The sequence below is a fragment of the Homalodisca vitripennis genome, chromosome X, assembly GCF_021130785.1.
Source record: "Homalodisca vitripennis isolate AUS2020 chromosome X, UT_GWSS_2.1, whole genome shotgun sequence".
NCBI lineage: Eukaryota > Metazoa > Arthropoda > Insecta > Hemiptera > Cicadellidae > Homalodisca > Homalodisca vitripennis.
In genome coordinates this window covers 124,958,833-125,103,011 of record NC_060215.1, presented here as the reverse complement: position 1 = coordinate 125,103,011, position 144,179 = coordinate 124,958,833, and the positions used below count along the sequence as shown (strand labels likewise).

The 144,179-nt window shown below is 34.1% G+C and overlaps 3 protein-coding genes and 1 long non-coding RNA gene across 5 annotated transcripts; 3 read left to right on the top strand and 1 right to left on the bottom strand.

Annotated features, from left to right (window-relative positions):
* The first annotated feature begins 21,044 nt into the window (after positions 1-21,044).
* Positions 21,045-23,433, top strand: LOC124368596. The gene is made up of 2 exons (XR_006922970.1): positions 21,045-21,188; positions 22,731-23,433. It is a non-coding gene; the product is annotated as an uncharacterized LOC124368596 (long non-coding RNA).
* A 12,726-nt stretch (positions 23,434-36,159) lies between these two features.
* Positions 36,160-36,507, top strand: LOC124369609 (ctenidin-3-like). The gene has a single exon (XM_046827659.1). It carries the CDS (start codon positions 36,160-36,162, stop codon positions 36,505-36,507), a length of 348 nt encoding a protein of 115 aa, XP_046683615.1.
* Positions 36,508-64,506: 27,999 nt separating this feature from the next.
* LOC124369851 (piwi-like protein Ago3) lies at positions 64,507-123,359 on the top strand. 2 transcript variants are annotated; one of them, XM_046827982.1, is made up of 17 exons: positions 64,507-64,579; positions 74,851-74,972; positions 77,724-77,914; positions 81,242-81,445; positions 84,683-84,884; positions 85,344-85,543; positions 87,316-87,429; positions 89,041-89,209; positions 90,784-90,879; positions 92,190-92,355; positions 98,396-98,577; positions 100,697-100,981; positions 101,336-101,452; positions 102,070-102,264; positions 105,093-105,281; positions 113,354-113,599; positions 122,547-123,359. In XM_046827982.1, the coding sequence occupies exons 2-17, from the start codon at positions 74,853-74,855 to the stop codon at positions 122,631-122,633; spliced, it is 2,763 nt and encodes a 920-aa protein (XP_046683938.1). In that variant the 5' UTR covers positions 64,507-64,579; positions 74,851-74,852; the 3' UTR covers positions 122,634-123,359. The 2 variants fall into 2 exon arrangements, with proteins under 2 accessions (XP_046683938.1, XP_046683937.1); XM_046827981.1 differs by lacking the exon at positions 64,507-64,579 and having other exon boundaries at positions 73,326-74,972.
* Positions 116,237-119,245, bottom strand: LOC124369853. The gene is made up of 2 exons (XM_046827983.1): positions 118,648-119,245; positions 116,237-118,189 (listed from the first exon to the last, which is right to left on the bottom strand). Exon 2 carries the CDS (start codon positions 118,140-118,142, stop codon positions 116,295-116,297), a length of 1,848 nt encoding a protein of 615 aa, XP_046683939.1. The 5' UTR covers positions 118,143-118,189; positions 118,648-119,245; the 3' UTR covers positions 116,237-116,294.
* Positions 123,360-144,179: the final 20,820 nt, after the last annotated feature.

Genomic DNA, 144,179 nt, shown 5'->3' with positions numbered 1-144,179 from the left:
CACACACACACACACACACACACACACACACACACACACACACACACACACACACACACACACACACACACACACACACACCACACACACACACACACAACACACACTCACACACACACACACACCAACACACACACACACACACACACACACACACACACACACACACACACCACACACACACACACACACACACACACACAAACACACACACACACACACACACACCACACACACACACACACACAATGTATGTCAATAGTATTTCCGCGCGAGCTCTGTGAGCTCTTGGAATGTTAAAAAGTATTGTGAACTTTTCTTTAAATAAAGCATTTGTCTACTGTCTACTGTCTACACACACACACACACACACACACACACACACACACACACACACACACACACACACACACACACACACACACATTGGCTTGGTTAACATCTTTTTCAAAATCCCGTCAGCAGGTAGTTAGAATAAATAACATCAAGAGTGACGCCTTAAACCTATGTTATGGAACTGCTCAGGGGGGAGTACTTGGTCCACTCATGTTTCTTATCTATATTAACGACTTATTGGATATCGACCTCAACTCTTCCATATTTGCATATGCTGATGACACAGCATTAGTTTGTTCAGCTAGCAGCAGAAATAAACTTAAATTGAAAATTGATAAAGACTTAGTGAAAGTATCTGAATGGTTAATTACTAATAAATTATTGATAAATGCTTCTAAAACCAAATGTGTACTATTTTTTGATAACGATAAGCCTAAATGCGAGTTAGAAGATATGTTTAAAATGTTTTGCCATAGTCATCAGTGTATGTATGTGTGTAAATGTCCAAGTGTGGAAATAGTTAGTTCAATTAAATACTTAGGGTTGTACATAGATAGCCATCTCAAATGGGGTGACCATATACAGTTCTTGGGGAAAAAGTTAAGACAGATTAATCATTCTTTGTACCACATGAGAGGATTTTTGAATAGCCAATTTTTAAAGTATTTGTATGTCTCCTGGTTTGAAAGCATGATAAGATATGGTGTCATACATTATGGTGGCACGTATAATACCATACTGAATCCTATAATTATGTGTCAAAGAAATGCATTGAGAACAGTTTTTGGCATTGGGCGTATGGGTAGAGTAAGCAGTTTTTTTAACGATAATAATATTCTTAATTTTTTTCAGTTGTATAAATTATGTGTATTAATGTATATTTACAAGTATTTAGATGAGTATCCAAAAAGACAGACATCTCGATTAACGAGAACTGCTCAATATGATCTCCTATATGTGCCAAATTATGCAAAAGAAAAATGTAGACACCAGTTTTGTTATGCAGGGTTAACTTTATTTAACAGGTTTATTACAGTATATGGTAATAGTGTATTTCTTGACTCTAAACCCAAATTTAAAATGAAAGCCGTGCAGTTTGTATTAAACCTTGGTCCTTGATAATTTATTTCTATTTGTTATATTTATTAAAATAGTTTATTTATTTCTTGCATGCTTATCACACCTTATGTTATATTATGCCTGTTAATGATTTCTATGTTGTATTTATTATTTTTATTGTTGTTGTTATTAATTTGTTATTGTTAATTATTTATTATTGTTATTTATTTATTTATTGGCTGTTTTAATTTACACTCATGTACAAAAATGTACTCAATATTGTTGTTTACTTTTGTCACTCATATTTATTGTTATATTTGTTAATATCTAATCTATCTGTGACTTATGAGTAGCATCAATTTATTACAAATTAGTTCGCATTGTTATTGGTTTGCCAACATAAAGACTAAATATTTTTGACTTGTAAGCTGCATTCCCGCACGCGCCTTGCAAGGTGCCTTGGGGTAGTATATAAATGTAACATGTCTTTTTCTGAATAAACGAGTTTGAACTTGAACTTGAACACACACACACACACACACACACACACACACACACACACACACACACACACACGCACACGCACGCACGCGCGCACACACACACACACACACACACACACACACACACACACACACACACACACACACACACACACACACACACACACACACACACACACACACACATGTATGTATGTATGTATATATGTGATATGATATATATATATATATATATATATATATATATATATATATATATATATATATATATATGTGTGTGTGTATGTTGTGTGTGTATATGTATATAATTTATATTTATTTATATAATATGATTTGTACTATCTAATAATTTTTTTATATTTGTTAAATATAGATTTATAGATTGTTAAATATGTATTGTTTTATAGATTTTTATATAGATTTAATATTAACAGAAAATCATGTTTCCTGAATGTATTTATATAGAATTGTATGTGTTTTTCCTGTTTATTTATTTATTATTTTATTTATGTGTTATTTATAATGTTGATTATGTTGTTTATGTCATTATAGATTTTTTTTCTGGTTTTGTTAAAGAAAGTATTTGTTGTTATTGTAATGGAATTGGAGGTTGTGGAAATCTGTTAGTATTGATAATATTCACTGTTATTTAGTTTGTAAGGTTGTAATTGTGGGTTTGAGTTGTGGAATGGTAGCTGCACCAGTAAATAAAGGACTGTAAAGGACTAATTGCCAACGATGCAAAAGACAATATAAAATTAAATGAAACAATGTTTTTCATTTCGCACGTGCTATACATAGCACATGAAATGTATGTATTGTACTGTAACTGAATACAAATAAAGAATTTTTGAACTTGAACTTGAACTTGAACTTGAACACACACACACACACACACACACACACACACACACACACACACACACACACACAATGACCTATTAAATAGTGTGAAATACCATTTTTTAAGCTCGCTTTATATTGCTTTATATGTATTACATTATATTAATATTAAAAGTTATATTATTAATAGTACTATTTTATTACTATAAAATTATAATTTATTTATTTCACAAAAAATAAATACATTGAGATGAAACACAATATAATATTGTTACATATAATGTGAAAGATAGTAATCCCGTAAAAGATGATTAAAAAATACTGTAATCCTCAAACCATAAAATTGTCAAAATAATTATTTGACTTATAATATTAACAAAAGATTACGCTTGCGATCACACGTGGCACATTCATTATAAGGGTAGAATAAAAACTACAAATTGTAGAAATTATTTGCATGGTATATTTACAAATTATTTATGTACACATTTCCAACAAAGAGTAGACTAGTGTTTATGTTTTCTTCTGCTGCCGACCTTCCAAACATGTCCTAAAACAGACAAAATATTTTACCACTATTTACAATACTATATTTGATTTTAAATGCACTATGAAGTAAATAAATATATTTATGAATTTTGACATTTTTAATTTTGTTACATAATGAACCCTAAAATAGGTATACCTGTATATACAGGGTGACCATTAAGTCTTAGGACGACTTTATAACTTTTAAACGACAAGAAATATCGCAAACAAATTTAGTATACCGTTACTGGAAATTGTAAGCTACTTTTCTGTGTACATGGTGGTCGGATTTCACCTTTGAGGGACGGCCCGTCGGGGACTGTAAGAAAATCTTTAATGACAGCCTATGTTGAGTTGTACATCATTTTAAACGTCTATTTAAACTGAAAACAATGCCGCAAACCGGACATCAAAACGTTGATTCAGACGGAAGAAATCGCTGTTGAAAGTTTAAAAAATGTTTAATACCATTATTACATAAGAAATAACTAATACTGTAGCTGTTAGAAGTTAAGGGGAATACTTACTGAAAGTCTTTCAAAGTAGGTGTTCAAAATGTTCACCATCGGTCGTCTGGCAATGTGCTAACCGGTTATAAAAGCATTTTGTATGTATTCTCGTGGAATAGCTTGAGCTTCATGTGATGTCGTATGTCTGAGTTCGATCAGATCTGTAGGCTGAGTTCGATACACTTTGTCCTTGATGTAGCCCCATAGGAAGTAGTCAAGCGGAGGTAGGTCAGGGGATCGAACCGGCTACTCAATCGCACCACGTCTTCCAATCCACCGGTGTGGGTATACTGCATCTAAGTATTGCCTTACCTGAACACCATAGTGTGGCGGTGCTCCTTCTTGTTGGAAAAAACATGTTTGGAAGTCAGCGCCCAGAGTAGCTTGTAAAGCAGGAACTATCTCATTTTGGAGTGTATCATGATACTTGTTGGCATTTAAATTTCCATCGATGAAAAATGGTCCTATAATTGAATTACGTACGATACTTGCCCATACGTTTAATTTTTGGGGATGTTGTGTGTGACACTCACTCATTCAGTGTGGGTTAACATTATCCCAATACCGGCAGTTATGCCTGTTAACATGGCCATTCAACATAAAAGTCGACTCATCTGAGAATACAATACCGTCTAAAAGTATTTGGTTTTGGTCAATTTTATTCATCATAATTTCACTGAATTCCATCCGGCGATCAAAATCATATTCGCTTAGTTCCTGCAACAGGGTAACACGGTATGCTTTGAAACCAGACTTCTTTAATAATTTGCGAACTGATTCACGGCCTATTCCATGAGATTGTGCTGCTGATCTAACTGATTCGTTTGGATTTTCAATGAAAGACCGAAGAATGTCTAAAGATCCGTCTTCGTTAAGTGGTAGAGAGGACTTTTAAGTCCTAACTTCGCCTCTGTAAATAAAGGCATTTTTCATTTCATTTCATTTCATTTCGTCTTTCACAGTACTTGGTCGTCCAGATCTGGCTCTATCCTTAACAGTACCAGGGTATACAAAGCGCGCAACTGTGTACTGTGCTGTGGATTTAGAAATAGGAGCTCTATCAGGAAAAGTAACATTGAATAAATGTGTTACTTCTGCAAACGGTCTTACATTATCACCCCAGCCTCGCATCATTAAAAGTGTAATTCTTTCACGCTCACTTAGCGACATCTCTTAAAACTTATAACTTACAGCAACAGGATATGGCTGCAAAAAGTACTGTAGCTTGAGTGGAACTGATAAGTGAACTGATAGACAAATAACCATTATGGGGACGTCCAGTGGAAGGGAAACCCTGACCTAGAGGCACTGCTTTAACTTTTCATTGTACTTCGTAATGCAGCAGGTTTTTCTGATTACACGTAGCACATTGTCAGACGGTTGAAAGGAAACATTTTGAACATCTACTTTAAAATGAGTTCACTAAGTATTCCCATTAACTTCTAACAGCTACAGTATTAGTTATTTCTTATGTAATAATGGTATTAAACATTTTTTAAACTTTGAACAGCGATTTCTTCTTAAAAGATCAACCTTTTGAAGTCCGGTTTGCGGCATTGCTTCCAGTTTAAGTAGACGTTTAAAATTATGTACAACTCAACATAGGCTGTTATTAAAGGTTTTCTTATAACCCCGACGGGCCGTCCCCCAAAGGTAAAATCCGACCATTATGTACACAGAAAAGTAGCTTACAATTTCCAGTAACGGTATACAAAATATGGTTATGATATCTCTTGTCGTTTAAAAGTTATAAAGTCGTCCTAAGACTTAATGGTCACCCTGTATATATATATATATATATATATATATATATATATATATATATATATATATATTAGATTTTTTAGCTGCTTTTAGAAGTGTTTTTTCTTCTGAAATGTGTACTACTTATTATTATATTATGGGTTTCAGGCTTGAAATGAAGGATTTTGTAATTTAAAATTTAATGTCACACACAGGAAAACTAAGAATAATTAGTTGTTGTCATATACTTCTTGTACTAAAATTACGTTTTAAGTTCTTTGTTCCCTACCAAATATATGTTTAGCACAAATAAAGAATTGTTAATACGAAATTGTAAAACATTTTATGACAACATGCAGGTAGGACCATTTTTTCTCTTCTTTTAGTTACCTTCCTAACCTAAATACATTATTTCATATTTAACAATTTTAAATACATAAGTCTAATGTTTATCATAATTTTTAAGAAAATAACAGCATAATGATAATAACCTTATATAAAAATCTAAAAACCTGATTATCCCAAAATCGGTTAGGTGTATTAACATAATATTAGTTTAATTCTATTAAATAAAACCTAAAACATTAGAATTGATGTAAACCATTAAGTGAAATGTGTGCACAAAACAAGCACTTTTGAACCACTGTGAGCCGTTCTTTTTGACAACATGCTGTTCCTAGGAACTGACCGCTCGTAGTACTGAAAACAACCGCCAGGTGACACGGCTTAAGGTTGGGACACACATAACCGCACCGCGCCCGACACGTCAGTCGGCCGTGTGCTGGCCGTCATACGGTGAAAGAATTGCAGCGCAGTTTTCAACCTGCAAGTCCACACATGTCCGCACCGACACCAGACCGTCGTGGGCGCACCGTGCCCGCACCGTCACCGATATGTTTAGTTTGAATTTTGACGGGCACGGTGCGGTCTACGAGCGGCATCATATGTTGTTTACTGTTGCGTTCTTCTTTTTAAAACTATTTAAGTAGTTCTATACGTTTCTATTTTATTGAATTATTTAGTATAGCCTACTAACTCTACATCCTGTGTTCGCGTACAAAATCATATTTATTATTAAAAGTATTACATTTTCTTACCTTAGAGTAAACTAGTCATATTTTCTTATTGTGCATATTTTCTTATTACAACACATTTTGAAAACCATGTTGTACATTAAGTGATTTTAAACAACTGAATTCGAATTATGAAAAATCTATAAACATTTTTCATTAATTAAAAAATAACAAGCATGTAATTATTTGCGCAAAAATCTATTTTTCTTTGATGTATTGAAGTTACTTGATAAATTTATTCCGGTATTTTTGTAAGGGTCATATTTTAGAATGATTCTATGACATTTTTTATTTTTTTATTTCTTTTCACTTCAATAAAGTAAAATAAAAATAATGTTATTTACAATAAGATTTTCAAGCAAGAAAACCCATGTTAAAAATAAATAATAATAATAAATTATTTATTTCCCCATAATAACAAACTGAATATTACAAATAAATATTATTGCCAGTGCTTAATAATAAAATAATACTATGACATAAAGTATTTACAATAGCAGTAAATAACAAATAAAAAAAAAATGTTTTCTACTTACTTATTTCTAATTATGTACTTAGAGTAATAAAATATAAAAAGTAGGTTTACATCCTTTTAGATTTTTCTTTCTTATTTTAAACTAATAATTAGACCAATAGATTTACAAAATAAGGGAAATTTAGGTACCCCATAAGAGGCTGTGCCTGTGTTAGGGATTACTATGTACAAAAAGGGTAACAAATTAAAATAGCGGAATCGAGCAAGAATGAAATGATAAAAATGAGTTATTGTAACTTATGTAGTAAATAATGTACTATTACGTTTAAAAAGTTTAAATTTAGTATAACTAGTGTGCTGTATTAAACAAAAAGGACGTATGCATGATTTACAATTCAAATATTAGGCTTTTACACATGTAACAATTAAATATTATATTACAAATAATTATTTTATAATGCTCTAAACGTGTCTATTTAAATATTATTATAACTTAGCAGACAAGACTAACCATACACTAATGTATTATCTTAAACATATACTCAATATCATTTTGACCGATCAACCATACTCTAATTTTTTTTTAGAAAATATATTTATGTTTCGACTATATTTTTTACTAATTCTGGCAATAAACTATTTGTCCTCGGAGCTATAAAAGAAAAACATTTTGTAAAATCTGTTTTTTGTAAGTTCTCCAGTATATATTTTTACAAATATTTACTATGTTTTACAAATCATTATAAAAGGGCTTGCAACATGGTAAACTCTCTGGCGTCACACTTTAGCTCTTGGGTTTAATACAAAAACACTAAAATATACTGTTTATAGTGTATTTTGACCGAAATTCACTGCAATGAAACACAATGAACAAGAATTATAGGGATAAAAAATATAACCAAGATAATGATATTTACAAATTTTACATACTAGCTGATTGTACAAAGCTTTACTGTAGCATTAAAATGTTTCATTCACCACAGCAATTAATAAAAATAACAACAATAAATATTAACAATTTTCTCAAGCAATACTTAATCTTCCAAATATTTTTTAAGTATCTGTCACTTCGAATTCAAAAGAAACATGCTCTAGTACAAACAGTGAGATTGTTGCGCTGGGACTGCAAACGGACATGTGTGACCTCACGGTAACCGAGCCGAGCCCGCACCGACAATCGGCCGACTCACGTGTCGGGCACGGTGCGGTTATGTGTGTCCCAACCTTTATCCACCCAAAACAGTATGCGAGGCAACGGAAAAATTATGTTAAAATCTAACTTATTTTGAACTCTTGTAATTTGCTAACCTGTACTGTCTAAAGCGTGAGTTTGTTATAATGTAGTAAACAACCATTTTATGTGGAAAATATTTCTCATGTTTAATTATTTTACCACGAATTTACACAAGAAAGACGCTAACATTTAAGCGTTTTTTACCCTGACAATATATACACAAAATTCACATGATCTAGTGCACAGGATATGAACAGAGAAGGGTCTGTTCTATCCTACCTTTTTGGCTAGAAAGAGGTTCCTTTTAGATTTTTTTTAAATTGATTTTGAATATACTTTAATTTAACGTACTTAAAATTGAGATATCATAAAATTTCTCATTCACATTTACTGTTACTGCCTGACGATAATAGTAGCATTACAAGTTTTAATAATAACTTATACATTTTAAATAGATGTAAGTTTTATTTGTCATATGACTTTTAAAAGGTGAGTAATTAACTATAAAATCTTTAAAAAAACTACAATAAAAGTTAAAACTGTGTAATAAATGTAGTAAAGGCTATTCAAAGGAAAATAGAACTCAATTAAGTAGCCTACATATATTGATTGTAGTGATTCGAACTTGAAGTAAGCTTACATAATAATATTGTTTTACCTCTTAATAGTAAAAATAATTGTCAATTAGGAGACACTACATAATTTGTGTGTGTCAATAACAGTTACAGATAAAGATGGAATCCACACAACTTTCATAAAATAAAGCTCTCAAAAAAATGTAACAACTTTACTAGCAAAATAAATAAAGCCATAGTAATACTTGTATCCATAGCAATTTCAGCTACGATAAAAGAAGTATCCACAGCAGTAAAAGAAGAACAGTCAAACTAGCTTTATATCTCAACCCAATACAAACTATCTAGATAGTAGTCATTATTTGAATAAAAAATGACATATAAGCATAAGTCAAGAAATTTTTCTTATAGCCGCTAGCTTCCATTTTGTATTTTTTTACATAGAAAGTAAAATTTCTAGAACTATTAACCCATTGCGGATCGTATTGTTTTGGCGCGCGGGCACCAGCGGGCACGAATTAATTTACGGTCAGCTGCCGAACAAACAGCAATGGTGCGCCACAGTATCACTCGCTATCGTATACTAGAAAATTCAGCTGTGAAGGTATTCGTTCAGATGGGACGTGGGCCTGCTGGGGTATCCGTGATGTAGGAACGATAACACGCGAGCAAGGTTCCAGGGTGGCAAGGGATGATGTCTGAATCATAGCCTAAATAAAGCGGCTCGGGCGAAGCGATTACAACATCCGGGCCATTGTCTAGACTAAACCCGCCAACATGTACATCTGCGTCTTTTTGTTGTGTCACTAACCTCAAAAGTATTATAATACCAACTGACAGGGCCGTGCGCAGAATTTTATTTAGGGGGGGGGTTCTATACTTATTTTATGAAATAAAAAAGAAGAAACTTAAATAAGTAATAGATTAAAACTTAATACGTATGGAAAATGAGTTTATTATAAAATTGTAAAACTACATACTTTTAATACATGTGTAACTCATTCTTGCGCAATAGAGCACAATTAAACTGATATATGGAAACAATATGATATATCCCAATCTTCAAGGGGGGGGGGGTTTGGACCCCCAAACCCCCCCCCCCCATGAGCACGGGCCTGCCAACTGAGGAAAACACCCAATCAGAAGCGCTAAAAAGCAGAGAGTAAACTCATATGAATGATTTTTCAACTTCGACACAAAACTGCGATCTGTAGGATATTTATAAAACTTTTGAAAACTCTAAACGTAGACCGTTGTTAAATACTCTAGGTTGACAAGTGAAGACGATCACCCGATCTATCATATATTAAAAGAACTATTAGAAGGGAAATTTAAAAGCAGACCGATTTTGCGACATGGGCTCGTCATCGTGCCGTTAGGCCCGGCCGCTGCGTGACGAGCCCAGCTCGTCAGTGATCCGCAATGGGAGAAGTTAAAAAAAGAAATGTTTCAGTGTGGTAAGTAATAACTACAATAAAACCAATTTTTAAATTATAACTCAATATAAATGTAATCTTCAAAGTATACTAAGTTTTTACATAATATGTAAAAACATATTATATTGAACTTATATATTATATAAAACTTATCATACAACACATAACCCCATATAGAATAAATAAAGTGTAAATTACTCTACGATTTTCGAAATAACTGAAGTACTTAATGCACATTTATTTACATTTTCGCGGTAGTGACGTAAACAGTACACTAAAAATTTGAGCAAATTCAGAATTGTTATACAAATATTTTAGATTGAAATCTCCATAGGATATGTTTACAAATTTACTAAAAATATTTCCCGTTGACAATAAGTGAATATTCCAGCCTAATAATTAAAACATCTTTAATATATTATTAATTAACTTTAGAATACTTTAGTTGATTTGTACTACGCCGGTCTCGCCGGTCTTTTTGACAACATGCTGTCGCTAGGAACCGAGCGCTCGTAGTACTGAATATGGCCGCCAAGTGGCAGACCCTAAACCCCTATAAGTTAAGTGTGAGAGGTAGCGACAAAACTATTAAAATATCTTACTTATTTTTGACACTAGTATTTCTCTAGTTGTACTGTGTAAGACCTTGGTTTGTTCTTATATAGAAAACAACCATTATATTTTGAAAATCTTACTTATATTTAATTATTTAACCGAGAACTTTAACATCAAAGACGCTAACACTTACACGTTTTGTAAGCTAAGAATATATACACCGGATAATCACCGTCTTATATGCGGTGTCAACAGGATTGCGCGAGCATTCCACGACACCCTTTTTGTTTTTTTATTTTTGGAAGATAGAAAGAGAAAACTCCGCTTTTATACTCCGGTCAGAGACACCTAGACTACAAAATATAAAATTATAGAGTAAGCCAAGTGAATTGACATTCTCATTGTCTCATTAGGTGCATAATTTGTTCTTCGACCTCTTCAGATTCCAGGATTCAAGTCTGTAACAGCATCAGGTTCCAGAGTCAGCACTAGAAGGAAGGTAAACCGAAGATAAATTCAACATTCATACAGAATTTGTATGTTGTCAATCCCTGATGCTGATCTTCTCTTATAACAAAAATGATCATGGTAAGCGTTAGGGAGTGTGCGATATAGTCAGAGTCCTCCATCTCCTCAAGTCTCACAGGGTGCAGAGTACCGGCTAACTTTTCCTCATCAGAGACAAAATAATTAAATGGTCGACAAATATTTTGAATTTGGACATAAGTGACAGCATCGCTGCAATTGCAAACTCAGTATACAAAGTATACAGTTAAAAGTAGACTTTTATAAAACTTTTAATATTTTCCTATCTGAATATTTATCTTACTCTGTGCTCAACAGTGGTTGCAGAAAAGGTTGAAATAAGAAGTGTTTTTATTATCAAGCTTACTCTATGCTTTTAAAGACTAAATGTAAACAAATTACAAATAGTGGTCAAATTAGTTACACATTTATTTTGTGCTGCCATAACACAATATTTACTCAGAACAGTTGACTAAAGTTATCAGGCTCTTATACTATTATATAAGGGCCTGATAAGCGTCTTGTTCTCTTTACCTGCTTTTCCGTGAACTTTTACAATACTTTAATCCTTGTTATGCTGGTCGGGGCAAAAACGTATCCAATAAAGCAGACTATTATAAGCGTTACAGCCATTCTACTCTTCGGATGCTTTGTATAATGAAATGCAAGTTTTGGATGTCAGACAGCTTTACATAAAAGCACTTGTTATTTACGTTTTTAAAAATCAACCAAACCTATTTGACTCTTTACCTCATGAATATTCCACAAGATTTGCTACTACAGGACAGACTAGAGTTCCGAGATAAATTAAAACCTTCTCTACTACTAATACTTATTATATAGCACACATTATTTTCAACAAATTTCCGGATTCCATAAAAAATATTAATTATAAAACAATGTTTTCTTATAAAGAAAAGTGTGTGTGTGTGTGTGTGTGTGTGTGTGTGTGTGTGTGTGTGTGTGTGTGTGTGTGTGTGTGTGTGTGTGTGCTGCGCGCGTGCGTTTGCGTGTGTGTTTGTGTATGTGAATTTGAGTGTGTGTGTCTGTCTCCTGGGGGAGGTCATGTGCGACTAATACGTTGATGCTATAAATATAGATAACAACCCTCGATGATAAGGAATGGTGAATTTTGTACGCAGTTTTTCCGATGTCCTTTTGTGAACTAAGAGTTCCACCAAGGCCTGTTCGTGGTCTTGGTCTCCGACAGTTGGTAGTTTTGTCCTTCTAATAATAATTTCTATTCACTTACTTCATCTAGATACATTCTCAATTTAATTTTATTTTTCATTTCTATAAAACATTATTTTGACTTTATTTTGTTTTTACTTAATTTCCTTTAAGATATCCTAAAATCTTTACGGTTTGAAATACCAACTGAGTGCTTTGTGGTGCTTTCGTTCTTACGCACAGGCTTTAGTAGCCCATGTGAGAATGTTTGTCAGATAATTAAATTAGAAATATAAATTTATTTTACACATTATATTTTAAAAACAAAATATTTATTTTAATTGTATATTTAGGACAATGAGTATATTAATCTCTTGTTCATTTTTCGGAGAATAAACGATTTTGATTTGATTTAATTTGTACAGTAAATAAATACAAGAAATTCAATGGTTCAAGTCACAACGTGTTCGTTAGGTTTTAGTAAAATGAAAATTTCAGACCTGTTCGGTACATAGGTTAATTGGCAGACGGTGCTTTTAAACCCTAACTTAACATAAATATAACAAAGACATTATTCATTTCATTCAACACATTGAGATATAAACAAGTTCCTTAACACATCACTATGACGTTTCTAAATAAAGTCCTTTAGGAATTTAAACAAAAATGGTGATGAAGAGTTATCCAGGAACTCAATTTGACACTTCTTAGCGTCTAGCTAATTTTATACAGTTGGCCGGTGAAAGTGAATTTCTTGTACCACCTCAATTGACAATGAAGTTTTACTTTAATTACTCGTATTACAATGATTGTTTTATTGTAATAATGTTCGTCTAACAAATACTATTGTTTAAGAAATAGTACACACATTGCATTAATAGTTTAGAGGTAAATCCGAGCTTTGAACATGGTATTGAGCGCTATAAAACTTTTAAGACGAGTATTGAACCCACGTTGCAGAAAATACACGGAATCTTTTAAAATATTATCTGGCGTTTCATGGTCTAGTTATTATTCTTATATAAGAAACTATTGTATAATTCATTTTTGTGTTAAAACCAGTTTAACATAAGATTGTCAAGAAACGAAAATTTAACTTTTTACATCGAAAGAAATGTTTTAGTAGGTAAATTACTGTTTGCGAAAAAGAAAAATCAGCTGACAGCTACGGGGGAAACGATAACTTTCGCAAGTCTCAGCTGAATTGGAAAGAGTTGATTACTATACAGAGTAATGGAAAATAAAATGTTTAGCACCGAGACATAATATAATATTTTTATTTCTTGTGAATAAAATTGTACAACGCACACTATGTATACATAGTTTTATGCAATAAACATACATCACTAAAGCGTAAGCTTGATTGATAATTCGTTATTTAAATTTATTCGCCTGATAAAACGGGGTCACTATGACTAACTAAGGTACAGCTATTTTAAAAACTGTTATAAGTTATTACAGTTTTTGTATTAGTTTAAAACTTATACATTCATTACGAAAGTGTATCGAGTTGTTTTAGTTATTTCCAATTGTTGGCAAAATTTGATGCAAATCTCCTGTCCAACACATTGTGTTATATTACTGCACAAGCCCAAAATGATGGGAGTATTCAGCACCACTTTTAATATTCTGCTGTAAGAATCCATGTCCAGGTCATATGTGGCCTATTTATGTACGATTTAGTCAACTGCATTGATATGTTAGATTCAACGGATTATGTATGGCATTAAAATAATTTCAATATTTTAGACTATTTTTGAATATTGTTAATTGTAATTTTATTAACAGCAATAAGAACGATTTTAAAGCAAGATTATTTTTGGGGGCATAGCAGAAGATAAAAGGGTTGAACAGCACCAACTGAATAACTGTGGTTGGCATGGCATACAAATTATGTAAATACAGATGAATAGTATAACTCTGAACTGCCCTGAAAAGTCCGTTAACATTGACATGATACGGAAAACTACCATTTCTAATTGCTTCATGTTAACATGGATATTTCGTAAAAGAGACTTTCTAAGAATAGTAAGCACTATCTCTGATAAAATTTTGAATTAAATAAAACAATCTTAAAATTTCTGCAGAGCTTAAATTCCAGCCACATCATTTTTACATTAAACACTACATGCCTTCTAAAAACTTGCGCGATTCTGACTTACAAGGCCTTCAACCGTAGGATGTGTGTGGCTCAGCCCACTATCCAAAGTGTATACTGAACGTCTCTGCTCTCCTGATACTCGCCAACATTATTGAACGATCTGTCTCATTCCCACTCGTAGCGCTTGAGATGTTTTTGGTCGCGCGCGGCCCACCTACTTACTTATACTACCCACACGTCCTGCCAAGTCTCGTGATACTTTCTGCAAGAAATGAAACGTTAAACCGACAAAGGCGTTATACTCTTTAACTCAGGGTTGTTATTTTTATTAAGTGATTTAAAACTCGCCTCCTCTGACATTCCTGCCATCTCATTGGTGAAGAGTGTTTCTAATAACTTTTAAATGCCTTCTGTTTTCTAGGCCTGTTGATCGCCTCTGATTTAATAGTATCTTATAGCTGAGAGTTTAAGCTTTTGATTGTTGTATAAGATTTGTTGAATATTTTCATTTTTATCTGTATCAAGGTTAAAACAATGTACTAATGTATCAACATGGTGGTCTTAACATAGTTCTCATCTTTTTGTTATAGGCGCTAGTCGTGTGTTAGTAACTTGCATTATTAATGAATACCGATAGTGGTAGTAGTAGTAACAAAAATCAAATAAATGTATAAAACCACTAGTTTGCCGTTTTTATTACTTCTTAAAAGTTATTAAATTTTACTCGATGTTACTGTTACACCCCTCCGGAACTGCTTCAACCAAAATTGTGTAAGACATACACAACATTGCCGCATATCAAAACGTGTTTTATAGTTGGTCCTACTTATAAGAATAAAATAATGAACTTTGATTACTTTGTTAGTGAACTTCTGATATATCGGAAGTTATCGAATAATCGAAATAATTATGGAAGTAACGAAATATTGTGATCATTTGAATAATATCTGACTTGAAGTTCATATTTTTATAATTTTTTTATTTTACACCCCAGAAAATGTATTGTTTACATAAATGACAGGAACTAAATATAAATACATATTTATCAATAACAAACAGTTATTAGAATGTAAACGTTAAGCTCATAATAAAATAAAATTGAGAACTTCATGCAGACAGTAAAATGCCGTTTAGACCAGATAACGTCCAATTGTTGAGTACTTAAATAATTTTGGAGAAGAATTATAGAATTGAACTTTTATAAATGTGTGACTTCAATGTCTCTACTTTTAACTAATTTTGGTATTTATTGTTAAAACTATGTTTTGGAATTTGGAACAAATTATTTTTATTTAAAACAAAATTAGTACATGAATAAATTAAAGTTGATAGTGTTAGAATGCAATCGGACAGAAAATATTCTCTGAAAGTCTCTGGCGCCCGGGATCCCAAATGTCCAGCAATTCTACGTAAAACAAAAATTCTGAAGAAAATAAATTTTTAGAAAAAATAGCTCAGCCTAGACTGAAATGTTACACATTAAGCCACCCTGAGAGCCTCATGGTCGATAAGGTCAAAAGCCTTATTGAATTAAATCGAAAGATAGAATAAAATTATGCTCGTTTGACTTAAGGGGTAGTCACTAATGTTTGAACAAATAAGCAATGGCGGAAATTGAAGAGATATTATGATTAACCTAGATTGAGATGAGCATATAGTAGAGTTGAATGAATTGATGTTAAGTAAGTAGTATAGTATGGTAATGAAATAAGTAATGTAGTGTATATTTTAAGTTATGGGAAAATGTACCATTTTCTCAAATAAAAGAAAAAAACAAGTAATCAATATTGAACTCAATCTATCAGGTGGAAATTTAGATTCTTTAGGATTAGGATAGCTTCACTAGTCTTAAGTTCAATGAGTAAACGACCCGAGTGATTGAAGATTTTAACAAAACAGTCGAGTAAGACAAAACCAAATCAGCTGTAATACTGTTTTAAGAGGTCTGTATGAATCCAGACATTAAAATAAATAAATTTTTGAATGTAAAGTTAAATTAAATATATTAACAATGGGAAAGATTCAATATATAGATTAAACTTTTGTGATTTCGGCCAGTGTACTCGAATAAAAGGATTGAAATATAAATTTAACAGAGTTGTCAATAAAGTTAGTATTTAAAGCTATAGAAATGTCTTGGGGGTCATGTGTGATAATCCCGCTGAGTTTCAATTCACGCATCTCGCTTTTAGATGACGAAGGTCTATCAAACAATCATAATTGGTGATACGTTTCCAAGTTATCCTCAAAAGGTTGCAAACCAGCTACAATAGTATGGTCGAATTTTATTTTAGTAAAGATTTTTATGTTCAAATTTCTTTAATTTGTAATGTCTATTAATTCTGGTTACTTAACATTTGTTATATTATCAGCATTTAACATATTCCGGGAGGTATGCTCCCTTACCCCATCTTGACTAAAAGGTACGGGAAATTTGTAGTGGTAACCCCCCTCCCCCAAGCCTTTAAGACGCCTTTGATTCTAGTAAAATCATCACATAATATGAGATATCAGGTATTGGCCTATAATAAATAGAAATCATATTAAAGAGCTTGAAATGTTGTCCACTTTGACTTTCTTTATTTTTTTATAAAGGCTTTTTGGTGATTTCCGGACCAACTCAATAAGCCTAAAGAAATATCTCCCTTATGAATCATTCACATATAAGTAAGCATTTTAATTTCCATGTTGAATAAATGTTAATGTATTTATTATTTATAACTTGTCAATATTAAACTTTCAAGCAATTAATTTCTAATTTTGATTACTCGTATATCCTAAAATTTCTTTAATTCACCCAGTAATCTTTCCAAGAAACTTATGCTCTTTCCAATAACAATAACTAATAGTGTTATCTCTTCCTGGTTGTTAATCGTTAATAAAACACATTATTTAATACTTATTATTATTTCTAGCACTATAACACTTTTCTAGTACTTTATTTTAAGTAAAGTTAACGTTTTACCCTTAAAGGTAGGATTGGTTAATTATTTCTCAATCATTTCGAACTCCATCTTCCCCTGCCGACAAAATTAAAGCAAACATCGACGATTTAAAAAAAGTTTGAGAGGGGTTAGGGCCCCTAATTAGCACCCCTTTTTTCCTTTTATGCACGGCACTGATATTGACAAGTGGCAGTAGTGTATCAGGATCACAGGAGACGGCTGAAGTCATAATATGACGTAGCGTCATCTCTAGTCATACAGGTATGTCACACTGTCGTCAACATGGCGTCATTCTACTTGTAGTTCATCAGTTTACTAACAGAGCGCACTAGCGCCAACATTGTTTTACCGATCACCACTAGATAGCATTAGCTTGCTTTTGGTTGCAAGATTGAAATAAATGAGGAGAGACTCTGAGGTATCACGGTAGCATAAACTACCAATATCCATAGCAAGCAGCGTGAATGAGAATGATTACAGAAAAGTCTGTCTTCAGAACGTAAATTAGATGGTAGACGTACATTACACCCAACCATTCTCCAACACATTTTAGACATTTCACCTTAAGAATTGTAAACTATTTCGATTGTTATGCATAAGCAAACAGTTGTTTATTTACTTTTTAAGTTTAAATTTTAATTTTTCTCCGAAACAATCAAGTAGCGTAACAACGAATGTTCTACACCAGGGGTTCTAAAACTTACAGGCTTCGTGTCTCCCTTAGTACATTGACATTTGGCCACGCATCCCCTCTAGCAACATCACCTTATTTGCTGAACACGAGTAGTAAAATTTCGATAATTTACCGTGTTTGGGTAAAAATTCTGATACTTCTGTACAAATCTACTACTGGATAATAAAAATGTGTTACTAAACGTTAATCTCGAAAATGGCCTGACCGATTTGACTACTTCCGACTAAGGCCGAGGTAGGTTTATAAGGAGAGATAAGTTACAAAAGTATTCCCAGAATAATTAACAATTTGGAAAATAAATAAATATTTTCGTCACGTAATTCAAAGTGAATAGACTTAATAGCTGTTGACACTTTCAGTTGAAGTTCACCAAAGAAGGAGAAAAATTAGTTTAAATTAAAATTTTATATAATATTAGAAATACAGTGACCAGTTAGAAGTTTTATGTGCATTGTACAGGCAGAAGTGCTATCTAATTTTACGTTATATTCATGATCAAAGCTGTGAATGTTTGCACGTTAGGTACTATAAACTGGTCGACACCCTTGACATTGTGTATGGCATTTTTTACTGCAGAGTATCAAAGGGATGGTATCACACACTGCAGAGTATAACACACTTCCCATTAATCCTGTAGCAGAACACAAGAAACGGAGTAGATTATTTTTGATCAAAGTAATATTTTTTTATTCTAAGTTAGATCCCAATTCCAAACGTGTATTTGGTTTTCTGGTCAGTACAAAAACATATACTCAACTGTGGATCCGTAAATACATTAGAACAGGAGTGAATTTAAACGGCCGGAATTGACACTTGTGACTGCAGTAACTCTTTCGTCGTAAGATATTATATTTTCTTCATTGGAACAAAAAGGAAAACTCTAATGTTGGGACTTGAAATAATTGAAAAAACCGGAGATAGATAACACTTGCTGGTAGTAGACGTTTTTACCCGGAACTAATTCTTTTTAAACGCAGTAACGGTTTAATCGAACGTACGTTGTATGTTTTCTTCAACAGGAAAAGTGGGCAAACTATAATTATGATACTTGAAATATCTTGCAAATCTACGCAAAATAGAACCAGTCCAAATTTTGTTTAACTTTAAATTCTCTTTACCTTGGATACTCAACTAGTACGTACTTGACATGGCTACTTCTTTTTGAAAAATATCATACGGCTTCATCATATTGCATAATAGCCTAAATGCTTTCACTAACAAGGAAGCCCTTAGATTTTGAGAATTGCTAATTTAAGAAAGGCTAGAACATTTTCTCTCGAATCACTTCAGTATTTGGAAAAATAATGATTATATTTATGTTTCACAATACAATTTTAACTTATACGAATTAGCTGTTTACACTCTTAAATATTCTTTGATATTTCGGCTTAAGTTTGTCAAAGAGGATAAAACCTTGGTTAACTGTTTAGAATATTAAGCAAATCAGTATTAGAATGCAGACAACAGAGAAAACTGTACACCACAACTTTTATTCCAGATTGTTGTTGGATGAAAAATCCAATGAGTTGAAAATGAACAGTTTAAAGTTTTTTCATACGTTTTTAAAACAATATTATAAATAACCCCTTGATGAAGGAAGCTGTGAATCTTTGCACATAAGGTACTTAAAACTAGTAGGCTTCCTTGATATTGTGATATAGCATTTTACAGTGGCATAAAGGAATACAGCTGAATAAACACTAACATGGCTCATTGAGCCATTCTTTCCCGGAACTGTAGGTCCGAAAAAAGTAAAACTTCTATTACTTACATCCTATTATGTATGATCATTTTCAGATTTTGTATAAACTTAGTAACCATTCAACCAACCGCACTGAAATTATACATGAACATTCTTAAGGTCCCTGGTTAACATATAGGCCTATTATTATTTCAATAATCCCTCCGGGAATCCCTAACGGTCTTTAAGGCTGCAAAAAATCACATCTTGGTCTCTAAAGTTGCATTACATAAAACGCATACTATTAATTGAAGGAGCCAGGCAATTTAATCAAATTTTCTTTGTAAACATAGGTGTATCACAGTAAAACCATATATTTAATAAATTTGACCATTACTTTCAATTTGTTTACAATTTACAGTCTTGAAAGCATAGAGTAAGCTTGATAACAAAATGACTTCTTATATCAGTCCTTTCTGCAACCACTGTTAAGAAAATTAAGAGTTTTAATTAAAACATTCGTTTAACTATATATTAAACACATCACAGAAATGAAGTGTGTTTGTTGGCAAATGTTATGTATGTCAACTTGGTTAGTAATGTAATTTAGATAAAAATACAAATTCACTATCTTACTTTGACAATAATTCTAAAAATGTCTGTTATAAAACACATCTTAGTTGTCTTTTGACACACGTACACGTAAGCTTCCCTGTCTTGTGTGTGTGTGTGTGTGTGTGTGTGTGTGTGTGTGTGTGTGGTGTGTGTGTGTGTGTGTGTGTGTGTGTGTGTGTGTGTGTGTGTGTGTGTTGTGTGTGTGTGTTTTGTAACGTTTTAAGAATCGGACCTTCAGTATCGGATGCGGAACTGATCACTCTGCAATATTTTAATCCTTGAGGTAGCGCACCTACAACGGCCGGTAAATGCACCGACCTTGAGCGCTGCAATTGCCTTGCCAATTCGAAGAATTATTATTCATCTATAATTGTCAGTCCGTCCAGTGGCTAGTTGTACTGGATTCCTCTTCCCCCTAAGCACTTGAACTTTGTACCTACAAGTCGCCTATCGATTTTAGCTTGTGATAACGCTACTGGTGGCCTACGTGACCGGCAGTACTCATCAGTCATCGTTCTGGAAGGATCGTCGCCAACGGCAGGGACCCTCTTCTCAACTTTGAGGATTTATTGTACATTGTACGAAGAGGTAAGACAGATTATTAATTTAACTAAATTATTGGTAAACTATAAAAATTTTAAATTGAAATGTCAATGTAAAAAAACCTAAGACAAAGTGAATGTCTCGTTAATTTTACTCCTGCCCGGTTATGTCGTAGCAAAACCCCTTTGTTTAAACAAAATGTTATATTAGTGCTTAAATGTTTAACTGTCTGTACTGAGAGCTATTTTATTTTGTACCTTGTACTTTAGAAAATGAGTAAACTATAAATGTACCTAGCCAATTCATACTTTCTGAGTAATAATATATTTAGTTGTCTGTCTAACCAGTTGAAAACTGATCGATGCACGAGTTTAAACATAAACACAGTTTAAATTGTTCACTGAATTAAATTATTATTTTCTCAAACCTTTATGATTGATTTGAATCTGTTAACATATTTCACTTCTAGCTAACCTGTAAAGTTACATTACGTCTGATACGTTTGGTAACTTCAGTTTAAACTTTGTACTGAATCACTTATTTAATATTCATTTATGTAGAAAGCCAATTTAATAAAATGTTTTGTTTTATGTTTAAATGCTATAAATGGGTTATGTAGTCTTTTACCGTTGATTCGTGTTTACAATTATTTGGTAAAGTACAAAGAATGTCAAATGCTTCTTATAGGTTACAAACTACTTGGTTATTTATATCTGACTTTTATAACCTAATCAGCTGTTGTAATATTACGTTAAATTTATATCCTTCAGTACTAGGTTTATACAGCCTACTTAACTATAATCCAACTTACTGGTTAAGACTACTCTCTGAACATTTATTTTAATTTTAATTATTGTATAAAATAATTGGCACAGCTATAGTACCATAACCATTGTGTGTTCAAACTAAAAGTATAGATACAGTTTAAATAAAATAAATATATAGTATATGAACAAAAAGTACAAATTTAAAGCCTAGCAGCTATTTTTGGCAGAACTGTCATTTGCTTAAATTATAATTTCTGGAGCATTCATTTAATTGCTTGAAAATACTGTAGATGTGTTGTTGTCTATTATTTTGTTGGTTGAATCAAATATATTAAATAATATTCCGTGAAATCACTGTTATTAAAGTAAAAGCTATTTAAGGAGAAGTTACCATAATGAAAATTCGTTTACAATGGTTGTTTTGCGTAAAATGTTATTTAAAATGTTTACTGTAAAACCTAATTGTCTTTAATTGTTAACTTAAAATATGTTTTGATGTTTAAAAGGTCCGAATAATTTTATTTCTGTGTCTTAACTGTGGAGTGAGTTAAACATTCATTTGAACTAAATGATAGCCTACTTATAATTATTGTAGAACCTTTCTACACTTAACTCATTTATCTCTTACTCAATAAAGTGAGTGAAATGATTTGTTGAATTTAAACTTATTAAAAGGTATGGCTTTTTTTGAATAATTTAAAACTGACCAAGTTTAAATAAAAGTGAAAATTTATACATGTCATTTTAAAATGTTTATTTTGTCCACAATTTTGATGTTAGTTAATTTTATGCAAAGTACTACCAGACGATGAATGTGTAGGGTTTTACTGTCTGCTTGGACCGTACGGCGAGTTGTTGACTGGTGACGCTCGCATCTTCAGTCTGCTGTGAAATACTCGTTATCTACCGCCCTGACGACTACCTTCTGTGCTGTCTGTTGTCGCCTGGCTGCATAACTTGTCGCGGAATGCGGACTGCTTCCGGCTACCCGAGATTGTAGTGTCTGCTACCGATAAGTGACATTTGCGTTTATTCTTTTGGAAATATTTGGTTAAATTGCTGGCCAGCTTGAATTCAGGAAAGGACCTAACTGCGGTATTTACGTTGATTACCTATTTCATAGACTGGATGCTCGACTCATCTTGGTCTCTTCAAGACGACTTGTTTATATTATATTGTATATGTGTAGTATTAAATGTTTATTTGTCATAATGGTTATATGTTAATCTGTTCTTTCACAGCACGGTGGCCACCTGCAGCTCAATATTTTCTAATGATGTGTAAAACTGTTTAATGCATACTGCATATTTAATTTGATATTGTAGATTAATAGCTTTACTTTGGTTGCACTAACTTGCATATTTTGCTGTCAAATATTTACACAAGGTTGCCTTAATAATTGTGATTGCTTACCAGAGGGTTGTTTAATCTCTTAAGAGTTAAACTTATACCATTTGCTACTTGATATAAAATCAAACTATTTCAATACCAAATAGTAATAAATTTATTAATCTCCATAAACATTAGTTGTTATTATTTATAGCAACCTAGTGGCACTTTGCCCACACCAAAGTTACAGAACTTGCACTCTAAATGAATTTTAAGTTTATTTAAGTTACACAAATTAGTTAAAACTTAATAATTGTTTTAATTTGAAACAGAGCAAATTTCAACTAAATTCTGGGTGTTATATTAGCAAATGTCATATTACTATATTTTACATTGCAGTAAAAATATTTGGTTGTTTACCTAGACTTACTATACATCGAGTATGATTAGATTAAGGTTATTGGTACATGATCTGCCTTACTGAGTGATACTTTGGAAGGCCTGGTTCCCCGTTATTGTCCTTGTTATTCACCCACAACGGAGTGGTGCCCTACAGCAACTTTAACTAACATCAAGATATCTCAGTTTGGTAGTGACTGTTGGAGTTTGGGAAATTTTATGAGTCACGCCCACGACCTCCTCCCTGAGTTGAAGTCGGACACTTGCAAGCCTTTTGGTTTGGGTTGCAGTGTGTGTGTAGCCAAGGCAGACTTGGCTGTGGCTTAGGAAATATATATAATTCGACCCAGAAATTCTAATAAACGTGCACTCATTATGTAAAAGTCAGGTAAACTCTGTTTCTCTTAAATAATATGTACCTTTATGTCCTTACGTTTTTAAAATGTCATATGACTCCATTATATTACATCATAAATGCGACTAAGTAGTATGAGAACTTCGATTTTGAAAACTGCGTCTGAAGCCGCAAGTAACAGCTAGTTAGTAATAAATGTGGGATAATAATTTTCATAACATTCCCCCATGGCGTGAAATTCCAACAAGACCGGGTAGTAAAATCGCTGGCCCGGTCATTTTGTTTTTTTTTATAACTGTTTACTGTGTTTAGTACAATTTTTGAATAGTTGAATTTAATTATTATATTTCGCAATGAGGGAGGGAGGGAGGGAGGGAGGGAGGGAGAGAGAGAGAGAGAGAGAGAGAGAGAGAGAGAGAGAGAGAGAGAGAGAGAACGTCGATTCAAGTATAAGGAGAGTAGAAAACACAAATAACATTGGAACAGAGTCCTAATACAAAATCTTCTGAGCCCACCGTACTCACGCCGCATGTGGTGGATGTGGCAACAATATTGCAGCCGCATTTTAATTATCTGTTTACTCATTAGTTTGTTTTACTTCTTGATTACATAGTAAATCATATTATAACAGTTGTTAAACTGCATTTACCAATCCTTAGGCCAATTCTTTTTATATAGTTTGTTTTTCTGAAGGAAGTTTTGAATTTCAAACTAAGGCTTTCCCCACTTTAACTCATGCATGTGCATAAAACATTCTTTTTGCGGCCATTATATCACACTTCATTGCGAAATATAATAATTAAATTCAAACTTAACTAATCTTTAACTAAAGTTAAGTAAAACCGATTAGTCGAGTTACTGCCTTAGAATAATTTTATATCCCCAAATTTAGCAGCTATTTTCTGTCAAATAGTAGTTACGTGTATGGTTAAGGTTGTACCTACATATGTAAAAACATAGTAAAGCAAAACATGTTTTTCAACAATTTAATTCTTGACTAGTGTAGTTTTTAGAAGGTATAGTAATTTATGCGGTAATTAAACATGACATCATTTTTATAGCAATGTAACATAATGTAAAATTATGTTATTGTAGGTATATTCACAGTGTTACTTTTTCGTTTGAAAAATCCGAATGTAAATAGGTGTTTTTGATAGGTTGAAAATTGTTATGCCAAATAAGTAAACAAATTTGATTTTTGAAAAAGAGTACACTTCCAACAAAAAAGACAAATAATTTATTTAAGGTTTTTAATAATTTAAAGTAAAAATGTGAAAACTAACTGGAATCAATTAATAACATTTGAGATAACATACGTATAGCTTGATGGCTTAAACCAATCCCTAAAAAAAATTATGCCAGCACTTTAAGTTCAAGGGTAAGTCTACCATTTAGCAGGAAGATTGCTGCCATATCGGCTCGATGATCAAATATCCCTTTAAATTTATTCTATTTCAGGCCCAGAACCACAAGCAACAACAACTTGGATGTGGACTAATGTGGACAAAAAGCTTAGAAAATTGCACCTAGTCCTATTGCACTAGGCCCTTTGAGTTGCTTTCAGAATGATAGGATATTCTGGGTGTGTGGAGGTAAGGGCCTCCTGTCAAGATTCATGTGGAAAAGTTTAGGGCACTAATCTTAAGTCATGCCCCCTTGGAAGAAGGATAAGCCAGCTCTGAACCGGCCTCCTCAGTCAAAGCAGGCATGGGGTGGCACACCCTTATGTCTAGGCTGGCAAGACCTTTGAGTCTTATGGAACAAACCCACCAACTTCAACAGTCATCTCCCGCAGGAGACTAGACTTATTGGATTAACCCTGAGCCCCAGAATCACAACATTTGCTGTTAGTGATGTGCCACTCCTGGACATCCATAAGTTTGCCCAGATTTAAATGACACATCGGTTTTTTTCTGTATCCAGTGTACGTTCAACTGGAAGGCATAAACCAGCCAGTAGTGAACCCACCTGGGGATTATTGATTATTATTGATATTTTACAGGATTGTAAAAAATCAAATAATTTCCACTTATGTTTTGTGTACTTTAAATGAAATTATTTTTATAACTATTAGACATTTAATTTATTTAATAAAATGTAAAATTATCAAAGTGAAATTGTACAAAGAGACAATATGGTTCTAAATTAATCTGTATAATTTATTTTTATAGTATTTTTTATAGAACATAGAATTATGTATAAAATCTACGTACACTTTGATGTTACCTTTATGTAATAAGAACAAGAATCTTTCTTATAAAGTTAAAATGCTGTCATATTTATATCAGGAATCATTAACAATATTACAACCCACGATTCATTAAAACAATGTATAAAAATAAACGTTAAACAGAATGGAATCATGTTCATGTGGCCAGAAATTTTAAGTGTTGAACCGGTTAAACTCCGGTAAAGACAACACCAAACATTGCTAATACAGTTTCCTGTGCTCCTGATATTCCCGCCTGATTTACAAACACGAGGTGGCAGAGAGATGCACAGTTTTGCGATTTGTGGATTATTTAAAATATATACGTCCGTATTAGTTATTAATATGAGTAATTAATTTTAATTTTTACAATATCAACAAGTTTTATTTAATACTAATGGAATTGACACACTACTATGTCAATAGGCTTTCGTTGAAGAAAGCACTAATGTTTCTGCAGTAAAAAACTCGGTTGTAGGTTTCCTTCAAAACCATGTTTTTAAATTAAAGGGATAGGGGTAAAATATTTGTTATGCTAGGCGCTTGTCACATGCTCAAACTAGCACACAACACCTTGCAGACATGCGTACAATTGAATCGCGATATGGCATACATGCATTGTAAGTATATGGAAGAATTGAACAAATGTAAAAAAGTGGATGGTTGGGATTTGCAATTAAATTTTCAGACAAACATTTTATAGAAACCGAAAAATGAACATACAATTAACAGCACAAACGCTGACTGCTGCGATTGCTGACAGACTAGGTTTTTTTATTAAGCAAAAATGATCTACCATTTGTTGGTTGACAATCGACAATCATTTTATTAGGACAACAGATTGACTTTTTGACTACTTCAACAATAGAAAAGGTTTTAAGAAACCAATTAAACCAAAACTTATAATTTTGACTCACGTACTCTTAACAATTTTATCAGTTACTTATCGTTCAGTTAAAGGAAAAAAATTGTATTAGGATTCGAAAACAATATAAATGTGATTAAAAATGCCCCATATTAAATTATTAGAAGATCATAAGTTCAGTTTTATTTTAACCTTTAACGTTTCTGAGGAGCACTGAGAATAGGTTTTTGTTCATGTATTATGTCAAGAGATGGAAATAACAAAACCCAATGCAAAACAATTCCAGTGGGTCCTCAGAAAGAATATGTTTAGAAACTTATGTTTGTACGTTCTCCTATGGACAGTAATTGATTGGAGTATGCCAGCTATAACCAAGCTGCTGTAATAAGTTTTTATGATCCCCGTGCATTAATTAATAGTCATGAAGTTGAGACAACTGAAGAATTTAATGAAAATTGTGGCTCAATAAGTATAGTGCAAACATCTGATTATAAACATAAGATACTGTATTATGGGGATATATTGTCAGAAATATTTACAAGAAAAGCAATTTTGAATAATGTATAAAGTTCTCGTATCAGATAAGAATAATCGAAGTACATAGTCTGAGTTTATATATTCGTTTCAAGCGGAAAAATTATAAGGACATCTAATGATGTAATGAAATTACTTATATTTTTATAACCTTTTTTTACAACCAATATCCATAGTGACTATAACATTAATACAAACCACCTTATTGCATTAGCATGTTAGAGTTTTACTAGACAAATATTTAATGAACACTAACACAACAGTTTTACTTAGGAGATATTGACGAATGTTACTAAATTAATACGTGTACTATTTTACAAAGTTGTGTGCCACTTTTATGTCAGGAAAAAACTGCATTAATCGCCTCGTCAAAATTGAGACTGAGAAAGAAGTTGAACGAAGTATGGTTGTTCAGCTAACTGTAAACGAGGTTTAAATAACATTGTTAAGAACATATTATAATTAATCATTTTGTGGAAGAATAAATTATCCATAGTTAAATAATTTTTGTTTATTTTCATCTTAATAGTTAAATTTTGAATAATTCATATTTTGATACGTTTGTGATAAATATGTTAATTAATGTTAAGTATTTTTAACCGAGTTTTTATGCAATTTATAGGCTAAATAAAATGCACTTACTTGTTTGCATTTATATTAGCCAAATTGTAATTGATTGTCTGAATTCAAATATTTGTGATTCTTAAAAGATTCTTATACGATTGTATTATAATGATAATTACGGCCAAACAGAACAGAGGCCGATCCACCCAGCGTACAGCGTCAGGGCCACGCCGATTATGCGTATTTGTAATTGCTTAAAACGTTGCAAAATGACTTCCTATCAAAAAGTTTCAAATAAATATAATTATACTTTAATGGAAAACTTTGCCGCAGGAAGTTTTTTACAGACCAAAATATAAAATAGTTCCTCGCTTACTATATGTTTATAATTTTAATGGTGTTTAAAATAGATTATAAGTTTTAATTCGACAAAACAAATTGCAATAAATATGGAAATGTAAAAAAAATCTACACAGTTAGAAGCAAACACTTTTTCAGCGAATAACTATAGAAATTAGAAATTTATATGATAAAAAATAAATGCATCAGCACAGGTTTATTTAATAATACATGTTTGTGAAACGGCTATTCAACCTGCTCGAACCAGTGACTGCCAATAGTGATGGAATTGATGGAGATCGCCAAGCATTGCTAACCGAACCTCTAGCCATGTGAAACCGCAAAACGTTGTCCCTGTCCTTCCTTAGTCGATGGAGATCGCCAAAGCTCTGCTAACCGAACCTCTATCCATTCCTGCTCGCCTGGTACTAAGGTATAAATGAAACCTGAAAACGTAGTCCCTGTTCTGCCTCAGGAATCGATGGAGATCGCCAAGCTCTGCTAACCGAACCTCTATGATCCATCTCTGCGGTCCTGATACTGAGGTATAAGTGAAACCTGAAAACGTAGTCTCTCCTGCCTCTATTTCTCAATCAATGGTTTATTATATAAATCGTCAAAACGTCATTCTGGAAAGGCGATTGTTTTTTTCTTTTTATTGCGGACTTGGGCTGGTTGTCTCCAAGGCGCTTGGGTGGACCCTTTATAAACTATTGCTTTGGTAAAACATATCACTAAATATATTGTTCCCATTTTGTAGTCAATGCGTTACAATAAAACCTAAGTTTTTGTGTTCATACATTTTCGGAAAAGCTAATCTTTTTATAATTGTACCAATTATAACAAAACTCCCATGTAACTGATAACCAAAGATAACAGGTCTGATTAGTCTTTTCAAGATTAATTAAATTTTCAAGCTCAATTTGTTTTACAAAATTTAAATCAACCGAGGATGATTTAATTAATTACCAAAAGGGGATAGTGGGGATGAGTTCTGCTGTGTACACGCGTGTGTCATCGGCTCCGTGTTTAAATCTAATGCTATAAAGGTTTCAATCTAACATTCTTTGTAATATCAGAAGTTCACCTACCGCCAAGGGGTTAAAATTAATTATTTTATTTTTAAAGATAGGTCACCTATAAGAATAAAATAATACGATTAGAGAGTTTGGTTAAACAGTACCGGAGAAGTGTAACAGTAACAGCGAGTCAAATGTAATCAATTTTGAGAAATAAAATACTTTAAAATAGTAAAATAACCAAACTAAAGGTTTATTTTTTTACTTCTACCACTATCTGTATTCTTTATTGAAACAAGTCACTAATACACGACTAGCGCCAAGAAAGAAAACGGTTAGAACTGTTTTAAGACTATTTCAAATTAGCCGTTCAAAGATATGACCAGTAGGGGTTCTTGGTCATTACTCGTTGTGTAGAAGCGACAGTGGCTGTATTATATTTGCCCTTGGTATTTTATTTTTGTTTGACGAGTCTTGTGTTTTACTATATTTCAGTTGTTATATTTAAATATTAAAACAAATAAAAACTAAACTAAACTTGGTACATGGTCCGACGCAAGTTTAAATATAGGTGCCTTGAATATTTGTATCAATAGGAAGAGAGTTACAACCCCCCCCCCTGGCATCACCTACGGACTCAGATATTTCAAACGGTTTGTATAAACGGACGAGACGCAGGCTGTAGTTGGTGGCGTGACGGTAGGATCATTTCACCGATCCGGCTCAGTCGGTTTAGTTCGCTGCCGGACCAGTTCAAAAGGTCCGTTAAATTAACCCGGTCAGTGCAGAGTTATTGAGGTTTTCCATTTGAGAGTGTTATACATACCAACGTGTGAACGAAATGAATAAATGAACGATTGAACGGAAAGACTGAGTGAATAAATTGATCCACTTGCAAACAAGTGGACGTATTGAGGAAGGAACAACATATCGTACAGTGAATGTATAGATTCCGGAAACAATAAATTTATTGTTTCCGGAATTTAGTAAGTGTAAGCATATCCATCAAAACTGACTAAAATATTTAACATTAAATTACTAGATACTTTACTCAACATAATAAATGTTAATAATTATAAACAATGGACTTATTGAATTATGTCCTTTTGATCTATCTTAAGTTAGATAATTCCCTTATAAGTGAAAAAAATTTAAGAGCCACATTGATGGTTAGAAAATAATTTATGTTCATAATTGACAATATATTTTAGACACCTAACCTAACCTAATCACTTTTCATAATACCCGGGCTCCCTACTCCCCCCGTTGAGAATTACAGTTACAGTTTTATTCATAATCGGTCAGCTGTGAACGAAAGGAAGGACTGCGCGATTTTGGGAACATAATATTACAACGCATAAAGTCTATATCTGTAGTTAGATGTGTATAATGTTTAATAAATTGCTATATAGTATAATATTTAGCAATTTATTACTATTTATAAGTTTTTAAAAATAAACTTAATTCTAGTATTATCAGTTTTAACGATTCTTGATTTGAAAGACAACAAAATGTATTCAGTTGGAGGATAAAGGAACGAAACGTTGGGAGTGAACGAGTCTGAAACGCTCTGATCCGGATCACTCGTTCACCAGACTGAACCGTTCGAATTGAACGGTTCTTGACTGAGCTACAAGTCGCTAGTCGTAGTCAGTCTTTGTCTGTTCTCAGTGTCGCGTCCGCGAGTGTGTTCGTGTCAAATCTTTAAGGTAAGATCACCTATTCTCATTTTGCAATAACAGTACAGGAGGTATAAATATAAAAATGAATCTCCCAAGTGTTGCCCTTTATATCAAGCATAATTGTAAATTCTTATTAGTTGTATCGTATATAGCATCCATACACGATATTGAAAACATTTCGGTAATCATATGTATTACGAATAAAATTTCTCATTATGTATATTTCATTGGTGATTTTAGTCGTTCTGTATAAAATAATTTAGTTTTTTTTGTGTGTACTGCGAAATTTACTGTGCCTAAAATTATATAAATATGTCTTGAGCACTCTATGAAAACTTTTCGTTACTATTTTAAAATAACAAATAATGATGGGATAATTTTCTCATTATTGTTTTTTCTTTATTATTTCTGTCCCCTAGAACTTATTCCATCAGTATAATACTAGTATTTGTGTTTGTTTATTGGAGAGTTTGTAATGACTTTTGTAAGGTTTACTGTATCTTTACATAACTTAACAAATTACATTAATTTTCCGTTTTTGTGGAATCATTTGGCCTACAAAATATACAAAAAATTACAGTTACTTGAAGATATGTTGTTAATTCAATCCACTTAACTTGTTAATTTGAACATTTTTTGTTTGTAAACGTGCAGACTTATATAGCCAGTGTTTTAATAGTAATTTATGTTTAATTTAAATTTACAACGCAGCATTATACAAAATATGAAAATTATCTGAACATGGTCACTATTAAAAAAAAATTGCAGCGGTTTTCAGTTTTAAATCTATCAATTTTATATTAAAGTGCGCTTATGTTTGTAGCTTTAACCTTTTGTTGTTTGATCATTACAATGTTACAAAACATATTTACAATTCCTATAATGGCCTAAGGGTGGCATGAAGCTAAATGTGAGCCCTGCCCTCAATTAGTATTGTCAGCGTATAAAGAAGTTAAAGAAAGCAGTACAACAGTTTTAAATAGCCATAGAAAATGTATAAATGTATATTACAATAAAATAGACAGTTAATTTGTCAATGTTAAGTAGAAGTGACACTAGTTTATGTATTCGTTACTTTCCATACTTTTCGTCTAAGTTTGATTTTATCCATTTATTGTTCAGTCATTAATATAGTAGAAAACACTCATAGTTTATAAAAATAATATGAAACAGTTTAATATTTTTTTAGTTCGGATGGATCCTATCTATGTCGTCCTCTCTTTTGAGACAAGCGATTTTAAAAGTGTGAAATATGTTTAAAATGGAAAATTGTACATAATAATAGAGTGGATATTTAATCAAAGAGTATACTTGTAGATTACTCTACGTTCCACAACACTGTAAATGTTTATTAAATTGTTATTGCGATAATACAAACAATTCTGAAGCCGGCACCAACAATGTGTTACAATATATTACAATAAAGTACATTTAACTATTTACTTTGCAGAAAATTACAGTAAAATACTTGAGGAGTTAAATTATTCTTCATAAATCATAAATAACTGTACAATATACGGTACACAGGTAGAATCTAACTTCAAGAGGTGCGCTTCCTGATACAAAAATAATAAAATGATTCCTACCAGCAGTGCTTGGTATTTCGTCAGTATGAAGTTTTACGTAATAACTCGTAACCTGTTTTGAGATACAGCATTGTGGCTCTGTATGTCCTTAATAATGCTTTACTGAGAACTTAAAATAAAGGAAACAGATTAACTTTCACTGCTCTCAAAATGATGGCAGTTTAAATTCGTTTGCTTGATATGTTATAAAAACTGAATTTGTGTTGATTGAACAGTCAATATTAGTTTGTGTGCTACAATCTCAAATCAAATCAAATCAGTTTTATTGCAGCAACAATATTACAATGTATAGCAAACGTCTCAAATTTTAATATAAAATTTCTTATATTCATACCACAAAATTCTTATTCACACATACAATTTTACACTTACGCACCTTTCATCCTTCGCCAATATATCCCACTTTAAACAGCAGAATCAGTCGTGTAATTGGGCGGTCTCTCAGTTAAATGCTAAAAACTCCCGTGCATTATAAAGTGCTTGTGACACCAAGAGGTGTTTAAAGCGCATTGTGAACGCCTTGGGCGTTAGGGAATTTTTTATTGAATTTGACAGTCTGTTAATAAAATTAACACCTGCCTGTGAGGGCAGGTGTTCAAAAACCACTGTTCTGTGGTTTGCAGTTCGTAGTAATTCTCTACCTCGTGTCTCATGCGTATATATGTTCCGGCCTCTGGTTAAGACACACTTATACATACAAAACAAAGTGGTTTCCAAAATGTACAGACACGACTGAATTTTATTTTTGCGATTATTCGAATAGCTTTTTTTGGAGTTTGAATGCTCTATGAAACTGAGAGCTTGCGCACGCTCCCCACAGGACCACTCCGTAACACAAATGGGGGTAAGCCATAATACGCCGTTATCAGTACCTGACTTCGGCAGTATTTAGCTAAGGATCTCAAGACATAAATTTTTGCGCAAACATGATTGATGTGTTCATTCCAAGTCAACCCTCGATCAAGGTGTATTCCTAGGAATTGTGAAGAGAGGACTTCTTCCAGTGTGGAATCAGCTAACAAGACGGCAGATCCACAATGGTTGCCTACATCGCACAAAGCAAAATTTAAAATGTTGGATTTTGAGGTGTTTGTTGTGAGATTGAGGCTTTGGAAGTATTGGACACAGTTATTGAGGTCAACAAAGGCCTGTTGTTCCAACACTTCACTTGATATTGCACTAAAACAGAGAGTCGTATCATCAGCGTACTGCACTAGTCCTCCATGCAGAAGTGATGATCCTATGTCATTGACATAAAGCAGGAAAAGTACAGGACTGAGAGTGGATCCCTGGTGAACACCGTAACTCAGTTCTATTGGTTTTGACGATTGATTTAATATTTGGACAACTTGGGATCTATGACTTAGAAATGAGCTAAGCCATTTAAAAAGCACGCCTCTGATGCCATGGGACCCAAGTCTGTCGAGCAGCATTTTTTGGTCAACGCAGTCGAATGCTTTGGACAAGTCTAAGAACACACTCATTGTGTGGTTCCGACATACTATTCCCTCTACAATCATATCGACAAGACTCACTACTGCGTCTGTCGTCGACTTGCCCTTTCTGAATCCAAATTGTTCATTTGAGAGCTGACTGTATTTGTCCAAAAATGGAAGCATTCTTATGAGAAAAAGCTTTTCAAACATTTTGCTCAATACTGGCAAAATAGAGACAGGCCAATGATAGCTATTGATTAAAAATTGATCGTCTTTTTGAAAATTGGAACAACTTTTGCAATTTTCAGGAGGAAGGGGAAAACTCCTGTTTGGAATGAAGAATTTACCAATTTAGTTAAGGGTCTCACGAAATGCTTGCAGCATTGTTTGATGAGCCATGTGGACATTAGATTAAGATCATTTTACTTTTGGCTGGGAGTTGCTGAATAATTCGGTGAAGCTCATCCTCAGTGACAGGCGTCAGCAACATTGAGGCTGCTGGACTCTGTCTTCGAGAGGGACGTATTTGCAGTTCAGATGGCCGAGGACCTTACCCAACAGCAACGGATGCGAAAAATTCGTTAAACTGATTGGCAACCTCAGTTCCATCATCCACAAGTATATTCCCATTTTTAATTTTGATTTGTTTTTAACTTTTGTTTTATTGTTAATGATCAGTCCATAGTTGTTTTTTAAATATTTTTGGAAGAAAGAATAGATTTGGAGACATCGTATGCTTTCGCAGCTTGGATCACTTTCCTGTAAATGTTTTTGTATTTTTTGAAGAATGTTTTGAAATTTTCATTACAAGTAGGCTACGTTTGTTAATTTCAGAGAAAAATTTCACTTTCTCTCTCGAGACCAGAATACCTTCTGTGATCCATCTGTTTTTGACGTTTTTTCGCAAATATTAATCGTTTTTGTAGGGCAGCATGTGTTAATATGGAAATTTAGGACGTCGTTAAATGTTTTGAACTGCTGCTCTACAGATTGAGAAGAGTGAAGGAAACTTCACTTTTCTGTTGACAGGGAAGTGTTGAGGTGAGCGATGTTTTCTGGCATTGTGTCTCTTATTGTTTTGTTAATTTTGGGTTCCCTTTCAAGTTTCATTCCACTGATGACAGCTTCTTGCAGTCATATCTAGTGGTCAGACATAACTGTGTTTACCACAGATACCGCGACACTTGGATGATTGGTGATGATGTTGTCGATAGCCGATTGTGTTGTAGCCGTCACTCTCGTCGGAGTTTTGACTAACAACTCCAGGTCGAATGACCTAAGTAAATCAACTAATCGAACTGTGGAATGGTGTGTGTTGTCTAACGCGTCAATGTTGAAATCCCCCATCACGACATATTCCTGACTATCCTGACGTCAGGTATGTCAGTAATTATTCGAACTTTGAAAAAAGATATGTTCGTTTCCACTGGAAGACCTATATATTCCGATCACTACTAATTTTGATTTGTCTGTTTGGATTTTGATCCCGACTGCTTCAAAATCTTTTTCGAGTGATTCTTGGATCGGAAATGAGGCAAACGTGAAATTTTGTTTTATAAAAATAGCAACCCCTCCTCCTTTCGAGTATGGCCTACAGTACGCGGAAGCCAATTTGTAATTTGGAATTTTGTACAGTGCGATGTAATCACTGTTGAAACAGTTTTCAGTGACAACAAGAAGATCTGTTTTAAGATCCTCGCACATGAGTTGAATTTCTTCCAATTTGTTGGTTGCTAATTGAGCATTTTTATGAAGCAGTTTCAATTAAATTTGTTTGTAAATGTTTGCGTTTGTTCGTTTTTGATGGCGATTGTTTGCAAATTTTGTCCGCTGATTTAAATAGGGGTCCCTAAAAAAGCAGTCTCAATTCTTTGCTCTTGTAAATTTGAAGCTGCAGAGTGGACAACAGGGCCGTTTCTTCGATCTTCATTCATGGCGTCGTCACAAGATATAGTCGGCATCGGGGGCTCTGGAGTCAGCTGTATAGAGTCGGTTCGCGGTGGCGGTGACGGTGATGGTGGCGGCGGCGGTGGCAGTGACGGCTACGGAGACGGTGGCGGAGGTAGCGCTAGTAACGGCGACAGTGACGGTGGCGGCGGCGGCGGCGGCGACGGCAGTGCGGGTATCAGGATCAACCTCAGCCTTCTTGGCCGCAGCAGTCGAGGCGCTCAACCCGCCAAGAGCCTCCACGATGAGTCTGGCCAGCTGCCACTTCCCTCTAGTGTGGAGATGCATTCCGTGCCTCGTGAAGTGCTTCCGCTGCTGTCTGTTCATACCTAGAACAGAGGTGTGGTGCCTAGCAGCCAGTTCTTCTATATAAGCATTCACGAGGGCGGTGTGCTGGTTAATATCGTGCGAAGAGGGCAAGTCGTGTCAGCGTATGTCAGCGGAGCCATTGCTAATAGCACATAGTACATTTCCTCTGGTCACAGAGGCACATGTGGTGAGGAGACAAGGGTGTGTTCTTGCGCATGTCAACAGAGCTACTGCTGACAGCACATAGTACTCACATTTCCTCTGGTCAAAGAGGTACATGAGGTGAGGAGACAAGGGTGTGTTCTTGCGCATGTCAACAGAGCTACTGCTGACAGCACATAGTACTTACATTTCCTCTGGTCACAGAGGCACATGTGGTGAGGAGACAAGGGTGTGTTCTTGCGCATGTCAACAGAGCTACTGCTGACAGCACATAGTACTTACATTTCCTCTGGTCAGAGAGGTACATGTGGTGAGGAGACAAGGGTGTGTTCTTGCGCATGGCAGCGGTGAGGTGACGCCACATCTGAACATTTCTACACGCGGGATCATTACTTCTTCACTAACACTGATTAGCAGTTGCAGAAATATGAGTTGAATTGAATGGAGGTGTGAACCTGATTACAGAACAAACCATGGGAGTATAGAATAAATATAAATTTGAAGAAACTAGATAAGCTAATTCAAACTTTTACAGATACATTTACTACTTTAAGTACTGTATTTTGCACAGGTTGCACGGCAAATTTTGCGATATTTTATTTTAGGGTGTTTTGGAGGGGCAGATTATATCTCCTACATTCCCCTCATTTGCACGGCTGCTGTTGACATCGAAATCGATTCTTTTTAAGAATATGTAGTCTACAACTTGAAATGCATTATACAAAATATTACTGTGTTCTAATTAAATAAATATTTTCAAAACACAACTGAAAAGGAAACAGGATATTTATCATAGTTTGAGGAGAATACAAATTTTTTGGGTTTTTAGGCACGTCAGTGTTAAGTCGCGTTTACACCGGAATTGGCAACCAAAAATTGCCAACTCCGATTGCCGACGCTAGTTGCCGATGGAAGTTTGCAATTTGTATCTGCAACCATGAACACAGTTTGCTTAATTTTTACTGCAACTTGCAACCAAAAAATTATACAATATATAGAATGTCGAGTGCGGTAGAGGTTGTACTTGCTGCAGCAGCGTGTGTTGTTCTAGGTAAATTGAGAAAACAGAGAAGATTCTGGGTTCGACCTTCATTGCAGGCAAGAGCAAGGTATAGTGGCAGCGATCTATTGAATGACTCAAATAGAGATGATACAAATTATTTGACGGGAGAATTGAGATGCGATGGCAGTAAAAAACTTTTTAAGAATGTCGAGCAATGATTTTGAATGTTTAATTGTTGGTATTGTACACATAATTAGCAAAAAGGATACTAACTATAGGAAAGCAATTCCAGTGCGTGAAAGGTTATAGCTATAACTTTGGGATTTTTTGGCACCTGGCGACTCTTATACAAGCATCAGTTATTTGTTTAAAGTTTCAAAAAGTGCGATATCTCTCTTTGTGTCAGATGTTTATGAGGCTTTGATATGTTTCCTGAAGGATAACATACAGGTGAGTAAATTTTAAATACCTATCGACCACGTGGAGCCGATAGGTGGGAGAGGTAGCGGGGTTAGTTGCAGACTCAAGTCGCCGCTCAATTTGGCACTGCAACTCGTATTGCCGACCGAGGTTGGCAACCGCCTTTGATATTTACCGACTTCAGTCGGAAAACCAAATTTTGGTTGCCAACTCGTAAAATCGGTCTGCAACTACAGTTGGCAATGCGAGTTGCAGTTGTTTTAAGGCGTTCGACTAAAAATTGCCAATAAAAGTCTGCAATCGTTGCTTTCCAACTCCGGTGTAAACGCGGCTTTAGGCATAACAGCCGTATCTTAGTTACATTTAGTTACAGATTTCAAATTAATTAATCCTGTCGGCCCATATCATTTACCTATTGAGGTCACTGATAGATTGTGGTGTGAGTGGGAGGGGGGCGGGTCAGGGTCAGGTGGGTAGACTCATATCGCGCTAAAGTAAGGCAAGAAATGTATCGATAATAGTAGTCAAAGAGCTGTAATCAATATTATCACTTGTACCTGTATTATTCGCTCAGCTTGTGGCCGACGGATTGTTGGTGTAGGTTTCAATACCTACAAGAAAACAACCATGGACCGACTACCAGAGTTTGCCAAATTGAAAAATGTTTTCGCGTACTTAATTTATTTCGGAGAATAGATTCTAACATTGCTAAAATTATATATTTAAAATTAAATTAGAAATGTATTGCTCTTTCTAAGGAAAAAAGTGCATTATTGTAATATTATTAACGATTTAAGGCAAGTAGCGGATGCTAAAAAGTGTTGGCAGGTCGTTAACCGTTAAAAAAAGATACTATACTTAATGGGGACAGGGCTATCTCACCGGACAAACGGGTGAAACACTTTGAGTGATTACTAAACCCTCGGCTCTAGAATCTATCCATGTGGGATCATATGGTAATATTTTTGTCAACAACTTTAAATGTTAGAAACATTCTAATTAACAATACATGGTTTTCCTTGATTAAACTAAAATATTTTCAAACCTCTTTAGTTGCGATCACCTCAGAGGACGAATACATGTACAGAGTTTCATGTAAAATCCTTACTGTAGTTTTGGAGGTTTCGTGGTGAATCAATCAGTGATTAACGGCTTCATTTGTGTGTATAGATGGTATGAAAGTATACGAGGAATGCAGTAAAATGTTAATATATTTAGATACAAATTGTTTTGGTAAAAACAACATTCAGTGTCGGCTCATGATTTATGTACTACGCCAGACAACAATACAAATGGATAAACATCACAAGAATCACAGATAAAATTGATGATCGATTTGTAAAAATGATACAGATAAGGTATAGAATGTTTTCATAAATTATACTTTATTCAATTATACTGAGTAAATAACCTGACTTACTGAACTACAAAAGCTACCACAGAACAAGAATTTAAAAAAGTTCTCATATAAATTGTTATAAAATAAGACATGTAACTGTAATGATATCTGTTTCTACACAACATTTCCAGGTTTTTAATTAGCTAATGGCTATTTGGTCAGATATTGCCTGTGGAATGGCGAGGCCTGTGCCTGTCCCTCCAGCTGTGTCCACCAGCCGGCCCGTGCCACCCCCCCCCTCCGCCCATAACCAGCGCTGTCAGCTGTTATTGCACACGCTCTAAATCATTTATCCAGAAGTCTAACGTGACCCCGTTTTGGACCTATTTGTTTCCATTCACGACACTAAAACATATTTTTTTCTGGACAAATGTAATTTGGAAGGCGGTTTGGTTGTAGATTAAAATATTATAAATGTAACTTGCTTTTGTATTTGTAGTTTTAGGTTATAGAAATACAATTTTTCAAAAGATGACTCAAGAAGCGGAACGTTATTTAGGGTGTTGGTTTGCAACCGAAATAATTTCCTAACAATAAATCGTTTAATTGAAGAACCATAACTCAACATAGTTTTTTTACTATCCCATTGTAACACATGATTCAAAAAGTGTTCTTAATAGAACAATGTTGTTATTAAAAAACTTCTTCCAAGTTAAATTTAGTGCAAGTTTTTCCGGTCTAATTCTTTCTTCAAAATGTAATTCCCAAAGACAACGTTGAACCAAAAACCACTCCCAGATATTTGTACTGATTTACTGTCTCAATTTTTTTTCCATTGTGCCACCACTTATCGGTTAATTTCAGTCTGCCCCTAAACACCATGATCTTTGACTTATTCAAGTTAACTTTGAGATTACAATTATCACAGTATTTCACTAGTACCACAATATAATCTGCCTAGAGCAACACGTTTACTCGGTAACGACCAAAACTACAGCCCCTCTAGGGCCCCGGGCAGGTCGTTGACAGAGAGAACAGTTGGGGACTGAGGATACAGCCCCTGTCTCAAACCCGGTGTCGTGCTGAACTCCGCGCTTACTCCACACGCTAGCTGCTGTTCCTTCATACAAGTTTCTTATCACATTTAGCACCCTCGTTGACAGCCCCATACGTGACAACATATAAATTAACGCTCCCCCTAAGCGTTGTTAAATGTAGCTGTAAGATCGTCAAAGAAACAAAATAGCTTTCCTTGCGGCTGGACCAACCGCAAATGAACCATGCTGGATAAATAAAACACATTTTCCACTGTAGAATATAATTTCTTGATGGGACACTCTGTACTTAAATATGAATGGGTGAAAAAAAGATTTTGAAAATGTGAAGCAGTTCTTGAACAAAAAAAGGTTACTAATTTAATACTTTTGAGGACTTAAACGGGCGAATTGGCGAACATTTAAATTTTGTAGGTAGTACAGTTACAGAAGTACATAAAAATATTAGGAAGGGAGAAACTCAAAAGACTTAACGATAAATTCAAGGGGGTGACAAATTTTAGAATTATTGGATGATATGGGTTTAGTAATTTTGATTTTAAGGATGCGAGGGGACGAAATTGGAGGATTACCATTTATGGGGCGAGGATGTTCGGTAACTGATCTGGCCGTGGTACACATAAACCGTTTAAAGTTATATATGATTTCAAAAATTTAAATTTTTCAGGTTCCGATCATTTGCCGATATAAATTTGTTTCATAGTTGACACTTCTGTTGTTGGGCAAGGGGGAGAGAATTTGGGGAGATTCTACCGTCGTTGCCGAAATGTAAGTAGTCTGATAAGGAATGCGCTCCTTATCATAGAAAAAGCCACCACGGGGCCTAGGCTGGGAGTTGACACTCAACACGTACTTGAGAATATAAACAACTTAAGTGCCTCCTACATCACTGCTGCCAAGGGGTCGGTGCCTCAGAGTAGGAGTGGGCAGTTTAAACAACCATGGTTTTGATCATGACTGCATAACGGCAAGAAAACTTACTTAGACTTCTTGATTTATTTCGCAAAACGAACTCAATTGATATAAAATCTGCTTATTTAGATTGCAAAAAGCAATTTAAGTTGATATGCAGAAGCAAAAAGAGGGCCAATTTTAACAATACAGTTAGAAATTTAAGTTGTGTTTCTGAATCTAGATGTGTCGGACAGTAATTAGTCTAATAGTTTTAAAAATAAAAGTCCTAAAATTGTGGATAATATTGCGCCTGTCCCGTGATCTGATCACTTCAAAATGCTATTGAATCTTTAAATGCAGCTTGCATATTGTATGCAGAGCCGTTGATAAGAAATGACATTATGGACGCAAAATTTACTTATAGAGAAATTAAATGACAAATTTGAAAAACGATAAAACCTCAGGTTTTGATTGAATCTCTTTCAATTTTTACAAAAAGTTTACTGAGTGTTTGCGCAAGCTCTCCAAAGGACCACTCCGTAAGCCAGATGGGGGTAAATCAGGCCATACATAATACGCCGTTAATCAGTACTTGACTCGGGCAGTATTTGGCTGAAGATCTCAGTACTCTCTGAGAGAGATGAGAGCAGAACAAGCTAAGATCGTGGTTGGTTTCAATAAATCTCACGAAGCCTTATACGAGATACTGGAAAAAAAATACCTGAGAAAAAAGTGCTGAAAAAATATGAAGAACTAGCAACTGAAAACAGAATGTTAAAAGTGTCTACACTGGAAGTGAGGCTCGAAGAGGCGGAACAGTATTTCCGAAGAACCATTGAAATTTAAGGCGTCCCTGAAGAATCGAGGCGGGAAACTCAAGAGCAAACAATTGAGCTAATTTAAAAGGTGGGAAGAACCTGTGAAGTGTGAAGAGGACGACGCCATCGCAAACACCTGCCAAGCGGATCTTGACAAACTTCAGTGAGTTCAATAGCGCCCTTTTCTGGTTTGAATTTGTGTGTGTGTGTGTGTGTGTGTGTGTGTGTGTGTGTGTGTGTGTGTGTGTGTGTGTGTGTGTGTGTGTGTTTTACATTTTTATTCGGAAAAGAGAATTAATTTTATTAGTGTTTTTATTCTTGCGAATTTTCTTCTGTTAATATTAAGTCTTAATTTTATCTTTTGGTATTTTACTCTTACGAGGAACGTCAGTAACGCGTTATAAGTCGAAATTCTGTTCTAAACAACGCTATGTACATGAATATGTTTTATTCTTACATTTTTATTTAAATTTATATCACTCTCATAATAATTGAAAAACAACGTATCAAAAAAACAACATTTTAGATGAAAAAGGTAACAATCCAATTATCGCCCATCAGAATATAAGAAGCATGAGGAAAAATTTAGACTTGTTCATATTAGAAATATTTTCATGCAAAACTTTTACAGATATTATTATTTTAACTGAAATTTGGATTTATGAACACGAAAAAGATTTATACAGTTTACCTAATTTTACTATGATTGGAAATTATAACGAACATTACAGGGCTGGTGGAGTAATTATTTATATTAGAGTTGAAACTATTGAAGGTATAAGTGTTTCTTCGGAAAAAGTAGCGTCTGCGGATATTTAAAAGTTTTTTTTCGGCTTATAAACAATATTTTTCTGTATTGGCAGTGTATAGATTACATGAATCAAGTGTAGTTAATTTTCTCAATGAATTAGAACAATACTTTGACCGTTATTGAAATAAAAGAATAAATTCTATTTTTTTTTTAATTGGAGAGACAATAAAATTGATATTTTAATGGATGATTGGAATACCGATAGTTATACAATTTTATTGTCAAGTTATGGGTTTGAATCTGTTATAAATGAACCCACAAGAACAGTCCGTAATGCGGATGACTTGCACGTTGTTTCAAGCACATGCTTAGATCACGTCTATACACGAATATTGGATAAGAGCAGATTGTGTGTCTTGGGGAGCGTGGTGGAAGCGGGTATAACCGACCACAGCCTGTATGTGGTGCGCGTGCAGGTGCAGGCCGGACCTGTCGAGACCGCGTCACTGCCACCGAAGCGGCTGCGGCCGTGGCACGTCGCATTCACTATCAGCTGTTGCACGGCCGGCTTGAAAATGCGGATTGGACAGCTGTTTACAACTGCATTGACGCGTCTCTTGCTTATGAAATTATTGTAAACTTTTTAAAATGTTTGTCGAACAATGTTATATCAAAACAGCTCACATAAATAAAGTATTGAAAAAAATTAAATCGTGGGTAACAGACAAACTAATTAAGAGGATCAAATTTAAAATGTATTTATTCAAAGTAGCTAAACGGAATCCAAACAATGAAAATTAAGAATAAATTGTATTCGGCAAAAATATCCTGCAGTTTGATATAAATCACACAAACCAAAATTATTACAGAGAATTGTTCCAAAATTGCAAAGGTGACAGTAAAGCGACGTGAAAGATGTAAATGAAGTTACCGGGCAAGCGGCTAGAGGGAGAGAAACATGGGCTGGAAATAAATAGTGTCATTGAACGAGAACTTTCGTTATAGCCAATGAGTTTAATTCATACTTTTTGGGGGTTGTTAGAGATTTGATTTCTTTAGAGGAAAATTATGTTGATACCTTTCCTCAAAATATCGTACATTTTTTAAGGAAAAAATAGAGTTATCGTCTATGTTCTACGATTTTAGTGTGTTCAAAGAAATAAGTGCTTAATAAATTGATCCAAAATCCGACCATCCCCGAAGTCTCAAATAATGATCACCGCCGGATACTCGTACATACACGCATAAACTGGATTTTTATGTCCAAAATTGTATTCATTGCCCTTATTTTATTAAAGAACGGGGATGTATTGTTTCCCACCCCCTCCTCTGCGGAACCAAATAGGACATGAATTTTCAGATGTGGAAAGATAATCTACATCTAGCCTACTATAGATAATTCTATAGCCTACTATTTAATCTCGCAGGTAGTTCAGCCTAAAGATTTAAGGCCCATGAATAGGTAACAAAACAAGGGTTTTAAGTATGTCAAGAACTTTTTTTTTCAAGGTTTTGTCTGATCCAAACAAATCTGTGACCGAAATTTTTACAATACGGAATTATAAGAACTACATTAGGAGTGCATTCGAAACTGGTTATTCTACTGTACCGATTGTATTAAATAATAATTCTGGGGTAACTGGATTACCGAAATTTTTAAAATACGGAATTATAAGAACTACATTAGGAGTGCATTCGAAAATGGTTATTCTAATGTACCGATTGTATTAAATAATAATTCTGGAGTAACTGGATTACCGGTGGAAGGAGTAGGCCCAGATGAATGATAAGGGCTGGACTGTACAAAATAGGCTGCTATCGGCGAGGCGCGCATCGCAGATGGCACTGTTTGATAACGAAATTGAGAGGTGGGGTAAGGTAGACGTGCCGTACCTCCGTCTCAGTTCATCGGAAGTGATTGTAACGAGTAGAGTAAATAGTGCTTAGAGTAAATCCTTTTGCTAATCGTCATCGAACCTGCGGGTAAGTGAACTTTTTAACTAGAGTCCAGTCAATATACATTCTTAGTTATTTTGGAATAATTTTGGGGAAAGAAATATTGTAAAAATTAAATTTAATGGGAATTTAGGAACTTGTCCTTTTGATCTGTACAATATAAAACTTGTTGGTGCAGTGAGCACATGTATATAAAATTTTATGTAAAAATACTAAAAGAGTTATGTGGTTGTTACAGATGCTTTCAGCAATATTTTTTTTTTATTTATTAAATCTCTAACACTGACGACTTTTTTGATTTATTAAATCTCTAACACTGAAGGATTTATTTAATTTTTAAATCTATAACACTGAAGAATAATTTTAAAGTAAAGTAAAGAAAATAAGTAACAAATATAATTGAATTTTGAAGATAAATTAAAGTGAAGAATTGCCAGATCAGATTAGAGTGTGAATGTTTGAATTTTGAAAATTGAATAAAAGACAAGCTGTAAGAACTTGTACATTTTTGGGAGTGAAGAATATATTACAAGTTTAGTTTGAATTTAAAAGTCATCAAGAAGTTTTTATTTTAATTTTAATTCCAGTAATTATTTTTAAGAAGAAGTGTTATTTTAGTTTGAACTTTATTTATTTCAGAAGATTTACTTTTATTTTTAAACATTCACAAAAGTTTATTTTAAATTTCAAAGCTAACCCCTCATGTGCCAGTAAAACGGTACACTACGAAAATTATTCTGACTATTAGGAATGGGAAAGGCGTTCTCCAGGAGTAGTTCTCCAACCAGTGTATACCGGTCTACGAAGCAGTGTAGCTTCAGCAAGTGTTTTGGTTGTGAAACGCACTGGGTTAAGTTCTCTTTAATTACTCACAATTTTAATTTGTAACTCTAATACAACATATTGATGCAGTTATCAACCGCTAGTTTTGAGGTATCAGCGGTCATGGATAAAGGATGTGTACAATATTAAAACAGAAAACACCACCGGACATTACTTGTTCTTGATACCGAATACTTAAAGAATCATATAAAGATGAGTACCGTATTTCATTAGAAATTTACTAAAATTGTGTATATCAGAAGGGAATGTTCCCTCTGTAAGTGACAAGACCTTCGCAAGAAACACAGACAGTATCCTATATGGGATTTTCCGTTTCTGTTAAAATTACTTTCCTAGAATAAGTAATTTCTAATTCACTCTCAAACAAATATATGCTTACGATATCAGCCGTTTTAGCCTAATAATTATGCAAAAAGAGCCTGGAAATTATAGTCGAGGGATACTAGTTTCAGCTACTGTCTCTATTAATTAGAGTATTGCTAAAACATATAAACAAGCACATTTTCAGCCGAACACATGTGGTTATGCCTACTGCTGCATAATCCACGTTCATATAACTTCGAGGAGCTGCACCTTATCCACTTCCGAACATCTACAACTAATAAGCGCCAGGTAGCAGAGTCGGTCGCGAGCTGGACTACTGATCCCGGAGGAACACGGATCAAATTTCAACGATCGTAATTTACTTTTTGCTCGGATCCATTAAAATAAATATAACCAATCCTGTACATATTGTAAATATATTTTCTAACTGCGTATTTATTAAATTTTAACTTTTGGTGCATATTATTTATTTTAAACATCACTTTTAAACTAGTCCTAAATAATGGAAAACAATACTTAGTGACCAGGCTTTGCCTTCTTTGTACGCCGTTGCCGCGAACACGCGCTGCACTCCTCTGCTGCCAGTGTGTCCGTGTCGCCTGCCTCTACACCGGCCACCACACCGTCAGCCGCCTCCATGTCGGTTCCTTCAACTCCAGCCGCCTCGTCAACGACCGCGGCGTCGCCTGCCGTCTGCACTGGACCAGTCGCCACACCATCAGCCCCCAATACCCCAGTCACAGTGTCACACTCACCAACATATTTTTCTGAGTTAGTGTCTGAGAATACAGCCCTAAGAAAAGAACTGACAGACCTCAAGCTGCAATTACAATCAGTACTCGATCATTCAATAGAATCGGATCAACGTTTGCTCCAGTTTACAAATGAGATTTTCACCACCAAACCCTCAACATCTACCAATAGTCAATCCCGCCCAGCTTTAATCGAGCAACACTCCCAGACCGAATCTGCTTCCTCCGATCTACTTTTTCCCGGTAAAATATGCACAGGCTGCCAAATTCATGAAGAAGAGATTTCCAAATTGATCAACACATTAAGAGTATTGGAATTGGAAATCACAGCTATAAAACAGCCACATACGTCACCTGCTCATGCTCCTCAAATAACTATAGGAAACAGCTGCATGGCCCTATCAGACCTAAACGATGAGGATACGGCAAGCTTCACAGTAGTAAGTAGGAAGAAGAAAAAAAACTCCAGGAAAAAAACAACAAATAAAAACAAAAACAGATATCTTCAAAAAAACATGATCACGATACAAAAAGTAAAAAACACACAAAACTGAAAAAAACGATCCTCCCGTTCAAAAATGTCACTGTTTTAGGCGATAGCCACAGCCGTCACCTCTCTGCCATTCTGAGAGCACAGACAGCCGGCCACACCAACATCATCGGAGTCTGCAAGCCCGGCGCTGGACTCCTCCACATCGCACCCTCCCACGCCCCTCCACTGCTACGTCCTCATCGCCGGAACCAACATCACCAACACATTGGCTGCCGGGAGACAGGACATCGTATTCCAGCATATGGAGGAGGTAATCAAGAATTGCAGAATCTCCTCTAATCTCCTAGTGTCGCCTCTACCACCCCGACACGACCTGCCTCCCGACAAACCCATCCATGAATCTGGTCCATAGCTCTCGCGAACAGTTATGTGAGCGAGTTGTGTGAACGCTACGAGGGCGTGGCGATGATGGACGTCAGTGACCTGGGCCGTGAACACTTTACCCCTCACAGCCTACACTTGACAACTACGGGGAAATCTTTACTGGCAGGTCGGATATTGAAGGAGTTAACCAGTCTGCCTCGTCGCCGCTTCAGAACCACCGCTCCTACTGCTCCACCCCGGTCACCATCGGCACCACCGACACCAACCGCCCAGCATCACAGCTACGCGGAGGCTGTGATCAGCTGACCTGCTGGGCAGTCCACCGATCTCAATCCAATGGAACGTCAGTCAGGCCTTAACGTACACAAATATGAATCTGGTTTTTAGGGCCCCCATCTACCAGCGCCGGTCTAAATTGACTGACGCAACCCATGGAAGACGGACAATGTCAAAATTTCAAAATCAAAATTCAATACGACTGCTTCATCAAAACGCACAATCTGCCACAAACAAATTGGATGAAATTCAACTCATTTCTGAGGATCTACAGACAGACGTACTTGTAGTTACTGAAAATGGCTTCAACAGCAAACAAATTGACCGTTGAAAAATCCCAAATTTCAAGCTGGCGAACTCATATTGTAGACAACTATCCAAAGGAGGAGGAGGAGTCGCAATTTTCGTGAGACAAAATTCCAATTTTTGCACTTTTTCAGTTAGGGAAACAATTGAAAAAGATTTTGAAGCAGTCGGAATCAAACTTCACACAAACAAGTCAAAAATGATTGTCATCGGAATTTACAGGTCACCCAGCGGAAACAAAGAAACTTTTTTTCCAAATTCGAAGCCGTGCTGACTGACTTTACCAACCAAAAACAGGATTATGTCCTCATTGGTGATTTCGACATTGACGCGCTGAACAAAAATCACCCATCCACAACACGGTTTCTCGATTTGTTAAGGTCTTTTGGCCTCAAGTTGTCAGTCAAAACACCAACGCGAGTGACGGCAACAACACAGACAGCAATTGACAACGTCATCACCAACCTTTCAGGTGTCGCAGTATCCGTGGTAAACACAGCCATCTCAGACCAATACGGCCAAGAGGCTGTAATTAGTGGCGAAAAAATAGAAAGGGAGCCCAAAACTACTAAAACCATAAGAGATACAAGGCCAGGTAACATTGCTCTCCTCAACGCTTCCCTTGTCAGTAGAGCAGCACTTTAAATTGTTCTCAAAAAATTTTAATTACCATCTAAATTTATGCTGCCCTACTAAAACAATCAAGGTTTGCCCGAAAAAGGCAAACAACAAATGGATCACAAAAGGAATATTGGTTTCGAGAGAAAAACTTAACATTTTCTCCAAAATTCAAAAAACTACTTCAAACGAAGATTTCAAATTTTTTTTCGGAATTACAAAAGAATTTACAGAAAATTGATCCAAGCTGCGAAAGCATATGATGTATCTAAATCAATCATCTCGTCAAAAAATGTTTTTAAAACCGTTTGGGTTATCATAAACAATAAAAATGAATCACAGACCCAAATCAAAATCTAAATAGGGGATAGGCTTGTGGAGGATGCTACTGAGGTTGCGAACGAGTTTAACAGATTTTTCGCATCTGTTGCTGGTGAGCAAGGTCCTTGTCCATCTCCTCCGCAAGTAAACCCCACGCGAAAACAGAGCCCAGTGTCATCATTGGCTTTGGGTCCTGTAGTTGAGGAAGAGCTCGAAAGAATTATTCAACAGCTCCCGGCAAAAAAATCAAACGATATTAATTTAATGTCTGTGTGGCTCGTTAAAAGGTGCTCAAAGCATATTGTGAGTCCATTATCCCAATTAGTCAATCATTCTTTTCAACAAGGAGTGTTTCCTTCGCTCCTTAAAATCGCGAAAGTAACTCCAATTTAAAAAAAGATGATCGGAGCTCAACCAATAATTACAAGCCTGTCTCAATTTTGCCCGCATTAAGCAAAATTTTTGAAAAACTCTTTTTAACTAGAATGCTTCAGTTTCTAAACAACCATAACCTGCTTTCTGAAGACCAATTTGGTTTTCAGAAAGCAAAACTACAAACGCCGTTGTGAGTCTTGACGAAATGGTTGTAGAGGGGTTAGAAAGTCGAAACTCCACTTCAAGTGTGTTTTTCGACTTATCTAAGGCGTTTAACTGTGTTGACCACTCGAAATTGCTCGACAAACTTGAATCTCATGGCATTAGAGGCGTGCCGCTCCAAGGGATTACCTCATTTTTAGGCCACAGAATACAAATCGTCCAAATCTCAAATTCTCTGAACCGATTCAGCTGAGCTATGGTGTCCCGCAGGGATCAATACTCAGTCCGATCCTTTTCCTCATCTATGTCAATGACATGGAGTCATCACTACTGCATGGAAGGCTTGTGCAGTACGCTGATGACACGACACTTTGTTTCACCAACAAATCAAAAACTATTCTGGAACAGCAAATCTTTCTTGACACCAACAATGCTCAAAGCGAATTCTTGAAAATCAAATTTCTTCACTTTCGCGTTGCGATCAAGAAACTCCAATGACGGGCCAGCCGTTTTATTGGATGACTCTGTCCCGGAGGATGTCGACTGTTTAAAATTTCTCGGAATATTCCTGGATCGAGGATTGACTTGGAATTATCACATTGATCATGTTTGCTCAAAACTGGCCTCGGACATCTATGTACTGAGTGAGGTCTTTAGCCAAACACTGCCCCATTCAGGTACTGATGACGGCTTATTATGGCTTGATCTACCCCCACCTCACCTACGGTTTGGGAGCCAGCGCAAACTATCAATTTTTCAGAGCATTCAAATTGCAGAAGCAAGCGATTCGCATAATCGCACAGTTAAGCTTCAGAGAAACATGCAAGGAAGCTTTTAAAAAACTGCAACCGTTGACTCTGCTGTGTCTCTACATCCTAGAGACAATCATTTTTGTATGTCTAAATGTGCCATGACACGTGGCCGAGACATACATTCGTATTGGACAAGAGACAGAGATACCTACCGAAGTCACAGGACGGGGGTTTACGAACAATTGCCTTCGCAGGCAGTAGTTCGTTTTCTCAAAAAGTTACCAAATTCAATCAAAAATGCCCCAACGCCCAAGGAGTTAAAAGCTCGTTTAAAACGCTTTTTAGCGTCTCAAGCATTTTATAGTGCTGACAAATTTATTGCATTCGACTGGGTGACCGCGCACTTGGAACACTGTCAAACGGCGTTCGAAAATGGGAAAATTGTCATGAGTGAATGTGGTGCGACTGAAATTTCTGTATGTTTGACTGGTCTCAATGTGGAGTGATTGTTCCAAATTATAGAAAACATGACTATTTTTTTAAGTTTTTTTAAAGTTCTGGCAAAATAAAAACGATTTGATTTGATTTAAATCTACTCCCAGATATTAATTAAGCATATAGCAAATTATGAACTCAAACCCTAAATGAAGCAAAAAGGCTAACATTACTATGACATATAGTTAGCCTAAAGGCTGCAGTTAGGCGTAATGCCAGGCCAACTAGTTATACACCTGTTAAATCAACCGATTTCCCACTAAAACGGCTCTTATATTTAATCAACTATTATTATATACATGTAGAGCGTGGTACTGAAAAAATAGCTACGCTCTTTCGGGCTTGCCACAATTCTTGGTGGTTGTTATTATTGATATGGTACCCAAAATTGTATTTGCCAGATGCATACTCAAGAGAACCTTCAACTATAATATACGTAGGAGAAAGCTGTAGAAAGAGTTTTCCATACCTCATACTTAAGCTTTACTATTACCGTACTTAAAAGATTCTTCGTGGTGTACATTCAAAAACAAGAAATATTATAAAACATGTAAACACGTTTTGTATTTGTCGTTAGAAATTTATATTATTGTTAAAGTTATATTAATGAAGACAAATAATATACATGAACACTGTTGTAAATAAATGATTTTTAACTATTTACTGTGCTTTGCAAAGAAATTAAAGATGTGTTCGAAGATGCTCGTACGACTTAAAATAAAGAATTATTTAGAAGCACTTAACTTAAACGCTGACTACTTAAAAGTACAACCTACAATGGAATTGATAAGATTTTAGCCAATAATATTATAGGACTCTTCGACAATATTCGAGTTCTATAACGGTAGTACGTAACCAGCGACCAAATGTTCTTCTTTGGTCGCTGTACGTAACCCACCTAGCCGACTGGTGGGGCACGTCGTATGGTATAGACGTGCTGGCAGCATCATAACACATCTACTCGAGATAATTCACGTACACTACTTTATCTCGTAGCTATTAAAACTGCACTGCTAAATGATTTATCAGTCCTGTTCTGTCACTGCTGCTGCATATCAGCGCAGAGATAACAGCTGATAACAGCCTGGTGGCAGGCATGAAGTGCATATTGTTGCTGCACGCTCGTGATGTCAATGCCACGACCATTCACTCTAGTACAATAGGCTAATAAGTAATTCCTGATCGTATCCTATTTCGATCATAGCTTTTGAATTCACTCTTTACAATTGTGCAGATATAAAAGAAAATAGGTTACGATATAAACTTACAACTCCGTCGTTAAATCTAGGACATGCACCGTGAATAAAGATCAAAATAAATGTATTTGGTAAAATGACGCTGTTTTAGTTTTCTTTGTTTGTTGTTTTATAACGTGGAGAAAATATGAAGATAATATCTCAAGTCTAAATAAATTGTATACCAAACAGGACAATAGTGTACGTATTAAAACACACAGAACTGTATGTAGCTGGAATTTCAATATTAATTAACAGTTATAACATAATTATAAAAATAATAAAATATTATAATTTGGTGTCTATCACTAGGACAAAAAAGTGATCATTCCTGACTTTATCTCTGATTTGCAAAACTAGTAAACACATTTAAAGCTGTATCTACTCATAAAGCAATAGTAACAATAGTAATGTGTATTACTTACTAGTTACTAGTAATAGCAATAGTAAAGGATAGGAACAATGGTTCAAGCAGGAAATGATAAGACCGCAGGTAATTAAATAGGAGACATTAAGTAAACGCATAACAATAATTACGTTAAATTAAATAGGAACCAGTTTCTATTTTTTTTAACTTATCCAACAGTACCCAATGAATGAGAGAAGCAACATAAAGAATACAAGAAACTGGTTATTATGATTTAATGTTATACAAAGTTCAAAACTATGCCCAAAATGTAATTTGTGTTGGTTTTGTAGCGTGCATAATGTTTTGGAAAGTCATCGTCCCATATAAGGCCGGGACACATATTAAAATAAAAATATTTTAATTGCAATAAGATTTTCATGCAAGAAAAAACATGTTCTCTAGTATATATTTTACAAATATTTATTATTTTTTACAAATTATTATAAAAAAGCTAGTAACATGGCAAACTCTTGCCTAGCACTATAAGCTCTTGGGTTTTATACAAAAAATACCAAATATAATGTTTATGGTGTATTTTACCGAAATTCACTACAATGAAAACACAGTGAACAAGAATAATAGGGATAAAAAATATAACCAAGATAATGTAATTTACAAATTTTACATATTAGCTGATTGTACTAAGCTTTACTGTAGCATTGCAATGTTTCATTCACCACAGCGATTAATACCAATTACAACAATGGAATTAACATTCTTCATCTCAAGCAATACTTAATCTTCTGAATATTTTTTAAGTATTTGTTACTTAGAAATCCAATAGAAACATGCTCTTGTCTAAACAGTAAGATTTGTTGCGCTCGGACTGCTTACGGACATGTGTGGCCTCACGGTAACCGCGCCGAGCTCGCACCGACACTCGGCCGACTCACGTGTCGGGCACGGTGCGGATATGTGTGTCCCGACCTTTTTATTGGGGTCGAGTCATAAAACTAATACGCGGAGCGAGATTTTGGGCACGGTTAGAACATATGTTAAAAGTAATAAACTACGGCGGTAAACTTAAAATGCATTGTTGAAATTGGAATGCCTACCACTCATCACGGCCGTATCACCAGGTGGTGCATATTTGACATCGCAGCATGCTGAACATGCCATGAATGCATGCATGATCACTGGTATGCAAGTACACTGTAATGACAGTTGTGGAACGACGTGTCCGAGAGATCGTTAATCGGTTGAACCGTACGGGAAAGTTATTTTAAAACAAGGCATAGAATACCCTAGCTCAGTGAAGACCCACTTTTATGTACATTTTATGAGCATTTTAGCAAAAACTTTACGTAAACAACGATTAACAATAAGTTAGCATGTTATTCAGTACTTAAAGTACTGCATCCGTATTAAATGTAAATTGTATAAATTTACCAGGGAAAGTGAACTCTCTCATATTAAAAAGTAATTTAATTAATAAACATTTAGGCTAATTCTGTGTAACTTAAATTCATTAACGTAGGAAATTAGTATGTTACGCCATTTTAATCCATATTTATTAATACATTTTCTCAATAACACTAAAAGTTGTTGACATTTTGGAAGGGTTTCCTAAATTATTGATAAATAGTAAAAAAGTTTATTGGTGAGAATGTAACAAATTCCATTATGCATATTTAAGCATGCACTTAAACCAGGCCATCGTAATTAATATAGATAACGTAATCAGTGCGTTCATTTCTTGTTTTCCAAACGTGCTGGAATGTGTTAAGATGTTTCGTTTGTTTCAGACCAACTCTTCTTATGAAATAAAGGTGATTTAATATGTGATCTACAGTTTAATGTCATTGTTAACTGTATTGATTTCTTAAACTATTATGATTAGTGTTAATATTTAATACGCTTTCAAAATCATTTATTCTCAAACTATTTTGATCGTGTAACTAACTGGTAATGGACAAAAATTCATGGTTATATTTAAGTGAATTTCGATACCACATTGAATTATACGATATAATAAATAATCGTATCGTTACTATACCTTAAATAGTAAGACATCATTACGTTACCTTAGTATTCTACATGTAACGTAGTTATGGTGGGAAGGGTTTGATTCCATGTGAATTGTGAGTTTAGCTTCAGTTCCCTTTCCTCTTAGTCCAGGGTGTGGAATCTAACGCTGTCACAGACTTGATTCCTGGAATCTGAATTTTTGTTTGTCTGAGAAGATAAACAAAACTCAGAGAAGCTTAAAACGAACGCTTTATATTGTTTCGATAACAGAGACACCTAGACTACAAAATATAGTGTTATCTAGGTGAAGAGGTGATCTCATTGTCTCATCAGGTGTACTTCAAGGCGAGCACACTCATGAAAGGTTTCATCACGGAATTGTAATGCATTGCTCCAAATCTTTTACATTACCAACAATAAACGGAGTTTAAGAATACAAAAGATAGGCATATTACAGTTTACTGTAATACCTAGTATTCTAAGTGAGCCCCTGTTGTAAGTCTGCTCAGTCCCGGCACCTCTGGTTGTTATATCATGCTACCTACAGAGGTTCAGTTCATGCAACTGCTTCGAAGAACTCTTGTGATGAATTCCCTAAGCAAACGAAAATTTAGAGTTAACCTAACAAAGAAATCCACCTTTGGGGCAATTGCCGTAATACATGGTTGTGCACGAAGATTAGATTGGTTTTATCATTGCACCTTTCATCAGAGTCCACATTAAAGATTAGTTACCTTATTATTTGAAATCCCTTCCAAAATCCACATTCCACCTCGATGACGTATGCCATGTTTTCTTTTACAAATCAAATCATGCTTACGTTGCTCATCATCGTCGAGCAAGTACTCCTGTGTCACACTCAAAGATTATATACACCGCAGCTTCCATCTCACATACAGTACCATTTGACGTGACCAATTTTGTGCAGCAACTCAGAACCACACACGCTACAGTCTGTCACACTCGGCAACCACCTCAACACTGGGCATCCATATATGACGTATATATTCTTCTTAGGAGAAAATGATTTCATCCACAAACGAACTAAATAAAAACCCAAACAGTGATCCCATAAGGATCAGGTGTACCATGAACTAGCATCAAAGACATTGAACTGTCCATAAGATAGAAACTGTCCTACGAATTTGAAAGTTATTCATACTACTACTTCTCCCATAGATGCTTTAACAATATATCCTATCCGCCGTCACGAGATAAGTGCATTCTGAGACCAACTAACTTTCTTTTCGATTTAAACGGATATGGACCGTGTTGGAACATTGAAATATGATGTTTATGCAAATATTTATATATGTCAAGCCACAAACCAGGAATGTTAAAATCAGAGAAGGGAAACCTAGTTCATCTTAGCGCACGGTGTAGGCACAACCTGGGGCAGCAACCACTATTACCGAATTGAAGTTTGTACACACTCCAAATTTCCTTTACGTACCAAGCCCCAACCATTATGAGCATGATCGCAAAGTTTTAAGCGCTCATTTAAAGCCGTTAGAATGAAAACGAAGTTTTTATATGAAGATACAGTTGGATGCTCGCTCGATTGGTTCTCATTTGAGTTTTAAAATAACAGCATGAACAGTTCATTCGATAGTCGCAAGCAGCTGGGATTGAAGGTACAATCTCCAAATGTGCAGGAAAGGAACTGCAGTTCCTTCGTATTCCTTGGTGGCCTGGATAAGGGCCAAAACACTGCGTTTGGTAAGGTAAAATTTAATTTAATTAACATTCTGCTTTAGATGTTGAATTTTATGGAATTATCATCCATTGGAATTAGCAAGCTAGAGAAGATTGTCAGCATAAGCCAATCCCATAGGAATAATGTCAAGGTATATACGAGTGAGGTATTTCGATTTACAGGGGAAATTTCCTAGATCACATAGTGTACATTAAATATGACTCCGTAAAACAGGTGAACTTTCTGAGGTGAACTATTTTGTTGTATGTAAAAATAAACTGCTCTAACGCATCGTATAAACTTTTCTTAGCGAATTTCGACTTGTTTTAACTCTCTCAGAAGAGTTTGCATGGTTGCGTTGTTTTTTGCTTTTCGTACGAGAGCTATATTTTAAGGTATTGAAAAACAAGATATACTCTTTCATTCATGTACATACAGGTACGCCTATTGTTTGCTATTAATATGCACACTAATTTATTTTACATTGAAGCTTTGATGTTTGTATTGGAAATTATGATTGTATTGTTAATATGTCTGTGGGGCTTATAGACAGAACTATCAACATTATTATAACGTGGAATTTCATTGATTTATATTCTGGCAAACATTTAGTGTAATAATTCTGAGTATAGTGTGCCGAAGCTCTAGCTTAGTATGTATCTGTCATACAGATTATATATTTGCTTTATCCCTGTTATACGACTACCTGAACATAGACGAATACCATAAACAGCTAATAGTGTCACGATAGTGAACTGTAAACGCTCTCCTTTGTTTCCCGTACTAAACGTAACATATCGATGACACATGATGGAAATCAATAGCACAATGGTACTGTGTAAATTATTGTGCAATAACCAAGAGTGACAAACACAATCACTCATTGCGGTAGTACGTGATTCTTAACAAGTAGATAAGGCATGATCTGTGATTACCATTATCCACGCACTCCCACATACACTACAATTTCCCCATTACAGCCGTGAATCATGCTTTAAGAAACGCCAATAAACCTACTTTGAAAATACTTCGTGACTGTTTCTGTCTAACAAACGTGATACAACTGTGATACATAGCAATAATCGAACGATCACAAATGTCCGGAAAAATCCTCTTTTCTTCACAATCCTTCCATCTTAAAAAGCAAACTTCAAACAAAAAAAACTAACACAACATAAAACATCACTTAAAAGCTGGTTGTGCTCACAGGTATTCTTAGAAGATCAATGTTAACCTACAACACGTTTATACCGTTATTTTATATTTAAGATATGTGGGAGGTATCTCATATTAAACATACGTATAGTTAAGGCGCAAATAAACGCTTATTAGCTGTTTCTTATGTTAGTTTTTATTCAGAAAAAAGTATCTAAACGTTTTTCCTTCATTATTTCAATATTGAAAATTATACCTTAAACACTACATCTTTCGTACAAAATGTTGATTATTGAAACATAAATATTCCTAATGGCAAGGAATTGTACATTTCATTACTAGTCTCCAAAGTGAAATATTTTGGGGCAAGTCTGCATTTGGAAAATGTTATATAGTCACGCATTAAAAGCTTCGTGACTAGTATTAAACGACACTTTCATCGCGATCCAAAATAGCAAATAAAATCTATTAAATGATTATCTGACATTTTATAGCCCATTAATTATTATTCCATAAGGAAATGAAACACTATTTCATAATTTATTTTGGTGTTACTTGACTATTTGAACAAAGAACTGTTAAAACAAATAACGGAATCGTAATGATGTAATTACAATTACTTATACAGGGAAAGAGATAGTTTTAAAAGAATGATTTATATAGGGAAAGTAGTGTTTGGGAGAGGGAAAATCAGCTGGCTTAGCTACGAAGAAAATTATGTCTTTCGCAATTCTCAGCTGTATTAGAAATTATCCCATTACCATACAGAGTGAGAAAATTAGTTTTACTCCCATAATTCAATTCAACTATCCTTAAGAAATGAAAATGTATTGTTTGTACTATTTTTCATTTGTTCGGTGAAACAGTGACTTATTTTAAAGACACTGAATAAAATTTTCTCAATGTAATTGATTCTTCTATTACATGCTAAAATTAGTCCATATATTGGTGGTTAAGAACAAACACTTTAGGAATAAGATCGTTTCTTCTAAATGGAATATTTTTTCTGTTAAGTAGACAAGAAGACAGGGACTCTCCGTAGACCCAATCTCAAGTCCAGCTGTAACTTATCGGGACAGGTTTTGAGCTCGGCGGTGAAGCTAGGAACGGGTGCAGTGTTGCCACATCGTGCCCAGTCTCAACACTTCCCTCCTGAGCCTCTTATACCTAACTTAATATGCTGTGACCGGTGCCTCCTGATAACCGGTGAATATGATACTCCCCAAACTTAATCGCAGCTGCAGTGTCATCTCCATACACGTGTCAGACAAAGCACACATTAAAACTTAATCACAAACTCTCATGAAACCGTATTTATTCCAGCTCAGCTGAAACACCACATCGGAGGATACAACCAGATTGTTAATGGAACTGTCAAAGGAACTGCAAATTAAACTTATTTCAGTGTAAAACAAAAATACCGTGGTGTAAGAAGCTTCAGTGCATTACATATGCTAGGGGAATAAATATTAATGTATTTATTTTTAAGGAATGAATTATGAGCTGTAAATACTATTTTCACATTTCTATTCTGGATTAAAATATGTTGCTTTTAGATAATATTTAATATATGTTCTTTCATATACGCTTCCTTTTAAATTCTTGAAAGGAAATCTTTCGGAAAACCGCTAATAGTTTGTCTACAAATGAACCTCATGGCTTATTGTTAGGCAAGGTTCAAAATTTAGAGCTAAACCCAAATTAAAATGCGTGAAGGAGATAACTAAAATATGATATGTTGTCCTGCCTTCGAAAGTGCTCAAGGGCATTTTAAAAGTTTTAAACAAAATTCTGGTTATAGTCCCTTAAGATATCTGTTCTAAAGATTTAATCATCCCACGAGGAGTTCAATAAATATGACGCAAAATGTAAGGGCGTCTTGTAATTATGACAAAATGTTTATATAAACAGACACACAACATATTTTGGATGGAATGACATGTTTATTATTCATACAAAAGTTGCAATATCTCTTAAATTTAATTTAATTTAAAAATTTTATTTACTTTATATACGAATTATTAAAAGACAATTGACAAATTCAGTTTGAAAAATATATAGTATTCGGAATAAAAAACTTTAGCATAAAAAAACTAAAAGCATATTTATAGTTTTTTTGGAAAGATAAATATGTAAAAGGCCAATAAGTGGATATACAAAATATAATTATGTTGTTACTCAACATTATAGGGTTATCTTTATGTTAGAATAATTAATTTGTTTTTATTTACTATCAGAAACAATACATATTATTAACTATATGTATATTAACCTTTAACTAAATAATTAATATTTAGTTAGAGGTTAATGTACACACTGAAGATGGTTTATACCGTGTATGAAATAAAATTAATTTTCAAAAAAGGATTTTAATTCACCATTAATTATTCTAAGATATAATCAATAAGTTATGTAGGTAAACCTTTATAACTAATTCAATTTAGTTACTGTAGCTGTTGTAAGTCGTAAAAATAAGGTTTGATTATTTTTAATATGTATTTATATACCGTATTCATTATGATGTAAGAGTATATTCTAAAAGAGTGTAGAGGTGATTTTTTACTGAAGTAAATCTTTTTGCGTTTGTCTTAATTTTTGATTCAGTAGAAACGAGTTCACACATTAACTCGTAAAAGGGTGAAGTGGTTTTTGTCTGTAGCAACAAATATAAAGTCAGAACTTTACACTAAATATGTACATTAATTTCCTCAAAATCTAATTGAAAATATATGGTTCAATACATGTAGACCAAAATGTTAATCTGATTATTCTTTTGGACTATGATTATTTTAAAGTTATTATTGGTCTTATACAATTTATTATAACAAGTGCATTTCGATTTCTGTGATTGCTAGTAAAAAAAACGGTTAATTTTATAGATTAATAAAACGTTATTCATTACACAAATAACATTTTACTGTGTGTACAAGTCATTGCGATCAGTTATTATTTTGAGTTCGACATTATTAGACCTATTCAATTCTATCTGTTCAGAATGGCGATTCTGTCATAGGATATTTATTATATAGGAAAAACAGGATCGAATCTTAGCCAATCGCTGGGTTATTTGAATACAATTTCTAAATGAGAGGTAGGATGCTGTATCGAGGTAAGTAGAACACCAATCACCGATTTTCTGTTCAAGCGCAATATATATAAGCGTAGAAGTTTAATATTTACAGTATATCCAGTAAAATAGGATTTAGTGTTTAATATTCAGTAGAAGACTCCCTGTTATCTTTAAAGTAGTTTAGGGTATCTCCTTTGCCAAAATCAATATTGGTGAGCTTATCCAAGTGACTGTTGTACGTATCGTCCGATTTAGCCGCCGTCTCTCATTGATGAACACATCGCGTATTCCCATCTGTCTGTCTACCGTCCAGGAGCGTCCCTTAGGCCTTAGACACCAGAACTTTCAAACGAGCTCCTCGTGGGCCACCCACATGGGCTGATCAGAAACCTCTAAGAGAAAGAGAGGTGACTATCTCCTGCCAACTACAGATAGTCTGTGTATTGGAATAGAGGAATGAACTGTCCCACGCGTTTAATTTAGTTCAGTACCTGGCAAACCTATTAAAATATACCACTGTGTTTTCAGCTTATACTCTAAGTTATACGCCTTTCAGTAGTTTGGTACAGCATACATAGGCTATATTTAAATTACATTTTCAAGCTGGATGTTGCAGGATGCAGCACAATTACATTGATTTCATTAAACATTGATTTTACAACGTAATTCATTACAGGTAATTAATCTTGTCTACATACAAATAAACAAATACAACGGAGTTTCGAAAGACCCAACAAGACGTAAGGAACTCTAATGTAACAAAGTAACCTCGTTACATGCAGTGGCTTAGCCAGAAAAAACGAGGGTGGATTAAACATCCGAGAGGTTCAAAATAGGCCTACTCGCAAAGTTTAGAAATTTGTTTGTTTACAAGTGTATTCCCAAGCTAATTTAATTTGCTTACTCACTTATCATTCATGCATGTCAAAGTATTTTCGTTAGGTAGTTGTGATTGATTTTATCATATTTCTATATTTATGTTTTTGTTGAACATTTGCTCACAAGTTTCTGGTTTAATCCACTTAGTTTCTAGTTCTTAAAACATTTACTATGATAACAATTTATTACAGCTTTTGTAGCGTAATTAATTATTTCTGTGCTACCAATTAAATGCTCTATATTAAAATATGTTGCAGTTATGCGTATGAATGTGTTGCTTGGTCCTATTAATTCTAATAGCTTTCTAATGGAATACAAAAATATATGTACCGTCGTTTTAAACCTATATGATAATATGATGAAATTATGACACTTATTGCAATATTCATTGTACACCATCTCACATTTGTCAAGTGTCTTTGGAAGTATAAATAAAGTTAAATATTAATATAATTGAATGAATAAACATTAATGTAGTATAAGTTATGGATAATTTCTATGTTCTTCAGATCTGTTCGGATATAAACCTAATGTAATTAATTAAATAAACATTATTGCAGTATACGTTCTAATCAATGTTTCTTTAGAAATGTCGGATATAAAACGACTGATTAATTCGTAATAGATAATAGAAAACAGAACCGTTCCAATCTGAGGTCGCTGATCAGCTGTTGTTCAGGGTTTGTCCAAGGGACGACGAGCTCCTCGTGGGTCACCCACGAGACGAGCTTCTCATGCAGTAGAAGAATGGGGCGATCAAGCCAGGCGGAGAGAAAGAGTGGGGATGGAGGGGCCCCTCCTGCCAACTACAGATAGCCCGTGTATTGGAATAGTGAAATGAGCGCGTTCTCGCTCCGTACTCCTCTGAATTTAATTTAGTTCAGTACCTGGCAAACCTATTAAAATGTATCACTGTATTTTCAAACCCCTTTCGGTAGTTTAGTACAGCATACATATATTTTAATTACATTTTCAAAGCTGGATGTTGCAGGATGCAGCACAATTAAATTGTAGGCAATTAATCTGACAAACCTCTTAAAATGTACCACTGTGTTTTTAGCCTCTACTCTGAGTGAAACAACTTTCAGTAATTTGGTACAACATACATATATATTACATTTTCAAAGCTGGATGCTGCAGGATGCAGCGCAATTAAATTTATTTCATTACACCTTGATTTTACAACGTAATTAATGACAGGCAATTAATCTTGTCTACATACAAATAAACCAATACAACGGAGTATCGAAACACCCAAAAAGACGTAAGGAAGTCTAATGTAACAAAGTAACCTCGTTACATTCAGTGGCGTAGCTAGAAAACATTCGAGGGTGGATTAAACATCCGGGAGGATTAAAAAGAGCCCTACTCGCAAAATTTAGAAATTTGTTTGTTTACAAGTGAATTCTCAATTTAATTGTGCTTTTTTAAAAATTTCTTAGTCACTCAAATGTGATTGTAAGCATTCATGCTTGAAAACATTTACACTTTTCAAAACATTCGAGACTTGTGTTATTAGCATAGTAGTAAATAATGATCTTCAGGGTCTCCAAAATACAAAATCAACAATTAAGTTGAGTTTTTTAATTGCATCTTTTGTATTAAAATGTAAACCAATAAAATTGTTTTGTAACATTATATTTGGTTCATTGCATTTCCCAACTGCCTTAATCAAATAAATATAATTCGTAGGTTACATTACTATTAGTTTCTGTAAATTATTCGATAATTGCCATGTACTATATATCAGATCAGCATTATAATCGCGTACGCCAGACGACACATGACACATATCAGGCTTGGTCGAAGTTGCATGCACAATTTTTCAAGTCTAGCTTACTTTTCATTCTCGATATATCCACCAAACAGACAGAGAAATCTATTGCTATTGCTATAAGTTAAAACTTGATCGTAATAATTTGAGGTTATTAAAATATGAATAGGTACTTAACAAAGTGTTTCAAATACTAAAGTTCTCAAAAGAAAATACGATAAGATATCAAAGGACATGCCACAGAAAGGAGATATGAGTCAACCAATACTACAACGCTTCACCCGGCGTAGAAACGCTGGCTTGACTTATCAACTATCCAGCCACTTCCGTTTCATCCCAAAATGGAGAAAAAGTTAGAAATTTATCTAGACTTAAGCCTTCTGAGTGACAATGGCAGACTTCAATAAATTATATAAATTAGTGTAATTTGTAATTGCATCATAAATCTGTATATTCGTAGCATTAGAGATCAGAGTAGGACTTACATAAATATAAGTGTTTAAAATTGTAAACCAAACATATACTCATATATGATCTTAAACTGAATTTGTCAGTTACAGTAATATAATAAAATTAGGAAAATGTTGTATTTATTAGTGATGTCACGTACTATGTTAGGTATTTATGTCAGGTATTTGTCATTGATTTTGTCATATTTCTATAATTATGTTTTTGGTTGAATATTTACTCGCAAGTTTCTTTTTTAATCCCCTTAGTCTATTATAGATTTTGTAGCGTAATTATTAATTTATTTACTACCAATTAAGGACTCCACATTATAATATGTTGCTTTTGCCCTATTAATTTGAATGTATTCCAATAGCACAAAAAATATATTTACCGTAATTTTAAGCCTATATGCAAAATATGATGAGATTATGACATTTTATTCGTTGTGCACCATCTCACATTTTGTAAAGTGTCTTTGGAGTTATAAAGAAAGTTCAATATTAATATAATTAATTCGATATAATTTCTATGTTTTGCAGATATGTTCGGATATAAAACAACTCATTAATTCGGATATAAAACGACTCATTAATTTGTAAGATAATAAAAATCAGAACCGTTCCGAACTGAGGTCGCTATCAGCCGCATGTACTGTGTTTGTCAGGAATTTTCGGGATTTATCGGTACTGCTCGGCTCTGTCCCCACTCTTTCTCTCCGCCTGGCTTGATCGCCCCATTCTTCTACTGCATGAGGAGCTCGTCACCCATATGGGCTGATCATCAACCTCGGAGAGAAAGAGTGGGGGTAGAGCCGAGCAGTTCCGACAAACCCCGAACATGCGGGGAGCTCGTCTTCTCGTCGTGACGCAAGAGCATTCAGTTGTACCGTGGCAGCTGTAGAGGATATACAGCACTCGGAAGTTCTACGAAGAAGTTGGATAAAACGAGGAAGTCAACATAGGTGAGTTGGCATCTTCAAATGCACCCTTTATATCTTATTGTTCATAAAGTTTGTCATGGTTTATTATTCATCAATATGTCATATTATTTTCTCTCCGGAAATCTCGGCTGCCTCCTCCTCCACACTCTGCACATTAGTGTTCCTTCTAGCGACCAGCTTATGTTCAAAGGTCAATCCAAACTGCTCTGAGCAGACTCAACTCGAGTCGGTTTGGAGTCTTATTACAATAATATGAAATAACTATTGTTTTACTTTACATTGTATGAAATATTGTTTGCTCATTATATGAAAAATGAATCATTTTATCTCTTGTAAGGTGGTACTATTTATTTATCTATATTACTCATAATAGATATATGTTTAACAACAGGAACTAATTTATAGCTAATTTTCACTCGTATCTACAAGCTCAATTTACATTATTCTCTGTTAGTTAATTAAACTAGTACTGTTTTAATAGGTTGCAATATTTATTCTTAAATAGATGTAGAAAAATTAATCCATTTTCTCTAAACTTGCCACATATGGTAGAGATTAAAGATTTCAATTTCTATCTTTAAATTAAACGAAATACAAGTAGTCAATAGATTGAAGACAATTTTTATTCTATGTTGTAAAAATATAGGTTTCAATATCTGTTTCACAACAATTTAGGCGATATTGGTTAATAATTTAATATGTCAATTTATTACAATCTATTTAACATTTCTCTTTGTAAAATTTATTTTTATTATTATTAAAGCATATTACTGAGGCTAATCAGACTCCCTGCTTTACTGCATAGATGTGTTGTGCTCTCACTGAAACTAACTTTAATTTCTCTTGAGCCAACAAATTAGGCATATGTTTCTCATCTGAAAACTTCTTGAAATTGTTCGCTTTTCATGACTTTTTAAATGATTAGGACCATCATAATATAGGCAATATAGTAGGCATAAATGTGTAATATCGGCCCACTTTACATTGTTTTGTTTAATTTTATTTTCTATGTTTTATTCTATTGTAGTAAAGATAGTACAGCATGCCTTGTGAACTGAAGCTCGAATCCTACCACATGTCGACTGAGTATCGGAGGGTCATTTACAAAAATCAATGAACTTATAAATTGAAGCATCTCTCCTCCTCTTACAGATGTAAAACTTTGCACGCTCAGTACTTACGATGCTTATGACTTTGAGGCCATGTATGCTTGTCTTTTGGAATCAGATGCAACCGCAGATGGTACAGTTTTATCTCAGAATGTAGAGCATATAAATAACTTGTGTATCCAAATCTCTAGTGTTATTGAAGTGCGTACTGAGCCTCTAGCTCAATCTCTCTCTCTACGCTCACAGGTTTACAATTTTCCTGATAGGCCTACCTTCTCTTCTAACGTAAAACTTTCTAAATTTGATTTAAAATACTTTAATGGATCCTGTTTAGCCTGAGCCTCGTTTATCAATTTTTTTGACTCTACTATCCACCAGAGCTCGCTCTAGTATACCTAACATAACTAAGTTTCAGTATTTTTCGTCTGTGTTGTCGGGCGAGCATCTCAATTTAGTGAAATCGCTAAATCTCACTGCATATAATTACTTGATAGCGAAAAACTTATTGCCTGAATGCTATCATATTTAGACGCCTCACTACTCTACATCTGAATCACCTACTAGACCTCCCTAGTGTGTCAGATGGAGCTGTTAAGCTACTGCGTGCTTTTGTTAACTCTTTCTATGAGCATATGTATGCTCTTAAACCACTGCACTGCAATATCACTGTGAATATCCCTCTCTTCTCTACACACCTGTCGCACCTGTCGCGAAAACTCGATCACAGGTTGATCAAAAACTTGAGCACTCTCGGCCCCCACCTACTACTGAAGGGATAAAATTCACTCTCTCCCCACTGTTCCGGAAATTATACAGTTCCTGAACACTGAATGTTCTTGCGTTGAGGATGTCAATCTTAACGCAACGCTTCATGGGAATAAAAGTATTTGGGGAGCTGAATTAGCACCCCCTCGCTACTGACGTCATTTTGAAGTCACGAAAGGGAGTGCTAAATCAGTGCAGTGGCCATGTCCATGTGTTAATTTAGAACCCCCCTAAATCATTGCCTCTCATAAGATAGAATTTCTAGGCCATGTCTTCCAAGATGGGAAAGTTACCATCAACCCAAATAGAACTCGCCCTATCGACAACTACCCTCAACCCAAAAATACTAAGCAGGTTAGCAGATTTCTCGGAATGTGTGCCTTTTATTCTAAATTTATTCCCAATTTTGCGTCAATCTGTGAGCTGTTGAATAGGTTAAAGTAAAAAGATGTAAATTTCATATGGGGTGAGGAGCAACAGAATGCCTTTCACAAACTTAAACTGTCCTTAGTCTCTGCTCCGGTCCTACGCAGAGACCGTGAGAGGTAAGCACCAAATTTTGATGCCCCGTTTATTCTTTCCACTGATGCTTCAGGTACTGCTGTGGGGGCAGTGCTGTCCCAGGAAATTGAGGGCCAAATATACCCTATAGCTTTTGCGAGCCGTCCTTTAAATGTGCACAAGAGGAACAGTTCTACTTTCCATTTAGAAGCTTTGGCAGTAGTCTATACCTTAACAAAATTTAGACAATATTTTGAGCATCGTTCCTTCACGCTTGATACTGACAATTCCTCACTCTCGTGGTTACTTAACAATCCTCACCAAGTAGGAAAAATAGCACGTTGGACAACTCTCATCAATGCCTTTCAATTTACTGTCAAGCATGTTAGGGGCAAAGACAATGTTGTGGCTAACTGCCTCTCGCGTTTATTTGAGCCCCAAACCGAATTACCACAGAGTTCTACTATTCAAAATAAAACCGACAACACACAGGGTTTTATTCTTTTTTTCTGTACCCAAAGCTTTCAAAGACATCAAAGGCCATCAAGAGCAAGATGCTCAAATTCACAATATTGTTAAATCTTTGAAAGGTGGTAATCCCAATGAAAATTATTCTGTGATTCAAGCCATTTTAGTTCACCAGTTGCCTAATCAATCCAAACCTAGAGTAGTTGTACCTAGCAAACTCTACGACCCATTGTTTAAAGTTTACCATGATTCACCTTTTAGAGCTCATCTGGGATTCAAGAAAACTTGGGATCGGATTAGTCAAATTTTCTTTTCTACCGACCTGAAGCAAGCTATCCAAGAGAGGGTAAAGGCTTGTCCCTTCTGTCAGAGATGCAAGCAGGCTCAAAATACTAAGATAGGCCCTTTAGCTTCTCAATTAGCGACGAGGCCTTTCCAACGGGTGTTTGTTGATTATCTGGGACCCCTTCCTAGAACTAAAAAAGGCCACAAATGGCTTTTAACAATTGTTGACACTGTTTCTAAATATACGGTGATTTTGCCAGATAAAAATGCTACCGCTCCAACTACGGTGAATCTTTTGCACAAGGGTTTGTTCGCTTATTTTGGCTTCCCCTCACAACTCGTCACCGACCGTGGTGGTTGCTTCAAATCCAGACAGTTCGAAAACATGTGTCTGGAACTTGGTATCAAACACGTTATAACCTCACCCTATTATCGTAAGCCGTCAATTGCTGAAATATTTAATAAAAACATCGGCGTTGCCTTAAAAATTTTCCATTCTCAAAATCATACTGACTGGGACACTAACCTCAATTTGTTCCAAGTCGCTTTTAATTCGGTTAAGCATGAGTCAATTGGCACCTCTACAGCTGAAATTTTCCTTAGCTACAAAATTACTTCTCCCCTGGAAAACAATTGGAATTTGGATGATCTTCTCCAAACACAAGATTCCAGAGACATGCAGAGGAGATGGTCTCAGGCCTTGGATCGGTTGGAGGTAGCACACCGAAAAGTTGCTCGGCAGTACAATCAAGGTCGTATACCAGTTAATTTTCGTATCAGTGACTTAGCAATGTTTCAACGAGTAAATTTGAGTAACGCCCTCTGGTAATTCATTTTACCTCTCCTGTCACCGTGACATTGAGGTATCCCAAATCAGGGAAACTTATTAGGTCGGCTCATGTTTCCCACCGGAAGAAATATTTTGGGCCTATCTATGACCATAGCTCCGCTGCCAGGACGTTTATAGGGATAGATTATTGCTTAGTGATGTTAGTTTAGTTTTTTCTGTCTTCTTCTTCTCTTCCTTACACGACATTAACACTCTGATACTTTTACTCTTCATCTTTTACAGTACATATACACAGGGGGATCGGGGTTAGCATTGGCTGTTTAGAGAATTTTTTTGCTTTGGTAATTTTTCTAGGCTGTTCATCGGGAATGGACTTTATGTTTATTTATTTTTAACATTCCCGAAGGCAGTCGCGCAGCCTGCTATCCTTGGTTCGGCCAACCCATTACATTTTACATCACAAGCTTCCATTTTCTTTCCCTTTTCCTTTTTGTTTTTCTCTTGTATAGTAGGGTCAGTCCGTTGGCAGTAGGTGGAATTCATTATTATTTTAGCAAAGTTAAGCAGCGATGGATATGTTTAGTTTTTTGGTTGTAGTTTGTCTATATATTTTTTGTAGTTGGTTTTTCTTTTGTCTCTTTGTGTCTTTAAGACTTTATAAGTTTGTTTCTGAAGCTGCTAGATGTTCCAGCGGCTATATTTGTTTTTGCTGTTTAGTGTTTATATTGGAAGTGTTTTTTACTGTTGTTGCTGTGATCCTTTGAAGACTTTGTTATTGTTACAGATTTAGAGATTTATTTATTGTTAACCTAGTTTTTTGGGTTTTGGTCCTGTTAGTTTTTTGGGTCTCTTTTCCATAGGTTTCAGGATAATTTGCCTTTCCTGACCAACACTTAAGAAACTGTAGTTTTTTTTAAAGTTCCTAATTAAACCACTTTACCACGACCAAATGATTTCCTTACTCTGTTATTCTCCGTTAAGCTTTTGCCGTAGCTCTACAAAGTTTTTCTTTCACGCCTTTTAAGAGCCTGAATTAATTTGTTCCAAATCTCTAAATTTTAAACTAGTAAGGAAAAATAAACTTTATTTTGTCTTTTCTCACTGGCCACGATTTTTTTTTTCTCAGCCGTCCCGTAGGGGGAGGAGAGTACTGGCTCACTTTTACTAAATTTTGCCAGTACCAGGTTATAACCTAATTAGTCTTTTCACCGCAAACTTAGGTCTGTTGATATTATGATGGGTGTAATTTTCTCATATTTGTAATTTCGCTTTGAGATGGTCTCTTCATCCTTTCTGATCCCCCCATCATTGAACAAAAATACAGAATTTATGTCTGGAATAATACTCTCCTGGTGGTTCAAGGAGTTCCACCAACCGTTCGGGGTTTCCATCCGGGTGCCTAAGTAGCCCGTGGGTTCCGGGGTGGAGATAACCGGATGGTGGAGACTTAGGGAGTGCTTTGGCTAATAAGTGTATACTTACTTAATTTCCTTCCCAACCTTACTGGAACACCCTCTTGAGCCTTTGACCACCAAGCGTATTAGTGATTTGGAAAGAAACGAATAAACCCATCCTTGTGTCAATACTTCAGACCTTTATTTAGTGGGAGCTACCACTGAAAGCACTTAAGATTGTTTGAGTTTTTTTTTACTCCCACAAGGCTTTTCCTCAAGCCGCTTTAAATTAAAAGATTTATTCTTGACTAGTGTGGTCAGTCGGAATGGATTCTAGCTGTTACGCTTTTGGAGCGCCTCGCGAGCGTGCAGGAGATCCATACTAGTGCAGTTTCTAGCAGATTGCTAACGACTGTGTTTTGAACCAGCGATACCAGTTGTAGTCTCCAATCTTTCCGTCTTTGACTTCCTACCTTATCCTTCTGAGTTTTTTCCCTTATCACTCCCGGGGTAGATGGGGAGGATGTGGTGTTTGCCACTTTATTTTTGTCGGCCGATGGACGGGCCGGCAGCAGTTTCCGTACAGCTGGTCGAGTCGTCTGCTTTTCCAGTTGGTTAACCTCTTCTTCTAGATGTTTCTTTGGAATTTTTCCTGTTATGGTTTGTTCTAGTGTTCAGGCTTCTAGATTTCTGGAATTAGGTTTTCTCGCTCTCTTCTCTTCAGGCTTCCGTAGGGCGAGGACGTTCTACGATTATCAGTGGTCGGAGTTCAAAATCATAGCTGGCTGCCCTCTCCCTTGACGAACCGGCACGGTGTTTTGGTGTTTAATATTGTGGCCTGCCTTCCAATCAACGTTCCACGACCTCATTTAATTAATTAGGGCCCAGTCACTCCAAATTCAGTGTACGTGACAAATACCAATTCGCCACACAACTTTATTTTAAAGTAAATTTAATTTTTAACCATGGTACAAACCACGCAGAGGGCTTGATATTGCTTAAAGGCTAAGGATCAATGGTTTTTAGAGACAGACGATTTAAATAGTATAGTTCAAACACACTGAACAAAAAATTACAATATCATGTTTGCAAGAATCAATATCTGCTATCTCCATCGTGTTTTTAGTTTGTAAAGAGTTTGTGCAAGCTGATAATGTTCGTGAAGTTGATTAATTGGCTTCAGTTATATCCATATCAGTTATTTTAACTATAATCAACAAAAAATTAAATTGCTGTAACAAACCATGTTAAAACACGTAGCAAGAAATATATTACCATATTTTCAAAAGCATTATTGCTCAAGTGAAGACAGACACATTGATATACGGATTAATATGGATCTCCATTTCTTAGTTTCCTCTCTGTTGGTGTTTGTATGTGTTTATTTTTATTAAAAAGTTAATATCTTAAAACCTAAGAAAATTCAATCCTACATAGTCTTGGTCAAATGTTTATATGGGAAGGCTAGCTGCAAAAATATATTCTGATAATATCTTTAATACTTTCAAAATTGTGGCTATTAAAATTTGTTAACTTTTAACTTCTTTAAAATCTGCAATTTTACTAAGGTATTGCAAAAATTACATTTTAAGTGGCTTCTATCACAAATCTAGTGACCAAACTTATGTAAAATAAAATACACACAGATTTACTGTGACAAAACACGTTCAACATTGAGGTTCTCAGTGAGTAGCTCATAATACAAAAATCTAATAAACGGCAGCTCCAGAGTATTTTATGACAATGCGCTCAAATTAGAGTTCCTTCATTTAAAGTACATGAAATACAATATATGTTACCAAGTCACTTTTTTCTCCAATAAATTAAAAACTAATAGATATATTGTAAATTTATGAACAATGAACGCTTTTATGAACAATGGCAGACAAAACAAACTTTTTAGTTAACAATAATAAACTAAATAAAAGAGACTTGAGATTAACTGTTGTATATTAAGAATAATAAATATATATTAAGAATAATAAACAACAAGCACAATCTTACAGTAATTTTCAGACTATAACTCTTTTATAGATGACAACGTTATAGATAATCTGTTTGATTGGAAATACATCTGATTGTCGCATAACTAAATTTTAATAAATAAATATGTCCTAGAACAACATATATTAAAACAAATTCATTAAACATCAATTATATGACTATGCATCCGTAGGTAAGCCTAAAACATGCATTACAAATTGTTTTACATCTAAGGGCAGATGTACTGAAAAATATTTATGTTTGTAATAAATGACAATTAAAGAACTGTCATATTCATGCTTCATAAAAACTCCATAGCAAAAATTTTAAAATGTAATTATTAATTTAAATATGAAACATTGAATATATTATGTTTCAATGCATATTTGAATGTCTATTGAACAAAATAAGAACATAGGTTTAGTTGTACAACAAATATTTGCTGAATACAAAAATATTTCGCTCAAAAATTTAATCTTTACACAGAGGTGTCATGTTTTGAAGGTATCTTTTTACCGTAGGTCATGTTTTGGGCCTTATAAAAAATTCTGCAAATAACAATTTTATACTCTAACAGTGAACTTTTTTGTCTAAGATACAAGCCTAAATTGTTTGTCGGGAAACAGCGGGAAGTAAATAAAATTATGTTAGTTTTTTAACTATAGATAATGAAACACTCCATTTTCGTAGAGCTAATAAATCAAATACTGTACGTAATTTAATCATGGTTTTATATATAAATATCGTAGTTTTAATTATATCAAGAAACATGATAAATTGAGTTTTCACGATTTGATTAAACCTGAACTGATAATACTCAGTGAATACGCTTAACTAGACTATCAGTAAATTTTTTATTGGTGTTGAAACCCAATAAGCAATGCCTGTTCAGTAAAAATTACACAGCAAAGATACGTAATTAACTGTGTTTTAAAAATCATAATTATATTTTACCTTCCATAATATTCCAAAAACGTCTTTTGTCCTGCTAAAATAACAAAATAAACCAATGTCAAATCAAAACATTAAACAGCTTTTATTTTCACTACAATACATAAATGTACATACAGCAGTAAATATCATATATTGAAGAGGGAAAATAACAAATTATGGTACTTTCATAGTTGACACAAAAGAACTTAATAGACAATAGTAAAAAAACTTATATCTCAAAAGAATGAATCGCACATCGAAATGAAGAAAGCCAATTAATATTAAAAACAGCATTTATCATTAGTTTTACTTTGCTATCTAATTACTGTTGAGTAAGAAACTTGAAAGAGGGAAGAAAGTAAGAGAGCCTACTTGGGTTTTAATGAACTGCGGGTAGACTCAAATTTTAAAATTGTAGGTTTATGTTCTTGTTATCTTAACCAGTGCGGTACTTAATTTTATAAACATATTAATTGAAATAATTAACTGAAGAAGAATAAATTATTGATATGAATTTAATTAATTCTGTTAAATAGCGAAAAAAATCTGTCATGAGTCACAAAAAGTCATGAGTGAAATTCTTTAAAATAAAATTAAACAATGTGGGCAAGAGGGAGGAATCCTAAGGTCTATTAGCTTTGTTAGTCGGAGCATTGTAATATTAAGTCGTTTGGTAATTTTGAAGAAAATGCGAGCACATTTGAGAAATATATTATTTCATTGTTTATCCAAAATTTCAACACAATCGTAGATTGTAGCTTATAAGTTACAGCGTCGAAAACATCCAAATAAAAACTATTATATTTAAGATTCAATTAAATCTGTAAAAGACAAATCTGCTTGTGTTACTGGTCGAATTCTAGGAGCTGTTAAGTCAGGGCCTCTACCATGTCCATTAGCGCGCACTCCCCCCTGCCGTGACGTCATAGCCCGAGGGAGTGCTAAAGCAGCGTACCCTTATATTCTAGGCCTAAACCTCGCTCGCCTCGCAAGGTTTATTTTTCTCCTCGAATGGAACAATACTCGCCATTTCCGCCCCTGGAAAGCTAGCCCATCCTGCTTTGTTTGTGAACAACTGGGCCACAGTGTGTACGCCTGTTTTTTACAGCACACTGTGTATATATATATATATATATATAGTATCCCAGTGCAATGTACATACATTCTTTGAACATTCTTTGTTAAAAATTAAAATGATAGATTAAGTTCAAATGCTTTACAGCTGCTCTTTTAATCAACGTGCTTAATGTGCAGAGCATGGTTAGTTTAGCTTCATTGTCATTCTAAACCAGCGATCACATAAGACCAATAGATGGAGCAGTGGGGTTGGCCGTTGAAGTCGACTCTGGCGCGCGACGCTACAAAAATGGTGGCAACCTTGGGATGATTCACCCTAGTGGTGAGCGCTCAGACTGTGTTCGCTGCATCGCTGCTGTCTGGCAGTGTGGGCGGTTCGTTAGGCCCACGTTTTACAGTAGGTTGTTCAGCCACCGACTGTCATTGTTAGTTTCTTTAATGAGATGTTGTCTCATCACTCGGTACCAGAATGCCAACAACTTGTATTGCATATGGATTCGAATAGAAAAACCGGGTTCTTGGGATTTATAACGTGTATATTGAGTACCATAAAACCAGAAAGGTACTCCACAATATGCTTCGTTACATTTAAGTGTTTCCTACAATATCATAGATATAGTCGAGATCTTCATCTTCCTTCTCATGTTCTAAAACATCCTCACTATCTAATGACCTGTAGCCTGGAGTTGATGAATTTATTTCTTGTACTTCAGATCCTTTGCTATGTGTAGACAATATGAAGGTTTTATTCTAAATGAGGGCATTTCCTGTTTCAGATTCTTGAAGTTCCCTATGTAATAGAATTCGTTTGAAACTTCCCGTAAAACTTGTTGTGATCCCCACGTGATCGTATATAGCCGAAAAGTCGTTCTACGTGGTCTTGGCTAACCTTGTATAAGGAAAGGTAGTTGAGAGTACGAGGCTCGTCTGCTAATTAATGTTATCAACATAACTTTTTGTTCTAACTTATATGTTTTGTTGTGTTAGAAATGGCTGCAGGAGGACCGGGACGAGGCCGGGGAGCAATAATTGCTAAGTTGCTCGAGCTGGAACAACGCCCTGGTCCACCTACTTCTTCCTCCACAGCAGGTGGCTCACCTCCAGTACAGGTAAATCAGTTTAGTATACAGTGAGACAAAATTAAATTCCCTGTATCAACTTGACGTTAGATGGCAAGGTACTAAAAATTACAGCAGGTTATAATGTAAAGTAACTTTGTTCAAAACAAGTCTATGTAAAGAAACCAGATTAACCCTTTAAGCTAGTTTTCTTTTATAATAGGCCTCCCCCAGTGACGGGAGTATTTTGGCGATAACCAAATAATTTGTTGTTATTAAACAATGTTAAAGTTATAAACAGTCCAATTTGATAATTTTCAGTGTATTATTATAAAAAGTAAATAATATTTATTTTATGGTTAGTTTCAAAATAAAAATAATAATATCATAATGTAACTGTACGGTGGGAAGGGTTGATTCAATGTGAATGTTGAGCTCAAATCCATTTCACCTTCCGCTTAGTGCAGCATTTGAAATCAGGCACACAAATTTGAGATCTGTAATCTGGAGTCATCGTCCATCTGAAAATATCCAAAAAAAAATCTGTGACAAAGGAACTAAAAATGAACTTTTTGAATTGTTTCAACATCATAGACACCTAGACTTAAAAATTAAGTGCCATCTAGATTTACAGGTATTCTCATTGGCTCACCAAACACACAATTGAGTGCACTATGATGATTTTAGAACGATCCCAAAGCATGGCGGAGCAACCAAGTTTTCTTCATATGAAACAGCTAGGGTGGGAGGGTTGATTACATGCAAATGTTGAGTTCAGCTCCATTTCAGGTGTTGCACAGAAGTGGAAGGTGAAATGGAGCTGGACTCAACATCTGCAATAATATATTGTATTATCTGTCAACAGTTGATTTTAGTTTGATTTTTGTAGGTTTACTAAAATTGGAATTGTTCTGTTATGTAAATAAAGTACACCAAATTCTACTATACTCTCTATAAATGCAGCTAGATTAACAGCATTCTAAAAATCAGAAAAATATAATGCTTAGAAAGAATTTAATCTCAAATGTGAAAGACGAATCACTGTGAAAAGTATCAGAGTTTTTTGTAAACTGCCTTAACCTTGTTTGCTATGTATTTTAACCTTGGACTTTGAGGACACAAATTTAAGTAAGGGAGGCGCAAAGGTCCTTTTAGGACTAAGCGCTGGGACAAACCGGTCTTTCCCTCAGGACATAAAAACAATAATGTTTTTTAATTTGCAGATAAAAAACAAGAGGCAGATAATTGAGAATGTAGAGCTACTCTGAGCAGTACAAAAAGCTTAGCATTCCAATTAAAATTAATTTTGAGCACGACAATTAAATTTCTTTTAAACTAAACATTTTTAATTTCCAATACTCTAAGACTTACATACTAACTTAATTATATTTTGTATTATAAAACCTGTTAAGGTTTCATATCAGCCTTTATAAACGGCACCGTGATCTTGTACACAAACGTGTTAGAAATATAAAATAAAACTCTTGAGAATCTTGTGCATATTGTGTCGCAAAAAATAGGTCTGTGTTATATGTTTTCACCCAACAGTTTTTGAAACAACCTGTGAAATACATTATTGTAACTAACTTATGCCACCTTTTAAAATACCTAATTCTACTTTGAAGGCATAGTCTAAACAGGTTCAGGCATGTTTGGGAATTACTACATCTGTGTTCATGACCTCAGAGAAAGTATTTACATATGTTACATTCAGCATGAATTTTGTATATATATATATATATATTTGTTATGATGTTTTGTTACCTTGTTCAGCTTAAGCAGTGTAATAGTTCTGTCTCTATAAGTATGTAATACGTTCTGAATTCATTTTAATTATTATATCACCAAAAATCCACTTGTATAAACCGCATTACTACATCCTTATATATAGTACTGTAACAGTAGGCTCACGCTCATTTTCGCACAACTATAGTTTAAGGCTCTCTCTACTAGTAAAAATATTTCTTAATTTTAAACAACTGTTTTAATTTGGGATCAAAAGTGGTAATTGAGTAGTAAGGTTTTAGTATTTAAGTAATATATATTCTTTTAGCATATCTGTTTATTTTACTGTTTTAAGCTAAACTTCTAAATATATAATTTTGTTTTAGTTCCATTCATTATATTTTATATCCTGTTTTTATAATATGTGAATTTCAATTCACTACAGAAATATTTTTAATTGTGTTTGTTGTTGTTTGAATAAAATTGTCTTTGATTAAATTGTTTAGTTACTTTGATTACCTATACTGACAGTAGTTTTTATGGATTTACAATGAAAATTGATATTTGTGATTATAAGCTTTCACAAAGCGTAATTTTTATGGAACTGTGTATCTATGATGCACGATAACCACTTGAGCAGAGTGTTTAAAATTCAAACATCGGAACATAGTGTTATATTGTACCGCAACGAAATCAGATAGAAACTGAAATAAATATTTGAATAACAGTCTGAACCGAAATTTTCGAACTGGAACTATCTCGCAGAACTAGTTCCTAGCCTGGAACGTTCTAGTCGTAACAGTTCCCATTCCGGAATGGCCTGGCACACATCTACTTTGAATGACTTGTGTATCAGTGGCATGTAAAATCACTCTCTCTCTCTGTGTTAAATGATAACTGGCTACAGTGTGTAATCAGCCGAGTAATTTAAATTTGATATAGAATAGAAAATTTAAGACATATAAGCAGCCTTACATGTTCTAATTTTAGCGGTAATTATGGTTTTGACATATATTAGTTCTTAATTCTTTTAGTCTTGAAATACTTGATTGTATAATCAATTATGTTCTTTTATAGGAGGCAGTTCAGGTACCTTTGCCCAGGTCCTCAGGTCGAGGTGCTATATTACGACGTATTCAGCAGATACAGGCCGAAACCATCACCAACCGAAACCAACAGACACCAATCACTCCTACACCCCAGCCAGCTGATCCTTTGGACCAACCTCCAGTTCCCAGAGGCAGAGGGAAACTGCTAATGACTTTGGGGTTTGTTGCTTTGATGAATAGGTTATTGTTATTACTTTGTAGTATTTATTTACACTATTTGTACTCTTTAATTTTTTGAATGCACCACATTATTCATAGCTAGCCTAAGAATATTTTAAATGTTAGCAAATACATTTCAATGCTCCTTATGAATTAATCATAGTAACACTGATAATTATACTTTGTTAATTGTGCGTGTGCGTGAGAATGCTGTGTTCTATACTATTTTTACCTTAGTATTAACTAAGTGAAATTGTTGTATTGTTAGATTTATCCAAGTTCGAGCTTGATCACTCGCTTGTCTCTGCATTCCACACTCTAATAATTTATACTGCTCTTTTTGGTAGCTTGACTGAGAATTTTTATGCCAACGATTTGACATGATATTTCTTTGTTCACATGCCAACTATATTCCTGAATGTTGGTACTTTGCCCCTATTTTATACCTGTCATTGCTGACCAGTATTTCATTGAGACTCACTTCATTTATTGGTGTCACTGCTGACTATATCATATGATAGGCATTGGTATCGCAATCAATGACAAAGCTACTCTTCCTTCTTTTGCCACAAATAAAAAAAAACACTCTTTCAACTCATTTAGGAGGCAGTGTTTCCCCTTCACCTGATATTTAAGCTGGAGCCTTGATGATAACTTCCATTCTCCTGGTTTGAGTGTACCCTCACTTCTACTGCAACCAATCCCTGTGGGAAAAGGGTAAAAAATGTATTGACTTTTTCTGCAGAATTTGTAGAGTAGAACAACTTACCTGCACTGGTTGGAAGTTTATAGCTCCTTCTCCATATATGTAGGGCTATTAAATGAGTACCACATATGTTTTGTCGTAGGTGAATATTCTGCTCACTACATCTTAGACTGGGAGACCTGTACGACCAAAAGCCTCTTCATCACTTTCTTGGCCTATGGGTTTTATATTCCTTTCCTTTGCTGGATCAGAAGCCCCTTTGTGGCAAATCAAGATCCGGATAGTGGTTTGGAAGCACCCTCTTCGCCTACAAGCTTTTTGTGAGGCTTATGGACAGGTTGTTAGGTAGTGGCAGTCTGTATCACCTTCTTATCGTCTTAGCCAGTCTGAAGAGATGACAGAGTTTCTAGACTGGTTTCAGTCACCTTTTTGACAGTCTGTTTGTTAACACAATTCTACTATACTCCTGTCATGTATAGTAGAATTGCTAAATTTGTAGAAACTTGTGTAATCTTCTTTCTTGAGATGTTGACTGAAGGCCAGATCTACAGAAATCAGGAGATTTACAGCAGTGCCCTTGTCACTCCATACCATTCTCCATTTGGCCATCTCAAGAGTTTTGTACTCTGACCAATTTCAAAATCTTTTTTGCTGAATGAGAGTCTCTTTATTTGGAAAGTATACGCACAGATTCGATTTTTATAGATCATTCTCCTCTATAGCTTTCAAGCTTGACCTTTCCAATGACTTTAGATTTATAATGAACATTAGCCATCCTGAGGTGTCCTGCACACAAGCTGCTTAGCCAACGTGATGAAAAGCTATGGCGTAAAGGTCATCCTTTCTTCTCTGAAATCCTGAATTCCATTCTTCTGTTCATTAGTCTTCTCAGTAAGTCGACATCATAATTCCCATCTTGGTACCTTGAAGGCGTCATTGAAGCTGTCTTGTGACTCTCCTGTTTAGCCCATAGACGGGATTTTACTGATCTCACCAGACTGTCTGCAGGCAGACCACACAAAGATTCTCCCAGGGCTGCTTCCTAATTAGGGAACCCGCTTTAAGATCTCTTGGCAACATTAGCCTTCTTTCCACCCTGGTTAGATTCTGAGATGGTTTCTTCCAATGTAGGCCGCTTGGTCCTTCTGTCTGGAGACATAGCCTTAACTGTCTCTTTCTGGCCTCTTCTTCAGGGACTCCCTTACTAAGAAGCCATTTGAAACATATTTATCTGCTTCAGTCATTCTTATTTTTCTTTCACTCTTCAACTGAAGTTTCTCAACTGCTTCCAAGAGTTCCATAGGATCCCATTGTGTTAACTGGTGATTATTATCCAAATCCATTTCACTACTTGAGCTCTTTAGAAGCCCTCTTCAGTATTGGTCGTTTGAAACTGTTCAGCTTCTGATGTGCACTTTGATGAGCAGCTTCCTCACTAAAAGGATTTGGTTGGGACGCTTCCCATGTGATTTGACAAAACCTAGGGACAAGATGGTTCACTCCAGATATGTAGCAATGGGTACTTGAACTGGAATAGCCCCCGGTCTCCTCTATATATATATACAGGGTGTACATAAAGTCCTGCACGGGTATAATATTTTCTGAACGATAACAGATAAATAAACAAGATTTGGTACATCAATACTACACCTAAAAATCTACTTTTTGAAGGAACTATCAGTTTTCTGTAATATCATGGGGACGTCCCGCAAGGAGTCAGAAGGAAATCTTAAATAGGAGCATAGGTCAATATGGACATCATTTTAAAGGGCTTATCTAGCAGAGTTTAATGCCGCAAACCGCACTCAAAAAGATTGATCCAGTACAAAATGGCGGCTGTTCGAAGATTTTACTTGGTTACATTTTATTAGTAGCCATAACCCCAGTAAAGCAAAACTGCAACCAAACAAATACTGCAGCTAACTACTACATTATGCTTGTCAGTTGTACATAAGTGAATTATGACATTAGGTATCCTCAAGGGTTACAAATTTGGTCCTAATATATTGATAACAGGGAAAACCTGATAACAGTAACAATTAGAAATCTCTTATTTTTGGGTCGCAGTTAGGACTTTCCTATTAGCCAGTCTATTCATAGTAGGCTATTCTAGTTTTCTTGTTTTAGTAGTGCTGTCCATCCATTTTATCAGTGCGCTTTAGTACAAAAGAGTTTGTCGTATTGCTTGTAGTTCTTCAACTACATTATGTCGCTTGACGAACGTGAACGTATAACACTTCTTATGATGGTTGGTTGGGGAAATAACAGACGATCACACGAGGAAGCATGCCATTTATTTAATGACTACTTTCACGAAAGGCAGCCAATTTCTAGAACAACTGTAGGGAGAACTGTTCAACACTTTATGGAAATAGGAAGTGTTTCCGATCGTCATAGGTCGCTGAGATTTCTAATGACTATTTCTAAAGACTCCTTGCAGGACGTTCCCATGATATTACAGAAAACTGATAGTTCCATCAAAAAGTAGATTTTTAGGTGTAGTATTGATGTACCAAATCTTGTTTATTTCTCTGTTATCGTTCAGAAAATATTATACCCGTGCAGGACTTTATGTACACCCTGTATATATATATATTTTATTTTTCTTGATTATGTTACAGGTTACAAAGTCAACCATCACTACCAGCGCCACGTGTGACTGCACCTACACCTTTGCAGAGAGTACTGAGCCATGTTGAACCACCACCACCTGCTGTTGTAGCTTCTACTACACCTGAAGTAACCTCTGTCACAAAACAATTTAGACGGATACAGATTGATGCAAACAGAGAACCTAGTATTAACAGAGGTACAACAGGTCAGGAGTAAGTATTCCTTGTTTTTAATTTTCTCAGCTTCTATTATAATTTATTAAACACATGTACATAACAATCAAGTGATCTTTTAACACATAGAATGACTCAGGTAGTTCAATTTAATAGTTCACCAAGTTGGATAAAACAATTTTCATGAACACACACAGTAAAACTGTGAGCAGATATTTTTCTTCACAGATTACTAATAAATAATTACAATAATTATCGCTTTAATATTTATTTTCAATCAAATCAATCAATCAAATTCTTTATTGCCACTACACACAATACAGTACAATAGACATTGCCAATAGACTTAGTTTTCCCTTAACAAAATTTTTAGGCCTATCCTAGATTTACCTCTGACAAGCTAGCTAGGAAAGAATCCCCTTTAAACTGATAATACTTAAAAAGAATATATGTGCATTTGGGAAACTCTGGATAACTCTGGCATCTTGGGAAACCATAGGAGGTTTTCGGAATCTCAGTCTTTGAGAGATAACAGCTATTGGGAAATCCCGATGTCTCTGTGAATCTGTGACGTCTGGTAGCTCCTGGATTCCAAAAAGATTCATCCTCTAGTTCCACATTTCTGGAAGCTTCTTGTGTCAGAAAGTTTTTAGCTTATATAATCACTAGACTCTAAGAGCTCCCTGCCTTTAGCTGTTCTATGCCTTTTTGAGTTCCTGATTTCTGGAAGCTTCCAACCTATAACCCCCAAGCTCCTGAGAGTTATCAGCCCTTGTTGCTCCAAGACTCAGGGTGTGTATGGTGTTACAGATTTTCCAGCATTTGGAAGCTGTCAGTTTCTAGCAGCTCCTCGTCTTTAGTAGCTCCATATCTCAAGAAGATTTGCCTCTTGCAGTTTCTGTTCTCTCTGAGCTTTGTCTCAATGAGCTTCGGAACCAGTAGGATATCTTGACCTCTAGAAGCTGAGAATTCTCTGTTTATGGGATCTCTTGATGTCTGAATATCCCATAAAATGTTACAGATTGTAAAATTTCCAGGACTCTGGCGATTCTGACCATTAAAAAATATCACCTTTGGAAACAAGTTTTTGTGTCCTCCACTTTCTTGGAGTTTATTTCCTTATACACTAATAGAGATATAATATCTGATATTTAGTATTGTAATTAATGGCTTGATTTTCACAATTTATTAAAAAAATTATTGGTTTAAACTTAAGTATTCCAAATGAATTGTGACATCATATCTTTATTCTTTTTGTTCCCTGGAGTAGATTATTAATTTCTTGCTACTATCGTTTGTTTTTATTACAATATTCTTTAGTTTAATCCTGTCTCAATTCTGCAAGATAAGCCACAGTTTCTCGCCATTAGTCTTTAATTGCCTAACGCCATTCTGTTTCTTCCAACGATCAAGCTACCCTAAGCTAGCAGTCAAAGTTCATCCAGCATATTTAAATTTGATGTGAATGGCAATAGTCTTAACTTTGTACAGGGTGACACAGAATAACAGGAATTTTTGTAACGTGTTGTGGCAGCACTGCGGGACAGTGACAGTGACCAAGTAAGCAAGTCGCCATTACAGTAGCCATGGATCAGTGGAACGGGCAACAGCGTGCGTTAGCTATAAAAATGTTTTATAAAAACGGTGATAGTTTGAAAGCTGTCCAGATTGAGTTCCGATGTTTTTACAACTTAGGACGTCATGATTCTGTTCTGTCAAAACATGCCATTAGAAGTTGGATTAATAATTTTGAAGACAGTTGATCAGCTTTAAAGAAGAAATCAACCAAGAAGTGCTCGTGCTGCACAGAACATTGATGTTGTACGCCGATCTGTATTGAGGAGTCCACGCCATTCGATTTGTAAGCAAGCAGCTGCGGTTGAAATGTCCTGTGAGAGTGTTCGCAGAATTCTTCATTTAGAATTAAAATTTCACCCCTACAAGCTGCAGATAGTGCAACAGTTGAAGGAAAATGATTACCAGTGGCGATTGCAATTCTGCCAACAATGTTAACACACATAAACAATGAAGAAAAAATCCTAATGAACTTCATGAGCGCCCTTTACACGCTAATAAGGTTACAGTATGGTGTGCTGTTTCATTACATGGGATCATTGGACCTTATTTTTTTGAGGATGAACGGGGGATTGCAGTAACTGTCAATTCTGATCGTTACGTGGAAATGTTACAACGTTTCATTACACCTGAATTGAACAATTTTCCAGACGTTCAAGAATCCTGGTTTCAACAAGATGGTGCGACATCACACACTGCACGACAGTCAATGGAAGCTGTGCGAGTATTGTTTGGTAACCGTGTCATCTAAAGATTCGGTAACGTTTCCTGGCCCCCTAGATCGCCAGATTTGACCGTGTGCGATTTCTTTTTGTGGGGCTACCTCAAAACTAAAGTGTTCACAACTCGACCAAGAACTGTAAATTAGAGAATTCGGGATGAAATTAGCAGTATTCCAGTTGAGATGTTGCCGTGGTCAATGAGGAATCTCCACCGCAGATTTCAAGAATGCATTCGTAGACGAGGATGCCACTTAAAGGATGTTGTTTTAAAAAAATCATAAATTCCATCAGTGTTTCATAAATGGCAAGTTTTGATGTTTCATTTAATACAAATAAAACCATTTTCTTCCATCACTCTTATTTTTTAGAATTTTTTTTAAAAATTCCCGTTATTCTGTGTCACCCTGTATCATTGTCCTGTTAAGTAGTCTTCCTAGAGATATCATTTATTAAAACCAAATAAACTAAGCTTCTTTAGTGTTTTCTATGCTCAAGTTTTTTCAACGTTTTCCTACTTGATAACTGCTGTTCTGTGTTATGCACAATCCAATTGTTTGTCTTTTACCAAAAATCACCAGTTTCCAATTTTAGCTACTACACTAACTTCAAGATCGGTTGCACCTTTCTCACATGCTCTACTATTAAGTTTGTGATCACATTGTTTTCTTTTAAGAGAAACAACAACATGTTTATATTACCTAATCTTTATACCAAGTGATACATGGTACAATATTAATTAAATGTACTAATATACTTTTCACTTTTTTTTGTAATGCTATTTTTATCTTGTGTGCCTTGATTATCACTAAAAATTAGGTGATCAAGACTCAGTTAACCTGATCTCATCAGTGTTTGGTTTGACCAGTTTTGTTTTTGGTTTACTGTTTACCTATAACTTATTCATTTCCATAAAATATAGATTTTGTACGCATTTTAGATTTAATAATTGAAACCCTAATTTATAAATTGTTTGTTTCAGAGTTCCTGCTACAGCTAATTACATCCATCTATATTTAAAGGAAGGACGAGGAATTTATGAATATGAAGTTAGATTTAATCCACCAGTTGATGACAGAATTTATTGTGAGAAATTACTGTTTGTTCAACATAGAGATTTGTTTGGACGAAACAGAACTTTTGATGGAGTGACAATGTATTTACCTCGAAAACTTGATGAAGTGGTAAGTTAAGTTCTAAGTCATTTATATACATATTTAAATTAGTATAAGATTATTTAATTTTTGACCTTTAATTAATTCTTTTAACAATGATTTTGAATTGTTATTATTGAAGGTTTTAAGTTTTTAAGTTAGTACATACATATTCTTTCAATAAATAAGAAACACAAAAATTTACTTTGCTAAATTTATTTAATTTTTAATCAAGTGTTATATTCTAGATAGTTTAAACAAATACAATTTGTAGGATTAGTTTTAAAATGTAATTGTGTAGTTTCCATAATATAATGTTAAATTAGAAGTTTCAGATTCTGATTCTTAAAAAACAATGAGACTAATATGATCAAGTACATGTTGCATTGATTAGATAGTCCATAGTATATTTTATTTTTCTAAAAAAACAAGCTTTTAGTTCTTTATTGAATTTGTCAGACTAATATTTTCTTTATATCTGTGCTATAGGACACCATATTGACTAGTGTGCATCCGATAACAAACGAAACACACACCATCTCACTAATCTTCAAGAAGGAAAGATCAATGGGAGAATGTACTCATATGTTCAATGTGTTGTTCAGCATCATCCAACGAGAGCTGAATATGGTAAAGTTAGATAGAGAATACTTCTCCAAGGATCGCTCATACTCAATTCCTCAACACAAGTAAGATGTTTTCTAGTACTTTTTATGTTATTTGTGTAAGTAAATAAAAACTTAATTATACAGGGTGATTCCTATAAAAGTGCATATTTTTCAGGGTTGACAGAGGATGTGAATACAAAAATTTTTTGTCCAATACATGTAGTGTTCTAAGTGTTTGGTTTCCTAGAAAATTGAGAATTTTTAAAATTTCGCCTTGTAGGCAACACTTAGTGTTCCTTTTGAGATTCGGCTAAAAATGAAGAAGCTGCTGAAACAAAACTTTATTTCATTTGTAATAACATAACATAAATGTGTTTTTTATTTGTAATTAAGAAGAAAAACACATTTAGTTTCAGTAGCTTTCCGTTTTCTAGCTGGATCTCGGTCAGCACCAAGTGTTGCCTACAAGGAGGCTATTCATAAATCCTCAATTTTCTCGAAAACATTTGCGACCCCATGTGTATTAGACAAAAATGTTTGTATTCACATCCTCTATTAACCTGGAAAAATTGTGCACTTTTATCGGAATCACCCGGTATGTCTACTTTGTACAAACAGATTGAAATTCGAATCTTGTCTTTTTATTAAGGATCTGACAGGTTTTTCTTAAAATTGTGCCATTCTCGGTCTGTGTGACAATTCTTGATAGGCTTGTGATCATCGAGACTTGTAGCATAGTACATAAATTCATCTTGATCCAAGGAAGAACTCATTGATAGATCAGAGGGAAGCAAAGTTACAGCCTTTTGTTATGATGTTCTGTTCTGTCTTTTCATACCTCATTATATACCCCATTATGATGTTCACTATCTGAACAGATTTTTAATTCGGAGTCTAATTATTTTTTTTTAGTGAATCCTGAAACCGGAACACCTTGTGATAAGTTTAACTAGCTACACTTGGACTTTGATTTTGAAACTTACTGAAATCATACTGAAAACATGTTTATATTTATTCACGTTATGTTCATGCTTTTTTCAGAAGTAGTTAATTGTGAAGTAATTACTGCTGTGCTCTTAAAATGTAAAACACCAATTGTATGAATTTGTTGAATTAAAATAATTAATTAGAATAAAAACTTATTTCAAATTTAAGTTAAATTTTTGGAAATAATGGGTTAAAGTTTCTTGAGTTTGGCAATGAGAATACTTCAAGTCAAATAAACTTCCTTCTAAGAGTTTATACAAGTTAATAAATTTATACATTAAAAATTTAGTAAGTTAACTTTTAGTTTAAATAATTAAAAAAAAAATGATTGGTTTGAGTCTTTAAATGTTCAGTTACAGTTACATAACTTGTCACTTTTATTTAATATAAAATAAAATTGGTGTTCAAGATAGTGTTAAGTAGAAAAGATAAGTTTGTCTCACAAAAATGAAAATCTTTTTAATCATTGTAGGTGTCTTGAAGTGAAAAAATACTGTAATGACCTGCAGCAATACAATGTAGTTTAATGTTGACTAAGCCTGGATTATTTGGAATCATTCCAATCAGAGATTTTTAATTCCAAACAGTAAAAATATTTCAAAACTGGTTCAGTAGTTTTTTTACAATCATTAAATCAGAAACATTCAGCATGAAAAGAAGAAAGAGTAAAACAATAAAATAAAGTATGCTACATATGTAGCAATGCCCGTGTAGGAACATCTTGATTTCCATAAATGCAGGTGTTGGCAGCTATACTAGTCTTAAAACTTGATATTCAATGTTTAAGTAAAAGATATTTATGTGCGTATATGAATCTTTGTGCATGGTGCCTTCTTATAGTGTAATAAAATTTTAAAAATTTTTAGGCTTGAAATATGGCCAGGATACGTAACAGCAGTAGATGCATTTGAAGGAGGAATTATGCTGAATTGCAATTCTTCCAATAAAGTTCTGCGAACTCAGACCGTTCTGGACGTTATGTAAGTATTTCTTTACTTTGTTATAAAGACTCGAACAATAAACGTTATACATTACTGATATATGTTAATGATCTCTATTTAATACTTGTTTTCCAACTAGTAGAGATTAGATATCAGACAATAACACCGACTTATACTACATCAATAATATACTCCTTAACTCTTATGTTATAGGCCTTTTTATTGAATGCTTATCATATTCGGATGTTATTATAAATAAAAAATATAACAATTGCTATTTTTTAATCCACCATTTGCCAACGTTTCATAGCTCAACATAATTTCCGGTATGAAGTTTGAATATGACAAGCTAATATTTAACAGATTAAATAATCTGCTGTATGAAGTTAAAAGCTATGATACATCTGAAAAAAAAAAATAGATTTGATATAAAACAGTTAAGTGACAAAAAAAGATAGTAACATTGAATAAGTGTACAGCTTGTATTATTATGTACGTCCAAAAATTTATTATTAAAATACCAAGGGGGGCCAGCTCTGAACCAGGGGGTGGCACACCCTTGTTGAGGTTAACAAGAACCTCTGAGGTTAGGGAACAAACCCCACCAACTCACCAACAGTCATCTTCCACAGTAGACTAGACCTATCAAATTGCCCATGAACCCCAGAATCTCAACATTTGCGGTTAGTGATGTGCTGCTACTGGACATCCATAAGGTTGCCCAGATTGTAGTGGCACATCGGTTTTTGCTGTGCCCAGTGGTGGGTTCAACTGGTAGATATAAACCAGCCAGAAGTGATCCCTGCTGGGTCATTGGGGAACTTGCCCAAGCGTGACTTGTTGCGGCCCGAACAAGACTGAATAATCTTGCCCGAACGGCAGTTGTTGTGTTCTTTCTAAACGCTAATGATCACGTATTTGTTTCCGTTTACCGTTAGATCGCAGTTTTGTTCCCTTATGCATCTTTATAAGCAATTATTCCAGTTTGATTCTTTATGTTTTCACACTGGAACCACAACTAATAGCTTGTTTTGTTATTGTTTATATTTTGCCATATGATCAATTTTCATCACTTCAATGTTCTGCTTATATTCTATGTATCGTGTTTTCAATGATTAGTGTTTAATTATTTATAGTTGTTTAATGGTATTGAGAATAGTTGACATTGTTATTTATTTCTTATATCATATTTTATATTTACATAGACAATGGATACCACCATATTCAGTTATCAAAATTAACCCATCCCTTATCTTCTGTCACTTCATTTATTTTGGTCCGCTCCTCAGCTCATATTTTTCTACTCTGAAAATTTGTATTTTATTTATATTCTGTGGGCCCTTGGCTATAAAATTTTCTGGTTTTAATTTGAGTTGCTGGAAGATATTTATTTTTGTCAATCTCACGTTACAGTTCTTTAATATAAGGCAGCTTTTCTTATACAACAGCTTTTTCCCCAAAAGCTTACAAATATGCAAAAATAGCCCAGCACTTTATGCATATGACTTGGGAAAATGCCAGCGGCACTCAAAGGGTTAAGCTTGATTAATTTTGAGGTATCTATAGATAATTTTTAAGAGAGTTTTATTTATAAAATATGTCATTTCAATAAGTGTTTGACAACTTAAATGTATGCTTATCTTTTTTCAGAAAAGATATTTTGTCTCGTGGTGGTGGAGGCGATTGGAAAACTGTTTTGGAAAGAATGCTGATTGGACAGTCTGTTATGACAATGAGGCCTGTAAATATATATAGAATTGATGATATTGATTTCAGTCAAAATCCTAAAAGTACCTTCGAGAAAGCTGATGGAACAGTGGTACGTATCACTTTTACTGGATGACAACATTTCTATTCAGTCTGAGCTGAACATAAAAAATTGAGCTGTAGACTTCCATGAACCTGTATTTCTACAGGCAAGAGAGTTCCATGATGGTTCCATGGAATTTGGCTGACTAATAGCAAAGCCATTTACTTATGAGGATATGTCAAGAATGAATTGAGTTAATATAATTTAAATGTTGGATAAAACTTAATTTCTACTAAACAACATGAGTGTATGTAATAATGGTGAATTTCTTACCTTAAAGTTTTGCTGATTATTATTAACTCATTGATGTAATAGTTATTTAGTCCTCTGCAGGCCTGGTAGCAATAGTTAAGTATGGTAAAAATGTAACAGTTTGATTTTACTCTTGTAACATTTTCTGTTTCTATTAAAACTAACAATTTAAAAATATTTTTAAAGCCATTCTTATCCAAAGAGCTAATGATAGGTGTAATGAAAGTCATACCTTACTATTTGGACATTTTTGCTTTTACGAGTTTGAAATATCCTAGGTCTGAACTATTACAAAAAATATTGGAAATATGCTGAAAATTTACAACTGACACGTAATATCTTTACAAAATAATGCTTACTTCTCAAGAGTGCTCTTGTGGGGTATTTTTGGATGTTAAAAATTATTTCACAGAATTTTTTGGGGTCATATTAGGGGGTTTTTCGTTAAACAAAAAAAGATATTTCTTGGTTCAGTCGCTATAGATCACAGACGGGTGGTTTGTCTCATGTATATCAAATATCTCAAATGTATACTTGACATGTTTGCTTATGTTATATTCAGCCGCAATAAATTCCCTTATTGCAATAAAAATAACATATTAGTCGGCTGTATTGAATTGAGTTTTACCCCATGAGAACAATGTCAAACTTCAAATACATTTGTGCCTTCATTTTTGGTAGTAGAACTATGAGAAATATCTCATTTTAATCCCTTAACTGCCATGTCCGTCCGTGTTATCACGTGCCACGAAGACTGGCAGCTGTAATACAATACACATTAGCCTGTAGTAGTGATTATTTGAACTACTACAAATCAATAGTAGTGCTGTTTGATTGGTACTATACTATGACGGTCAACTAAGGAACTATCATAAAATCACGTGGTGAAGCTTCACTGTCCATGTTAGAAACAGAACATTTTTTTCAATTGCGTTTTTGAAGTTGCTACTGTAATTTTTTTATTTTTAATAAAGATATGGAGGTTTTATCAATTTTAGATTCATCCAGATGCGTTGTTGTAAGTTAGACATTCAACAGTGTGTAACTTTTCTGATAATGATAATGATTGGGATTTGGACTCAATTTCACTAATGTCCACAAGATTGCAAATTTACAGTGAGTAGTAACATGTTTAATATTCTGTTAGTTGGCCAAACACTGGTTGTGTAATTCGCATATAGAAATGAAAAATTTTCCTGTATATTTGAAGGATTCCAATCATCCAGAATGTTTATTATCTGATAGTCATTAGCTTTAGTGAATTATGGAATTGAACTGTTGTAAATAATGTAATTGTTTCCCATTTGTTTTCATAATATTTTAATTTACAGATGGATTATGTTGAGTATCATCGAAGAAAGGATATTCAGATTCATGACTTCCAACAACCTCTACTTGTCCACAGACCTAAACCAAGCAAGAGACCGGTGAGTTAGTTATAGCAAACCAAAATATTTCCATATCTTGAAAATCTCTTTCAAATCATCTTGTAACTTCAGTCACACTTTCAGTGCGCATCAAAGGAATTGTTCTCTTTATAATCTCTGTTTGTATTTAAAAATGGTATAACATATCTAAATCCGTTCAGTAATTGAAAAGTAATGACATACAAATAACCGTGCGTTTGTCTTTAAAAGACTCAAAAGACAATGCAACAATCCTTTTTAACTTTAGTATGTTAACCTACCCTCGAACAAATTGTAATGACATGCTTCTGTAAAAACCGGGATAATTAGATTTCTCTGCCACGGGAGAACACTTTTACGTTTTTATTATTTAAAGAACTCCTTTTGAACAAAACTGTTACATATTATACGTACATTGTTGTAAAGATTACAGTTCTCTATATTACAGTGGTATCTAAAGAAAAATACTAAGCTTTTCTGGTAAGCTAAATCCAAACAAAAACTAATTTGTGTAAGAAATGTTTATGTTGCCATTTAAAAATGACAGTTTTTATTTCTTATACATATAACTCTGAAAAGAAAATAACAATATGATGTCAGTAAAACTAGAGTTGCAGAAAGTTAGTAGTAGTTCCATCAATTCTGTAAGTCTGAAGGAACTGTGATGAAAAACAAGTAAATCACTGTCAATGAAAAGGTTGATAAAATATTACTTCTAGGTAGCATCCCTAGCCATTAAAACATTTAACGAGCACAGTCAACAATGCTGTCATTAGATATTATTTTTTCCATTAGCTGTTCCAAAAGTGTCAAAAAACATATTAGGTCTCAAGATTTTATAATAAGATGATAAATTGATCGGGCAGACCCTTGAAAGATTAATGGCTCTGCATTTACAATATTATATGATTGTCCCTAAATACCAAATAAGTCTAATTCATACTTAATTCTTATGTCGGTGAGAACAAGGATGACTTGGATATGCAGTCAGAGTTGGCACGGACAGAAATATGTTTATATCCTAAAAAGTCAGTAAAGCTGATGGTAATTTGAAAGTTAAATAACAAAACCAAGTTAAAATAATTAGTTTCTTGTTTCTGTGATTGAAACTATGATCCTTTAACTAACAGGAGAAATAATAGTAAAATGTACATTATGCATAGCAAATTTTTTATTTGTTATTTTCTATAGAAATTAAAGATGGAAACAAATAAATAATTTGCTTGTAAATAAAGTGTTATATGTCATTATAAGCTATCTTATGGATTATTTTAAACTCCCTGAGGACATCCTGTTTTATGTAAAACTAACACGAGTGTGATATGTTCTAGGGAGGTACTGGGCTGTTGATGCTGATCCCAGAGTTGTGTTACATGACTGGGCTGACAGATGAGTTCAGAAATGACTTCAAAGTCATAAAGGACGTATCTATGTACACTCGTGTCAATCCTAACCAGAGACAACGTCTTCTACAAGACTTTATTGATAGCATCAAAAGTTAGTTTTATTTGTCACACAATTTTCTTTTTTCTAACAAAGTAATTGTAGTTTAATAAGAAATAAAATCCTAATCTTGTATTCCATTGACTGATAAAAAAATATAATGCTGTTATTTACACTAACAATTTATAAATTAAGAGTCCCAAAATGCTATTAATTTTAAGTTGGTGGAAAAAGTGATATGGATCTTTAATCACTTAATACTTTGCAAATGTCTTAACATAAAGCTCTAGGATTTCCTGACAATTACATTTAGGTTTCATTTTGTGCTTTAATCCAACATTTCAGCCTGGTCGAGACTATTCTACCAGGTAGTAATTAAGCTTGATGATGGTTCACTAAGCTTATCATCTTTGTAGCTTATATATATATATATATATATATATATATATATATATATAATATATATATATATATATATATATATATATATATATATATATATATATATATATAGATATATATATTAACCCCTTGAACGCCGATATAAATTTAGTATTTTTTTTAGATTACGCTCATTTAAGGTGAAAAAATTTAAATGAAAATTCCTTAAAGCTATTTTTTTATTCATTCCTAATGACTAATAACACACACACACAAAATAAATTTTACAGTAATGTAATACTTGCATTAAAATAATCACATTTTTTCATAATAATGGAATATTTCAATAAAAATCAAATTCAGGTTACAGAGTAATCAAATATATGTGATGAAAAATTGGAAAGCTATGTACAAGGATAAGAAAACAAATAAAGTGTAATATGCTGATCTTGATTAATTTATAAGTTCTGATGATAGATTTAGGCAGTTGTGGTAAACTTCAAAATACAAATCGGAATGAAGCCATGGGGTTTCGGGACATGACTTGCAGCCATAATTACACAACAGAAAAGAAACAATAAAAACTTGATTGTAACACCTAAAACATGGTAACAATAACTTTTTACAACTGTTTGTATAAGGAATGACAACACAAGAACACGTCCCAAAGGCACAATGCGTGCTCCACTGACAGTCGGTAATGGCGGATAGTATCGTCATCGGCGTACAGACGGGAGTGGAACAACAGCTGCCAGCAACAAAACAATTTATTGTTTACCTACTGCGGCCAGCTGACAGCTGCAATTGGATTATTTGGTCAAGCCGGTACATTACTTAGTATTGTGGCTTATCTATATTGAGCTTATAAACTTCAAAAACAGTAATAAAATATATTGTTATCGATCGGCGGATTATTTCGTCTTTGGTGTTATAAGACCTAACAACATCGCGGATTATTCCGTCTACGGCATGCTAAGGGTTAATCTTCAATAAGAAATAGGAAGATATTAATGAACAATTTCTATATTTTGGCTTAAACCGTCTTCAGGAAATTAAACATGATAAATATGGCTATAAGAATACAATAAACATAAACATCAACACAGAAAAAAATATATCTTATCTTGTCTTATAAATAAAAATGAATGCTGAAATTTGTTGGTAAGCGCTAAACTCGATAACGGCTGGACCAATTCGGTTAATTCTTTTTGTAAAATGTCCATTGAAATCCAAGGAAGGTTTATGTGAAGAAAAAGTTAAGAAAATTTAACTGGAATATTTTGAAATTCAGAAAAAATTGTAGTTTTTACGTTTCATAAACAGCTGTTGACCGCTATAGTTCGACAAACTTTCTGAAACATCTGTTTATATTTAAATTTTATCAATAATAAGTAAACAGTGCTTGATCGGTAGTGTAATGCAGATAGTAAATAATACATTAATATATAAATTTTACTCCAGATTGCGCCAGTATGAATTGAAATCTAATGCATTAAATACTTTTATAAAACTAACCTTAATGAACAAAATTATGAATGTTTTCACATTAGTTACTTTAAAATGTTGGGCTTCCTTGACATTATGATATTACATTTTAACAATGGCTTATGGAAAAACAGAGAAATGAATACTAACATGCTTGAACGATTCATTCTTTCCCTGGCTACAGTCCAAAAAGCAAGACTGGTATAACGCAAAACTTTAATAATGATTATTTTGGAATGTTGCATAACCTTAATAAGGATTTCCCCCTTATACCGAAAATACATAAGAAAAGTAGGTAAGATTTCCCCCTAGGTCGTAATAGGCTTTTCAGTCTTACTTATGTGTGTACAGTCAAACCTCAATATAACGAACCTCAAGGGACCAGACAGAAAATTCGTTATATCGAGTACTTTGTTATAATGAGGTTTGTCATATTGAGGTTAGGTTAGGTACAATTTCGCTACATCGAGGTTCACAGACCCTCGGCTCGGTCATGTTGAAACGTTGTGAGATTGTATGCTATACTGTATTTAAATAGTGTGTAAAACGAAATAAAAATGCATTTAATTTGGAACAATGAAACTTTATTTTAATTTGTTTGTTTCAATTAAGATTACAGTATGTAAAACAGAAAAACTAATACAGTAGCTATGTACTTTGAAAACACATAGTGTTGAAAGTTGAAAAGCAAACATGACCTAAAAATCTTACGCTACAGATAGTAAATAATACAGTAAAATAAAATACAGTACTCATACTGTACAGTATTACTAAACTGGAAATTACAAATCGTTAAAGGTTAAATGGCCTAATATACATTTTGTGTTTCAATGGCATCATTATTGATGCTGTTTTCGCCCTGTTTGTTAGAGAAAAAGTCAGTAATAGTAGTCTGCTTATGTGATGTGACGTTAATAATATCCAATGAGCAATCCAATTCAGTTATAGATTTTACCACACTTTCACTCAGACCACCCTTTTTAAGAAAAAAAAAAAAAAAAAAAAACGCTTTAGAACACTATGGCTTCACGAGCCTCTTTTAAATTCGGGTCGGTCATTACACAATCTGGTTCATCGTCATCTTCGGCAGCCATGTTTTCGTCCGGAACAGAGGTCACAGAAGAATTAATGATGTCAGCGTCCGTCAACTCCCCACATACAGCCATGTCGTCATCAAAAGTAACAAAGTCTTCAAACTCTGCATCCTTTCTAGCTCTAATGCTTTTTTGACTGTTTCCAAACCCTCCGCAGTGCTGATTTCTTGTGTAGGAGGCTGGTCTGAATTGTCCTCCTGAGTTGTGACAGTGAATCCACTCTTCTTGAAACAATTACAAATTGTAGTTTCTGTAACTTTACTCCACGCTTTTGTGATAATCCACATGGCGTCAAGACATTGATATTTGTAGGTAAACTGCTTTCCATGTCTCTAAGGAACTGTTGTACGACCTCTTTTCTATAATTTACATTAAAACTTCGGATAATGCCCTGGTCTAGCGGTTGCTGATTGGAGGTTGTGTTTGGAGGAAGATACTCGACCTTAATGTTACTCAGCCTAGGAATGTCTCCATGAGCCGTGCAGTTATCAGTGAAGATGAGAATTTTCTTCCTTTTCTTATTCATATCTTTGTTAACAATTTAAAGCCATGCACTGAAAGCGTCACAATTCATCCAAGCCTTTGTATTCGCCATGTAGTTTGTAGGAAGTTTATTCATGTTTTTAAAACAACGTGGTTTTATTGCTTTTCCAATTACTAAAGGCTTTAATTTATGAGTCCCTGTGCAGTTTGTTCCCAGCATAACTGTTAAACGATGTTTACTACTTTTTCTACCATGATATTTATCACCATTAAATGACAATTTTTGTCAGGTAAACATTTCTGGTTCATATCCCTCGGTTAGCTCGGGAAGTTTATCTTTCCACTCAGTACAAACACCATCATCGACTTTTGCACTTACACCGTACACTTTTCGAAAAATAAGTTCATTTCATTTTTTAAAGTTTTGAAACCATCCATTGCTAGCTCGGAAGTTCTCGTGTCCCAGTTTAAAAGCAAAACTGGGCTTTTTCTTAAAGTATAGGTCCACTTATCGCAATATTTTTGTCTCGGAACTGCTTCAACCATTGAAGCACACACTCCTCTACGTCCTTCAGCTCATACGACTTTATCTTTCTGATTTTACAACACAATAACATTTCCGTTATCGAACTTCTCTTTCTTTTTTAAAATTGTAGCTAAAGTGCTAGGCGGAATGCCAAATTCTTTCGCAATGTCCAATTTTTTTTCGTTGGATCGTCTTCAATGCATTTGATAATTTTTCATTTACACTCTACGCTTAACCCTAGAACTGGCAATGGTGTCACTCTGTACTGGCGGCTCTATTTTAACAGCCTCGCAGACGTTTCTTATAATGTATCACATTTCATAACTGTTAGTCCAAATATAACCTATTATATGTCAATGTATTCACAACTATATGGAGAGCATTATAATAACAATATCTTATTTTTTCCATGGAAAAATATTTTTGTTTTTTTTTACGAAATGAAAGAAAAATGTTTTTTGGACATTATTGTTGTAAATATTCCGTTGTGTAACTGCTTAGCAATAACCTTTACATCAAAACTGTAAATGTATAACTTATTCAAAATTTTGTCCTGATTCCAAAAATATATAATTATTGTAACTTTGACCTCAAAACGTATGTGTTACAGGGCTTTGTATGAAAAAGCTTGTGTATTTACTTATTTTCAAAAATGGGTAGATTTCAAAATAAATATTATTGCTTGTGGGATAACATAATCTCATGACTGCATTTATACTTATATAAGTATGACAGATAAAACAAAAATAAAATAAAATAATAAATTTTAATCTTACGTTATTTACATATGTATAATATATACAAAGTTTCATTTTTCACTCAGCGTCACTAGATCCCGTACTGCGAGCTCTCTAAGATCATTTGATTGGTCTCTAAAGGTTTCAACAATAATAACAACACTAAAACACAATAAAAAACAATTTCCACAAATACTATTGGATTCGTAACCTCAAATACAAAATCCAGCACTTGTTTACAGTTTCACGTCAGCTGTCCATAGAGAACGATGTTTTACGGTAAACAAAGAAGACAATAATTGAAGTAAGAACAAAAAATTGGTACTATAGTTAATGCCCTTCCAGAATATATAAAATAAAAATCATTTATATAACCTTAATTGCCTAAAATTTCAATAACTGTGCATGTCTACTTTGGCGACAAATATTCGTGCTAGCCAAATTGGACGGGCCTTTGGCGACGAAAATTCGTTTCATATCAGCTGGAGGGTTAAAGCGCGCCGTTTCTTTTTGTTATTGGCGTCCATCGTTACTTTCCATAACAACTGAATAAACTTGTCTAGCAATTCAGACCGGAGTGGCTGTGACTAAGCTTTCATGTCGAGACATGATTGTTTGTTTGTTATCCTTTGTTGCCATTGTGATTGTTTACATTCGTTATAACAAGGTGCAGTCGTGGAAAATTCGTTATATAGAGGTGAATTTCGCTACAAGAGGTTCTAAAAACGAAAAATTCACTGTACTTTGGGTGATTTATTTTTTCCAGGATTACTAAAAATTCGTTATATCGAGGTTGTAAGTATGCTTTATTTGTTATGTAGAGGTGAAATTTGCATTGATTCTTATGGAGATTTCTAGGGGATTTAAAAAAATTTGTTATATCAAGGAATTTGTTATATTGAGGTGTACTACAAAAACATGTAGTGATCAATCATTTTTGTATTACTGAGAAGTTGTCAAGCAGATTTGTGGTAATGAATGCATTAAAATAAATATAGAAGATATGAATTACAATCAAAATATTATTTACAAAATAGACATAATTTGTTGTTGGTTATGTATCTGTGGTTTTCCAATCACAAGTACAAAAATTTAATTTTAGTGACCTTTAATTTGCGTTACCAATCAGCTGTCAATCACGAGTAGATGCACGACGATAAAATTTGGAAATACAGACTGCTACCAAAATATTATTTATAAAACATTGTTAATTTGGTTAGCTAGTTACAATTTTTCAAATGCAACGTACAAAAACAGCTTGTTTTAGTAATCAGTAGTTTACATAATGCAAATATATTTTCATCCAAAACAGTAATTGTAATATTAAATTGTAATGATGTTAACACATTGAACAATAATCATACCTGTATATATGTTCAATGTTTTAGATTCACCAGCCTGTGTTAAACTGTTGGATGAATGGGGACTTGCAATACCAGAAAGATCGATTTGTCTGACTGCCCGAACTCTGCCACCAGAGAAAATTTTCTTTGGAAGAAACTTTGAAGACATGGGCTCATGTAACGCTGACTGGAGTAGAGCAGCGAGTTCCCAACAGATGTTGGAAGTTGTAAGTTCTTTATTATGTATGAACGACACAGTCAACTCTTAATTATCCAGAGAAACTGCTATTTTTTCAAAGTCATGTGGAAATGTGTACACATATGGCTTTAATTGCCTTATAAAGTAGCCATCTATATTATGATTTTATTTCATTGGTTTTATTTTCCAAATTTATCTGGGAATTGTATAAATTGAATAATTTATAAAATTTAGATAAATTGTACAAATTTAATTATACAATTTGCCAAACTTGTGAAGTCATAGGCCTAATTGAGTGTAAACTGGACTCATTAGGCATGGTTAGAAAATTGCTCTCTTGCCAAATCATATCCTGGTTGGACTCTGCTACATTCGTGTCTATGTTTTTTTATACACGCTGTTTGTTCAAGTGTGTTTCAGAATGCTAGGATAGGAAAGTGAGTTAGGTAAAAAATAACATCAATTAAAACACCTGTAGATTGTACTGTATATATTCACATTTTAAATCAAGATTTATAATTTTAAGTCCATCTAAATGTTACTAGAGCAGCCCTCACCAAAATAGTGTGATAACGCTTTAGGCGTTGTTACTAAATCAGTGCTGACCACCAGCTGTTCCCGCTATTACATAGTTATGATTACTACTATCCGTTTTATTTACACATTGTCTGAAAAATAGATGAAAAAATCAAATCCATGTTTATTTCTTTATGGATAACATCTAAATTAATAAAAATTCCCATCTGTGGAAAAAACAAGATCGGTAAAACCTATTTTAACATTCTTTTGAAATAAAATAAGAAGATAATTAAAATTTCTGATGATTGTTTTAAGAAAAAAATAAAAATTTGTAATTTATAAGTTAAAAAAAACTGGGCAATGCCAGCAGTTATTACATCCTCAAGATCCAATTTTTGTCTTGCTTCGATGTTTCTTGTACAATTTTCTGCATTTTGTATTACTTTTCTTAAGTACGTAAGTCACTCAAGTTAACACACACACAAAGGTAGATCACCTTCAAATAATTGTTAAATTATCCATCAATTTGATTGTACTGGAGTCAAAAAATTGATTCTTTCTTAAAAGCACTTTTTCTCTGCAATTGCACACTAGGAACACAGTTATCTCAAGCTGATGGGACAAAGCTTATTTCGTATAGTAAAAATATCAGATAAAGTGGACTGACATAAAATTAGTTCTTGTTGGTACTGATGTAGTGTTGTACACTGAGCAGTGACATCACACTCACACTTATGTGTCTGCGTCTGTGTCTACAGCGAGAGTCAATGTTTGCTATTTGTAACCTTAGAATGTAATATATTACTAATAGCACAATGTTATGTATATACAGCAGCACTAAGTATAACTTTGTTATATAGGAAAGTCAACAAAAAACACATATTTTTATTTAAAATCAACAGGTTTTGTAACAATGTTTATTACATTATCATTTAATTACAATGTAGGAAAATAGCAAAATTAGTATAAAAATATGAAACTAAGAGAATTAAGTCACTTGTGAAGTAACATTATAAAAATTAAACAGACTTTAAAATATTGTGTGTAATGAAGGATTGTATTGTCAGCCAAGGCCAACCAGTCTAATTGTTCGCTGCTGTAACATTCAAGAAAGACGGTTTTGTTAGACAGTACGATTTGTGTGCTGTAGTAATGTACAATATAGTTCATACAAAATTTTAGTTTTGTTACCAGTTTTAAAATGGATGCATACAAACAAACAACATGGATTTTAATTTTGATTACCGGTTTATGAAACAAAGTAATTCTTATAATATACTTGTGATAATCACATTGGAAAAACAACATTCATAGTATATCAATCAGTCTACATAATATGATGTAGAAGTTTTCGAAGTCAAATAACATATATATATATATATATATATATATTTTCAGTTCAAGACTATGTACTTGGTTTTTAAAAATACTCTACATTAAGGTAAGCCTCCGGTACTAAGCTACATGTAATTAATTACATATATGATAATTATCATATAGCTTTACATGAAAAATTATAGATATTTAATAATATTCATTATAATTAGAAATAGAAATTAATAGAGAATAAAATCACAAAATATAAATTATCCATCGAACAAATGACACAAATGCTGTTTTACTGCTAGGTTAATATTAACAACTGGCTGGTGCTGTACACTCAGAGAGATGAAGTAAACTCAAGAAACTTTGTGGAGATGATGGCCAAAGTTTGTCCTCAAATGGGTGTGAAGGTTGAAATTCCAGTCATGCAGAAGATTCAAGATGAACGCACAGAGACTTATCTAAAGGGTTTGAGAGAAGGATTGAACCAAAATGTTCAGTTGACGGTTATTATATTTCCGTCATTGAGAGATGATAAATACTCTGCCATCAAGAAAATGTGTTGTGTAGAGTGTCCTGTCCCATCTCAGGTAATTTTGTACTTAACTTATGAAAGTTTAATGATTTGTTTTCTATGGTCAAACATGTTAATTCTTTAGTTGTAGATTTTGACTTAAATAATTTCAGAAAATAAAACCTGTTTACTTTAATTTTAATTTTTAATAGTAATGTTTTTATTATGGACAGTTAATTGCTATTTAGTTATAAAAATATCTGAGGTATTATTTAGTATTTTTTTATTACACTAGGAATGTTTTTTAAGCAAGGGTCATTTTTTATACATAAAACCAAACCAGTTTAAACAATTATTTTCTACAGGTACAGTATTTGCCTTTTGTTTGGAGATGGGTGGTGTGAACTAACAATAATATAATGACTTACAGGTAATAAATTCCAGGACGATATCAAGACCTGATAAGCTCAGATCTATAGTGCAGAAGATAGCCTTGCAAATTAATTGCAAGCTGGGAGGAGCACTTTGGGCTGTTAAAATACCATTTGTAAGTTATGTTATTTTCCATATTAGAATAAAATTAATAGAATCGGTTATAGCATTAATACTTGATTATCAAATACATTAAACTAGAACTTAATCTACTTCATATGGATTTAGCAGGTTTGTCTTCTAATTCTCTTAAGATATATGGTTTTTTTTAAATTTTAAGTTGGTGGTTCAATGTTTGAAGTTCATTTCTGACAGTGTAAGGATTGAAATTATTCCTAATATAATATTAATTTGAAGTAATAAAATAGTTATTGACTAATAGGTTTTCTTTTTTAATAAAGATGTAACAGACTTATAAAATATTAGTTTTTCCAATTAGGAGAAGAAATATTTACTTTTCCTGAACAGTTACAAAAATTGTGTTTTGTTATTCTATTATTTTCTATTTTCAGTTTATTAGCTTTTATACTTAGTATCATCACTGTTCTTTCTTGTCAAAATATATTTGAGTATTCTAAACTGCATATTTTAAATTTTCATCAAATAATTAATTGCTATTTGTAATTTTGTACATTTCTAATAAAGATACAATAATTGTAGTTATTGGTGGAGTATTTATTACTAATGGATTTAAATGTGACTATGTAGAGTACAATAGTAATGTGTTTACAGGCCAAAGCAATGATATGTGGCATCGACACGTACCATGACACAAAGAACCGCGGTCAGTCGGTAGCAGGATTTGTAGCCTCATTGAATCCCAATGTCACTCGATGGCACTCTCAGGTCTTCATGCAGTCGAGCGACTGTGTGATGGTGAATGGCCTACAAACAGCACTGGCCAATGCCCTCCAAAAGTACAGTGAGGTGAGGCCTTGATGCTATCTGTCTTGTCAAATAGTATTGAAGTTGCCTTAGTTTTTTAGGTGTAAGCAGTTGACATGACCATCTTCTAAGTTTTTAGTTCACGTTGTGCTAAAATATTACTGACATAATTCATATTTGGGACCTTGAGATATTTGGGTCTTGCTGTGGGAGCCATCTTTTAGTCAATAGATGAGCCTGGTCCAAACTGTCAAGCCTGTGCATGGGTGCTGATGTGTCTCTTCGGTGGTGTGGTTCCTCTATCAACTTGATAATGTTCATCACCTTCAGTCAATTTATAGACACTTTGTTCCTGAGTTACAGAGCTGGTTTTAACTTTTCTTATACCCTGCTTAAAGAGTTATCTGTTATAAATATGATTTCCAGAGCTTGGTGTGCATGGGAAAAAATGGTAGATTTATGAATAAAATTATAACCCTCACCTGCTGGAGAGGTTCAGCCTTCATAATCCAGTAGGATGGAAGTTATCAAGTGTACATATGCTTATTCCTGTCCAGACTTATCCTAGAAAGAACCATCAGAGTGCTTTGTTTATTAATTAATTGTTGAATACTTATTATTGTTTTTAATTACTATTTTTGAGGTTTAGTTGATGTAATTCTGTTTACTTTGTATTTTGTTGCTATTATATATTTTGTCCTTAATTCAGCTACCTTTTTTATGAATTGGTTTATGCTGTTAGAATTATAGTAAAAAAATTTCAATCTGAGATGTTTCAGTACTGTATCTTGAATGAATCTGGCTGGCTCTCCACCACAAGGCTGAAATACCATAAGATATAATAATTGTGTTAGAAATGTTTTAACATTGTGTAAACTGGAAAAGTTGGATAACAATTTGGTTGTTGCTTTTGGCTGAAGTTATACTGATCCTTAGAAATGGTTTTATTCCCGGAAATAATGGAACTGGACTGTTATATTGTTTGCATGAGTACTCCCAAAATTAGGATACCTGAGAACTTGTCATGAAACCAAATAAACAGGTGACTCGTCAATATAGTTTAAAATATACTTATCCTAAAAATAAACTATAAACATATTTATCATGTTTGATTCATTATCATTTTAATAATAACAATTGAATGTAACAAACCATTTTATCTTATCTCCCAGACAACTAATTTAGGAGCTTGTCATAAAATAATAAAAAAATGTAAGTGAATCTTAATTGTTTTGTTATTATGCTTTGTAATTATGTAATCCGATAAAAATTGGTTTTCCATGTAAAAAACATTGAGCTGTTTTAAATTTTAAAAAATATTGAAATAGATAAACAAACAAAAAATAAATAAATAAGAAAATATTGACAGTTGCTTTTGATTTTTTGTTTTTCTTACTAAAAAAAAATTGTAAATATATACTAAAAGAAAGTAAATAAAAATTATTTAGAGGAAGTAACAAACACTGTTGTAGAGCAACCGAATAGACTAAAATGTCCTGAATAATTGACTAAATTATCTCTATCCAAACTCATTCTATTAATATTTTAGTACATGCATGCATTTTGGCCAAAATCAATTCAAACATTCACTTAATCAGGCTACGGTAATTTGTTTCTCTATGGGTTAAAACCTAGTAAATAAATAAATACCTCAACTGCTACTATTATCCAAGATATAATTATTTTCAGTTTAATGCTGGCAACATAAATTTAAGGATATTTATTTGATTGTGTATTTAAACAATCACAGGCTTAAATATAACTTGTCATGCAGTTGAAGCTCTTAATTGTTTACATGTTTTGATATAAGTATACCATCATCAGAGAATAAAAACGCAGTACATAAAACAGCATTAGCTTCATTAAAAACTTTTATTGAGTTGTATTGAGTGACCAATAGGCCTTTTTGGTCTACAAATATTAGATTGCACGTAATAGACACAGTAACAATTTTGACGAAGATAACACCGATATATGTGCTGCGTTTTTATCTTGCGATGATGGTACTCTATACAGGAAAGTGTAAGTAATTTTAATGTCAATGGTACTTGGTTAGCATATGGTCTTGTTCAATGCTTGCTCAACATTAACCTATATAGTTAGGCACAACAGTTCAAAACTCCATTTAATTTGGTGAGAGTTAAGAAATGGTATGGTAATCTTGGTGATTTTATTGTACGCAAAACTAAATATCCCCTCCCCTGATACACAACTGTACTTGAATTGTTTCAGATGAATGGATGACTATAAATGTTTCAGAATCAAGTACATACATAACATTTGGTACACAAGTATTAATAACCTTATTCTCATCAACTAGTAATAATTTGCTACGAAGATGGAGTGGGAGATGGCCAACTACTGTAAATGTTTGCAAAGAGCATGAGGTACAAGCCGTGGAGAAGGCTTTTGCCAAAGTTAGTCCTGACTATCCTGACTACGAGCCAATTTTTGTCATAATTGTATTCCATGTATAAATAGTAGTTTGTTGTATACAGGTGAACAAATGTCACCCTGAAGTAATAATTTGTTACTGAGATGGGGTGGGAGATGGCCAGTTGAATGTCTGTAAGGAGCATGAGGTACAAGCCGGGGAGAAGGCTTTTGCCAAAGTTAGTCCTGACTACGAGCCAATTTTTGTCATAATTGTATTCCATGTATAAATAGTAGTTTGTTGTATACAGGTGAACAAATGTCACCCTGAATTAATAATTTGTTACTGAGATGGGGTGGGAGATGGCCAGTTGAATGTCTGTAAGGAGCATGAGGTATAAGCCGTGGAGAAGGCTTTTTCCAAAGTTAGTCCTGACTACAAGCCATTGTTTGTCATAATTGTATTCCATGTATTAATAGTAGTTTGTTGTATACAGGTGAACAAATTTCTCCCTGAAGTAATAATTTGTTACCGAGCTGGGCTGGGAGATGGCCAGTTAAATGTCTGTAAGGAGTATGAAGTACAAGCCCTGGAGAAGGCTTTTGATGTAATAAATCCGGCCTACAAGCCAATGTTGGCCGTCATTGTGTGCCAGAAGAGAATCAATACCAGAATTTTCTTGCCGGTAAGAAGTATATAATCCTAATGAGGTTTTGGATCGTAAAAGCTTAATTTTATAGATTATAATATGAGCTTCCAGAATGTATGCCTTTAATCTGTAAAAAATATGGGCATGTTTGTGTATCAGATTTAAAATTTTTGAAAAATGTCTCTGGCCAGTGTGCCATCATGAGTGTTTGTGTTCCGCCAAAAGGTGCGCCACTGTCAACTACTGAGTGACTCCCCTCTTCGTTTTACGAGTTCTCTCCCAAGTCACCATCAAACTTCAAACAGTGCACTGCTCTATCAGCTCTCTTTTGATTACCTCACTCGCACATGCACACTCATGCATCTCATCATACCACCGGAGACCAGCCGTTGTAGTTGCTCAAATTTTACTTTCACATTGAATTGTTTTGGAAATACTGTATGTTTTACAAGCAAGACAGTTTTTTTTTAAATTTATTTTTCTCTTGATAATGCCTCAAGTTATATATTTGGTTCTCTGTAATATTATTTTTGTCTTTTGCTTTATTTATTTATTAAATCGTTCTTTGCCCTTGCTTAACTAGCTATTGATATAAATAAATAAACGTTTGATTTACTATTAATTTTTCAAAACAAAACTGTAATAGTAATAATAAAAAATGAAACGCATTCATTCTTATCTTACAATAATCGTAAAGTATACATTGTAGCATTAAAAAAATAGTAATTTGAGTGAGATAAATAAAAATATATATAAATTGTGAGATATTTTCAATAATTTTGTTTAAAAATCATAATCAATTTGGGCAGCTGGTTTATATGTTTCCAAAAACTGCAAGAATTCCTCTACACAATCATATACAAAGCTTGGTGGGACGGTGTGAAGCGACAAACCAAACTATTCATTAGAAATGTATTTCCTCAGGTGAACGTAAAAGACTAAGTGTATAATTTTTTTTAAATCATAATGTAATAACTGAAATGCACTTTTACATACCTAGAGTGTATGTATGGTTTGAAAATTGTTGTGAAGTGTGTCTGAGGTATTTTAAACTTAACATGAGTTTTTGCTAGCTAATGAGTACGTAGCATAACGATTTTGTCACGGGTCAAAGGGACTTATTTAGAACATCAAATGATAATGTTGTTTAGAAGTACTTACTTTAAGGTCCTGACATAGTTTTTGTTTGGGTTTTTTTTGTAATTGGATGATGTTTTACTTTAATTTTAAAATCTTAGTCCTTTAAGGCAACTTATGGCTTCAGGAAGTTACATATTTTTTCAATAAAATGTTTCTAAATTATTGATCTTTTAAGAATAAATAACATGGTATTCCCCCTTCTATCTTTAATATACTTACAGTAAAATATTCATGTCCACATCTGGAATCAAAACTACAACATTGATTTTATTAAAATCAATAAACTGAAGATAAATAAATTTTTTATTAATTCATAATGAAGTTGCAATACACGTAATAAATTTTTTTTATTATTTATCGGGGTATTTTTTAAATATGAAATTGGTAGGAAATAGAATTTAGTTTAATGCAAGTTATGTAGTATTATTGTTTTAGTTTTTGTCCGTTATTATTCTTGATTTCTTGGCACTTAGTGTTGTAAACAGCATATAGTAAATATTTATAATATATTATTTTAAATTCGTTACCGTTTCTGGAATGAATCAACATGAATAAAATGAAAATATTTTAGACTGTACTTTTCTTATAGACTTACCCTGAATTCTTAATGTGGAGGCCAATATAAGTAAGTAAACAAACTTATTAATTACCAATCTGCTACATTAGCTGTTCCCTACACTACTACACAGAACGTAGCTATAGTGAAAAGGTATGTCATTCACTAAGTCTATATGTGTCTAAAACATCAAGTGCACTCAATTTTGCACCTGATGAGACAATAAGAATACCTTTTCATCTAGATTACACTATATTTTATACTCTAGGTGTCTGTGATGTAGAAACAATATAAGTAGTTAATTTTGACCTTCTTCGTCACCAGATGTTTTGATATCTCTTACAATGAACATTACTCTAGATCCAGAAGTCAAGTGTGTGACAGCGTCAAATTCAGGTGCTGTACACTGCTGTGAGAGGAAGGTACACTTAAACTAAACTTAACGTTCACATTAAATAACTCCACCATAGCTACATTATGTGTAGGAAACTTGGTTGCTCCACTGTGCTCAGAGATTGTGTCTAAAACATTTGCACAAAACATTGCACCTAATGAGACAATGAGAATAATTCTTTATCTAGATTACACTATATTTCGTAGTCTAGGTATCTCTGATGTCAAAAGATGTAAAGGTTCATTTGAGCTTCATCATTTGCAGACTTTTTATCTCATCAGGTAAACATGATTCCAGATTCGTCAAGTCTGTGACGGCATCAGATTTCGGGAAGGTTAACTGGAGCTAAACTCAACATTCACACATGTAATGTCGAGATTCGACATTACGGTGGTGGTCGGATCATAGCCTAGAGGTAACCGGGCTGGTAAATTAAACACATGTTTGAAAGTTAACGCACTGGCCGAACCGACCGCATCTTTTCATGGTCTGGGGAGGACTGGGGCAATACAAAGGTAGCAGGGGCTGAGGCGTGGGATTGGACACGAGCATCAGGTGAGGTGGTATGATGCCAGCCGACCAACCAGAGCCATTTATTAGAATCAGCTCACCCTCTACGTCATACAACTTGCCAAACATATTGCCACACGTGAAACAACATAGAACTAAATTATTGTACTGACATACAGGGTACCAACTGTCTTGTTACACCACATAATATTATTTATTTAATTAATATACTATAACTCTTCCCCCCTAAAAGTTGAAAGATAATACAACATGAATACAAGTAATAAAAGAAATATGATAAGTCATGAAACAATTTACACACAAGTAGAAATGAATACGGATAATGAAATCAAGTACATAACGTAATAATAGCACACCTAATAAAATATCAAAACATGGATAATTATTGTATCCTCAATAAACCCCATTTCAATCAATTAACCAAGATAAGAATACATAGAAATCAGAATAGATATACACTCACATAATATCATAAAAATCATTTTTGAATAATTATAAGTTTAGTTTGCTTACTGGTTTTCTCTGCCTAGCCGGATAGCGGCGTATGACAGGTGTGGTTTGTTGTGACCGATCAGCTGGTAGTACCTCAGCTGGAGACAAGGTCAGGCGGTGCGGGGGTGACAAGGTCACACTCCGACTCGATGGAGGGGTGCCAGATATTTCGGAACTACTACCTGGTCTGGGCGAAAATAACGCAGGGGGTGACATAGACTGTCGACTACCAGCTTCAAGATGATTCTTACTAGTCACTGTACTTGGCAAATATATATCTCTAGGATTTAATTCATTGTCATTTAAATCTAACTGTGTCTGCATTCCTAGCAATTGATTGATATGACGTTTCCAGATAATACCATTATCTAGTATGACTAAATAAGATACAGGACTTAGTTTTTTATGAATTCTACCTTCCGTCCATTTACCCTTACTTCTAAAATCTCTGATTAGTACTGGCTGTCCTACCAATAATTCACGCGTTTTGCTTCCACCAAAATTTACAATTTGTTTTTCTTGGTTACGGTGTACAATTTCAAGTAAATTAGGTTTGATTAAATCTAGTCTTGTTCGTAAATTACGATTAAACATAAGTTTTGCTGGTGACTCATTGGTTGTACTATGTACACAATTTCTGTAAGCTAGTAAAAATTTACATAAAGCTAATTCAGAATTGTCGTTGCTAAGTAAAGCACATTTCAATCTTTTCTTTACTGTCTTAACTGAATTTTCCGCTTGACCATTACTGGCTGGGTGGTAAGGTGGTGTGAAAGTATGCCGAATTCCATTTGACTTCAGAAATTGGCTAAATTCAAATGAAATGAAAGGTGGGCCATTATCTGATACAATATGTTGAGGTAAACCGTACCTCGCAAACATAGGTCTCAACTTGTTTATTGTTTGTTTAGCGGAAGTAGAAGTGACTTCCTCGACTTCGAGCCATTTACTGTGTGCATCAATTATTACTAAATATAATTTAGAATTGAATGGACCAAGAAAATCCAAATGGATCCGTTGCCATGGATGTTCGGGATACTCCCACACATGCAATACACTTTTTGATGGATTTTGCCTTTCACTTTGACATGGTTTACAACTGCTTGCTAGACACTCAATATCCTTATCTATTCCTGGCCAATACATATAACCACGAGCTATGGACTTCATCTTTACAATACCAAGATGACCTGTGTGCAATTCATTCAACATTTGTTTTCTTAACACTTTCGGTACTATAACTCTATGACCATACATCAATTTTTCTTGTTCTATAGTTAACTCATTTTGTCTTTGCGCATAAGCACTAAGTTCACTAATTACCTTCTCTGGCCAACCATGACAAACATAATTTAAAACCTTACTTAATTCAGGATCTAAACGGGTTTCTCGCTTAACATCTTTAAAGTTAAGGGGTATTTCACTTTCCTCAATATATTGTAAATAAGTACCTATGTACCTTACTTGATCTGATTCCTCTAGGTTTTGTCTTAAGTCATTTACATTTAAAGGTAACCTTGACAAACCGTCCGCATGTCCGTTAGCCTTGGAACGGATGTATTCAATATCAAAGTCATAAGCAGATAAAAACAAGGCATAGCGTTGTAGCCTACTAGCTGCATACGCTGGTAATCCTTTCTTGGGACCAAACACTGATATCAAAGGCTTATGATCTGTGACGAGAGTAAACCTTCTGCAAAACAAGTATTGGTTGAACTTCTTAATTCCAAACACTATTGCGAGTGCTTCCTTATCAATGACAGAATACTTGAGCTCTGCTGAGTTTAACGACTTTGATGCAAAACAAATAGGTTTTTCACTGTTATCACTTTGGATTTGAGTTAGGACACAGCCCAACCCATATGAACTACTGTCTGTGTACAACTTTAAAGGTAAATCAGGATTGTAATGAGCTAATATAGGAGCTGAAATTAATTTTTGCTTAATTACATCAAAAGATTTTTTACAGGCTGCGTTCCATGCAAAGGGTGTGTCTTTCCTTAGTAACTGATACATTGGAGTTGCCAGGGTTGCCAGGTTAGGCACAAACTTGGAGTAATAGCTAACTAATCCTAAAAATCCCTTGAGCTGAGTGACATTAGTAGGCACAGATGCCTTTGAGACTGCTTCAACTTTAGCTGGAGAGGTGCTAAGACCTTCCTTGCTCAACACATGACCCAGATATTCAATGGATGGACAAAAAAATTGACATTTATCTTTGCTCACTGTCAAACCATTTTCACTTAACCTTTGACAAACAGCTCTTAACCTGGCTAAGTGTTCAGCTTGATTTTTACCAGTTATCAGAATGTCATCCAAAAAACATGATATTCCTTCAATACCTGCCAATAGCTGTTCCATGATACGTTGAAAAATACCAGGTGCAGAAGATATTCCGTACGGAATACGATTGTAAACAAACAAACCTCGGTGTGTACTGATGGTACATAACCTCTTAGAACTGTCATCCAGTCTGACTTGTTGATAAGCATTAGATTAATCTAATTTAGAAAAGGTTACTCCTTTCTGTAAAGAGGTGAACAACTCTTCTATTCTAGGTACTGGATATCTGTCTATTTCCAAGTATTGGTTAAGAGATACCTTAAAATCACCACATATGCGTAACTGTCCATTTTTCTTTAAGATAGGGACAATAGGTGTACCCCATTCACTACTGTCTACAGGTGTCAAAATTTCATTCTCAACTAGCCTATCTAGTTCCTTGTCCACTTTACATTTTAGTGAAAACGGCATTGGTCTTGGTTTAAAATACTTTGGTTTTACCTCTGGTTTAAGATTAAGCTTAACTGGGTCTCCTGTATAACAACCTAAGCTTTCAGTAAACACATTTGGAAATTCTTGGTATAAACTCATGACAATATCATTGTCGGAACTGGGCCTATCGATAGGTGGTTTGTTTACATGTACATTGTTTTCCTTATACTGTCCCACTAGACTGTTTACATTAAGAGGTATGGTTACTGATACTTGTAAATCCCTGATCCAATCTCTCCCCATAAGCGGGTTTGCACCTTTTGCAATTACATAGAGTTCTAGAGCTTTATTAACATTGTTGTACTCAACATTTACTAATAACTTACCCAAGGGTTGAATTTGCTCACTCGTGTAGGAACTTAAAATTAGACTGGTACTCTTTAGGGGAATGTGATTAAGATTAGCCTTATAAAAATTCTCAGAGACAACACTGACACAAGCTCCGCTATCAACCTCGAAAACTATTAACCTATGTTCCAATTTGAGGTTAACCTTGATCGGATCAACTCTCACATGATTTAATCTTCCTAGGCTTACAAACTCGTTAGGCCTATCTTGTATCGAAAACAAGTTACTTAAATCATAAACTTCATCATTTACATTAGGCCTACATTGTGCATAGTTTACATTTGCAGTAATTTGACTAGGGTTAGGTGTACTTTCTGATACATAATGTTGCTTATATTGAAAATTCTGCTTTTTGCCTTTTCCTTTGTGCTGGGGAAACTTCTTATTACTATTAAAATTTGAAGTGGTTGATTTACCTGAATTTAGGCCTAATTTTGATTTACACACTTTCTCCAGATTACCCATCTTACTACAAAAATTACATTTGTAATTTCTATACCTGCACACATTTGTGACGTGGCCACCTTTGCCACAACACCAACACATTTTATCACTTGACACATTCTCCTCCCTCCTAGGCTGGAAACATTTCCTCTGATGTTGATGTTGATGTGGAGATGGTCTGAACTGCTGCATCTTCATCCCTGCCGCCATGTTGCTGGTATAAGCCATGGACGTCGTCTGCCGCTCCGCCGCCTCCAGGGACAGGGCCAGCTGCATCGCTTTGTCGAAGGTCAAGTCTACTTCTCCAATCAGGCGTTTCTTGATAGTATCACTCCGCAGACCGCTTACCAGGCGATCTCGCAAATAGTCCGGCAACTTGTCTTGAAATTCACAGTATGTTGATAGTTTTTTTAGTTGCACAACGTATTCACCAACTGTTTCATGTTCATGTTGGTTGCGTAAACTAAATTTGTACCGTTCTGCAATGAACGACGGTTTAGGACTGACATGATCTTGTAGAATTTGCACAATGTCCTTGAATGTCTTAGAACTAGGCTTGTTCGGCGTACACAAATCCTTTAACAAATTATACGTTTTAACACCTATGACTGTTAACAAAGTACTCACTTTCTTTTCAGCTTTAATGTCATTGCAATCTATGAAAAGTTCGAACCTTTCGACATAAGATTCCTCCGCACTGTCATAGGGTCCCAACGAGCCTATTATTCCGGTCGCCATGTTGAACTCAGGATTTTCGTTAAATAAACTGTCTATGAAAAGAGGCGCGATTTCACTAACACAATCCGACATTAATGTTTGCACTGAAATTGATGCGAATCAATTTTTGTGTGTACCTTCCTACACCGCACTTGTGTACCTTACTACACTGAAGCGTCCGTGCACCTGTCTACACCGACATCTTTGCACTCCCGAATGATCAATGTCTTCTTGATGCGCGTTTCTTTAAACTGCCTTGTCGCCAGTTTGTAATGTCGAGATTCGACATTATGGTAGTGGTCGGATCATAGCCTAGAGGTAACCGGGCTGGTAAATTAAACACATGTTTGAAAGTTAACGCACTGGCCGAACCGACCGCATCTTTTCATGGTCTGGGGAGGACTGGGGCAATACAAAGGTAGCAGGGGCTGAGGCGTGGGATTGGACACGAGCATCAGGTGAGGTGGTATGATGCCAGCCGACCAACCAGAGCCATTTATTAGAATCAGCTCACCCTCTACGTCATACAACTTGCCAAACATATTGCCACACGTGAAACAACATAAAACTAAATTATTGTACTGACATACAGGGTACCAACTGTCTTGTTACACCACATAATATTATTTATTTAATTAATATACTATAACACAAAAAGTCTATTTAATTTCTGCTTGTGATTTACTAATGAATAACTGCAATTTTCTTCAGAAAAACGGAGACTTTGAGAATCCACTACCAGGGTTGATTGTAGACCACACCATCACTCGGAGATACTTGTTTGACTTCTTCCTAGTGTCTCAGATGGTGAGACAAGGAACTGTGACCCCCACCCACTACGTAGTACTCCACAACACTACCACAATGGATCCTGACAAGATCCAGAGACTGACGTACAAGATGTGCCATCTCTACTACAATTGGTCAGGAACTATTCGAGTTCCTGCTCCTTGTCAGGTATCTCCATTAAAAATTATTCTTATGATCATCTGAATCTCTGTAGTGATTTTTTTTTGATAGATACAAACAATCATCATAGTTATTATGGTGACATGAGTAAACAAAGAAACAAGATATTTAATTGAGCATTTTGGTTAGTGTTTTCCATTTGTGTAGTTGGTTTGTATTTACATAAAATATATGAGATTGTTTTGTTGTTTCAATCCTATAATTTGTTGTGAAAGTGTTATCTCCAGACAGTGAAGTTTACTGTTGTATGGGCAATGATTCTTTGTTGTCTGATAGTAGTAATATTCATAATTTCAAATAATGTAGATTTATTTTTTTGAGACCTCTCACTTGTGATATTGGTTTTGCTCAGTTATAAGTGGTGCCAAATTCCAAGGTAATCAAGATGATATCCTGGTCAACTCTTTACTTAAATTTAATATATTTTTTATATGGTTGATAAACGATTATATTTTTTATATATAATTGAATATATAATTAAGAATGTTGGTAGTCCAAACCCTTTTCCAGTCAAATTTTGTGATGCGCTTCTGATACTACTAGCCTGCATCTCACAGGAGAACACTAACTCAGAATTTGTTCAAACATAACTTGTACATATTATTATATATTTTTGGAAAGCTGGTTAAATCCTTTTTAACGCTTTAATTCTTAGAAACACACACTTTATTTCACTATCATGCGATTTACTATAAATATAATGCTAAATATATTTTATGAATATTATAGTAAAATTATAGAAACAGTCTATATAATACACAGTGATGTAACTAATATCTTAAAATTAAAATGAATCACAAAATGTTTTGCTAAGCGCTATGTTTTAAAATCCAAATTTAGCTGACACTAAACAACCATTGATACTTTCAGTTGAAGTTGAACGTATATGTTTTAATTTCACTCCAGATTGCGCCAGTGACGAATGAAAAACATCTAGTGCATTGTAAATACTATTTAAACACTAATATAAAATCAACTGATTGAACAAAGCTGTGAATGTTTTCACACAAGGTACTCCAAATTGATAAGCTTAACATTGTAATATGACAGTTTAACAACAAGGAAAACAGAGAAATAAACAGATAACGCGCCTCAACAATCTATTCTTTCCCAGACTACAGTCTGAAAACAGCAAGACTTCTATAATGGGATTATTTGGAATTTTATGAACTTAACAAGGATTTCCCCTTAGATAGGAAGTAGGTAGGATTTCTCCAAGGCCGTAATAGGTTTCTCATTCCTACGTATCCCTTATGTATATTTTCTTCTTCGGGACAACAAGGCAAACTCAACTATGGCACTGGAAATATTTTAAACCAAAAGTAGAGTACTAGGCTTAGTAGTAGACACTTTTTGAATGAAGTAGTTTCCTAGAGCTACATATTCATGTAGTTTTTTGATCGGGCAATAAGAGAAACTATATCTTTTAATTGAAGTAGGCTTCTCAGTTCTACATATGTACTCGTATATACCTTTTTGTCAGGAAAACAAGGGAAACTCTACTATGGTACTGGAAATATCTCAGATCAGAATTATATGACAAGAGCTAGAAGTAAACGCTTTTTGACTGAAGTAGGTTTCCAAGACCTAAGTATTTGGAATTTCTTGAGTGTGGCGATGAAAACATAATTATAATTAATTCAAACCAGAAATGCCCCTACTTGTGCAAAACATGATACAAACTCTGCAAAGTCATGTTAAACTCTGATACTCTTGACCACGGGACTTCAAACTTTGTTACTGAAGGTCCACATTGTAAATGTTTTGAGGAAAGGCGGGCCAGCAATATTTTAGGGAAGAAAGTCTAGCCCCTTCCCTATACACCCACAAAGTTTTTTCTAATTTTTTTGTCTGCTGACACTTGGAGATAGATCCAAAAAGAGAAAATATAGCTTGAGCATGGTTTTTAATGTTTTTAAAGTCTTTTTTTGGGAGAGAATTATAGAATGTAAGTATGTTACCTTCTTTGTGGGATTCCTGGAAATCGGCCTTGAGTGAGTCATTGGTTGTTAGCTCTTTGACTTCAAGTTGCATTTTTGCAGGCACTTTGTCAATGTCATACTTAAAAGGGTTTTGATACATTTAAATGTCTTCTACTGCACTGTCAAAGTTTTCGAAGCGGGTTTAAAACTCTTGTTGTAGCTTAGACATAATTCCCAAAACGTAATTCTTCGGAAAGGTAGCAGTGCTTAAGTCCACTCAAGTTCTGACAAGATTCAAAGTGGTCGAGGTTCATACCTCTTAATGTTTCTCGAAAAGTTAAGTTTTTTCTAAAAGCTTTGACATGCCAGTATACCTGTAAGTCTCAAATTGAAGAGTTTTCACCTTGCAGTTTCAAGTACAGAAAGTTAATATGAAGGGGTCAGAAGCCAAGGGGTACAAGTGACTCTTTTTGAGTTTTGAGAAAACAAGGTTTAAAGTTTAAGTTATATAATCAAATCCAGGTACAAATATGTTCAGTAAATTTAGCACATTATTTTTTACTGGTATTTCAAAATGCTAAAAAACCTATTTTTATATTGGTTTGAATTTTCCTCTTTATGATATGGGCTACTATCTGATAAGAGGTGCCACTTGTATCCCTTGGCTTCCAAGTGGAGTTAGGAAAAAATTAAGAACACAGGCTTTTATGTCAATTGAAAACCACATTTTATTACAAAGAGTAAGCTCCTATCTTAAATATTTAGTCAGAATCACTGTCAAAAAAGTTTTCCAATTCAATGTTGTCTTCTTCATGATGAGGGTGTTCCTCACAAGGTTGATCTTCTCTTGATTGGCCCTGTCTTGTTAAAGTATTCCCTTGGTAGTCTAGAGATCTGTAAAATTTGTGGTGAACCGGAGGTACAAATTGCAGCAGATCAAGAAGATCCTTGTACTTAGATGCCTTTATTTTCTTTTTGTTTGTTTTTGGAGGCAAAGGTGGCAGTTGGGTCGGAATCCTTCCTGGGTTCTTAGCGATCATGCTATATTCTGAAAACGGTAAGTCTTTATTGAAAGTAGTTTTGTAGAACAAAGTCCAAGGATGATTTTTTCTAAATTGTAACCACTGCATCTTACTGATACCCTTCACAGATTTAACATAGAACTTGTGAATGGCTTCCAGGGAAACAAAATCTTCATCTGACATCTTTTTTACCATGAACTTTTTACTTGCTCCGGCAATAATCTCCATCCAATCGTCAGGAACATAAACGCCCCTCTTCGTGTTCCTCTTTATATTTTCAATCTTCCCAAAGTCCCTGTCACAGTGGTTGTAAGAATGCCCAGTAAGCAGAAACTTCAAATCAATGGTCTCAATGTTAGTTGTATTAACAACGTGAAGCCAGAACTTTACTGTGATGTGACTCTTGTTCTGGCCCCCACAATTGTCGCTAAAAGCTGTCAAGTGGGTTACAGTTGGAGGAAATGATTTTATATACTGCAACAAACAAGAGACAATTTCTTCGCACCCTCTAGAAGCTTGTGCTTCATGCCACATGAACATGAACGCATTACCTGTACAGATATCATGGACGTTGAAATTATAGGTCCAAAGTTGACGAGAGTAGTAAATTCTAGTACAAGTTAGTATTGGGGTTGGCAACATTTTTTGGAGGTCAAAACATATCGCAACATGGGTTGGGTCATCTTTTACCTCCTTTTTCACATGTTCCATTTCAGTTTTAGCACTCTCAGCTTGACGGAGGTGAAATTCTTTAGCTGTAGTAGCAGCTACCTTTGCTTCTTTATCTCCATGTTCGATGGTGTTTTGCAACTTATCACACGTATTGCAAGTGTCTGTGTGTGGTCGATGGAAAGTAAGGTTGAAACAAGTGTTGAAAATGTGTCTGTAATAAGATACAGTAGTAGGTTCTACGCCCCGATCTTCACAGAAAAGCTTGTAACATTCATACATCTTTTTTATGTTAAGGTTACTGTCAAGATATTTCCTGTTCGGATTTTGATGTCGAGAATAGTGACTGGAGTATCTTGGAAACATTGCAATATGCTCCTTGACCAAGTCAGTTTTTTCCTGCACAATTTTGTTGGTAGGAACTTTACGCCCTCTTTTGTCTCGAGGTGGAATACCTGTTTTAGATATGTGTTTCTTAGAAGCAACATTAGTAATTCGCTTGTTGGACAAATCAAGAGTCTTTAAAAAGAACTCTTTACAAACTCTGACATTTCCTAGATTATATTGACAAGAAAAGGATTTCCCACGCACTGCACCATCTTTCTTTTTATTAGGCGCCCCTATATTAACAGCCGAGTTCAAATAAGAAGATTGTAGTTCCCAGCTTCCCAAAGACCAATAACTGTTAAAAAATTCTTGTCTCTTTTCCTCATCAATTTTTTCATTACATTTGTAACGACATTGATGGTTGTACGGCTTAAGCTCCTTTCTTTGGTGTACTTTACCTTTGCGGTCAGTGTATTCGTGCCCCGAATTGCGAAGTATAGAAGATTTTTTCCTTTTCCATGACTCAATTCGTCGAGTCCTTTTTCTTCCAGGGTGCTTGGTGCGCTTAGGAGGGGGTTCTTCTTCGTCCATCTGCTGTTCTTCTCCCTCTGTTCTCTGGACCTGTTCTGTGACTCCACCTAAAAATAAAAAAAAAAGTATAGCAGACACCGAGGTAGTAGGAGAATCAGTAGGAGGCGTATCGTATGTCTGTCATTTGTCTGTCTTGCAGTGTCTTAGCGACTCGAAATACACCTGTGGAAACTGTGTTTATTTTGAACAGCTTGTTCTAAACTGCTGTAATAGGTCTATTGGAAATTCTTTAAAATATTGTAATGTAGTATCCAACACTAGAAAAGGTTAATTGAGGCTCTCTAGATGATTGTATAGGCTTAACATGACATTTTTGTAGGGGGGACGTTATGCCTATAGATATGGGACTAAATGTTCATGGCCACTATCCTTAAGGGGGATATTCAGCCCTTATTGTATGGTAACAAGATTATAACCTTGTAATTCAACCCTCAACCTTCATCCCATATGCCTCAAAATACCTATTATTTCCAAAGGAAAGATAAAATTAAGGATCTAGGCTCACCTTCATCGGAACTATCGCCTGAGTCCTCGTTGATCGGATTGAAGTCAGGATCGTTATCACTGTCATCTGGAAATAAAACTATGTATGTAGTAAATATTAAATCACTGTTTTAAAACAAAAACATTACACTTAAACACTGACTCTTTAATAATGAAACATAACCTAAAAACTGCAATGGAAAGTTTCATATTTTAAAGGAATTGTAGAGGCAAATTATTACATTAACAATAATCACATATTTTGGAAACTATCAAGAATCAATTGAACTTATACACTTACCTCCAAAAATACTTGGAATACTGTCTTCGGACATTCTCTGCGGTTACACTGAATGAACAATACAGTAAACAAAACACATTCCTGAACAAAATGTCTGTACCTGTTAGAGGCCAAGGGATACAAGTGCTTGTACCCCTTGGCCTCTAACTAAAACAGCTGATGCTGAAAGTAGTTTTTCATTTTGCCGCTAGATCTCAGCATTTAACAGAGTTTTACTTATACCTGTTGGCCACAAACATTTTTAATACACTCAGGATATGGCTTCTGCAGTTAACTCAGAAAAAACCATAAAGTCACTTGTACCCCTTGGCTTCTGACCCCTTCATATGTGCCTTGAGGCCAACAAGAAAAGCCAATTTCCATACAAACACACTGTTAGAAAGTTCAGGTACAGGACAATGCTGTTTAGTCATAAAAATATCAGTCATTTCACAAAGTTTGAAAAACCGCTGAAATACTTTGCCTCTACTCAACCAGCGAACTTGTCATTGGTGAGGAACATCTGAGTATGCACTATCAATTTGAGTAAGAACATTTTTGAACTCGTAGTGTTTGAGAGAACAACTTGGTCTAATAAAGTTAACTGCTTTTACAGTACATTCATTAGTTCAGTTACATCTAAGTGTTTACAACACAATGCTTGTTGATGGATAATGCAGTGATAAATGACGAGTTGAACACTGCCAGTTGTTTTAACAGAATTGTAAATGTTTCCAACTACTCCAGTTTTTGTACCAGACATATTTTTCCCACCATCAGTGGTAACACCTCTCATGCGTTGAAGTCGAGCCCAAGATTGGAAATGGTTTCACTTATTTTTGCAAAGATTTTTTCTCTGGTCACAATACTCTCCATAGAGTGAACGTCAGCCAAGTCTTCTGTAATTTTAAAATCACTGTTCGCACCACGAACAAATAAAAAAAACCTGTGCTGAGTCAGTGACATCAGTTGATTCAAGAACAATTGAGAACCTTTCAAAGTTCTTGCATGTGTCTTTCAGCTGATCATCAATGTTATTTCCAAGATCTTTCATACAGCACGCTACTGTGTTCACCGACAAACTAATAGCATTGAACAGTGAACATTTATCAGAGCAGATTTCTTCTACAAGATGCAATCTTTCACCAATTGGTCATTTATAAAAGGTTTACCAGCTTTAGCCAGAATATGTTTGACTTTGAAACTGGCTTTTACAGCAGCCTTGTTTTGTATAGATTGCTTGGTAAGAATATGTCTGATTTGGAAGTGAATTTTTCAAAGAGGAATTTGTCCTCTCGCAATTTGCCTGTTAAATTGGAATACTAGCTTTTGTGTTTTGTTTAATAATTTCTATGGACATTAAATTCTTTAAGAACAGCGACAGTTTCATTGCAAATAAGACAACGCTAGTCATGAGTCCACTGTTTATTAAAACTGGCGCTAAAATTCAACTTTCCTTTCTTTACAAGAAGCCATTGTCATGAGCAATAAAACAGGAATATAAAAGAAACCGTCCACAATCACTATGCACTTCGCGAAACATCAACTTACAGGTACACTCTCACTAGTTGTGATTGTAACTAACGCTGGAAAGCGACTGACAAGATTGATGCAATGAGGTTATTTGATTCTGCCTCAGGTACATTCGGGGTAGAGTACAACAGCACCCAGCTTTCTGCTCTTATACGTACAGTCCATGCTAACCACTTAGTATCTATTGCTCAATGGTTGATTGCTACTTGTATATATCTAGTTTTACGATTATTGAGAAAAGAGGGGCAAGTGAAAGATGAGTACTGGTATGAATGAGAATGAGTTAATGGTAAAAATACTTAAAAATAAATATAATATCAATATTTATAAATAGTTTTTCAGTATGCTAGCTTTCTGCGGGCCGGAAAAAATCTGTTCGCGGGCTGGGTGTTGCCCACAGGTCGTAAGTTGGAGACTCCTGCTCTTGGCCATGAGCACTAAAATAATATATACCTATTTATAATATGTATGGTGTATGCCTACTTACATTTGATAATTGTCATAGCATTTCATCATATTACATCAGGTGCTTTTCCTAAGTAGTAATAAGGACTTGGATTTTGAAAATGCGTGCAAATCTGCGTGTACCAGCTAGTAATTACAATAAATACCGTGACAGCACAAGATAGAAAGATTAGTGGAACAAAAGGAATGCATTTCTTGTTCTTGGAGTAAGATGCAAAAGATTTTATATTTTTCAACTCAGCAGTACTAAATAGAGAAACTTAGAGAAATCAAAGAAAACGTTCCTATCAATAGATGATATAATAATACATTTTAAAACCAAATTGCTAATTGGCAGCTCAGAGGATACACAATTTTTACAGGTATTTTGTGGTGGTGAAACAGTAGCATCAGACATATTGAGGCACAATGGTCACTAGGCTGGAAAAGGGTTAATTTAAGTGAAAGTAAATTTTTACTATCTTGGCCAACCTAAAAGCAAGTTTGACCAACTAGTAGCCCTGAATAAATTATAGTAGTAAGTAAAATTATAATTAGAGTAAGGGATTAACAAGTGAGAGATCGCTCAAAGGCAATTTTCCTACACTTACATTTTTATTATTTGGGATTTCTTTGAATTAGAAATCTTCTTGAAAAAACCTGATAAGTTTGAAAAGTTTGAATAACTCTCTCACAGTATATAGAAATGTAAATAATGTAACTGGTAAACTCTGTCCATAACAAATACGTATACCATGAGTACTGTACAATTCGACATAAAATGTACACTTTGCGGGCCATTGCAAGTTAGCAAGTCATTGCATGTACTATTTTAAGAATATAAATAAAATATTTATTAAATATAAAACATGTCTACTAAAATAACAACATGCGAAATGGAACTAGAATTTTATGATAGTGATTATACTTACAAATAAAAATTTTGGTCTCAGGAAATATCACTGAACTAAGAGCATTTGATAAAAAAAAATTAACTATCTTAAAAACAAAGTGAACAAAAAACAAACAAGGTCTTTTATTTAGAATTATACAAGAAAAGGTGACGAGATCCCAAGTTGTTAATAATTTTAATCACAAGAATATTATCAAATTCCAAACTGTGTGGCAAACTGGTGTGGGTGCGATCTCTCATATTTTAATAAACAAAGATTAATAATCAGAGTAACTACTACAAAAAGGGAAATAGCCAGAATCAGGAATAATATGAGAAGCCATGTATTACAGACCAAAAACAAGTCTTGCAAGGAATAATTATATTTTGGCATACAAAAATATTTTGATATATTTATTGTGAGTTTCATAATGAATAATAGTGAAAAGTAGTGATGATTTGACAAAAATTATGTAAGATACTGAGTTTATACTATACTTCTGTTTTTGAAATAGCTTTCAAAAAAGTCCCATTTTTATATCATTCACCTTTCACAGATGAATAAACTATTGAATGAAACAGGAGAGTAGAGTATTATGAGCGTAAGATATCATTGCTGTGTATTTGTTCTGACTTCTTCCATTCTTTTCCTATGCATGTTTCATTTATATTATTCTGTATTGAAATATGTTGTTTGACTTATTTAGTTTACAAAAGTATTTATTAAACACATTACGGAATTGGCAATGACAAGCTTTGTCTCTTGTTTCAGTATGCGCATAAGCTGGCTCATCTGGTGGGCTCCAGCATTCACAAGGATCCAGCGCAAATTCTTTGTGATAGTCTCTTCTTCTTGTAAAATGCTACAGCATTTTTCCTTACCAATAGTGCCTTACTCTGTAAAACAAAACATTTTAATTATAAGTCAACTTATGCTTATGTAAAGTTATGTGTATAGCCTATATCGAATTTTTGAACATAGGCCTTGTTTGACCTAGTTTCTGATAGATTCATCCATTCCTATTAAGACAATCTTTTTTATTTTTGTGGTTAAACTAGGTTTTGTTATATAGCCTAATGCATATTTTAAATGAATGATATTTTGTATATATCATACATTTCTTTTGTTTTAATTTTAATAAAATAAGACATTACCAGTGTTCTCTTTAATACCATTAGTTGAAATGGTAGCATACCAACATTTCCAACTTTGTTTTGTAATTGTAACATTAATTTGTTTTGTGTACATTTTCCATGATTTTCTTATGTCATCATTTTACTTATAGTATTTTCAAAATGTACTTTTGACTCATGTGTTAAAACACTTGTGTTCACTATTATAGACATACATTCATGATTAAAGAACCATATTTAGTATTCATCGTGCTATTCCTAAGTCTGTATGTTTTATCATCACCTATGGTTTAATTTTCATGTTGCTTTTAAGATATGGTTACAATATATTGTTTCTGTTGTGGAATTAATGTGTTGTTACGACTTTTTTTAAAGGTTATTATTTCGAGAGAAATATTGGGTAAAAAGTAAGAAATATGTAAAAATAAATATGTTTGTAAATGTAAATGAATATTATGTTTGATTCACTATTAATTACAACATTATTTAAGATGTTTGACATAATTTTTTATAAGCTAACTTATTTTTACTTGACTCTAGCGATCTGTCATAGAAAAGAAATGACCAGCTTCCTTTATGTAGAAAGAAATTTCATTCAGATTTAATAATGCAAGCTGAAGGATATCTTTTTTGTAATTACTAAAGTAAGTTAATTAAAAGTTTCTCCAGTAGGTAGCTTACACTCTTGAATTTAAATCTCATTCAGCCATAATCGAAAAAGTAAATGAATCCCTGCCAGTTTTTTTACCATTATGACAAATACTGAACTTTATAAAAAGAAATATGCACTATTATGTTCATCAATGTCACTTGTATTTCATTTCTGAGCTCAGTAGCCAGGTCTGTTTTTACAATATGATATAGCTCGCAAATGGTTCTTCAAACTTTTCCAAATCCATCTTTGTGCAATGAAACACTTTTACAAATGAATTACTTGGCAAACTCTGTGCCTTTATCAAATTGAACATCTTCTTGATATAAAAAAATAACAAATATATTTTAGTTCAACTTTTTATTTAGATTGCTTTATCTTGAGAAACACCACGTACAAATAGGAAGAACATCTTCCTCTAATGAAGTAAAATTATATTTTCGTAAAATAATCAAAACCAAGAACAAAATCTCATTTTTTCCAAAAAACAAAACCATTGGCTTTTAAGCTTTGTTTATATTTAATATGTGTATATAACAAAAAAATTCTGTTAACATTTGAGCGCAATGGAAAGAGCCATTTTTTATCTTGAAAAGATTGTAAATTGCACAATATAAATATAATTAAAGTGCTTATTTAGCCCAAACAAAATTATTGCAATTTATTATAAAATTAAATGTTTCACTTAATTTAGCTTCCATCATCATAGTTGAAATACATCTTTGTAAGATGAGTTGGTCATAATGTGTTTTTGTAAGTACTGTTTTAGCCATTATTTTTCAAAGCAGGTATTAAAAAATACAGTTTTTCATTATATTTTAATACTGTTTATTTATGCCTCTGTTCATCATATTTGTAATTGATATTGTTAAAACAATTTTCCATAAATACAAATATTCAAAAAATATTTGTTTTGTTTTAATCAAAACTTCCTGTTTCATATAATATAAGCTATATGGTTTTTCAATTATATTTTATTATATTTGATTAAAGTTAACTTCTTGTTACAAAAGAATAATTCAGTTATACTCAAGAACAATTTTACAGTGTGAAATATATACTTATATGATTTTGAAGTACCTTAAACTTTTCCATATTCGACTCTTTGGTATCAAAAATCTCCTGTAATTATTTTTATGGTTGTTTTTCGTGGTAAATATTATGTGAATTAAAAGTTAAGCTGAATTAGTATTTTACTAGTAGTCTGCATTATGCTTGAGTGTTGTAGTAAAGTAGTAGAGTGTGAGTTAATGACTGCTCATGACAGTGATAGTCCTGCCACCTTACTATATATCATTATCTGTCTCAGTCTCAGTCTAGTTTAGAACATTATGAGTGTTGTAGTAGAGTAGTAGAGTGTGAGTTAATGACTGCTCATGACAGTGATAGTCCTGCCACCTTACTATATGTATATCATTATCTGTCTCAGTCTGTCTAGTTTAGAACATTATGAGTGTCAGGTTGATACAGATTGTACTGGTACTACTTTACCATTCTGAGAATACTGTTGTTATTGTAGCAGCTTTAGTGTACTTGTTAGTTCGTATCACCTAAGGCAGTGCCTATTTGCTATTAAATTGATTTATTTGTCAGTAATATATTTATTTGTTTGCAAAATGGCTGATAAAACATAAGGAGTTGGTGAAAATGGAAGGGAAGCTTAGTGTTATGTAGTGGTTAAATAGGGGAGACTTGGAGCAACAAAGTTTTGAAACAATAGAATTAATTAAAAATAACCAAAGGAGTCTATCAATAAATAAATGGCTTTGCTGTAAAGCTTTGTTAAAATGTATATTAGTATTCCCTTAGTTACAGTACAACCTTGTTTATGCGGATTAATTGGGACCAGAAATAGAGTAAAACACAACAGATTGCATATAATATAGATTTAATTTATTAAAAATTGTACAGTAAAATAGAGCAATATCTTATTTTTTACAAATATTATTTATAGAGATAATAAATTTTGAATAGAATTGTTGTTAATTGTATAGTAAAAACTTTATTACTCTCATCAGTGTAACTTGGGTAAATGTTTCTCGTATGTAATGTAGCCCTCCAATTTGAATGCGTGAACGAGGAATGTGGCAGCCATTGCTGGAATGCTTCTCCATCACCGTCTACGACATAAATAAAAACATTGGTTATTTCAACAATATCAGTCCAACCAACAACATAACATAACACCACAACACAACATAACAACATAACACCATAACATAACAATATCAGTTTGGTGCTTTTATGTAAACACCATGTGTTTAATGTTTTTAGCACTATAAGAACTTTATTATTATTTAGTGTACATTTTAGTAAAGCAGTGCTGATGTTATGGGAAAATCTGTGGTAAAGTATCCTTAACTTTTGAAACAGTTAAAAGTTAACATTTATTCTAGATTCAAATAAATAATTAATTATAAATATTACCTGTAACAGAATTTCTAAAAAGCTCATGTTTTTATCACTGCACATTTTCATTTGTTTCTTTACAAAACTCATTTTCAATTCCAAGATAAGCACTCTTTTTCAATAAGTATCTGTGACTGTGACCTAAGGCGACGTTTTGTGATCTAAAATTATTTTATTTCATAAAGATAAACTCATAAATTTGACTACAGTAGTTATTTCCTGCAATACTTCAACAATTGGATTTTCAAGCATACACAGGCAGTGAAGGGATAACCTGTACAGCTTGCCATCAGCTGTTAATGACTCAACTGGTGTACTTTGAACCTCATTGTTGTGCAGCAGATAACATTAAGACTTACTCAGCCACTAATAGTGTTTCCATATTTATTTAATAAATGCCGACACCTTAGTTTATTTACAATAATACCTGCATTTTTTCTTCATAATAAAATACTCTTATTTATTATCACTTGGACATTTTAAAATAATTTTATGGATACTTCCTTGAGTGACCAATGTACGAATAAATCTCTTCTCTCAGGATGGAAAATTGAAGAAACAGTTAGGAAAAGTGGAGTACATCGAGGTAAAATAACTGATATAAAAGTAACAACCCCTGGTGGTAAAGTATTACGATCAAAAAAAGAACTGGAAGAATACATTAAAATAAAAAAATTAAATTTAAAACTTGATGATTTTAATTTTACCTCAAGAAAGAATGTTAGCATTAAGAAAGCTAGTATGGGTGAAAAATCAACCAAGTCAAACATGAGTATGAAGTTGAATGTTTCTGATTCTGTTTGTGAATCCCCTCTACAGCTTTTAACTATGGAAAACCCATCTAAAATTCAAAATAATGATATTTTATCAGAAACAGCTTCAACCATTAGTTCAAATTCTTCTGATTCGGCTGTGGAAACTCCTGTACGGTTTTCAAGTATTGAAACACAGACGGAAATTAAAGCTGTAAAAATGTTGTTAGTTTCTGATGAGCTTTTGAACGATAAATGGCTCACAGACTTGACAATTCAGCCGTATTTTCAAATGTTAAATGATAGGTTTCTGGATAAAAAATCAGGCATCATAATCAATCCACTCATTGTTCATGCAATAAAAATATTAATGACTTCCATTTCATGCTAGAACCACTTAATATCAAGGAAAAACGTTACATCATTCTACCAATAAATGACTCTGTTAATTTAACACAATCTGATAGTGGCTCACACTGGAGTACACTAGTATATATTGGGTCTGAACAAAAATTTTTACATTTTGACTCTTCTGGTACATACAACCAAAGTTCTGCTCTCTCGGTTGCAAACAGGCTAAACACTTATTTAAACAAGACAATGCCAATCAATTTTTTAGATATCGGTGGGCCACAGCCAAACAGTCATGATTGTGGAGTATTTATGTGCTGGACAGTGGAGTCCATTGTTCACGATATAATGACTTCGGACAATAAATACAGAGTTTATTCTAAAAACTATTTTAACCCAGTCTGACATCATACAAAAATGCTCTATTCTATCCTATGTGATTTACTCCAAGAACTCTGCGACCGACACCACTTCACACCCCATGGCCTTCACTTAACTGACAGCGGAAAGAGACGGCTTTCCTGTCAAATTGTCATAGGCTTGATGAGTATTCCACTACGTCCAACTCAATCTCGCAGGCCTGTCGCAGAGACCAGATCATCGGAAGACACCACGATGCCTCCTGCCTCAAACCCAGCGATCCCGGTACACCTCAAAACTCATGAAAGCTACGCCGACGCTGTAAAGGACTCTGGAAAGCAGCGGATCTCACTTGTACAACTAACGAACTCTACAAACACTGACAATAACCCAGTTTTTTAGGGAACCCACTCTCAACCACAAATCAAAATTGACTGACAAAAGCGGATGAATTAAAAAATCAAAATTGAATTACACATTTGAGAATCAAGTGACATTATTTCATCAGAATGCACAAATGGCTACAAATAAAGTGGATGAGCTAACTCTCATGTGCGAGGAACTCAATCCTGACATGCTAGTTATTACCGAACATGGTTTTAACACTAGCAATTTGCCATTTTCAAAATTCAAAATTATGAATTGGCAGATTTTTACTGCCGAACCTCAGCCAAAGAGGAGGGGTTTCAGTTTTTGTGTGGAATAACTTTTCGTTTACCTCTTACAACTTTCACAAGACAACGTACAAACAAACAACACTCCATTGCTCATAATTGGAGTGAACAGGTCCCAAAACGGAATCGAAGAAAATCTTTTTCTAAATTTGAAGATATCCTGACAGACGTGACAAGGAAAGAACAAAATTTCATTGTCATGGTCGACTTCAATATCGACATTTTAGATGTGGAAGCCCCTATGACAAAACGCTTCGCTGACTTGCTGAGGTCCTTCGCTCTCGTCTGGTCAATAGAAGAACCGACAAGAGTAACCGCCACTTCGGCGACAGCTATTGATAACATCGTCACCAACATAACTGACTGTAAGGTGTTAGTGATCAACACAGCCATCTCGGACCATTACGGCCAACAGGCCATAGTCAAAGGTCACGAGTTAACACGGGATCCAATCAACAAAAAGACAATCAGAAACACGAGGCCCACAAACATCGCGCTTCTAAACTCTCTGCTTACGCGAGATAGTTGGAAGTTTCTACATTTTATGATCCCGAAGAACAGCAATTTGAATCTTTTGAAGAAACGTTTAAATTTCACCTGAATGTGAGCTGTCCCTTAAAAATAATACAACAAAGGCCGAGAACACGAAAGTGATTATGGATTACCAAAGGTATATTAATTTCGCGAGAGAAATTATTGTTTCTCTCAGAAATTTCCAAGCACTCAGCAAAACCTAGAATTAAAATTTTTTTTAAAATTACAAACGAATTTACAGAAAGGTGATCAGAGCTGCTAAAGCATATGATACCACCAAAGCATTTCTCACGTCCAAAAATGTTTCAAAAACCACTTGGGCCATAATTAACAATAAAAATGCACATTCCGACAAACGAATTGAAATACATATTGGAAATGAACGAGTCAGTGATTCCACTAGGGTCGCTGATGAATTCAACAAATATTTTGCTTCGGTTGGAGGTGACCAAGGACTCAGTCCGCGTCAAACCCAGTCATTCCCCCCATTAGTATGGAACCCACCTCCATGGTTTTGTCTCCGGTCACAGAGGAGAAAAATTGCCACAATAATAAGAGATTTTCCATCCAAAAAGTCAAATTATTTGAATTACGTGTCAACGTGGCTTCTAAAACAGTGATCATATAATTTGTTGAAGCCACTCGAACACCTAATTAATCTCTCCTTTCGCTCTGGAACTTTTCCCTCCTCTCTCAAAAGGCCAAAGTCACCCCAGTTTTCAAAAAAGGCGACCCATATTCCGTTCAAAATTACCACCTGATTTCGATCTTGCCATATTTCAGCAAATTCGGATCGTGAATTTTTTGGAGAGTCACAAACTGCTATCAATAAATCAGTTCGGATTCCAAAGTAGGAAGTCGTGCATCTAGTTGAATTGAAGGTCAAAGAGGCACACTTAGTGTGTTTCTAGACTTATCGAAACTCAAACTTCCTAAAATATCAAGTTGCAATTTTTAATTTGAATAATGTATTATTTCAGCAAATACTGTACTGTAAATTACCATTTCTCACTTCATTGTAAATAAACATAAAAAGTACTCTATTTTATTATATTTTATGTATTTAACTACTTTTTATGATTTATGCTTACATTGTCAAAAGGTTTGGTCTAAAATTGTGTTTACTGATTGCTAATTACTAAGTATCAAGTGTTAATAGAAAAGTTTATTCCAGAAATAAAACTATTTATTTATAAAGAACCTTAAAACTAAGGAATATAAATAGTATAGTGTTGAACACAACTTTACAAAACAGAGAACACTTTACGTTTTAAACATCATCATCACGTTTATGATTATGTTTTACAGTAAAATTCTTAAGCAGCATGAAGAGATATATTGAAAGGGTTCAAATCAATTCAATTCAAATTAACTTTATTCAAGACTCATACAATGTACACATATAGTATAAATACAGAATAGCGTCAACCATTACATTACAATATCCATTTAGTGACTACATAAATCATTAAATAAAGAAGTTTGCCTCAAAATGTTATGTAAATGACAACACTGACTTAACAATTTTGCTACTATTTATAATATGTCATAATAACTACTAAATTGTTGGATGAACTAAGTTACCTCAAAATATTCTTTAAATGAGTATACTGATTTTTCAATTAAAAATGATTTTAACTTTGTTTTAAATATGCAAATTTGTGAAATTTTTATAAACGTTTTTGGAAGAAATAACAAGAATTTGGATCCTATAGCAGTGGGTTTTTTATTAAAAAGTTCTAAGTTATGTTTTGGGATTGATGGATAATTTCTATGGCGAGTGTTATAATCATGATTTGCTCCTAACTTAGGTATACTATCTTCATTTGATTTCACAAGCATGATAGTTTGAAAAATATATAGACCATATACGGTAAGGATTCTTAATTTAGAAAAATGCTGTTTGACAGATTCATTGCGTTCCAAGTTTAACATTATTCTAATAGCTTTTTTTTGTTGGTGAAGAATTCGGTCTAGATTTTTTGTTGTTGTAGCTCCATACATGCTTATACCATAAGACATGTGTGAATTGATTAGTGCAAAATAAATAGTTTTCAAGGTTTCAATATTACATATCCTCGACATTTGTCGTAGAGCATATAGACCAGAGGACGTTTTATTTACTACATGGTCAACATGTTTATCCCAACTTAAGTGTTGGTCCAATATTAGTCCAAGAAATTTTGAGTTTTCTACTTGATTCAGTTTTGAATTTTCTAGATAACTATTTGGCTTTAATTTTGATCTAGTTTGTTTTGTACAGAATGAAATAAAATTTGATTTATTTATATTTATTAGGAGATTTTTAGTGTATGAAAATTCTTTTACAGTTGTAAGACTTAGAGATGATTTAAGCTCAATTTCTTCTTGACTTTTACCTGAAATTGTGATGTTGGTATCATGAGCGTAGAGGCACACTGACCCATCCACCTGTATCACACCCGGCAACCCCTTTAAATAGCAAAGAAATAGAAGAGGGCCAAGTATAGATCCCTGTGGGACACCATGTTTTATAGTTTGAAGGTTTGAATAAAAATTTTGTGTATATTTATATTTGCTGTTTAAATAACTAAAACTATTTTGAATTTGAATACATTGTTGTCGGTTTTTTAAATATGATTTGAACCATTCATGTTCCTTACTCTTAATATTTAAATTATAAAGTACCTTAAGTAATTCATCGTGGGACACACTGTCAAATGCTTTGGAATAGTCAAGGAAGATTCCAATGACTTTTTCATTCCTGTCAACCAAATCTATTATTAATTCAATGAAATTAACACCTGCAGTTATCGTAGATTTTTGTGGTCGGAAACCATGTTGCTAATCATCCAATATGTGATTACTTTCCAGGTAATCCAAAAGTTGATTATATACTACTTTTTCAAAAATTTTAGAAAACACAGGTAATAAAGATATAGGTCTGTAACTTGTTGGACTATTTAAATCCCCCTTTTTATAGAGTGGAACAACTTTAGCAATTTTTAATTTGGATGGGAAAAGGCCAGATATTAATGATGAATTGATTATGTGGGTTAATGGTTTGGAGATTAGCGGAAAAGACTGTTTAATGAGGGTGATTGGTATATCATCAATTCCTGTTGAGAATTTGTTTTCAAAAGCCATTACAATCGTTTTTAAAATTCTTTCATCAACCTCTTTAAATTTGAAAAAAATTGAGGCTTGAGGCGGTTTTTCGTGACCCGATTGATTAACAAAATCTTTCTGAATATTTGGAAGCACAAATCTATCAACAACATTTATGAAAAAATCATTAAATATATTACCAATAAGAATTGGGTCTGATATGGATGTGCCATCCCGGACTATTTGTATGTTATCAGTGATCTTGGTGCCATTGTTGATTTCAGATTTGATAACTTTCCAAGTTGAATTTGACTTATTTGTAGATTTCTTAATTTTACTGTCAAAAACCTTTTTTTGTCGTTGTTTATTTGAATTTTATTTTCAATTTTCAGTTGCTTAATGAATTGTTTTAAATCATTAGTTTTCCAAACCCTATATGGATAAAGTTATTAACCAAGGTGACGGTGTCGTGAATGGGGCTGCTTGAGGGCAGGTCGTGCCTGGGAATAAGTCGTGAGATCAGCACCTTGGAGTTTTTGCTGCAGTTTTCAAGGATAGTTTCCATGTGCTTGAAGATGATATGCTGACTCCCAGTTGCCAAGTAATTTGTTCCCGTGAGAAGGACGTAGCAATGCCCGGCAGGAGGGACCGAGGTGGGTGCGACTTCTAGAAGACCAGCACCAGGTGTACACAACCCCGTGACATTAGTCTTGGAGGAGATGGCTTTCTGCACATATGCTGCGAGTCCACGGGCATGACTATCACCTATTACCTAATATTCTTGAACGGGAGAACAATGCTAGGCTGATCAGGTTTCCTCTTAGGTATTTTATTGTTCTGATTTAATTTATTCAAACACTTTTTATTTTTTAGTTTACATGATCTTTTTCGCTTTTTATTTAGTACGGTCTTATAGTCGCCATAGTAATTTTCAGGATCCGAAAGAGGATCAGAGCGGTTGTTCAGTAGAAGCGTCGACACACCATTTGTTGGGTGGATTTAATTTCGGAGTTACTGCTTTAGAGAGATTTAATTTCTTCTTCTAAACAAGGAATTGATAAAACTAATTTTTGTGTTTCTTCTGTCAACAATTTACAATTATTACAGGTACTTATAAGTGAGTGTGTGTTTTTTAATTCATTTAATTTATCGTCACGTTCTGGTTTAGAGGTTTGTAGGCTATACTTTTAGATAATGTTTCAATGATGGTTTGAGTTCCTTGATGGGTGAGAATTTTATCCGGGTTATTGACTGGTTTAATGTGATTTGTAGGAAACATTTCGGTTGTATATTTAAAGGCCATGTCACACTGCCGTGGCGTCGCGTCCGTCCATCCATAGTATGTACGTCCGCGTATGCCGCGACGGTCTCGAATCCCGTCAAACTACCAGACACGCGTCCGCGTCCGCGGCCAACGACACGTCTTTCTAGGAGTTGCTTATGCATTTCAACTACTTTGAATTTGTTTAGTTATACACTGATAGTGGAATTAACAGTTTGTTATAGCTGTACAAAATTAATTTATTGTTCTGAAGCGTATTCATTATTAATTATTATTATCAAAATTATATTTTCATTATTACAATATGCAATACTATTTCTATTATGAACTTAGTAATTAGGGCATTCAATACTTTGATATACCTCTTTAAAACTATTGGTTTTTATATATAAGATGCACTTGAAAGGATTATTTTGTAATTTTTGTGTTGGTGTTTTCATTTTTGTAATAAGTCTTTATGTTTTTTAAAATAAGGCCTATTTAATTTTGTTATAGATCAAACATAATATGAAAAATAACAAATAAAATGATTGCATATAAACATGACACCAGAGTATTCATTAACCCTAGAACTGGCGGTCATTTCATCCTGGAGTGTCGGGCTGTTTTAGAGCTTCGCGCAAGGGTTTTTTAAACAAATTATTAAAAATATAAAATAAAAGGAGTAGGCAGTGGCAAGAGCGCGCGGTGCCCCGGTGAGGGGGTTGGGGAGGTGCTTTATGCGCATGCGCGAGCCTTCGTAGCATCGCCGACGTCGGCCAAGGATCGCTCCAGCCGCATAGCGCAGCAGACGGTGGCCGACGCGACGAACGTTGCGCCACGTCGGTTATGTCAGTGTGACTTGTCCTATCTGACAACATGGTCAGCGATTATTTTAAAAATCCATCCGCAGATGGACGGACGCGACGCCACGGCAGTGTGACACGGCCTTAAGGCGGTAACCGGTGTGATAGGGTCGGGCGGCAGTGCAGTCTGGAGGTGCGGTGTCGGGGCAGCAGCCGGAGATGAGGCGGACGCCGATCGCCACGTATTTGTAGTCATAGGGCTAGAGTGGTGGGTTTTATGTTTGTGGTCGTGTTTCTCTTTGAAAATAACTAATATATTGCTGTCTGTTCTGACCAAACTATTGCAATCTTTTGCGCAGCACCGCCAGGATATATCTCCTTTGGCGAGAGTTCTGTATTCTCGAAATTTATACGATTTTATTCTAAGATATTGTTTTCCTGCATTTTTTATTAATTAAAAGTAATTTTGTGTGTTTTTATTGTTAATATAAAAATAAATAATTATTTAAAATTTAATAAGGGATGTAATTTTATTTCCGTCAGATATCATAATGATAAAACAAATTTACACAAATTAAATTCTTAAGCAAATAGTATTGTGCGTGGGCTGGGATTGACCCCATGATCTGGTGACAGTAATTCTTCCACTATGACTCTGAGCCACAAAGCAGCTTTGATCGATATCGTGGCCGGCTGATAGATAAGCCTCGTCAAGATAAAGCAAGCACGAGTTACCGTGCTCTACAAGAATTATTTTGTAGGTTAATTGGCCAGTCCAGTTAGTGAATGTCGTTGTGTTCTTACCACGTTAATGATCCAGACCCTTATAGTTAATTTAAAGCCTTGAGTACTTATAACTCATCTTTATCATATCTTTATCAATGCGGTACACCTTTCTTTAGGGTTTCGCTTGTCCATCAGCTCGTACAAATTAATCTTTTTCATTTATGATGCACATTGTATGTTATACTGCATCCAATCTATCATTTGATTTTTCACAGCGTACTTTCGTTCCTTATTTTCTTGAATAATAATAGTAGACTATAGTGGCATTGTCATAACAGTATAGTGTCCATTATACACCACACCAGGTACTTCAATACCATTCCAGCAATTCCTAAATGTTGAAATTGTTGGATATCCCTCAAATAGCGAGCACGCCAATTAACTAGGTCCAGCCACTCTGTAAGAATTTTTCTTAGTTTGTAACACAATTTCAATTTCAATCGCTTCATAGAGTTGAAAGACTTTCATCAAAATCATCTATATGAAATTTCTTCTCCTCTGATCAGGGCCTTTTCTTACCAAGCATATTTAAAGGCTTTTCACCAGTTGCAGCTTTTTCCTTTCTAATGCTAGAAATTGTCCTCCTCTGCTTCTCGCCACACTTTTATCATTCTTCTTATCACTTCTCTTGCTTCATTATTCACAGTCTGTTCTCTTTAACACACCATCACCATTTTCACAATTAATTAGTAGCTACTAAACCTGCGACAGTGCTATTGCAATGATTCCAAGGTGCTATATGAAAACAGCATGAATAGTACGTGCGGTTGCTAAGCAATGACTATTTGGTCCAATTACGGGGCAAAACCTTAACATCTGTGTTCCCTACACACAAAGAAGTCAAATGTCTACAGTATAATCACTCATACATTTTAAGGCGCTAATTTCAGCTGATGAAGTATAAGACTTTGCTCAAAGTATATCAGCATGTCTAGCTGCACTTTGGCATCAGCATGAGTTATGACATCTTCCGATTATTTATTACCAGAATTGTTTTGACTGCTCTCTTTTAGTTGAAGAACAAGCTGCTTATACTTCACATGAGTCAACGAATTGATGTTATTGTTATTCTGAAACCTATCATTCAAATTAACAGTATTATTAACCTCTTGTAGGCCTATTACAACATCGGTATACAGAGTTAGTGAAAAGTCTAGGGACGGCTTAATATTTTTTTAACCGTTACAGATGGAGCTATACAAGTTGGTACACTGTTATTGGGCATACAACAATATTTTACTACAATTTCAATGAGCCGCTACCAATTAAGGGGGACGGCCCACTAGGAGTCGGAAGAAAATCTTAAATAGAAGCATGGGTTTATATGCACATTAAATTAAAGGTCTTTATTAGTATAATACAATGCCGCAAATCTAACTTCAATCGGACAACCGAGCCCAAAATAGCAGCTATTCAAAGGGTTGATTGTTCATCCTGACTGTGTGCTCCCCGCTGACAAAAGTTCAGCATAAGCGCAAACGAACGCTCTATAGTCCGTAGAGCCCCGTTGTTTGGGGCACTCGTCTGGGGTGTTACATAGCATCCAGATTTCTCTATCAAATAGTATTTTCTTTTCCGTTACGTTCCTTTCCAGAAACTCGAGGATCACTGGCATCTCCTTTGTCCGGGGTTGTCCCAACGAGTTGAGTGCCCTGACGAGGTGGAGTTTCGGTTTTACGGCATTAAGCATCCTGTGACCTCCCTCGTAGTACCTTATGTGTAAGGGGAACAGAATCAGTTCTTTAGAAAAGAGGTTGATCTCTTTAAACGCGCCCTTTACTCGATCGTAGCTCCCTCTTCCCTAGGTCTAGAAAAATGTATTTCTTCACGCGGTTTTGGTTATCGCCAAAATACACAACCTGGTTCACGAAATTTATGGGGAAGTTTATCTTGGATATGAAATTGATCGTCAATTTTGCGAGTTGTGCTATAGTTAAAAATAAGGGAGTATAAAAAAATTAAAAATACGAAATAAGGGGGTTTTCTTAAATCATATTTGTCTAGCTTTACACGTAAACCCGACCGCTAGACAAGTAAATATATTTTAAATCATATACAGACCTTTGAAATGACTACTTTATCTTTTATTTAACTGTCTGACAGTGGTATAACTATCATGTAACTGTTTTGAAATCTGTAATAAGTATAAAAAGCCAGGTTAAGTCTAAGGAAAGATTATTGTTTGATATTTTAAACTATTTCGATACGGTCCTATTTTGACTTCCACCTAAAGTGTAGTTGACGATTGATTTCATCCGGATCAAAGTGTCATTGATAAGCTTTATATGAACAGACGTTGCTCAATCTGCATTGTAACTGTATTATCTGATGCAACTAGACAGTGCTGTACTTGATGTTTATATTGACAAGTATTAGTGATAGTGCGTTCCTATCTATTAAAGGCTCAATAAATTACAAAAAGTTAGAAGCATTAACAGCAGTATATCATGCGAAATAAGGCAATATGCACACTATAACACAAGTTTTATTTTGTAAATAAAATAAATCACATTTCCATCGGGTTCTTACAAATAAAATCCCACTTGACTTTATTTTAATTATTCCAATGTATGATTTATGTCCAAAGTATAACATTTTTCACTATTGATATTTTTACTAGCAAATGCTTTACTTATTATGTTTTGAATATTAACTTAAAATTATGTTTCAGGCTTCAATATTACTTATCCTAAATATGAAAAGATCCAGTACCGTAAGTATTTGGGACATATCACGTGTAAATGTTAATGCCATTCTGAAACTGCTCTTTTAGTCAAAACTTCTAGCGTATTAAAATATTATATTTCAGTTTATTAGTAATAAGACAGCCAACTGATTGGTGTCATATTTGTGATTCGAGAGTTTTGTTCTGATTATATCTAGGTGACTTCGTTCCTGCGTTGACCCGACGTCCCCCTGTCACACTAACAAATAACACTTCACGTGTGTTGCAAAACACGCAAAGTATGCATGCTGATTGAATGTATTTAAATATGAAAGTCAGTGTGCGTGTAGAACTACGCATAACTCTAACAAATGCTTCTACACTGCACCACACATTGAGGTATACTAGCTTTACATTCTTATATTAGACTTAAGTTACATAATTGTTGAATATATTTAAGGTAGGTCTATACAAGTTTTACTTACATAAGATATATCGTGGTTGATTAAATTTAAATTTATCCAAACTATTTTAAATGTAGTGGTTCTGCAACCCTTATGATTCATCTCATAAAACATTTAAGATTTTATATGGTGTATTTTCTGATTGTTTCGGATGATGCGGTCAATTCGGTAGGAGGTCGCCCCACTCACACTAACACACACACGACACATACACTAGGTAATGTATTGTTTTTTTTTTTAATAAAACTATTATAATCAATTTGGCTTTAATAGTTCTTTCAGAATGGCATTCTAACATTAATTAGTCGATAATATGTTGATATGAGAATAATTTATAATCTTAGTGTAATTACAATTACTCGTGGCAATTATTAGTTAATGAGTTGAATTAATATGATTTTTTTATCTTAATAGTTCATCGCCTTAGATTAACCTTTAATAAGGTTTAATATCGCAATTATTAAAAAAGAACCCCAAGACTTTTTCTGAGTGGAATATGAGTATAATCTAATGTAAAGGAGTAGTATCAATAATGTCAAATAATGTCTTCCAAGTTTGTTTTCCCCAAATTTATAATTTGCTATCAATGTCAGTAATTGTTTTAAAATAACAGTAATTGTTATATCTTAACATCCTTTACAAAATGGATTTTGATCAAAGTTTTGGAGATGCTTAGGTTTTTTAAGAATGAGTATTAGCAAATCACTTTTTACTATGTAATAATTACAAAGATTATTACTACTAAATCATAAATTATTAAAGTGATAAGCAATCATACAAGGTTTTCTACAAAAAAATGTAATATAACTTACATCTAATATGTGATTCACTATAAGTCAAATTTACTGTTAAATATTAGTAATTTAACTGAGAACATAATTCTGTAGCATTCGAAACAAACAATATAGGGAACCTATCTGAATATAATTAATTAATCCGAATTTCAGCAGTGGCGCGGCTGTGTTAGTCTCGTTTATCATGGTCAATCTAATAGGTTCTGACAAGGAGGCTGTCCTACTACTACTGAGTTGTTCACCATCGTTATAATTTAAGGTTCAGCTAATAATGCATCAACTTATCTGATCTACTACTTAAAAGTTGTATTAATTTACTACACATTGGAATTATTTTACTATTCAACCTTGTTATTGTTTTATGCAGAAATAATGTTGAACAAGAAGAAAATTATTGTTTTCCATGAAATAGACTAAACTTTTTTTTACTATTATAAATATAACTAAAATTAACTCCAAAACTGCATAAATGCCAGAGTATTTTGTATGAATGTGTAGTATAGAAATATCCGAACCTAAATTTCAGAGAAATCGACTTTATTAACCCTAGAACGGCAACAGGGGTTACGCGTAACCCCACACAGAATAATATTTTGTTGTTGTTGTGGCAATCTTGCTAATACGATCTTGATATTTTATCTATTCTACAAGCAGTCCAGTCTGTGCCAGCACGCGAGATAACAAGTGTGTTGATCAGTTCAAAGTGACTATAAATAATTGCTTGGGGTGACGTATAACCCCTGTTGCCTTCGGTGTATGTCCAATTGCAGAGTGCTGTGTTTAAAGTTTTAAAGTTTTATTATAATATGGCAAGTACAATAGACCCAAACTTTAGTGATATAGTTAGAGATATGTTAGATGAAGACAGTGTGATAATTGATGAAGATCAAAGTTCTATAACTTCTGTGGAAGACAATACTGAATACCCGACCGACTATGATTCTTCAGCTGCTTCTGACTCGGAACCGGATAATCCTGCGTCTCAAGTACAAGGACCTATAGTAAAAGGTAAAAATGGTTATACTTGGTCACTTGTACCACCTCCTACTACTAGAACAGCTAATAGAAATATAATTCGTATACCTCATGCAAGGGGAACAGCTCTAAATATAACAACTGAAGAGGATGCTTTTAAAATATTGCTAGACCAGTCAGCCATAAATATGATTATCATTCATACAAACACAGAGATAGCTAAGCGTAGAGAAAAATTTACCTCTCCTCAAAGGTATTTATGTGATACTGATTCAACTGAAATTTTATCTTTGATTGGCTTGCTATACACAGCAGGATCACAGAAAGATGGGCACCTTAGCACTTCTGAAATGTGGTCTCCTTATGGATCACAGTTTTATCGATTTAGGTTTTTACTGATATGCTTAAGATTCGACAACAAAGACGTGCGAAATACAAAAGACAATTTTGCCCCCATTAGAGAGCTTTGGATGAACTTCATTGATAAATGCAAATCAGTTTATGAGCCCCATGCTTATGTTACTATTGATGAGCAATTGCTGGCATTTCGTGGCCGATGTCCATTTAAGGTTTATATCGCTAAGAAACCAGATAAGTATGGAATTAAAATAGTGACTATGTGTGATGCACGCACTTACTACATGATTGATGCAATTCCGTACATTGGTAAAGACCCAGGAAAAACTTCAGCTGATTATTATGTAAACAATCTGACAAAAACAATACATGGTACGGGTCGCAACATAACATGTGATAACTGGTTTATGTCTGTGCCTCTTGTTGAGCAAATGGCCAAAGATCACAACTTAACACTTGTAGGAACTGTAAGGCGCAACAAAAGAGAAATTCCTACCTCATTTTTGGCAGACAAACAAAAGCCTGTCAACACAACACAATTTGGATTTTCTGGTCAAGTGATGCTTACATCATTTACTCCTAAAAAAAACAAATGCGTTTTGATTCTGTCAACTATGCATAACCAACCTGATGTAAATAAAGACTCCCAAAAGCCTGAAGTCATAGAGTTTTACAACTCGACTAAAGGAGGAGTAGATACATTTGATAAAATGGTACACGCATACAGTGTATCAAGAGGTACTAGACGATGGCCCCTCCGCATGTTCTATGGTATGTTGGACCAAGCAGGCGTTAATGCAATGGTCCTGTTCAAAAAAACTGTACCATTAGAGAATATGAAGCGAAGGCAATTTTTAAAGGAGCTGGGACTGCAGTTGTCAAGACCTCACATGGAAAGAAGACTGGAAACAAATCTTCCAAAGGAGCTGAAGGCTACCATCAAGGCAATTCTACACATAGAGGATCCTCAGCTACCCCTCAACCCACCGGCAAAGCTAGCTAAACAAGCTAGATGTCACTTGTGTCCACGTTGTAAGGACAAAAAAGTGAAAACTGTGTGTTCAAAATGCAGGAAACCAACTTGTGGTGACCATCGCAAAGAAGTCTGTGATGAATGTTTTTAAGACAAAAGGTAAATTTATTACAAATTAATATGTTGCCTTAGCTACAATAATATAAGTTATAATTTTATATTTCATTTGTATTATATTTTTTTTAGTCAAAACATTAATTTATACTAGTGTGGTCTATAAACACTCGTATTGTTTTTTTATTATTCATGATTTTAACTATATTATATGAACATAATATTATACATTTACAAAGTATTTTAACTACTCAAAAATGCTATTTTTCACTAACATGTATCTTATCATTAAAATATTGTTGAGTAAGCGTATTTTTTCTCATTCTTTTATGTAACTATCATTGTTTTGAATGCATTTTGAATATAGAAAACTTGTTCATTAAGTCTTCCTTGAAATACATTTCTTAATACTTTATTAGGAAAAGAAGAAAAACAATATAACAGTATTTTGTGTATTTATAATCGGTTTATTAAATAATGAAGTTAGAAGCACTTTTAATGTATATTTAATATGCTTTATTATACTTTTAAGCAAAATGGGGTGACGCGTCACCCCATGTTGCCTTTCAACGTTGTCCATTCAATGTTGCTATCGTAGGGAAAAAATTAAAAACATAAGGAAACCACATTTTGTATCTAATATTCACACAATTATTATGGCATGAAGTTAAATATTACAAAACTATTATTACTATAATTTATTCAATTCGTACTTCACGAGCTTGATACACGGTGTATGTACCGAAATAGTTGTTTGTAATTTTACTCATCTATTATAACGAGAAGGAAAGATTGGCTGTAATAACTTAATACACAGGTGTATTTAATTTTATTTGATTATTTTGCCTAAATATGACATTTTAAATAAGTTAATATTTGAAAGTATAGTTTTAAATATGATACAACTGGTTGTTACCAGCGGCTTCAAACGTAGTTCTTGTGTATAGCAAAGTATCATAGGCATAATAGTTTTCAAATGGTTTTTTCAGACATTCCTTAACGCAGTAATGGCCAATGTAACATGCTCCAATAAATCTTTAGATATACATATTAATTATTTTACTTTAAGTCTAATTTACAGTTGTGCCTTAAGACCAATAGCGATCAATTTTCCGTTATCATCGGCAAACCTGATAGTTAAGCATTGTTATTTTAAGGAACGCCTCTAAAGTTTATTTATTATAGATTATAAAACCATAAAAGTTAAATTCTTTATTATTACATTTTAATTATAATCAACACATTAAAATTTATATTTACTTGATGGTTTTTAAAATTAATAAAGATCCTATTATCTCGTAAAAGTTCCTAGAAATATGTAAGAGATGATGATAGTCTCTGGCTGCTGTCTCTGGAGTACGTGAAGGCTAGCTCCTAATGTCACCCTCAGTTAGTTTGCAGGATCAAATCACCTGGTTCTCTTTCACTTTTTCTGATGATCGTTGTATGGATGCAATAATTAATAACGTATCAGTAAATCGTAAAGCACATTGTTTGCAATTTATTGTTAAGCTCTACAGTAAACTGTGATTTGAGTAGTTATGAGATCCACGTCACTTAGTTTGTTTCTTCTAGTGCGCTTTTCCTTTCTTTTTGTACTTATTCTACTTGACATTCTATAGAAACATTATCATCGTTGTCTAAGTTGGCTTCAATAATTTTAAACATATTTGTTTAATCAGGCTCAGAATGAAAAAGATCTCTTCACCAAATATATTGGCCGTGCATAAAGCTTAAGAACAACGTTTTTTTACTATGTTACGGTAGTGGAAGACTTTTCTCTTGTTAGAGTACACGCACGCACGCACGCACGCACGCACGCACGCACGCACGCGCACACACACACACACACACACACACACACACACACACACACACACACACGATTTATGCATAAAAAGCAACACAAAAAATGACACAATGTAAATTAATCTAAAAGGCCCCAAAATAATAAAAGTTGTGCCAATTTCCTTGGAAAGCTCTCACTTGATAGGTTAATGAATATCCTAATGGCTTTACACACATGGTTATTCCTATACATGATTTACACTAGATATACACGATTTGTATGATCGGTCCAAGAGTGGACATCCAAGAGTCACGGGGGTTGTTGTATAACTGTGTACAATTAAGCAGACAAGAGTAGCTATATTTAGGTAACAAGATATTGGTAATTGCGTCAAAGGAAGTTAATATGTTAAGGCGAGAACAATTATTTCTGTCTATAATTATTTTCAGACTTTCATAGTTTCATTAATTCGAAAAAAATTTATTTTATATTTTTTGGCTAATCTACATAAGAAAATGTTGAAATATTTTATATATATTTTTAATATGTTATTTCCATTGATTTCCTAATTTGTTCTGTTACATGTTTGCAATAACTATTCATCCCAGTTTTCGTGTACTGTTACATTTTTTATTACTCATCCTGATAAAGTATATTTAATTTATTTAGAAAATATTTATTAATTAACTTTGCATTTTAGATTCTAATTATTGTAAGTATCGTTGTCTTGTGTTGAACAACTTTTAATATCGGTTTGTAAAATTTTAAATAAAACAAAAGTTTAGATATGTTATTGATCTGTAGATTAACGATAGTTTTTAACTCATGCTAATTTCATTCCATTAAAAAAAAATACGTACGTGACAAGAGCTACGACCGAGGAAACAAATACCATATTTTGATTTAAATTAAGAGATGTACAGGGCGGAACCTCTAGGTTATTTTTTCGTGTTTTTTTCATTAAATTGTTATTGTTATGTTAGTTATATTGTTAATTTATTATTATTCCTTTTTGTAAGATATTGTACAAGTATATTTTGTTGTTATCAAATTATATTGCATATAAAATAAAGGGAGATGGTGGTACAACAAAGACTGCATATGTGGCCATATAAAATACAGTGTAAAAAAAAATAAATTAAAATAACCCCGCACGTGCAAGTGCACATGGGGAATGATAAAATGTTAAAAAAAATTGTTGAATTGAGTAAAATTGAAAAACACTCGAGCATTTTCTGCCTCAACGGTTTAGGCTACAACTCTGCATTCTGTTTTTTATCATTTCATATCATAATATAAATAATCAATTACGTTTTATTTAAGTGTAACACTGATTGCTATTTAAAATAATGCGTTATGCATTTTGGATGCGATAGAAATTGACCATTTTATGTCACGGTTTTCAATACTAGTAATCATACACAGTTGATATTTTTATACGCCGGTTTTGTACAAATAGTTTTATTTA

Coding starts and splice junctions, on each gene's coding strand:
- LOC124369851 (XM_046827982.1), top strand. CDS start 74,853: ATGGCTGCAGGAGGACCGGGACGAGGCCGGGGAGCAATAATTGCTAAG. Junction 81,446..84,682: donor AGAGGTACAACAGGTCAGGA/GTAAGTATTCCT, acceptor TGTTTGTTTCAG/AGTTCCTGCTACAGCTAATT. Junction 101,453..102,069: donor GGGCTGTTAAAATACCATTT/GTAAGTTATGTT, acceptor ATGTGTTTACAG/GCCAAAGCAATGATATGTGG.
- LOC124369853 (XM_046827983.1), bottom strand. CDS start 118,142: ATGGACGAAGAAGAACCCCCTCCTAAGCGCACCAAGCACCCTGGAAGA.
- LOC124369609 (XM_046827659.1), top strand. CDS start 36,160: ATGGCGTCGTCACAAGATATAGTCGGCATCGGGGGCTCTGGAGTCAGC.